The 123,334-nt window shown below is 35.7% G+C and overlaps 8 protein-coding genes and 1 long non-coding RNA gene across 12 annotated transcripts; 4 read left to right on the forward strand and 5 right to left on the reverse strand.

Annotated features, from left to right (window-relative positions):
• The first annotated feature begins 9,986 nt into the window (after positions 1-9,986).
• Positions 9,987-10,400, forward strand: LOC126695850 (uncharacterized). The gene has a single exon (XM_050392651.1). It carries the CDS (start codon positions 9,987-9,989, stop codon positions 10,398-10,400), a length of 414 nt encoding a protein of 137 aa, XP_050248608.1.
• Positions 10,401-11,232: 832 nt separating this feature from the next.
• LOC126694565 (GDSL esterase/lipase At5g55050-like) lies at positions 11,233-14,591 on the reverse strand. The gene is made up of 5 exons (XM_050390914.1): positions 14,323-14,591; positions 14,013-14,155; positions 12,704-12,937; positions 11,917-12,166; positions 11,233-11,561 (listed from the first exon to the last, which is right to left on the reverse strand). The coding sequence occupies exons 1-5, from the start codon at positions 14,558-14,560 to the stop codon at positions 11,341-11,343; spliced, it is 1,086 nt and encodes a 361-aa protein (XP_050246871.1). The 5' UTR covers positions 14,561-14,591; the 3' UTR covers positions 11,233-11,340.
• Positions 14,592-18,833: 4,242 nt separating this feature from the next.
• On the reverse strand, positions 18,834-27,413 carry LOC126694566 (5'-adenylylsulfate reductase 1, chloroplastic-like). The gene is made up of 5 exons (XM_050390915.1): positions 27,246-27,413; positions 21,452-21,598; positions 21,107-21,233; positions 19,572-20,385; positions 18,834-19,482 (listed from the first exon to the last, which is right to left on the reverse strand). Exons 1-5 carry the CDS (start codon positions 27,313-27,315, stop codon positions 19,252-19,254), a joined length of 1,389 nt encoding a protein of 462 aa, XP_050246872.1. The 5' UTR covers positions 27,316-27,413; the 3' UTR covers positions 18,834-19,251.
• A 15,475-nt stretch (positions 27,414-42,888) lies between these two features.
• LOC126693907 (uncharacterized) lies at positions 42,889-43,688 on the reverse strand. Its single transcript, XR_007645568.1, has 2 exons — positions 43,631-43,688; positions 42,889-43,180 (listed from the first exon to the last, which is right to left on the reverse strand). It is a non-coding gene; the product is annotated as an uncharacterized LOC126693907 (long non-coding RNA).
• A 6,009-nt stretch (positions 43,689-49,697) lies between these two features.
• On the reverse strand, positions 49,698-50,515 carry LOC126695851 (uncharacterized). Its single transcript, XM_050392653.1, has 2 exons — positions 50,450-50,515; positions 49,698-50,330 (listed from the first exon to the last, which is right to left on the reverse strand). The coding sequence occupies exons 1-2, from the start codon at positions 50,513-50,515 to the stop codon at positions 49,698-49,700; spliced, it is 699 nt and encodes a 232-aa protein (XP_050248610.1).
• A 21,729-nt stretch (positions 50,516-72,244) lies between these two features.
• Positions 72,245-76,321, forward strand: LOC126694570 (lactoylglutathione lyase GLX1-like). Of its 2 annotated transcripts, none has more exons than XM_050390918.1 (9): positions 72,245-72,332; positions 73,032-73,153; positions 73,247-73,371; positions 73,751-73,815; positions 73,896-74,111; positions 75,011-75,058; positions 75,213-75,323; positions 75,407-75,559; positions 75,952-76,321. In XM_050390918.1, exons 1-9 carry the CDS (start codon positions 72,273-72,275, stop codon positions 76,000-76,002), a joined length of 951 nt encoding a protein of 316 aa, XP_050246875.1. In that variant the 5' UTR covers positions 72,245-72,272; the 3' UTR covers positions 76,003-76,321. The 2 variants fall into 2 exon arrangements, with proteins under 2 accessions (XP_050246875.1, XP_050246876.1); XM_050390919.1 differs by lacking the exon at positions 72,245-72,332 and adding an exon at positions 72,818-72,839.
• LOC126694567 (probable tetraacyldisaccharide 4'-kinase, mitochondrial) lies at positions 76,191-80,590 on the reverse strand. Of its 3 annotated transcripts, XM_050390917.1 has the most exons (8): positions 80,244-80,590; positions 78,532-78,765; positions 78,047-78,196; positions 77,665-77,874; positions 77,422-77,481; positions 76,968-77,048; positions 76,738-76,795; positions 76,430-76,577 (listed from the first exon to the last, which is right to left on the reverse strand). In XM_050390917.1, the coding sequence occupies exons 1-7, from the start codon at positions 80,541-80,543 to the stop codon at positions 76,772-76,774; spliced, it is 1,059 nt and encodes a 352-aa protein (XP_050246874.1). In that variant the 5' UTR covers positions 80,544-80,590; the 3' UTR covers positions 76,430-76,577; positions 76,738-76,771. The 3 variants fall into 3 exon arrangements, 2 of the variants coding, with proteins under 2 accessions (XP_050246873.1, XP_050246874.1); XM_050390916.1 differs by lacking the exon at positions 76,738-76,795 and having other exon boundaries at positions 76,191-76,577; positions 80,244-80,589; XR_007645808.1 differs by lacking the exon at positions 76,738-76,795 and having other exon boundaries at positions 76,508-76,577; positions 77,307-77,481; positions 80,244-80,589.
• Positions 80,591-90,712: 10,122 nt separating this feature from the next.
• On the forward strand, positions 90,713-97,779 carry LOC126694571 (uncharacterized). The gene is made up of 9 exons (XM_050390920.1): positions 90,713-91,473; positions 92,065-92,119; positions 92,282-92,360; positions 92,465-92,510; positions 92,614-92,712; positions 94,688-94,756; positions 94,858-95,191; positions 95,486-95,628; positions 95,739-97,779. The coding sequence occupies exons 1-9, from the start codon at positions 90,907-90,909 to the stop codon at positions 97,140-97,142; spliced, it is 2,796 nt and encodes a 931-aa protein (XP_050246877.1). The 5' UTR covers positions 90,713-90,906; the 3' UTR covers positions 97,143-97,779.
• Positions 97,780-111,648: 13,869 nt separating this feature from the next.
• LOC126695852 (transcription factor MYB120) lies at positions 111,649-116,421 on the forward strand. The gene is made up of 3 exons (XM_050392654.1): positions 111,649-111,993; positions 112,625-113,693; positions 115,954-116,421. Exons 1-3 carry the CDS (start codon positions 111,649-111,651, stop codon positions 116,232-116,234), a joined length of 1,695 nt encoding a protein of 564 aa, XP_050248611.1. The 3' UTR covers positions 116,235-116,421.
• The last annotated feature ends 6,913 nt before the right edge of the window (positions 116,422-123,334 follow it).

The following is a 123,334-nucleotide window of genomic DNA, read 5'->3' on the forward strand; positions in this document are numbered from 1 at the left end:
TATGTTTATTTAAATAGTAGTGTTTTAGGGTATGAAAATTTTATAATTATAACTTTTAGTAACGCGGGGCGGGGTGGGGCGGGAACGGGGAGGGGCGGGGCGGGTCTAAAAAGTCTAAACTCATCCCCGCCCCGCCCTGTGGTGCGGGGCTAAAATCTTGCCCCATCCCCACCCCACCACGTTTGCGGGGTGGGGAAAACCCGCGCAGGGCGAAGCGGGGAGGGGTGGGTTAAGCGGGGCGGGGAAAAATTGCCATCCCTATGGAGAATCTTCGACTAACAGGGGACTACTTTCAGATACATCGAAAATTCCATCCTCAAGATTAATATTCCCCCGTACGAGATCAGTGAATGATGAATAATTCCTTGAGTCCATGCTCTAAATAGATATGGAGACTTCTTGTTCTGGTTTGTTAATTACAACAAAATATATCATTACTAAACTTTGTCAATGTATCTCTCTAGCAAATTTGCCAAACTCAAAATGTGAGCCCTCATCAAACACATGCACATGTGAGAGTCGAGCCCCCACCCCCCCCCCCCCCCCAATACGTGAGGCATGGATTCACACAGACACTTGTGAATCCACGCCTCACTCTTTAAGGAAGGTGATCATTATGACTGCCTATGTGACTAAGTCACCACATGGGTTAATATCATATTTTACTTTGACGAAGGCAAAAGCATCATTTTTAATGTTGAATTATTTTCATTAAGTTGGTTGACTATCTCAAAAAATACTTTTGCCTAATATTAACATGAAGTAATTCCCACAGCATATAATAAGAAATTCTTGTTTTGACTTGTCCTGGCCGGAGCAACAGAGAAGACTGTCGAATAGAGTAATTCCCACAGCCTAATATTTTCATTTGTTTTGTTTTGTTTTTAAGAATAAGTAGACTATATTAAGGTTAAAGACAAGAGCAACAGAGAAGATTATCAGATAGATTAATTTAGGCAGAACAAATTCATAACACAGCAAACAACACATATGAACAGAATATAGAGAGAATCAAAACTAGACATTGAAATACCGAGAGAATCACAGAGAAGACGGAGAACTTACCTGTACGGTGAATCGATGAAATAGTATCGCCCAAATAGTATCGCGCAAACTATTCCTGTCGTGATTCTCGTGCACAAATTTCACCAGGGCCTCTTTCACGAAACCGGAAGTCCACTCACAAAGTTCTTGCGCCAAGAATTGATTCAAAGAGCCTACTCTCTGATGAGACGAAAGGCTTGGTCAGTTCACCGGGATATAGAACAAAGAGGAGAGACCCACAACCCAAAGGCCTACGCCCACGCCGATCACAATTGGAAAATAAAACCAGACCCACAATTGGAAATCACAACCAAAACAAAGACAAATAAACCAGATCGACGCCGATAGAACAGAGAGGACAGAGCGAACAAAAGGGAAAAAGAACAGAGAGGAGAGACCCACAACCCAAAGGCCTACGCCCACGCCGATCACAATCGAAAAATAAAACCAGACCCACAATCGGAAATCACAACCAAAACGGAGACAAATAAACCAGACCGACGTCGATAGAACAGAGAGGACAGAGCGAACAAAAGGGAAAAAAAAAACATAGAGGAGAGACCCACAACCTAAAGGCCTACGCCCACGCCCACGCCGATCACAATCGGAAAATAAAACCAGACCCACAATCGGAAATCACAACCAAAACGGAAACAAATAAACCAGACCGACGCCGATAGAACAGAGAGGACAAAGCGAACACAAGGGGAAAAAAAAACTTGTGAAGGATATAGATCAGTGATGGTAGAAACGAAATTGATGGTGGCTCATATTCATGAACGGGAAGACAATAGAGCAACGAGGAAGAGGGAAGAAGAAAAAGAATGGGAGAGTGGAGATCGAGATGGAGGCAGTGAGCTGAAGGAGAAATGAAAGAGATATGAGGGTTGAAAGAGAAATAAAAAATTAATAAACCAATATACCACAGCGTACCGTACAGTTGTATATTTGTGATTTTACTGTTGCAAAAAATTTAACATTTACAATATCTGATAAATGGGCTTAAACTGGGTTTGGTGTGGGATATGTGCCAAATATTTAGCATTTGGCACATATCCCACATCTACTGTGGGTGCTCTTAGAGCCCTAAGAAGCCCCATTTCATCCTGTAAAACTATACTTTTTGTTAATTTACCCCCACAACTATTACAAATTTTTTTTAATAAAACTTGTTTCATTAGTAAAAATATATTTGAAATTACAACTAAATTTATCCCATCAAATCAAACTAATTTTATGCAAAAAATGAATAATATTATTCAAGTGTTTAACGTAACAATATCACAATAAAAATAAAAATCTCATAATATAACAAATAACTAAATAGAAGCAAAGAGTCACGTTGGATAGAATAAAATAAGCTAATATTGACATGTTTGTTTAAATAATAGGGTTTTATAGTATGGAAAATTTATAATTATAACTTTTATCAATGCGGGCAGAGTGGGTTTAAAAAGTTATCCATCCCCGTCCCACCACCTTTATGGGGTGGGAAAAACCCACATAGGGCGAAACTGGAAGGAGCAGGTCAAATAGAGCAGGCCGTACAAAAACTGGTTCTATAGTCGCATATTTTTCGAGCAGTTTTGAAAACCACCACTATAGAAGACCTAATATAGTGATTTTAGAAACAGCCATAATAAGTTGACTTATTTTGGCAATTTAAAGCCTGACACTTTTTAAACTACTGCTATATATATATCCTACGGTGGTGCTTTAAGAAATTGGTAGAGCTAGTATGACGTTTTTCAACCGCAGTTCTCCCTGCACTCTCGGGTCTCCAATCTCCGTACCAAGAAATTTGGATTTAATAAAAAATGGTACACAAAAAGAAAAAAAAATAAAATAAGGAGTATTGGAGACACAAAACATAGCATTAATTAGTGAAAGTTTTTAGTATTTCACTTACCAAGTATGGGTCGGTGCCATCCAAAATTCTGACAAATTTCACTTACCAAGTATAGATAGAAAAAATTTGACAAATTTTTTCAGACTTATTGATGTGGCAGGTTGTAGTAGTAAGTAAAAGAGTGGTGTTAGTGGTAGACTTAGATGAGAACTAATAAAAGTTTGCTAACTCAACTCTTATTATTATTCTTATTTTTTTTAGAAGTGCAACATTCACAATATTTTTTTACAAAAAATCCTAGGTTTTAAGTTGCTTTTTATTTTCTACTTGACAATATCACTATAATTATTTTTTTGTCATCAATAACAAGTTGTAACAACCTACTACTTAGCATTAGTTGTAAAAGTATTGTGAAAAATATTTTGAACATTGCATTTTTTTCTCTTTTTTATTTGTTTTTCATCTGGGAAAAAATATTATTTTATTTATTGATTATAAATAACTCTATTAGTTAAAATTTGGGGGCCTATTTTTTACTTGGGGCCTTAGACGATTGCATCTTTTGCTCACCCATTCAGCCGACCCTGGTGGTGAACTTGGCAAGCCTACTTTCTCAGCTGCCCAATGCTCCATTCATTTCAAATAGAAATTTATGTTAAAAAAACAAACACCACATTATTACTTTCCACTCTTCCAACTAAGCCTGTCCACGGGTCGGTCTGGGTCGGGTTTGTGCCTAACCCGGAACTGACTCGATTACTTCGGGTCTACCATTTCTAGACCCACCGCCGACCGGTAAAAGGGGTCGGTTCGGATGGTCGGACCTCGCCGGAGACCGGTCGATTCTCGGTTGGCGTTGAAATTTGCAAAACTACATCGGATTCTGCTGAAATCCACCAAATCTGTACTAAATCGGGTCGGATATGCTGAGATCTGGCCGGATTTCGATGAGATCTTGCTGGATCTTGACGAGATCTGGCCAAATCTCAACGAGATCTGGCCAAATCTCAACGAGATCTCGCCGGATCTCGTCTGGCCAAATCTCAACAAGATCTCGCCGGATCTTGTAGATATCAGGCCATTTCTCGACGGATCAGACTAAAACCACCGACGAAACGCTCCCATCGACGGAAAACGATGACTTTTTCTGGTGATAATATGGTCGGGTTGGTTTTTTCAGTTTTTCACGATCAGACCCGTCAACCGACCCGCCGGTCTCAGGTTCTAGGAGCGACGACCCACCGCCGACCCATCATCGGCATCAGGTCGGCCGGGTTGGCTGAGTGGGTCGATTGGCGGGTTGGTTTGGACACCCCTACTTCCAACACGTGAAGATACAGTGTACAATATGAATATTATGTGGAATAATTAGAAAATTAAATTAATTTTTTTCGCAAATACACATTAATTCGTAATGCATGCGATGAATGAATAAATTTAACATAATATTCACAAAAACACAACATTAAAAGGTGAACTTTACTGCGGATTTTTTTTTTTTTTTTTGGGTGTATTGTATATTTATGTATCATATGGTAAATTAATACTTGATATATATAAAAGGTATATTTGTTACAAACTTAGACTATATTCAACTAATAATTTTTTGGTCATCTCTTATATATACATAAAATTTAACAAAATTAATGTCAAGAATCTCGTAGTTCAATTGACACGTCTTGTTATTTTTAATGAAGATATCCATGGTTTAAATCTTCATCTCGCATTGTAACTATCGAGTCATAAAAAATATTATTAAAAAAAAATTGGATATAATTTTCTCCTGAAAGTCTAAAACCGTAAATTGTGTATTGGCCTTTAATGATTCTTTTTATCCTCCTTTATTTTTTAATCTTAAAATTTCACTCTTTTCTTCTCATCATCAAATTAGTTCTAATTTTAGTTCTTTTCAGCTCAGTTCAGCCTACTTTAGTCTAAATCAGTCATAGTGCTAGTAACCAACCTTTTACATTTGAACGATTCTATAGTTTCTCTGCCGCTAAGTAAGTGAGTACCCTCTCCTTCACTTTGGCAGTAGAATTTGCTATCCCTTCCATTCGAAGGAGAGTTTTTGTTTCTCTTGGGATAACAAGTTTATCTCAGGAGCTAGTTGGGTTTCTTTTTGTGGGGTATAGGGAAACACTTTTCTTTCAATTCTCACGCACTCTAGCGAGACATGGAGTAACTTCTCCCTCTCAGAAAGGGAGAAAAAAGGCTTTGTCTTGAACAAGGATCAACGATCAAGTGAATTTATTATTGCTACGCAATTCTTAACCCCTTGTTTTCTAAACATGGAAGCGATGGCAAGAACCTTCAAGCAATTGTGGAGGTCCACCAATGGTTTCAAGATTCGCAACCATCAAGATCACAGGGTGCTTTTTGTTTTTGATAATTTAAGCAATGTTGACCGAATATTGCAAAGCCAACCTTGGAGTTTCGATAAACACTTAGTGATGGTCCAGAGATACAATACGGATGTACCAATTCAGGAGTTGTCGTTCACGAAAGCTCTCTTTTGGGTGCAAGTACATGAAATTCTAGTACATTATATGACAAAAAAGGTTGCTGAAAACCTTTGCGAAACTGTCGAGGAAGTCCAAAAATCAATCGACGCGGTTGATGTCACCTTACCTCTGTGTAGGGGACGCCTAATTACAATGGAGAATGGAGCAAAACACTGTATCCGATTCAAGTATGAAAGGTTGCCAAACCTGTGCTTCTGGTGTAGGCAACTAACTCATAGTGATAAGAACTGTGACTTGTGGATCGAAAGCAAAGGCACCCTCTCCCTAGATCAGCAACAATTCAATTCTAGTTTGAAGGCTGCACCATATTTGGCCAAAAGGGAAAAAAAATGTAATTTTCGTTCCAGGTTTCTATAAAGGAAGAAAATCCAATTTTGAGGGCTAAAGGAAGTCAGTCCATGTCCAGCTCCAGTGGTGGAAAATTCAGGGACGAGTTCATTAGAAAATATTCAGTCCGACATGGAGGTATCAGTGGAGGAAGGAAGCAATAAATTTGGGGAGCAATTAAATGCTAAAACCATAGGCATGGAGAATGTGTTACAAACAGATACTGCAGTTACTCCAAACGGGAAGTCAATCTCAAATGAATCTTGCCCAAATTCAAACTAGATTCTAAGGGAGAATAATATTAATTCAGAGATATTACTTCCCAAATCTGTCTCGTTCGTTGAATTGTTCAACATCCAAATAAGGGAAATTGATGAGGCCCTATTCAAATTTGGAAAACACGGATGAGGAACTAAATGCAAAAGAGGCAATCAATGCTGACTTTATTCCTCAGAATCAATGTGGTGAAGCAAGGGAAGGAAGAGGGGCACGTGAGGTAGGGTTAGCACATGCATGTGAGCAAGTTCAGGGGCCTGGCCGTGAGCATGCACAATCTGCCCAACAAAAAATTAACACCATCACTCCCAAAAAAACATGTACCAGAGGGGGAAGAAAATATCAAGCACGTGCAAGGGTGGTGAAAAGAACAAGGCAGAAAAAATAATTTGTGGTAAGAGAGTCGGTGGTGATCATCTAGAGTTACTAGGCAAGCGTAGATTGGTTTCAAAGGATGATGGGAATTCTTCTTTTTGCAATGGTGGAGGTTGTGTGTCAGCCCTATCAATCGCAATGAGTTGCTTAATTTGGAATTGTCGTGGGCTTGGGAACCCATGTACAGAGAGTGAGCTTGCTGACATTGTGCGGGCTAAAGATCCCTCTGTTGTGTTTATAGCCGAAACATGGGCAAATAAAACAAGGTTAAGAGATGTAAAATGAAAGATACAATTTGAGAACATGTTTGTTGTACCAAGAGAAGCTAGGGGTGGAGGTTTAGTTCTATTTTGGAGAGACACAATAGCTATTACTTTCGAAGGCTCTGATAAGAATCATATTAATGTAATTATTAATAAAAATACTGTCTTGGAATGGAGATTTACCGGATTCTATGGAGAACCAGAAACACAGAGAAGATCTGAGTCATGGAATTTACTCTGAAGGCGAAATCGAAAATTTCAGATCCCCTGGTTATGTGCAAGCGATTTTGATTAGTTGCTCAGAATCGAAGAAAAATTGGGGGGTAATAGAAGAAGTCACAATCAGATGCAGCTTTTTCGAGATGCAGTGGATGCATGTAGTTTTTTGGATCTTGGATATTCGAGTCCCAAATTCACCTAGAGCAAACACTTTGCAAGCAATCAGTCCATATGGGAAAGGCTTGATAGGGCTTTTTGTACTAATGATTGGCTTCAACAGTTTGTAGGAACACGGGTTTTTCACCTCCACAACACCACTTTGGATCATGTGCCTATTTGGATTGTACCCGATGGTCTTGAACCTCCCCCTATTTCAAAGCCATTTCGATTTGAAGAAATGTGGCTCTTGAATAAAGGGTGTGGGCAAACAGTGAAGGCAGTTTGGAGAGCTCTGATTCCTTGTGATCCTAAGGTTCAAGTAATGAAGAAAATTGTTAAATGTGGGATTGAATTAACTCAGTGGAGTCGCCAGAATTTTGGGAGTGTTCGTAGAGAGCTTACCGAGTAGAAAAAGCTTTTGGTGAAGGTTGAACATGCGTCATCGCAATCTGGTTGCAATTTTCTGGTTAGGGAACTCATAAAGGAAATTAATGGATTGATGATCAAAGAAAATACAAAGTGGCGGCAGGGAGCAAAAAGTTTCTGGTTGGTTAGGGGTGATAAAAATTCCAAGTACTTCCATAGCCGAGAAACTTAGAGGACTAGGCGTAATAGAATTAATGGTATCACCAATTCCTCAGGCCGATGGGTCCACAATTCAGATGAGGTAGCTGATTCATTCATAGAGTTTTATCAAGAGCTCTTTGGGTCATCAAATCCGGTGATTGGTGTTGAGGATATGGACTTAATGCCAAGTATTGTTAATGATGAAATGAACTCTAAGCTCTCATAAGAATTCATGGAATGGGAAGTGCAGGCTGCCTTGAAGCAAATGGCTCCATTGAAAGCTCCATTCGAAGGTATTAGCAAATCGACTCAAAAAAATCTTACCAACCATAATTTCCGAACATCAAAGTGCTTTTACAAAAAACCGTTTAATATCTGGTAATATTCTTGTAGCTTTTGAGACATTACATAGCATGAATGTTCATAAATCTGCAAAATCAGGTTATATGGCAGTGAAATTGGATATGAGCAAGGCTTATAACAGGGTGGAGTGGATTTTTTTGGAGAAGGTGATGAGAAAATTGGGGTTTAATGAGAGGTGGATAAACCTCATGATGGTTTGTGTGAAAACTGTATCCTATTCGGTGTTGGTTAATGGTGAACCTAAGGAATTGATTCGACCTACAAGGGGGATTCGTCAAGGCGACCCACTATCACCATTCCTCTTCTTACTTTGTACAGAAGGCCTCTATAGCCTAATCTCTAAGGCGGAGAGGGAGGGAGCCATTCACGGATTTGGATTAAGCAGAAGAAGTCCTAAACTAACCCATTTGCTTTTTGCGGATGATAGTTTGTTATTTTGCAAGTCTAATAGAAGTGAATGCCAAAAGGTGTTGGAAATCCTAGCACAATATGAAAGCTTATCGGGGCAGCAAATTAATCGTGGGAAAACTGCCATCTTTTTCTCTAAGTCCACCAATGAGGCTATGAAGTTGGAGATCAAGGAAGCATTAGGAGTTCCAAAAATAAAGCAATTTGACAAATACTTGGGGCTACCATCACAAGTGGGGAAACACAAAAAAGCAAGCTTTGACTACATAAAAGAAAGAATTTGGAGAAAATTGCAAGGATGGGAAGAAAAATTGTTGTCTCAAGCAGGTAGAGAAGTCTTGATAAAGGCCGTGGTGCAGGCAATTCCAACCAATTCAATGTGTTGCTTTAAACTCCCACTAGGCCTTTGTCATGAAATTGAAGGTTTGATTCGAAAGTTTTGGTAGGGCCAAAGGGGTGAGCAAAGGAAGATACATTGAGTGAAATGGGAGGAAATGTGTGAGCCAAAATCGGAAGGTGGTATGGGTTTTAAGGAATTATCTTTGTTCAATGATGCCCTCTTAGCAAAACAAACTTGGAGACTCTAACATAATAAAAACTCTTTGTTCTATAGGGTTTTTAAATCTAAATTATTTCCAAGTCGTTCTATCATGGAAGCTAAAGAGGGTCAAGGTGGTTCGTATGCATGGAGGAGTATCTTAATTGGAAGGGAGGTTATTCGGAAAAAGGCAAAGTGGAGGGTGGGAAATGGTGAGTCAATCAAACTGTGGGGTGACAAATGGTTACCTTCTCTTAGCTGCCCATCATTGCAAGGACCTCTAGTTGTAGAGCTACAAGAAGCCACTATTAGCTCTCTTATAAACCCAGCTACACGCTCATGGGATTCGACCTTTCTGTCTAGAGTGTTCAGCCAAGAAGAAGCAAGTGAAATTCAGAAAATCCATCTCAGCCGACAGCTTTGTGATGATGCTCTGTTCTGGCCTTTTGTGCAGTTCTGTATTTATTCAGCCAAATCAAGATAATACTTCCTGAAAACTAAAGTCCGAAGGTCATCTCCACCAAGGAATCAGGCTTTAGTGCAAACAAAATCACTGTGGAAATGGATTTGGCAACTGGCAGTCCTGTGTAAGGTGAGGAATTTTGTATGGAGAGCATATCGAAATGCCATCCTAACAAACTCAAATTTGGTTCATCGATGTGTTATTAAAGATTCAACTTGTGTTCCCTCTGCTCACAATGTCCGGAAGATGTTCTACATTCTTTGTGGTCATGCTCAGGTCTAACTCGGGTATGGAAGGATGATCCACAATGGGAGTTTAGGAGTACCACCCGGTTCCAAACATTTCCTCAAGTCCTCCTTCATGTTCTAGAATCAGGCTATAATGGTGAACTCTTCGCAATGCTTACCTGGAATATATGGTTCGGCAGAATAAGGTCAGAACCTCTACACTAGGTTGGCCATTCGATCAGATAGCTCAGAAAGCCTATCACTCCCTCTAGGAGTTTCGGTTAGCACAGCCAAGGAAGCCCACAGTAGCAACACTAGCTCAGGTACGTTGGCACCCTCCTTCGGTAGATTGGGTTAAAATTAATTTTGATGGAGTGGCGTTCATGGATGAAGACAGAGCAGGAATTGGCGTGGTTGTTCGAGATAGTCAAGGCATGGTCATGGCTTCTTTATCACAAAATATCCCACTCCCACACTCAGTTGTCAACCTGGGAACCTTGGCAGCATGTAGAGCACTTGAATTCTCCCTAGAGCTAGGCTTCGACAAAGCAATTCTTGAAGGAGACTCGATGATCGTCATGGCTGCACTAAGGGATCATTCTCCTTCATTAGCTTCATATGGCCTGTTACTTCGGGATTCTCAATTGATGGCAAATTTATTTACTTGTATTTCTTTCCAACATGTTGGTAGGGTAGGGAATTATGTTGCTCACAACCTAGCTAGACATGCACGTCATGTCACTGGTTTTTCAGTTTGGATAGAGGATGTTCCTATCCAAATTTTTGCAGCTTATTAGGCGGATTTGCCTATCACTTAATAAAAAATTTCAAGTTCTTCTTTCTCAAAAAAAAAACTTCTCATCATCATCATAATTTTTTCCTCAAATTGGATATAATTTTCTCTCATCATTTTTTTTTCTTTTGGGTTGGATTAAGGTGTCAAATAAGATGTTCTGATATTCATTTATTTATAGAAGATAATTTGAATTTTTCATAAAGACAAGCGAAAACTCTAGGTTATGCCCCTGCCCTAACAAGTGTATATTATCAATATGTTTGATTTTTCTTTTGTAACTATAACTAGAAAGAAACCATGCCAAGATAATCAATATAGAATTTGAAGATGGCCTTGTAATGTTTTCTATGTGATTCATGAGTATCCAATATTTGTTTGAGTGGTTATTTTTGTCCATTATTATTTTTTAATTATTTTTTTAAGATATGATAGAATTTCAACCTATGACGTTTGCTTTATGATGATTGCTCTTTATTATTAGGTTAATATATCAATCAGTTTTTGTGTTGGAGGAGGGGGGTTTGAACACTAGATTTCTTATTCGACAACAATAAACTTTACGAGTTGAACTAACTAGAACCCACTTTCTCCATTAATTAAAATTATGTATAACATGAATAGAAAGAAACTTAAACATGTGAACCTCATATCAAGGGTATATTATCAATTTGTTTGAACTTTCTTTTGTAAGTATAACGGGAAAGAAACCATGCAAAAAAAAATACTTCTTGCATTAGTTTGGGAGAGCTTATTTTTATGGTCAACTATCTTGATGCATATATACTAAAACCTAAGTCCCTTCGCTAAAAGTCAATCACTACTAATCCTAACCATAGATGAAAAAATTTTGTATTGCTTTTTAATGTTTAGACCTTCTAAAAGGGGCACAATCATTAGGAGGTAACATCTTACAAATATAGGGGTTGTCTTTATTGGTGAGCTTAAATAGCTACTAGCTGCTTCACGTTTATTGGAAATGTGTATTGCAAAGAACCATCAAATATATTATTCACAAAAATGCGATGAGCTGCCTCTGTAGGATGGACTCGATCAAAGAAGATGTAGTCACTTCTGTTGGAGCAATAGGCTGCAATTGGCAGACAAAAAATCTCAGCATTAAGGGTCCCCAGCCCACAACAAGCAGCTTTAACCTCTACAAATCCTGCAATCAAATATTAAAGGTCTTTAATCACTCTTTTTTATCACGAAAAATTGAAAGGAAAGCAAACTAAAGGTAGAAAAATGAAAAGGACATGGTACTCCTGAAAAACCAAGTAGTGCCAACTTAACAATGTGTCAATTTTGGACTTTCTGACCTAAAACCTAAAGTATGATTTCAGAGAATATAATGACATAGATGAATGCATGTCACTGACCTGATTAATCTGTTAAGGATCTATAACTGAACCCAAAATTCTAAAATTAAAAGGCTTGGTTGCTAACTTGTTATTGTAATTGGATTTTTAAATCTATATTTTTTTATCTCTATTTTATAAAAAGAAAATGATCAGTTGTACCATATGTAGCTGGTCTCTGAATGAAGTCAAGCAAGATTTTGTAAGTGTCAAAGTAGGAGTAGTGTATGTCTTTAAGATCAGATTTCAGTTCCTGCAACATTGAAATAAGGCCTTTATTGTACTTAATAGACCAGAAGTTTATTTCTTCGCGGCATTCTTCATTTTTGGTCTCCGTCCTCCTTGCTGGGCAGCATCCAATTGTCCCAATTCCAACAATCACAAATTTACGTGCACCAAAACTGTATAACCGCTGCACAAAGTTTTGATAAAGAAATGATCAGCAAAGACTTAAATTGAATTACATAATATACAAATCACAATAATTTGACTTGTTAAAATGGTTTGCTCAGCTGGCTTATCAATTAATGAACATTGAACTGAGGTTAAGGTCTAGTTTTAAGGTTCATTTACTATATGAGAAAGTCCTTTCCATAGCTTGTCACAGTTTGACGAGGCTCACAAGTCACAAATAGCTTCAATATTTACTTCTGGACAAATTTTATATATATAAGAGATAATATGCAACAAATTCATGTTATTGTCACAATCTAGAATTGAGACTTAAAAGGAGTCAGCTAGCCAAGTGAAGCCTACTCAAAGAATTGACAAGCTAAGCTCAAATTAACTTGATAGGCTAAGCTAAACTAGAGCTCAAGCCAATCTTAAGTAGTACCATTTTTTCATCAACAGAGTTCTAATAAGCTAAAATTTGGTTTGGCTTGACCCCTATGCAACCTTACACTATAATGTTTCTTATTTCCTAAAATTAAAGTAACAACTTAGTTACCTTTAATTTATCTTTCAGTGAAAGGACCATTGAATCCACGTACTGATGTGGGGTAGTCTTGTTTTGGAGATCGGACGACCTGAAGTAGCCAAGGATGTCGTTGCTTCCAATCACAATAGCAAAAATAGACTTTGATAAATGATTTTTTACACCAGAGGATCCTAGCTGTCTGTACAGGTCTTCATACACGGTTGAGAAGTAGTCTATTTGTTGTGTCAAATGTATTGACTGGAACTGCACGAGTGAATATAAAACAAAACAATTTGTCAGCTAAACATCTTTTTTTTTCCCAGTAATTATAATAACTAACTGGCTATAATAAAACTCCCAAGAGTAGTGAGTAGCGGGTAGTGGGTTTATCAGTTTGGTTTTCGAAGAATCTAAATCAATAGAATAAGTAATAGAATATTATAACTAAATGCTTGGATATCACTTTTTTATATTAAAAAAAATGAAAAACTCTCTAATAAAACTAGCATCAAAGTTGGACCACTTGGGAATGATATTATTCTCATGACTTGTCACGTCACCAAATTGTTAGACGAAAATGTCTCCACATCATTTTATTTTTTGTTTGAGAAAGTTTATAGGCACAAAAAATTTGATATTTATTGATGTTACAAATTATTAGCAATAAGTAAATAAGTGATATAACTTATAAGTAGTAAACTTAAATAAGAACCAATAAAAACTTACAAAATATTAACTCAAGTGATGTGAAATATGTTTTTTTTTTTTTTTTGATAAGGATGTGAAATATATTAATCAATTATTTTTTGTGTATTAATCTTTCGTTTTTCTTCTACAATGTTGAAGGACCAATGGGCTTTTAGCACCTCAATTGTCAAATACAGAGTGGCTTTTTCTGCTACTTGAATTGAAAATTTCTGGCTTTAGGTATATGGGCCAAATTCCAAAAGCCCAGTTTTGGGCCTCATCAGGTCTTTTCTGTAGCTCAGTGGTCTTTAAATTTCATGTGGGCTATGTTAGTTTCTCAAATTGGAAAAAAAATTGGCTACATAAGAACTCAATTGGGTCACGTCTTTTGATGAATAAGACTTACACACATAAGCAAACTATTGCATAACCGTGAAGGAAGAGAATCATGGGCGTAGGCGTAGCTTAATTGATAGAGGTTTACGTTGTAGAAGAAACTAATATAGTAATCTATGTGAGCTTCATACCAAGAAATTTAGCTTCAATACCAAAAAAAAAATGGTACAGAAAAACTGAAGAGAATCAAACAAAATAATAGTCTTAAAGACACAAAACATAGCATTAATTAGTGAAAGGTTTTTGATTCCCTTACCACATATGGGTCGGTGCCATCCAAAATTCTGGCACCTCCAGAAGCGAAGCTAACACCGTTTAGAAACGAAACGTTACTATTGTTGTTTGAATCATCTACTAGAGAAAAGTATGGTGGTGAAGTTGGCAATCCTACTTTCTCAGCTGCCACAAAATGTTCCATTCATTTCACATAGAAATTTACGTTAAAATAATAATAAAATAAAATATAAAAAACGAAAACAACATATTGCTTTCCAGCACGTGAAGGTACAGTGAACAGAAAATAAATAAATAAAAGAATAAAAGGGATATATGTTTGATTAACTTACCAAGAAAATCTGCAGCATTCATGCCATTAGTGAATCTCCCATTTGCTTTTTGGTTAGGAAAGTCGATGCCATAGTGAGGGAGATCGGCCTTGGCAAGAGAGAGCTTGAGGTAATTGTTGTTTCCCACATCTACCAATGAGTCTCCAAACACATAAATGGCTGGAACCATTTGAGCCTCTGAGAGATTGAAGCTTATAATGATGATGAAGAAAGTCAGTAGCAGAACTTTGCATTTCATTGTGCTAAGCAAACCTTACTCTCTCTCTCTCTCGCTCAAATAGGTATGTGGGTTCAGTGCACGGTTGGGATTTAATTTATAGAGCAGATGAGTTGGATGAGGTGTATATTATGTCGGTAATAAACAATGTCTTTAAGACATTGCCTACATGGACACAGTCTTGAAAACTTATTAGATTTTTTTGTTTTTGTTTTTGTTTTTTCTTAACTTCTGTTTATTTTGAGTAAAAATATTTTATGGAAAGTTGTTTCGTTTCTTGTAATTAGTCACAATCCTGAAATGAGTGGAGCGATCCTTCGTGCAATTATCAAAAAGGAATACATGATTTGGAGTCAAAACAATAAGGGAGGATGGACAAAATGTCCATTACAATCGTACAAAATTCCTAGTGGGGGCTCCTTGAGTTGAGAGGGATTGATGATTGAATTAATGACATTCTTTCATCTCTTTCAAATTGGATGAGTTTATAGCTGTTTTGTTTTGTTTTTGAGTAATTCTTGGAAACCTAACTGAATATAAATCATTTGTACATTTTTTTGGATTTATTATATGTTCTATTAATCATAATTTATCATGTATTTATTTAATTTTTTTTATAAAATAGTCAAAGTTTAAAATGAAAAAAAATAAACATATAACAAATTGTGATTTGTGAAATATAAAGTAGAACACAAAATATGGTACGGGGGATTTGTATTTGACCCTAATCTATGTTGGAGATCATTTTTCAGATTTTTCCTAAAGCTAGCTAGTAGTCCAATAAGTTTTGCCCCTTTTGGCCTTCATGCCTTCTCTAATAAAATCTTACTCTTAACGAAAATTAAAATAAAGATGAATGAAAAAAAAAAGGGTTCATAGATTTGTAGTTAATTAAAACGACTTTTTCTTCCATTAATGTAACTTCCCACCGGGTATGCTGTCGTGACCCTCACCCTACTTCTATTATGGCCACAAGTAACTCGCACGTGACATCTCACCAAACTTCAACATTTGTCTTAATTTATACCTAATAAACTTAAAATATATATTTATACCTAATTATTATCTATATATAATATATAATATATGTCTTTCCCTCAACCAAAAAAAAACTATATATCTAAAAGTTGTTTAGCCACGTCTATATTTATATTTATATATATATATTATATATATATATTAATATATATATATATATATATCTAATTATTATCTGTTAGGTCACATCAATAGGCATATCATTCACCTATTTTCAACATTTTCTTTTCTTTTTTTAATTATTTTTCTCCTTATCAAATTCTCACTTTACAATTAAACTTCCTCCAATATCCCCCAACTTTTACCTTTTTATATCCCCACTACACTCTACTTTAACATTGCAATTCTTCTATACCTTTATTTTTCTTTTATTTTGACTTTTCTTCTCCCCACTTTATTTGCTAGAAAATTTTGATATTCCTTCTTCCATTCAATCCAAATTTTGCCCACATAAAAAGATGAATACAATCTCTTTCTCTACTTTTTTTTGTGGATTTTTCATTCTTTATTACATCTCTAATTTATGTTGATGAATTTTTGTGTTGAACTCTACTTTGATTTGATGTGATTTAGTTGTGTTTTAATCTGTTATCCTTTTTTTTTTCTTTGATTGTTAGATGTTATCTTATTGCATTATATAATGATGTAATGTTACTCTATTATGTAACATGGTTTGGATAATTTGGTGTTTACAACTACATTTTCTTTTGAGTAGTCTTGTACTCATCTTCTTTTATAGTATAAATTTGTTATTTCTCTCAAATTCTCTCCCAAAAAATGTGATTATTCTCTCTCTCTCTCTCATTTATTCTTTCTTGCAACTCTACTTTTGATTGATGAATTTTTATTTTTTTTCGTATATCTACATTAGGTTGATATATTTTTTGGTGTGTTTTTTGAGTTTTTATAGTTTTTATTTGAGTTAATTCTTAGATATTTGGAAAGTAAGAATTTGAGTTCATATCAAAATACAATTTACACGACTATATATTTAAATGTGTCCATCAATTATTTGAGTAATATCAATAATAAATAAGTTATGAGATTTAACTATCATGATAATCTCTTTAAGAAAATGAAAAATTCAAATAATAAATTCGAAACTTAAAAAAGTTTAGTTGTATCAAAAAAGAAAAAGAAAAATATAAAACAATATAACAAAAGTTTGAATAGTATAGACCAATTTAAAAAAGAATAATATCAATCAAATACACCCAAATTTTTTTTTTTAAAGAAGGCACCAAAAATAGTAGGATAATATTTTTGTAGTGATAGAGATAAAAAAATTCTTTTAGAAATAGTTCAATTTTGAAGGAGAGCAAATTATCTTCTTCTTTTTTTTTTCTTTTTTTTTTTTTTTTGAGGAAAAAACTGAACTTTATTAATGTAAGTAAGCTAAATCAGCTTCTAAAACAGACTGTATGTGTGGTGGAACATCTTTCATCCACGCTAAAAAATTTGGGATGCTTAATGCATATTTAGCAAGAGTATAAGCTACAGAATTGCCATCCCTTTTCGTATGAGAATATAGCAATTGTTCAAACTGTTGGGACAACATTCTTACATCCTCAAGTAGCAAACCCATAGGTGTTGAGGATTGATCATTCTCCCTCAATGTCTGTATCACTTCCAATGAATCTCCCTCTAGAATAACTCGTCGAAAACCAAGCTCAGTTGCAAAGGACAAGGCTGTAGCTGCTGCCAAAGACTCAACCTCCGCAGCCTTGTATGGTTGGGGCACTGGCTTTGCGCAAGAAGCTAAGACCAAGCCATTAGTATCCCTGACCACCACGCCTACACCAGCTCTTTTATTTTTTGAACAAACGGCACCATCAAAATTTAATTTCACCACGTCCACTAGAGGAGGCAGCCAGCGATTGTGAGATATTCGCCCATTTCGTCGCACCTGTGTCTCTGTCCTCTGCCTCTTCAAGTGGAACTCGTTCAAGCTGGTTTTTGATACAGCAGCGATTTGGTGAAGAGCAGTAGCAAGGGCTTGCACACGAACCTGGTTCCTTTGACTCCAAACTGTCCATGCCGTGACTGCAAAAATATCCAGTTGCTTTCCCTCCAATACCATCCATGAGACGAGGTCTTTGAAGTCCACAAAACCCACTGCATTTCGGAAACTCCATAGTGCTTGATCTGCCCAGACAATATCAAGTTTAGTGCATGACCACAGAGCGTGGAGTGGGTCTTCAGCTTCATCTCGGCATCGTTCACAGATTGAGTCCGCAATAACAGTTCTCTTCATCAAAGCGTGCTTCGTTGGCATGGCATTCCGACAAGCTCTCCATATAAAATTCTTTACCTTCTGTGGCACTTGCATCGACCAAATGGCTTTCCAGACATGCTTATCTCTAAGTGGTGGAACCCCGTTTGTGACCTCCATTTCAGCTTCTTCTTTAAGGAAACGGTAGCCCGATTTGCAGCTATACACTCCATTGTTTGTGTAAGGCCAGAACAGCACATCCTCTGCTTCTACTCGACTCAGTGGTATTGTCTTAATTAACTCTGCATCTTCAGCCACAAATAAACCATCCACCAAATCTGCCCTCCATTGCCGTGTGGATTGATCAATTAAACAAGATACTTTTGAGTTTGCATAGTCATTTATGTGGCAGATTGGGAATTGTGGTGGGTGCTTCCTTGGTAACCACCTGTGCTGCCAGATATTTATTTTCTCTCCGTTCCCAACCCTCCATCTTGCCCCTCTTTGAATAATATCCCTTCCTCTAAGAATACTCTTCCTTCCAAGCATAGGATCCCATTCATTAGTCCATAAGTGTAGTATTATCTTTGTAAATTTTAGAGAATAAATTATACATTATACCACATTACGAAATAATATATAGTCCCACGCATTGCATGAGTCTACAACTAGTTGAATTAAATGGGAAGCTTAAAAAAGAGGGAAGCTCAAAGGAGTTAGGGGAAGAGAAAGTACTAGTTTGATACAACTTTTTTATTATTATTAATTTTATAATTCGAAAGTCACGTTGAGGGGTAGGAATTTGAATTTTAGATATTTTCCGTTGGAAACACAAACAGATTGAATTACAAGATATGAGACTATTTTACAGTTTTTTGAAAATTGAATAGTATTTTTAAAAAACTTTGGTGAGTATAGCTGTTAATTGCAAGCATAGTCACAGCTGTTAAAATACTTGCAATTATAGCTGTTAATTGCAAGTATTTTTAAAAAACTTTGGTGAGTATTTTTGTAGTTTACTTCAAAAGCATGACAGCCTATTCATGGCCTACAAACCTTTCAATCACATTTACTAACTGCTTGAAGTAAACTACAACTAGTAAGCAGGAAAATGAAAATACAATTTAAGCTCAATTTACACTGCTGCAAGTTAGAGCTGTGATCTTTTATTCTGAATTCTGAAAACCATGAAGAGATCGACAAGAGGATCGATCTTACATAATTTCTATTCTACAAAATTATGAATTGCGTCAAATCTCAGGATGATTTTCACTGTGTTGAAGGAACCACCACCACCACAAGGAAAAGAATTATGTGTACCTTAGATACACAACTTCTAACACTGGTGCATTTCCACTGATGCCCATGGTAGTAAGCATCCTAGCAACTCCTATATAATATATTTTCTATTTGAGCATCCAAACTCTCAATTCTTGCTAGAAGGGGTACCAATTTATCATCATCATTGTAGAGCATTTATGAAAGCCATCAATGAATCAACATCTCTATTCTCCGAGGGATACTTGATGGGGCTGGCCACATGTCTGGGGAAAAAGAGTATTGTGGGAAAGCTTCCTAGCTGCAGCTCTTGTTGAGCATACGCCTTCTGCTCACCATCAGCCCTGAACTTTCCCACCTTCACCCCACTCCCGGCCAGCTTCTCTGCCAATTCAACATAGGATTCTTCCATAGCCTGCTCAAAAGCCAAGGAAAATTGTTAGACACGCCATAAAGTCCTGCATTCCAAATAATAATGGTTAGAGCCTCAAATAATATTCTCACCTGGCAGAAGCGGCACCATGGTGCATAAAGCACAACGACCCAGGGTTCTCTTCGGTTCTCCAGTCTAGCCAAGTTCTCTATCCCAGATCTACTCAAGGTAACCAAATTCTGGCTGTTGAAGATGTCAGTGACTCTGTCACTCTCATTTGTGGGTTCAGCGCCATTTCCATTGCCATTTAGTTGAGCCACCTCTTCTTGTTTGATGTTCCCTTTGTGAAGGCCACACTCCTTAGCCTTGGAATCCTCCCACCACCACCTTCCCTCCCTCTCATGCTGCCCAGGTAGGACTGACCTTGTGCATGGCTCACATCCAATTGAGATAAATCCCTGTGAGTGCAAAGAATTAACAGGTACATTCATGGCTCGAAGGAAGTTCCATATGTCCTGACCTTCAACATTGGCCACAGGATTCCACTTCGTCAAGCTACCGACTCCACCATCCATTCCTTCAAAAGATGGGTCTACCTGGACAACAGGAATTTCAGCCCTTGTTCCTGGTGATTGATCTTTTCTTTGCCCAGTGATCCAGGCTCGGAGACCTTTAAGTGCCCGCCTTAACGGCCTAACCTTTCTGACCCTACAGCACTCTTGGTGTCCATCTTCGTAAAAGGAGAAGAGACCCTTACTCCTCACCAGAGCTTGAACTTCAACAGCATCAGGGAACATGTACTCAATTTGAATACCATAGTGCTTCTCAACGGTATCAAAGAACTGATATGTCTCTGGGTTTAGCCTCCCAGTATCCAGGCTAAACACCCTGAAGGGCCGACCAGTTAGCTTGGCGTACTCAATCAAGGCCACATCTTCAGCTCCACTGTGCAAACCAAAAGTAATTAAAATTTAGATCCTGGTCTTCAAGTGCATAAGTTTGACAATGTTGTAACTTGTAATCAAGCCAAAATGGTTGAAATTCCCATAAGCAAGCAGGTGACGTATATTTAGAAGCACACTTCCATTTGTTTGAAAATTATAAACAGATGTCAATACTGGTTGCATGCTAAGAACCTTTAAAACTAATTTCTTGTAGGATTGGTTATTACAGTGACAAAGTGAATTCTCATAATTGGAACTTCATGTACTAAATATATACCTCAAGTACCAAACATACATCCACTTAAAAATAAAATCATTTGGCTTTTCTGAAAAATAGTTGCTTGAACAAAAACCTATGGAATTAAATTGTCAATTTCACTTCTTATCTTATTTTCTGGTTGCAATTTAACGGGATACTAATTCAGAAGTAAGTTACTCAGGTTCCTTGACAACGTAATTTCCTTTTCCAGGTTACCATAGATCTTTCAAAGAAAGCAATAATAAAGGAAGGCAGAAGTAGAGATCTATCACTAGAACAAAATGGATGAGAAATTTGATTTCAGTTAAACTCCAAAATGCCAACAACTTTTCTAATTTCGTAAAGTTATCACTGAAACATTAGTCTGTGCCAATGAACAGTGAAGTATAATGGAGAACTATGTTTTTCTCTGCTAAAAGTTTTAACTAAACAAAACTGAGGGAGAAGATAAAAATAGAGTTACCTGAATGCAATTGCAATGTCATTGCCAAATTTTTCGAGGGCCTTGTCCATAATTTCAAGAGGGGAAGCCTGTTCCATCTCCTTTGCTAATTTCTCATAATCTTCTGTCTCTATTCTATCTTCAACTTCTGCAAATTCCCAATAACCATGGCGCAAACTTTAGAGTCACTACACTTTCAGATAATATTAACAAATAAAAAATGTAAAAGAAAAACCCTGTATAATAAAATGGAAAGACATGTTCTCCACTTTTTTTCTTCCATTTCAGAGTCAATTCACAATCATAGTATCACTAATGTGCTAGTATCTGTATTAGAACAGGTACAATATGAATAGACAAATGTACCTGGAGCAACAAGAGTTGCTGCAAGAGGAACAACCGAGTCGCTTATTTTCTGTTTTGCACAAATTGGTTTTACTAAGAATTTCCGGCAGTAGGAATCCCTAAGCACTGAGCATTGATCCAACAGACGAACTGAATGGATCCATGGAGCTGTTGGAATCAAAATAATAAAAAACTTAGAGAGCAAAAAAAAAAAAAAAAAAAACAATCCCATAAAAACAACGATAACAAAAGAACTAGGTTTGAAACTAAGTAATATCTGTCTTTTTGGCAAAAAGACAAGATGTATTGAATTCATAATTTGTTAGATACTTATCCTTACAAGATCATACAAACAAGATTACTTAGAATTCTTATTTTATTTTACTTTTTTTTTTTTGATAAGTAAGAAAGATATATATTAAAAGCTACCTCATGAAAACACAAGGCAGAACAGAGATTACAGAGAAGGAAACAAACAAAAAGAGAAGAGAAGAAGAGAAAAAGAAAACAAACGGAGACAAAAAAAAGCAAATTAATTACAGAGAAGAGAACTAAGGAACATAGGGATAGAATCACTAGAGGTGAGTCCCCAAGCCCTAGACCAATCAAAAAGAGAGCCACTAAAGTAAGCGAGCAGCTGGTCATCAGTCTTATCCCTATCCTCAAAAGTACGCCAATTACGCTCCCTCCAAATACACCACATTAGGCACAACGGAGCTAGATTCCAAATGCCAGAAGAATGCTTTCCAAACCAACTCCACCAACCTAAAAGCATATCTGCAACCGATCTTGGCAAAACCCAAGAAATCCCAAAGGATCTAAAAACCATGCTCCACAACAGATAAGCTTTGTCACAATGGAGAAGCAAATGATTCACCGACTCCCCATTACAACGGCACAAAATGCACCAATCTACAAAATCGAATCCTCTATACCGCAAAATATCTCCTGTAAGAATCTTCTCCCAAGCCGCAGTCCAAACGAAGAAGGAGACGTGAGTAGGAGCCTTAACCTTCCAAATACCTTTCCAAGGAAAGGTAATAGGCAGGGAGCTTCGGAGCTTATTGTAGAACGAGCGGATGTCAAAAACCCCTTTCTTCGTCAATTTCCAAACCATGCGGTCTCCTTGCTCAGATTGAGGTAAGTTAGAGCCCATGATTTGAAGGAAATCATCCACCACACCCGTCTCCCAATCATTTGGATTCCTAAGTAAAAGAACCTTCCAACTTCTCCGAGCCTCGGTCCCCAAACGTTCAAGAGACGAGGCCACCGAAGCCTTTCTATTAGAAGCAATCCCGTACACTACCGGGAAAGAAAGATGGAGTGGTGAGTCCCCACACCACTGGTCCGTCCAAAACTTCACTCTATCCCCCACCCCTACCTCAAACCGGATGTGTTTGCTAAACACCTCCCATCCTTTTCGGATACTTCTCCATAAGCCACACCCATGAACACCCCTGCCCAGTTTGGAAGACCAACCCCCCCACTCTTCCCCAAACTTCAGAGCCACCACCCTCCTCCAAAGACGAGTCTCCTCAACCCCGAACCACCATAGCCATTTTCCTAGTAAAGCTTTGTTAAACGTAGATAACTTCCTTATACCCAAACCACCATTAACCTTAGGAGCACACACCTTATCCCATCCCACCAAATGAAGCTTGGATTCCCCCCACAAGAAGTCCCTCTGAATCTTCTCAATCTTATTAGCCACATGCGAAGGGATGGTAAAAAGGGATAAAAAGTAAGTAGGAAGGTTGGAGAGCGTACTCTTAATCAGCGTCAATCTACCACCTTTAGACAAATACAACTTCTTCCACCCGGCCAACTTCCGACTAATTTTTTCCAGGATAGGATTCCAAATAGAAGGGGACTTATGGGCAGCCCCCAACGGCATACCAAGATAGGTCATAGGCAAAGACCCAATCCGGCAACCCAGGATCTCTGCCAAGGCATGAATATTGTTAACCTCCCCTACAGGAACCAGCTTGCTCTTTAAGACATTAACCTTCAAACCTGTGACAGCCTGGAAACAAAGGAAAAGCATACGCACATGAAGGATCTGCTCCACATCCGCATCACAAAAAAGGATAGTATCATCCGCAAACAAAAGATGCGAGACACACTCCCCTACACCTCGTCTGCCTATAGCCTGAAAACCCCTGATCAATCCAGCACCTTCAACTCTTTTCATCATCCTACTTAAGACCTCCATTATAACTAGAAACAACAAAGGAGATAGCGGATCCCCTTGTCTTAGGCCCCTCGTGCTCCCAAAAAAGTCAGCTGGAGCCCCATTAATCAAAATAGAGAACTGGACAGTTGAAATACAAGTGCGAATCCAACTGCACCACTTCTCCCCAAAGCCCATTCTCTTTAAAAGATCCAGAAGAGCCTCCCAACTCACATGATCGTAAGCTTTCTCAATGTCTAGCTTACAAATAACCCCCGGGATCTTACTCTTCACACGACTATCAACACACTCATTAGCAATAAGAACTGAGTCAAGAATCTGTCTGCCTCCCACAAAACTATTTTGAGACTCAGAAATTAATTGATCTAAGACCCGTTTCATACGGTTTGCCAAGACCTTAGACAAGATCTTATACAAGCTCCCCACCAGGCTGATGGGACGGAAATCTCTAATATTAGAAGCATCGATTTTCTTGGGGATAAGAGCTATAAAGGTAGCGTTCAGAGATCTCTCAAACTTACTGTGCTGAAAAAATTCCTCAAAAACTGCTAGAACATCCCTTTCCACCACTCTCCAGCAATGGTGGAAAAAAGCCATAGAGAAGCCATCAGGACCTGGAGCTTTATCTCCAGCCAGCTCATTAACGGCTAGAAGAATCTCCTCCTGCTCAAACCTCCTTTCAAGCCAACCCCTCTCCAACCCATCAAGCTGATCAAACTCCAAACCTTCCACAAAAGGCCTCCACACCTCTGACTCTTGGTACAAATTTTTATAAAAATTTACTACCTGAGCAGTCACCTCGGATTCCTCCTCATAAATCACCCCGTCCACCTCCACAAAACTCAGATGATTAAACCGTCTACGAGAATTAGCCACCTTATGGAAAAATTTAGTATTTTTATCTCCTTCCTTAAGCCATAGCATCCTTGATTTCTGTCTCCAAGAGATTTCTTCCATAGAGAGAAGATTTTCCACTTCCGATCTCATCACAGCTCTCTCACAAATCTCTGCCTCTGAGAGGCCAATCTCCCCTTCCTTGACATCTAACGATTTCAAAGTCTCTAATAAATAAGTCTTTTTGCGACCAACATGACCAAACTCCAATCGGTTCCACTGAACGATGTCCTCTTTCAAAGCCTTCAACTTTTTGGCAAAAACAAAACTAGGAGTGCCAGAGAAAGAATGCCTACTCCACCAAGACTGAACTCTATCAGTAAACCCATCCGTCTTAAGCCACATATTCTCAAACCTAAACGGACTTTTCCCCCTCGCCATTCCCCCTACCTCCACAAGAATTGGAAAATGGTCAGAAACAGGACCTCTACCTTGTTCTGCACCTCTACCTTGTTCTTACAAAGGAGGTAGCATTTGATCTAGAACTCATTGATTCATGATTGCTCAGAATTCAATTAAATTAAACTTGATTATCCTTTGGGAAATCATAAGTCAGTGTTCTAATTCTAAAAACAAAACAGTTGGAACCAAAGCATGACTGTTCATGAAACTGTTATTTCACTACAAGCAACTGGTAATTGATACTTATAATAATAGGAGTAAAGAACTAGCAATAATTCTGGATGACACTTTTGTAACTATAATTCCACATTCACAATCATGAAAATGATGACCACACCCACACCCACACCCACACCCACACCCACACAAAAATGGACATGATAAGCATTCATAACTTTAATATCTATTGTTTTGCTCTCTCAATACTGAACAATAATTTTACTCACAAGTAGGTTCTTTTGTTTTTTGGGTAAGTCACAACTAGGCCTATAGGCCAAGTGAATTATTAAGAGTCAACTTAAGTTATTATCAGAATTAAAAAAGTTCTATTGGGTTTTTCAATATTACAGTTTTCTTTCTTTCCTCCTCTTTTTAATTTTTCCCCCCTAGTGGCACGTCCACTAATATTTTTTTGCCTCATCATTTTGTTCTCCGCCTTTCACAAGTTATCAATATTATACACTAAATTTTCTAATGGGTTCTTTTTTAAAACTATCTTTCTCATTATTTTATTCTCTTTATTTTTTTCTGGTTAAACATTATTTTATTCTCACTACCTATAATAACTATCATTTATAAGCAATAAACAAACAAGTTAAAGTGCGTAAAATTGTGCACAAACATCAAGAAAAAACAATTCTTTATTATTATTATTATTTTTTTAAGCAATATTTGTTATTTTTTGAACATGTACCTAAACGTAGTACAAAATGTGCATTAGCCAATGGCATTTTCGAAATTACCGAAAAGACTACAATTCTTTTCGGTCAACGAGTTAACTCAATTCACTGAGTTTCCTATCTGAGTTAGAACTTACAAAACAAAACAAAAACAAAAAAGAAACACCAAAAACAAAAACAAACAATTATTGTATAAAAATCACAAAATTCTCGGGTTCGTGATTTCCCAGATTGTTCAATACCAAGAACCTCAAAGATTCTTTCTCAAAAAAAAAAAAAAAAAAAACCTCAAAGATTCAACATGAACAACTTTTTTCCTTTTATAAAAAATTTAACATCAATAAAATTGGAAAAAAAAAAAAAAAAAAAAAGGTTGAGCAAACACCTTTGGGCTCGTGCGAAGTGAACGAGCCGCGAAGGAAAGAAAAAGATGGAGAAGGAGCAGAGAGAGCCATCAGAGAGATTTGAAGCTGAGTCACTCTCTCTGATTCTCTCTCTGAATTTTATGTGTGTGTGAGAGAGACGGCTAAAACCAATTTACAACTTATTGTTTTATTAAAAAAAAAAAAAAGTCTGATACCAATCAAAACCAAGTTCCCAATACTAAACAAATTCTAGTCATCATTATCACAAAGCAATCTTAACGGTTAAAGATGCAATATATTTCATAATCTTTTCAAAACTGGCTATAGTAGCAAGTTGTCAATTGTGATTGATTAGAACATTTGACTTTCACTACCATTATTTTTTTCATCACCAATGTCCAATCACATCTTCCCAGCTCATCAAATTTTGTGGAATAAACTTTGTATATATCCATTTTATTTGCCTTCCATATTTGCTTATTGCCATATAAAAACCTAACAATTTCCAAAAAAAATTATTTTAAAAATCAATAATTATAACGACACACCTAATTTCATAATATATTTGATTCGGAGTCTCTAGACACTGCTTATCAATTCTTGTTTACATGGATTAATCACGTTTTATCGACCAAATTAGCATGTTGTGAAATTGGACCTAGCATCGGCTATGCCACGTGTCACATTGGCCCACTCCATGTAGCCCAAAATGTGATGTTCATTTATAGCCGATGGCATTTTCGTTTTCGAAATTGACATTTTACTGAAACGGCTTCAATTATTTTCACCCACCGAGTTAACTAAATTCTCTGAGTTTTCTATTTGAGTTAATCAAATAAAACAAAGAGAAAAAAAAAAAAATACTACATATAAACAAACCAAAACAAAAATAAAAAGGAAAAAAAAAACATAAAAAACACAAATTCCCAGGTTAGTTGTTGACTGTTTGCCTAGGTTGTTCAATAACAAGAACCTCAAGAATTCAACAAGAACAACAAACAATGTTTAAAAAAAAAAAAAAAAAAAAAACTTTTAAGTTGAATAAGAAAGAGAAGAGCATTTACCTTTGAGCTCGTGCGAAGAGAAAGAACCGCGAAGGAAAGAAGAAGATGGAGAAGAAGCTGAGAGAGCCATTAGAGAGACTAGAAGCTGAGAGAGAAATGGAGAGAGAGGCTCTCTGTGAATTTTATAGTGTAATTTGAGTGAGAGAAACAGTTTTGTGTTTTGTGGTATTCTTTTCTGGCAAAATAAATAAAGGCCTATTGTTGTGGTTCATTGAACCTGGACGCTATTCCGACGAGGAAATTACCTTTTTTTTAATTCCACGTGGAGCTTTCCTAGTGGAAGATGTCCATGTCAAGTGGGACCTCTATTGTCTATTTTTCCGGTTCTATGATCTATCTAGCTTTTCTTGCCTTCCCTGATTTTTTTACTTTGCCCCCTCTACAACTTGGTTTTATAAAAAGAGTAATGGTCAAATGGTCGGTTTTCCATGACGATTTTGATGAGGTAATGCTGTGATAGGAATCATGTTATGAATCTAACTTTTATATTTATTAATATTGTTTAAACATTGATAGGGATGTTTTTTGTTTTGATTCAAATAAATTATTTACCTTAGGATGAGTTAAATTAGTTTAGAACTTTAGATTATAATGAGTTATGATTTGTTTTATTGATAAATTTTAAAAGGTTTGAAGTATTTTATTTGATAATTCGATTGTTGGGAGGAAGAATTTGAATAGTAAACATCTCCATTGGAAGCACTAAGAAACATTAATTGAGTTACAATACTTTTAGTTAGGAAGCTAAAGTTTATCTTTCTCCTATTAAAAGTTTATGTATAACAATGAATAGAAATTAAAAGTTTATGTATAACAATGAATAGAAATAGTTATGATTTCCAAAGTTACAAGTTGTTAACAAAATTCAATTATTTTCACCACATTTGGGGTCTTTCTCTAGTAGGGGGTCTTAGCATGATGTTGCCTCACTCAACAACTTAATAATAATTATCATGATAGTTATTTTTGGTTGTAGCATTTTAATATTAAATAATTAAAATGAATAAAAATTGGTAATTTAAATGTATTAATATGAGAGTTAATATGGAGATAAGGAATTAGTCATATATGAAATCCCACAATGATAAAAAGATAAACTCCTTTATTATCAATAAGTGTGGTGATATGTATTGGAGTAGAAATTGGGTCAAATACATGCACAAGATGAGGTAACATGATAACTCCTTATCTAATTTATTAAAACATGCAACTCCAACTCATCAAGATAATGTTTAATTATGAATCTTGAAACTGGCACTAAATCAAATTAAATGAACCTAATTAATCAAATTAACTTGTGTGATCAAATTCATGATGCACTTGAGCTAATAAATAGACTCATTCAAAATCAAAAATAGCAACAACATGCAATACTACAAAGCATTCTAATACACAAAAAATAGAAAGGTTCTTAGCAAAAAATGATGTTTTTTTCTTGTAGAGCTTTAGGCTTCAAAATCTTGTCTAGAAGTAGCTTCAATTTGACCCACCCATGGTCGGGTTGAAATAAATCCAACGTATCCCATCATAGGAGTTCAACCCAACCTACCTAGATTGGGTTGGACACATGGGTTAGAAATTTTTTTAAAAAAAAAATTTAATTGAGCATTAGAACAACATCAATACAAATCTAAGCAAAGCATCAAACAAACACAATTTATTTGATTAATTTTTTAAAGTCATATAGTTCTATTCCAGCTCAGTTGATAAACAAAAGAATAAATAATAAAATTATATAATATATTTTTTAAAATATATATTAAATATAGGTGGGTCAGGCCGAGTTAAGCGGATTTGTGAATCTACTGACTCGCATTCAACCCAAACCATTATAATAATAAAAATTGACAATCTAATTCAATCCACCAATCCCTAAAAACCAACCCAACCCAACCCGACAGATTGGATTGGATCAGGTTGGTTTTTGCAAATCGGCGAGTTAGCAGCACACCCCTACATATAACATTAGTTGGGCTATTGTATATATTCTATAGGAGACAAGTCAGTGAATTTCTACACCAATTACAAAGCTTAGTTAACTAAGGATTTGAATCTTCTTAAAAAGAGCAAATGTCACTCTGTCCAATTGTGTTGTGTAATTGTGTAATTTCTCCCAAACAAATATTAACCATTATTTATAATTCAGTTTTCTATTTTTCTTGCATTTGCACCAACACTTTGCACTGTAAATACCCCTTGACCGTACCTTTTGCTATAAGTTTACTATCTGCATGTCAAGTCAACTGCTTGGTAATCGACACACTAAGATGACGCCAAGGACCCACTCATATTCACATGCAAACCCATCTAGCAGCCATAGCACTTGCCAACCGACAGAGCTTTAGCCAATGTACACCAAGTGGGTCAAGGGCTTGGCCCATGTCATTGTCACCTCCCAAATCTAGCCGAACAGCCTAGTACCACTCATATGCAGCCCAACCTTGATTTTGCCACATATCAAACTCGCCCCCCACTTGCACCGACATGCATGCATGACTACACACTCAGCAACCAAATTAATTGGTCATGGCTCATCACTGCACATGCTACTCAGTACACATAGTTTGGTATCATACTTAATTTCAAGGCTACTGCAGGGGCAGCTCTAGCAATTTTGTTTAGGGGGTCATTAAAAAACTTATATAAAAAAATTAATAAAAAGAGAACTTGAATATATCGAGTTATTGACAAAAAAAAAAAAAAATTTTAAGTTTTACAATTTCCTTTTATAAATTTTCAAATTTTGAATTGTTATATGATAATTCATTATGAGTATTTATTGTCATTGTGGGTAACTATGACCATTTTATTTTGTTAAGTTTGTCTAACATTTTTATTTTTATGCGGTTGTTATTATCTATTTGTCTTTGTTTTTATAAAAATATTTTAAACTAAATAAATAAACTCAACTCATTGGTTTTGTATTAATTATTGACGTACACAACTACACCTATTCATACATAAATAATACACTATGTGTCTACTTAACTAATAAAATACTTGAACAGTCACTAACTTTACAAAAAAAATTTCTTGATTTTTTTTGACTTTATAACAAAAAGTTATTATAACATGATAACAATACACACACATGCAACAAACCTTCTCTATTTCCTAATTACTAAATTATATAAAGTTATATTATATTTAAGGTCATGTTAACAGGTATCCTTAGGGCAATTGTTATATTTCCCATGAAAGTGGTGTCAAAATATTTCTTTTATATTTATACTGTACACACAAATTTCCACACACATTATTATTTACACAAATAACATTATAACAAAAAGTAATGCACACAATCAATATTAGATACATTCACACACATATAACATAAAGAATAATGCTATAAATACAAACTATTTTACAAAAATTTTTACAAAATGCTAATGTGGTGAGTGATTATTGGTAAATGAAAAAGTGGATATTAATAGTGGGCTTAAATGAAAATCAATAAGAGGTTGGTCACATCAACATTTTGTAAAAATGTTGTAAAATAGTTTATGGTTGTAACATTATTCTAATATAAATTCATGATAAAGAGTGACACTTACAATCTACAAACACTTATTCTTACTCTTATGGTCCGTTTGGATTGAGGGAAAGGAAGAGGGAGTAGAGTAGATTTAGCACAAAATTAGCTTATTTTTAGCCAACTCTACTCTACTTCCCCTCCATCCAAACAGGTCATTAGAATTGGAAATATTTGTAACAAGGGTGTATAAAATTTAAGTCGGGTGTGCAAAAATAACATTTTTAAGAAAAAATTTAAGTATTAAACTAACAATAAAAAATATTATATGTATAAAATATATATATATATATATATATATATATATATATATATATATATTGAAGTAGGGGGTTCATTTGAACCCTCTGAACAAAGTATAGCGCCGCCCCTGGGCTACTGTCATGCATGCTACCTACTAAGCACACTCATGGAAGCATGCACCAAAAGGGGGCAACACAATCTGTTGTTGCCACTTAACCCATGACATGCCTCCTCTATGACCATGATTTGTGTGATTAACATGAATGTAAGTTGTCACGTTATGGGTTAGAATTATGTGATTAAATGATTAAATTTAGCATTTATCAGTAGCTTGAACTTTTTGGAGAATTAGTAATTTAACATAATATTAGAGCAAGAAATCTTGAGTTTGGTCACTTATCTTTTTCACTTTATCTCACATTTAAAATCCCACATGTTGGGTTTCGCTTATTAAAAGATGGTTTAAGACTACATGTGAGAATAAGTGTCAGAATTATATGGTAAAATTATTAAATTTACTATTTTTCAATAGTTTAAATTTGAGAAAATCAGTAATTTAATAGCATGCAACCAAGCATCTTGAGGGTAAGGGTGTAACAAGTGACCATTAGATTGGTACGTAACCTCACTGTATCAAGAGGTTCTAGGTAAATTACAATGTAATTAATATACACCCTCAAACAAGTATATATCTTTCTCTATAAATTCAAACCTTCTTTCTCCTACAAACAGAAGTTATTACGTTATGAATCATTTCCCGTGAAGTTATATTTGATACATTATTTCACGGATAGTGACTCTTAAGTAGTCTCACCATTATCTGTCTTTCATAGTTAATAAATATAAAGAATCATATCATGTTCTTTATCTCCTCCTCTTAACATTAAAAAATTGAGTAACTTTTGGTTTTGCCACCTTAACCACTAATGATGATGAGAAGCCATTAGAACGAAAGCTCTCCCACAAACGTATGTGGTAAGCCCTCTTTTTCCCAAGGATTTTCTAATGTATATTCTCTTCAAAAAGTGACAAAAGTGATGTTGTGTAATGGTGATATATTCTAGCAAAATGATATTGTTTTGGACTCTTCAACTTGTGTTTAAGTTGTTCTCCAAATTATGTTAAAGCTCCAATAGCAGCCGTAGAAAATGAAATATTGTGGGCTGTGTCATCATCATAAATTTGTTGTCTTTATTAGGCCTTATGCTAGAGAATTTACACGATATGAGACGATGACCTCCTCTCTTTCTCGTTTGTGACAGCCTCCCACTCCCAAAAGAATAAATAGAAGAAAACAAATAGAAAAATTAATTAGGAATAAAGCTCTTTTTATTTTGTTTTTAGGAGTAAAAAAATGACTAGTACAAAACTAATGGAACAATTATTTATACATTTATTTTTAAGTTCTCTTTTCCACAAATTTAACAACTTCTTGTAAGTATCTCAAATTTTTAGTTGTAAGAGATGGACCATATATGATGATGTACAAAATCGTCAATAAGTTGATTGTCTGCACTCACGCCAATTAGGGTATATGAAGAACAAGAGAACAAAGAACCTACAGCGAGCACTAGTGAAATGCCGGCCAAAGACCCTCCAAAGGTTAAGTTAGTGATAGAAGAATCTCTAATTGTTCAAAAGTGTGAGAGTTAGGAAATTTCACGTACCTTAAGGAAGAGGAGACTTGGTGCTTATATATAATGGTGTAGAGCTAACCAAGATCCCTTAAACATAGGATCTTTCCTTATAAAGAAAATTTGGAGTTAAGGCCCTGAGATCTTAGAGCTTTATTTCTTATACTGGGGGAGGATACAAATGGACGGACCTAGTAGGGGGCTCGGGCCCCCCCTGTCCTTATGTGAAAAAATAAAGGCGAAACTACACTGTTGGTCCTTCAAGTTTACCCTGTGTGCGCAATTGGTCCCTCAAGTTTCAAATGAGCGCAATTGGTCCCTTAAGTTTTCAAAATGAGCAATATAAGTCCTTGCATTAACTTCCATTAGTAATATTGCTTACATGGCTAATGGAATAATGATCTATCATTTTTTTAATGACATGGCATTTCTTTTTATTAAAAAATTAAAAAAATAAATTTACACGTAAAAGAAATCTGACCCGTTCCAATCAATTCTATAATTACACTATCTTCGTCTAAATACAATTAGAACAAAAGAAGGTATTACTAAAGTTTATATGCAAAAATGGCCCCAATACAGCAATACCACTGGTAGAAATTACCAAAACAACTGAATCTAAACAGCTTAGCTAATTAGATGTCTAAACAATACTAGAAATTAACATATTCCAATACCATTCAAAAGAATCTATCAAACTTAACAATCGTTATCCCTGAGACCCTGACTTCTCAACTTCTCAAAGACACTAAGAGCTTCCATTGATCTTTGCCACGGACAAATATAGCCTCTGACGTAACACATTCTTTCTCTCTGCAACTTTTATTCTCTTCATTTTCTTTGTGTCCCAGCGTCCATATCTAAACCCCTGCTTTCTCTCTTACGCATACATATGCCTTTTAACACTCCAACAATCTTCAAAAAGCCTCTGAAAAGCATAACAGCATAAGAACCATATTCCTATCGTTCGGTTGTTGCGAACACTGTAGTCGTTCTCATCATCATCTTCTTCTTCTTCTTCTTCTTCTTATGGGTCAATTTTTTTTTACTTGTAAATACATTTTTGTAATTTTTTAATAAAAAAGTACCACATCATTAAAAAAAAGACATGTCATTATTTCGTTAGTTTCGCCAAAAATAAAATAGTAGGTGTAAAGGCACGTTTTGCTCCATAGCCCAAATGGTTTAGACAATGGCCCAATGAGCCCAAAACAATGAATTTGTTAGAGAGTGGGCCTATTACTGAATGTTCATTGAGTAAGGATGTAGATCACAATAGGCTAGTTAATATTAGGATGAACAAGACAAACAGTTTGAAAAAGAAAAGTGCTCCTCGATCAAGTACGAGGAAGTTATGTTTTTATATATTTCTCTCAGACTTTTACAAATATTCCAATTCTTGGTTACACAATGATTTTTCTTCTGGTTTTACTCATGCCCCCCCCCCCCCCAATTTGTAATGGAGTCCTTCCCTTTTATATTCCCTTTCCCTCTTTCATCTCAGCTCTCCACGTGTAGATCAGATTGCTAATCTTGATACTTGTCCCACTAGCAACTTCCTGAAGTCTTTGTGGGTAGCTATATGGCTGAAAGTCACTGTTCAAGTATCACTTCCACATTAATGCGGCCAAGGGGTCATATACAGAGAATTCAATGCAATGGTAGCAGCTTTCTTCCCATATATTTCTCAATTCTCTGTTGACTCATCTCTTTCTAAAGCTTATCCTCCCCAGCACGGTTGCCTATTGCACAGCACTTGATGGGTGGTCGAACTTTAGGCTTTCGCTTTGTTGGCCGAGGAGGGATTACTCCTCGGACATCGTCTCCTGTTCATTATGCCCAAACCTCTTCCTCAGCCCAATAATCTATCTGCCTTCACTGGTACTTATATGTCCTCGGGCTATTTGACGTCTTCGAGTGTGGCCCACGACCCAATATCCTTATCTGGGCCCTTCATCCCTACAATAACCCTTTGAAATTCTACTCTTTCTTTCCTCAAGGAAAAGTGGGATTTCGATTTTAGGTAACCATACCTCCCACGCTAATGTTATTTTCTCCCGTGTAGGTGTCTTTTCAACTGTAAAGGAGCACGCTTCTAATGTTTCAACATCTGGGACGCCTCAGCATTTACTCCATGCAGCGCCCTGTCCCCCATATTCTACGGTGTAATGAAGATCTTACGGTGGAGATTTTTTATGGGGATTTGAGCCAGAACTCTCCCGCTTACTTTTCCCACTCCTATATAAATTGCTCGAAGAATCAGGATGTCCCAATTTTTGAATCTTCAACTCTCAAGAATCACTCTGAGGTGCTTTTTCATACTTTCATAAGTAACCTTTAGCCTACCTTCTTATTTCTAGGACCTTTTCTCCCTCGGCCCTCTAATTCACACCTTATTCTTCTAATACCCTCCCCTCACGTCTCAAATGGGTAAGTTTGCTAACCTGGTAGACACTCTAGAGGGCATAGAGAACTTTAAGGCACGTTATAACATACCAGCTGGGGTTTCAATTCGGCATTGCTGATGACTTACATAATTTGGTATAATTTATCACTTCTCAACTTTAAACTTTAGTCTAATTTTATTTATTTTTATTGATTTTAGACTTCATTATTGTTAGTTAAATTTTATTGCAGATTTGAAGAAAATGAAGATTTATTTAAATAAAAGAGACATGAAGCAGCTAGAAAAAGTATTGGGTCTTGGATGAATAGAACTAAAGGAAGATTTTTTTTGGGCCTTAGAAGTTGGCATGAAAAGCTGAACACGTTTTGGGCTGAAAAGCTGAAAACATTTTGGGCTGAAAAGCTAAACACGTTGGCGCTGAATAGGGTAACACGTTTTTGCTGAAAAAGAAAAGAGAGGCTCTGAATTAAAGGAGGAAAAAATGCTGAAACAAAAGAAAAAGAAAAGGGAGGCGCTGAAGGGCTGAAACAGAAAAGAGAGAGGGCTGAAACTGAAAGATAGAGGTGCTGAAACTGAAAGACAGAGGCTGAACTGGGAGGACTAAGACGAGATATATTATCAGCATTTATTTTCCTTCGAATCTCCTCAGAAAAATGATGGTGAATTCGTTTATGTTGAATTTAATTTTTAGCATGAACTAAATTTTCTTTATTCTAGGAAAACGATGTAATCTAATTCCGAACTATGCTTGCTTTTCTATGGTAATTTGAATTAATTCTCTTCATGTTTGTCTAATTTATTCTGAGCTTATTGCTTCTAATTAACTGGCCATTAATTAGATGATTTTGATCTTGTGATTTGCTGTCGAAAGAGGGAATTATAGGATAGATCTTGAATATTTCAACATATGTAAATATAGAGCTCGAAAGACTTGTATGAACCTATATAGTATTAAAATCATTGGTCTTAATGCTTTCTTGCCTTATCAAATTGCATACTCTTGTGTAAAATGATGAACAAGAATGTTTCCAATTGATTGTCGAAAGAGGCTTTTGGAAGAGTTTGGAGATTGCTAACAAACAGAGAGAATTAAATTCAATTAGCTAGACGAGTAAAGCATAGTGAGGGATTAGGTGAAATCGATTTCCTAGAAGTTTCTTTCTCATTAAGTTGATTTTCAAGCAACATCTTTCTTTTCCTCTGCATATCTTTTATTTAAATTGATTTTATTTTGAATTCCAATTACAAAAACCTTAGTGACTTCTCTAGATAAAATCAAGATTAGCATAATTTTGGTATTTGTCAAAAGTAAGTTACCAATTCCTGAGGACGATACTCTTCTCATCACTTTACTATAAAACTACGATACTGTGCACTTGCAGTTTTGCACCGATCAATTGCCTTCAAGGGGAATAGCATGCTATGAGATCAGAAGATGAGGTAGTAATTCCCATGATTGCCTTCATAAAGGAAGGGATGAAGATCCCTATAGGTAGAGTAACTAGGGATTTTTTGATTGCCCACAGACTTTGTCTAACGCAGCGTGCCCCAAACATGTTTAGTATACTAGGTAGCATAGACACTCTTAACAAGAAGATGGATGTGAACTGCACCCATCATCATGTTAACTAGGTGTATAATTGTCAGCACCTTAAAAGTCAGGGATACTACCTTAAAACTAAGGTCCCTGAAATCAGGCTCATATCATGTCTCCTAGAAACTAACAAGGGTATGGACCAAGACTTTCTAATTTTTTTAGGGGAATGGCATGATGGACTTCATTGTCCAACACAAGAGGGGAAACCAGGTGGGGTACTTAGGTTTAGGCTCACTATTCTAATGCTACACATTTTACACTAACAATTTCTTATTCCTCTTTCTGTAGTTTATAAGCTTATTTTTCTTTATTTAATGATTTCTCACTCTAACGACACTTTCGTTTTTGGGATTTTTGCAGATAAGCACTTTACAGTCCCAATCTCAACTTCGTCAATGAGCCCGACTTGACGAGGATACTGCAATTCAAGATATTTGTTCATTTCGACGGACAACTGCGAGCTACACACATCATACTTGGATACAAGCCCATCTCCACAAGCTTTCAAGCCCCCAAGTACATGATAAAAACGAAAGATCCTTGGCTGCACCAAATAAACATCGCCGTTCTAGGATTCCTTACAGGCCCTCCACCTAAAGGTACTCATCAGGTTAAGCTACCTTCTCAGCGCAGTGCTGAGGAAGAGGCGACCTCCTCACACTTGGCTCTCGAAGAAGAAGCAGTCAAGGTAGTTGAAGTTTTGAATTCCAAGGAGGACTTCGAAGCCTTTAACCAGCCACAATCCTCAGAATCTCTAGGTGCCGCTTTTAGCCACCTTCCCTTGCTCAAGTCAGTAGCGCTTAAGAAATTTCCGATGTTCCTGATGCCATGGTGCTCCAAAGGAAACTAAAAACCAGTTTGCTTGAGCTTCTCGAATCTCATGCAAGAGGGTCTGTCCCCGAGGTGGCTGTCCAGACCTAACCTTAGACTCCCCTCCCCATCCATGCTTCTTCGTCTGAACCTGCAGACAAGAAAAGGAAGCGAGACAAGAAGGGTAAAGATGTAGCTAGGGAGGGTGAAGTAATCCCTTCCAAAGAGCTCGAGCCCTAAAAATGGGCAAAAATAGCTAAAGGGGAACAAAAGAAGTCCTCGGGCGAGGGGGCAATCATTGAGAGGGTGCCTAATTGTCGCCCTAGGGTCCAAATATGGAACTTCCCCACTAGAGTTAGATGGAGCTCCCCTCCCTTTAGATTCCTCCATCAAAGATTTCCAAAAGGGGAAGGTGGGCTACGTGGTCGATGCGTTGGAGCAGCCCCTTCTCTTGCCTCAAGACATGGCTGACTTGAGGACGCTAAAGAAGCACAAGGTGTTTCTAACCCTGAAAAGGGATTTGGCCATGATAAGTTTCTTAATTTATTACTTTTACTAAGTATTCATGCTATTCTTGCTCTTAGAGAATTCATTTTAACATTTTTTTTTTTTGAAGGCGATCCAAACAACAAACATTGCTGAGAAATGGGTAGACGACACCCACAAATAATGGAAAAACGAGGAGGGATGATGCATAGCTGCCGTTGAAGCACTCATTGTGGCTGAGCAAAGGATCAAAGACCGCAACATAAAACTTATTGAGGCAAATAGAGATAAAAAAAAAGTGCAGAGTCAGCGCTGGCTAGGGTTGAGAGGCAGGCAGAGGACTAGCGACAACAATTGTGCAAGGTCGAGGATCAGTTGACCATTGCCAAGGAGAAGATAGGGGCTCTGAAGAAGAAATTGGAGAAGGCTGTAGCCCAGGCCAAGCAGGAGGGCTATGATACTAAAGTGAGGGAGACAGAAGAAAACCTCAGGGCCCAGGTCACTGGTGTCTACAGAGGCTACTGCCTTCAGGTGTGGAATGAAGCATTGAACCAGGCTGGGGTGGATGCTTTTTCAACACTAAGAAGGGTAGACAATGTCTTCTACCCTTTAGCCCTTCGCGTAGCAGGCCCCTCTAGCTCCTGAACTGAAGTTGCCCCCAAGGCGCCCATGTCCGGTCAAGCTGCCCCTACCAGTGCTCTTCCAACCCCTACTACTCCTTCCAAAAAGGCTGACCGAGCAAGCGTTATAGACAAGGATAAGGAGCTAGCTAAAGAGAAAGCTCCAGAGCCAGCCAAGATCCCACCAGCACCCAAGGACTCCTCCAAGGAAAAGGGGGTAACCCAGAGCCAGGTACTCGTGCTTGCCACACTCCCCTTCACTACCAAGGAGGATCCTAAAAGCAAGGGTGCAGCTCAAGCCACAATGCCTGAACCTTCTGCCTAGCTCGTAGCAAAGGCCAACCCTCCTCCTCCAAAAGACCACCTAAGATTTTAATTTTTTTTTTTTTAGCATGTACTCATTTTGCCTTTTTAGGGCTTTATTTAATGAAATGTGCTAAGTTCCTTTACATTATTAGTTTTCTATGTTAAACAGAATGTTATTTTATTTTTTAACATAGTTTGATTGCTTTAAGCTCAAATTACAACCTATTCCAATTAAAGCATAGCATTGCCCTTAACCTTAACAGACATCTGTGCAAATGGTGATTCAACAACTCAATTCCCATACAATTAGCAATCTAACAAGTTAACTTCCAAACAATTGATAATCTACAATTTAACTCAGAAGTAGAATTTGTGTACCTGAGATGTTCAACTCAAAAGGTTACATGTGATTAAGGCTCCATTCAGAACTTCAAATAAGTGTGAAGTATTAATTTACCTAAGGTATGTAGTTCGAGGAACCAAACATGACCAAGGTTTCACTTACCGCTTAAAGGAATAGGAGGTGTTAAGTTACCCGAAGTATGAGGTCCAAGGAACTCAGGCATAACCAAGGTTCTGTTTAACACTTAGATAAATAATTGAAAGTATTAATTTACCCAAGATATATGGTTTGAGGAACCAGGCATGACCAAGGTTCTATTTAACACTTAAATGAATAGGAAGTATTAATTTACCTAAGGTATGTGGTCCGAGGAACCAGGCATGACTAAGGTTCTATTTAATACTTAAGTAAATGTAGGGGTGGCAATTCGTGTTCGCGATTCGGGTTCGTGTCGTGTCGAGCCATATGTACTCTACCATATAGGTTTACCTGAACCTGACCTATTTAGTAAACATGCCAAGAATCTTTAACCCTAACCCGACCCGTTTATTAAACAGGTTGACCCAACACGACACGTTTAACCCGTTTAATTAATAAGTCATGTAAAAGTCAATAGAAATAACTCATTTAATAACTTATTTCATTAATAGGTCATACATTACCTAAATAATCGATTATCAATTTCCATGTATCTAAAATTAAAATACAATTACAACCATAAATATAGTAATAAACATATAATTACAACAAAAAATTAAGCAATAATAACAAAATTTAATACATTTATTATCTAAACAGGTCAGACGGATTCACATGTTGAACAAGAACACGACCCGTTTATTAAACGGATCAGCTATTTCGACCAGAATATGACCCGAACCCATTTAGCCTCAACCCATGACCTATTTATAAATGGGTTAGTCATGTCAATTTGCGGATCATTTCAGATTTTGCCACCCCCAAGTAAATGTGGAAGTATTAATTTACCCAAGGTATGTAGTCCAAGAAACCAAACATGACCGAGATTCTGTTTAATACTTAAATAAATATGGAAGCATTAATTTACCCAAAGTTTGTGGTCCAAGGAACTAGACATGATCGAGGTTCTGTTTAACACTTAAGTGAACATGAAGTATTAATTTATCCAAGGTATGTGGTTTGAGGAACCAGGCATGACCAAGGTTCTGTTTAACACTTAAGTAAATATGGAAGTATTAACCCAAGGTATGTGGTCCTAGGAACTAGGCATAATCAAGGTTCTGTTTAACACTTAAGTGAATAGGAAATATTAATTTACCCAAGGTATGTGGTCCGAGGAACAAGGAATGACCAAGGTTCTATTTAACACTCAAGTAAATATGGAAGCATTAATTTACCCAATATATGTGGTCAAGGAACCAAGCATGACCAAGGTTCTGTTTAACACTTAAAGGAATAGGATGCACATCATATAATAGTAGAAACAAAAAATGACAGGACTGTCTTTCATTAATAATAATACCTTCATAGATTATTTACATTCCACAGATGTGGTATAACATTTTTATCTAAGTTTTCCAAAAAAAATAAGCACCTATGCCAGCCACTGAGGTGATGCGGTATGGCCCATCCCAGTTGGGCCCAAGCTTTCCCCATGATGGGTTCTTTGTAGTACCACTACCTTTCTCAATACTAAGTCACCTGGTGCTAATGGCCTCACCCTCACACCTGTATCATAGCCTTGCTTAAGCTTCTGCTGATAATATGCCAATTGAACCATGGTAGCCTCTCTTCGTTCATCAACCAAATCTAGACTTCTCTCCAATAACTTATCATTGTTGTCTGGGGTGAACAAGTTTGTCCTCAATGTTAGAAACCCAGCTTCTAAAGGGATCATGGTCTGGACCCATAAGTCATTGAAAAGGGTGTTTCCAAAGTTAACCAACGAGGAGTAGTCTGATATATCCAAAGAACATGTGGTAGCTCTTCCACCCATCTACCTTTTGCTTTGTCTAACCTTTTCTTAAGCTCATTCACTATAACTTTGTTGACTGCTTCAGCCTATCCATTTCCTTATGGATAAGCTAGAGTTGAATATTTGTTCCTAATGCCCAATTCACAGTAGTATCTCCTAAAAGTTTTACTGTCAAACTAGAGCCCATTTTCTGAGATGAAGGTGTGGGAATCCCAAATTGAGTAACAATGTTTTTTGAAACAAACTTTTTTGCATCTATATCCCTAATATTGGATAATGACTCAACCTCCACCCACTTCATGAAGTAATCAGTTCCGATTAGAAGCCATCTTTGGTTTCCCACAGCCTTAGGAAATGGTCTTACAATATCCAAGCCCCACTGAGCAAATGGTCATGGACTAGACACATGATTGAGTACACCCCCAAGCTGATGAATGTTGAAGTAAATTTCTGGCATTGATCACACTTTTTTACATACTTTTGTGCCTCTTTCTGCATACTCGGCTACCAATACCCTTGAGTAAGGGCTCTATGTGATAATGACTTGCCCCCTATATGACTTCCACATATCCTCTCATGCAACTCTTCTAAAAGTGGCTCCACAGCCTCAGGATGAACACAAAGCAAGTATGGTCTAGAGAAGGAACATTTGTACAACTTTTGCTGCTCGAACAACCAAAAACAAGGAGCTTTCCTTCATATCTTTTCTGTCTCTCCCTTCTCATTAGGCAAAACACCTTCCTTGAGAAATAGAACCAAAGGATCCATCCGACTAGGTCCGACCATGATCTAGAGAACTTGGACTTTCTCCTTCTTCTCCTTGGTGGGCTTATGCAAATCCTCAACAAGTATAACCCGAGGTAGGTCTTGTCCAGAAGAGGTTGCCAGAGTTGCCAAGGAATCAACATTTGTATTCCTGCTTCTTGGGACTTGTTGTATGGTGAAAAACTCAAAACCTGACTACAAATGCCGAGCTTGATTCAAATATCCTTACATTCTCAAATCCTTAGCTTCCAACTCTCCCTTTACTTGTCCTACAATCAACCTTGAGTCTAAGAACACTTCAACAACCTTTTCTCCCATCTTCTGGACCATAGCAATCCCTATTAGTAAAGCCTCATACTCGGCTACATTATTCGTGGCTGAGAAGCCTAACCTTAAAGATTTCTCAATGGTGATCCTGTCCGGGGACACTATAACCAGCCCCACTTCAGATCCCCTTTGACTTACCACACCATTAACATATAACTTCCAAGGTGAGGGCCCTTGTAGAGAAATTGCCTAAACTTGCTTTCCTCCTGAGCTATGTTCCTCGTCCTCTACCTCTATTAGAGACTCAGTAAACTCTGCCACCAAATCTGCAAGAACTTGCCTTTTAATAAAGGTCCGAGGCATGTACTTTATATCAAACTAGCTTTTAAACCCATGCAAATGCATGGGAATTACATAAGTACATGTATTTTCGGGTTCTTGGAAAAAAAAATACATCTATTTTCAACAAAATAGAAATAAAAATAATGAAAATTTTGTAAGAGTCCACAAATAAATTTTGTACATAAAAATAATTAGAATCCGAGAAAGCAAATATATTCAAATAATTTTAGGTAAATATTTGGAGAAACATTTTGTTTCAAAAGTCGTACTTAAATAAATTTAATTAAATAAGTATGTAGCTAATGCAATTGAATTTATAAATTTTAAAAAATAACACTTGGTATGAATTTCAAATTTAAAATGTATAGAACACTCAGTATGCTATCCATAAAAATATGTGTTGTCTTACAAATAGATTTTCTTTTAAGCCTATTCTAAACAACTAAAACTGTAACATCCACTATGATGGAGAGAAAAATATTTCTAGCAATTGAAAAAAAAAATTCCAGTTAAAGAGAATGGTGTGATCATCCTTCCTTGGAAGCAAATTGGTGGAGAAGCAAGATTCTTATCCATTTCACATCCTTCATCTTAATACTTCTTCAGCTAAAGAAATTGAACCCATGAACCTAAGTTTAACAGGAAAAAAAAAATTCAAAGAGATTTAGACATCAAATTTAGCACTAACTTTGATAAGACAATTTTAATTATAAAAATACAAACCAACCTCAAGAATGTCTCATCATCTCCCAATCTAAATAAAACTTGCTTAATTTAATGTGCATGATAGTGGATGACAAAATCTTTGGTTTATGCAATGGTGAAAGGCTAATGATTCCATAATGACATAAGACTTAATATGTCATATTAAACTTTACCTTGAAACTACCCAACTACTCATCTAAGCCCTTTTTTTCACTAACAAAATAAACATTTCCAAGATGCATGATACTAAGAAAAAGAATGCAGTCCTTTCCTTACCTTGCATAGACTATAGAAGTACCTTTAAAATTCAAATGTAAATATAATGTAAAGTGAAAAGTTCATCCTAGCAGTTTGATGTCATATTTGCATATTACCTGACTTGACAAAGAATTTTGGGATCAATCCTATTAGAGCCAACACTTCTTATATTGGTTAATAGACTTTGAAGGTCACCAATAGCACCTACACTCACCCAGTCTTGAATTTGTTTGTTTTCAAAAAATTTCTCAAGCTATTTGCTAGTTGAGAGCACAAAAACACTTAGAATTCCCATATGCTTCAAGAGTTACAAAATAAATAATAGATACAAAGGGAAAATTAAGTTTTCTTGACCTTTCCATTTAATTTAGTAGCTCTTCTCAAATAGTAGCCAAAGGTCTTATAAGTCAAGGATGACTGATTTGCATTAACATGTGGGGGAAATATATCATTGTAAATACGAAATTCCTGAGAAGAGTCAACTGAGGTGCTAGAAGCTACATTAATGATTGGTTTGCCAAAAAAAAAAGTACAATGATCATCATATATAATTCTGAGTGTAACTTTGCTTTAATAATAGGGAAAAAAAAATCCAAAGCCAAAGTAATTCTTCAAGCACTTTGATGGTTTGAGGGGGACAAACTTAAATGCCATGAACATAATGTATATTGCTTTTGGATTAGATTAAATGCCATGAACAGCACAATTGAGAAACAACAACAACAATAGAGATACTGTATAATGTGCCCCATCAAGACTAATAGGAAAATCATACATTCTTATCCACTTCAATTGGTTTCTCTAACAACACAATTATTCAATAGACTATGGATATTATATATAAGTAACAACAACATCAAAATAGGAACTTGGTGCTTCTTTCCACTTTTTTACCAGTATGTGTGTGTACACAATGTTATTCACCTTTCAAGCATATGTGAAAATATCAACCATTTGAATGATAAAAAGTAAACCATTGCATTTCCTAACAGAGTTATTAGTTCTATTAATTCTTTTCATTTTTATTTCAAGTTCTTTGATTTTAATATTGTCGACAGACCTACCTTCAATCAATTCTTTTCACTACAAAATGCTTATAGTTTTATTACTATTATTACGCAAACATCAATGCTCGAATGAAAAGCTTAATTTTTTTTCAATTAAAAAAAAGTAATTGAAAACTATAGGCACTGACCTAATCTTATCAGCTTCTTCCTGTAGTTTCGTCAACAATAATGCTTAATAAACTCAATCCAGTTCCTTTTAATTTTGTTTTAGAATAACCCAAACATAATCTTTTCTATCCCACGTTCTTTGCAAGATTTCATCGAACACCTAGTACTCATTTTAATAACCCATCTAGAACCCAATCGCTAATACAGCTCCCCAACCCAAAAAAAAAAAAAAAAACAAAATCTAATTAAAACAAAATTAGTCAACATTTATCAGGTTCATCCACTTCTTCTGGATATCCCTATTGTTTAATTTTTCTTCCTTCTTCTTTTTTATAATTTTTTTTTTTAATAATGGAAGTTATAATGGAGGTTCACTCAATATTCTTAAATTTGTTTTCAATATGCAACATTAAGAAGTAGGAAAGCAACAACAAAGCAGCATTGATCACATGAATAAGGACCTGAATAGGCTTGCTCTTGTGACTGCATTATTAAGTCATGTTATAAATGAAAAGAAGTAACTACATAAACTAAGAAATCAACACAGAACATGTAAGGAAACCAAATGATTTAATTGATTAAATAGCTATAAGTTATAGCAAAGAGTGTTTTGAAATTACAACCAACCAAAAAAAAAAAAAAAAAACTAAATAATGATTTTACTATAAATTGATATATATACAAAATATAGAAATGAAGGATAACAATGCAACAACACTCATCAGGGTTCCAAAGGTAAGTAATGATTAATCACACCAAGTGCAACAACAGAAATAGAAAGCTACATGATAATTTCTGGAAGTATTTCCACAAAACTGTCAAAAATCTGAACCACGGGACCCTCAGAACCTCTCTAAGGAGCATAAATGATTCAAGGCAAGATTTCTACTTATAATCACCTGTCTGACATGATGTACAGTAGCTTTCTGCTGATTGGTTTCCCTTAGTCTTTCAATAGACTGAAACTTCCCTTCCAAACATCCTTCATGCATAACCATCAGTTTATAGGCTACTTGCATAGTCAGAGAAAGTGCACAGACAACATAAAACATTATTTGGATCTCACAGAGTATGAAGCTGCTTTAATTTTATTTTTGATAGATCAATATAAGTTTATAGTTCCTTATAGATAAATGCCATTAATTAGAGGTGTGCAACTAAAACAACCAAAATAATTTAAACTAATAGGACTCCAACAAACCTTCGATTTTACCTAAAGCCCTTTTCACAGATCCACCTCAACTTCACAGGACATACCAACAAAGAGGACAATAGTCTGCAACAAACCTTTCATATAGTTATATTAAAGTCTGTTGAAGTTAAAAGGGAAAAAATATGAAGCTATTTTATCAAATAGTTTGCATGCATATAACAAAAGGCAAAATTTGAGAGAGGGAGAATGGGGTGGTTTTCTAGAGATTCTATACTCATCTAATATTCATGTAGACAAAAAGAAAACTATTTAAAGAATAAGGAGAAAAGAACATAAAAGGGAAAAAATACCTTGAGATATAATAAGATTGGGTGAGTCTTGAAAAAACCATTAATCTGATTCATTGTGCAATGCACGAAACAAATCAATTAAGCTGAAAATAATATAAAAGGGGGGAATTTGTAAAGCTTGCTGTTAATTTTCTGTTACTCATTGTAAATTTATTTAAATTAAAAAAATATAAAAATATAAAATAAAATAAAAAACCTTAAAAGAATGGCATGAATGTATGTTATTCTGCAAAAAATCCTAATTCAAAGCCTAAGATTAACCTAGATACCTATATCAAAACTAAGCCAACCAAAACCTATATAACGCACAATTATTTATTTATCTAAATTACTGGTAGTGGTTTTAGGGATATGACAGTGATGGAATGGTGTAATGATAACGGGTGGCAGCTTTCGTAGGGGTGACCCTCAGATTTCTCTATGAACCTTAGGGACTCTATCTCTCTCTTAATTTTCTCTCAGATTTAAACAATGTAAGTAGAACTATCTCCAGCAGAGTTGTTTTTAGAACCCATAAGATGATTAACCAAACAACATTGTGAAGAACAAATAAAAAATAAAAAATCAAGGGCATATCTGAAACCTTAAACATGATTTATTTTAAAGAATTTCACATTCAAAAAATTACAAACCCAAACCTAAGCCTAAATCAAAATCAATTCAATCGAAATCCCCAAGCCTAAATCATATTTAAACGATAAAATTCTAAAACAAATAAAAAACCCTTACCGGTAAAGGTTTTGAAGTGGTGACAGAATGGTAGAAAAAATAGTGAACCAGTTTGCTTAATCAGCCATATGATAAAGCCGCATTATTTCTTTTGCTTGTTTGTGTTGAAAGAATGGGTTTAAGGTTTGGTTGAGGGGAAAAACCTTTATTGAAACCATAAATAACCGAAATGCCTGAATCAAAACAAAGCAAATACCAAAACTGCCAAACATAAATCATTGTTATCACAAGATTTTGGTTTTCTCTTTTAAAAATTTATAATAAAAAAAACAAATAAAGCAAAAAATGAAAACTCACCCTGTAACGGTGTACCGCCAGTTGAGGGATGCAAATTTTTTGGTGGTTAGAGTCCGACAGTGGTGCTGGCCTATGATGTCTCTCCATCTCCCCTGCGCCTATGTTTTTTTGTAGTCCATGCCAAACTGTAGAAAAAACAATGACAGAACCGACTGTTTTGTTTTTATAAGAAGTGAACCAAAGATGATAATTTGAGACGAAAGCATCAAAGAAAGAGAATAAAGCCGTCTATTTTTCAAAAGGGGTCAAAGAAGAATCCTAGATGTCTCAACAGGGGAAAGTCAACGGTGAGAAGTTTTAGAAAACAAAAAACAGTAGAGTTTTTACGTGTTTATAAATTTGACCAAATCTGACCCAAAATACCAATCTAAATCATAATTAACACCCAATTGATTCTCCAAATAAAAACCAAAAACCTTAAATTTTTAAATTTAAAACAGAACTTTACCGGTTGTGATTCTGATAGTCAGGTAGTGAGTGGAGGCTTATGGTGATGACAGAAGATCTGGGTGGCACCCTTACGGTGATGGTAGAAGATCTGGGTAGCACCCTTCTCTCTATCTTTGTCTCCCTTTTCTTTCGATCTCTCTTTCTCCTTTCTTTGTGTAGCAAATTTTTTTTTAAGTGATTAGTTTCCTTTTATACCAAGAGGCTCCCAAACAGTGTTTTAACGTAGTGAAACATTATAATTTATCGCTTTTAAACGGTGCTGTAACATGACCAAACAATGTAATTTATCGCTTTTTAACATAAATGTGGCAACATTTTAAGTGGCCTTTTTTTCCTAATGTGGTAGCACCTCCTTAAAGGCTTTTGCTTTTATATATAGTATTAGATGCCCCTAAGATCGTCCCCCACTTGGCAATTCTCCCCATATAATTAGCTTTTCGTAGCAACGACTACAGAGGGAGTTGAGTTAAAACCACAACTGTATGAGCTTGAAAGTAATAGGGGAGTTTTCGTGTAGTGACTTACTCACATAATAGACTAGCCGCTGTACTCCATTCTCTACCCTCACTAACTGCATGATTAGCCATAACAATGTAGGCGAAAAGGATTTCTTCCTCCTCGGGTCTAGACATAATGGGGGGCCGAGAAAGGTAATCCTTCAATTGCTGAAAAGCTATTGCACATTCTTCATTCCACTCAAACCCTTTCCACTTGTGCAAGAGTTGGAAGAATGGCCTACATCTGTTTGCGGATCGAGAGATAAATCTGTTCAAGGCTGCAGTCATTCTCGTCAACTTTTAGACCTCTTTGGGATTCCGAAGAGGTTATAAATCATTGATTGCTTTAATCTTATTAAGGTTAACTTCAATCCCACGGTGGGTGACCATGTAGCCCTAAAACTTGCCTAAACTGACGTCACAGGAACATTTAGAAGCATTAAGGAGCAATTTATGCTTTCTCAACACCTCAAAAATACTTCCGAGGTCACTCACATGCTCAGCCTCTACCTTGCTTTTTACCACCATGTCATCAATGTAAACTTCAATATTCTTGCCAAACTGGGGTTCAACCATTCTAGTCATCATCCTCTGGTAAGTAGACCCAGCATTCTTCAATCCAAATGGCATCACCTTGTAATGATAATTCCTAGTAGGCGTTACAAAAATAGTCTTTTCTTGGTCAACCAGAGATAATGGTATCTAATGGTACCCCTGAAAAGTATCTAAAAAGCTCATCCAAGGATGACCAACCGTCGCATCCACTAACTGGTCTATTCAGGGTATCAGGAAAGGGTCCTTGGGGTAAGCTTTGTTTAGATCTATGAAATCCACACACACTCGCCATTTCCCATTTTTCTTTTTTATCACCACTATGTTAGTCAACCATTCTGGGTAAAAAAAAAAAAAAAATCTCTTTTATTGCCCCTGCACGCTTAAGCTTCACCACCTTTTCTTTGACAGTATCAGAATGTTCTTTAGAAGAGTGCCAAGGTGGTTATTTCTTAGGGGTGATAGATGGATTAACATTCAGATGATGACAAATGAAATTTGGATCCACCCTAAGAGCTTCATAAGCACTCCAAGCAAACACATCAACGTTCTTTCTAAGGAAAGCACTCTTCCTTCTCTCGAGGAAGCAGCTGAACTCCCACTTGAAAATACTTATTGACATCATTATCAATAGTAATCTTTTCCAACTCTTCGCATCTCACCCCTTCAACTATAACGTCCGAGGACGTTTCTGTTTCCTTTGGTTGCTATAAAGACTTTTCTGTGGTAGCCGAGGATTCACCCTCGGACTGATGTCTAATTGCCGCAACTAGGCATTGCTTAGCCATAGCGTGACTTCCAATCAGCTCCTCGACCTGGTCCCCTGAAGGATACTTCACTTTCAAGTACAAAGTTGAAGAAACAGCCATCATCGCATGAAGCCAAGATCTTGCCATGATAGCAGTATAGAAGGAATACGCGTCCATCATGATAAAATCTACTTCAACTACTTCTGACCCTGCTTGAATAGGCAATCTGATCTAGCCCTTTGGAATAACTGTCTTCCCATCAAACCCCACAAGAGGGGAATCATAGCTAACCAAATCCTTGGGCTTCAACTTAAGCCCTTTGTACAGGTCAGGGTACATGATCTCTGCCCCACTGCCTTGATCCACCAAGACTCTTTTCACATTATACTCCCCTATCCGGAAGGTAACCACCAAGGCATCATCATACGGTTGAAAAGTTCCAGCTTTATCATCATCAAAGAAGCTCAAAGTTGGCCGGAATTCCATTCTTCCCTGCTTAGAATCAGGGATCAAATCCTTAGCGTGTGGCTTTGCTATGGACATAACCCTTGATGGATACGAACCAGTCCGACCTGGGGCAACAAGAATAACATTGATTGTTCCCAAGGGTGGTCTTGAGAAAGCATCCCTATAGTGTGCCGACCCGACCTGACTCCCCTGCCCAATGGGTTGATATAGGAACTGCATCAACTTTCCAACCTTGACTAAATGCCCTAGGTAGTCACGTAAAGTCCTACAATCCTCTGTAGTGTGTCCGCAGTCCTGATGGTAATGACAATGAATACTTTGATTACGCTTCATAAGGTTTTCTCCCATCTTGTTTGGCCACTTGAAATATGACTTATTCTTTATCTTACAAGCTCCCTGAACACTGTGTTAACTACTTGGGCAATAGCATGCCTAATAGGTCCAGCAAAATTTCTCTTGGGCCGATTGCTGTTATACTTCTCTGACCTAAAATCTCTTCAGTCATGGGGAATTACCTTCGCCTTTCCCTTCCCTTGTTGCTGATCCTCTTCAACCCGTTTATACTCATCAATTCGGTCCATTAGCTAATGCATACTTCAGGCAGGCTTCATTGTCAAGGATTTCCTCAAATCATGCTCAATAGGCAAACTGACCTTAAACGTCCTTATTGCTACATTCTCAAAATCTCCATCTATCTCGTTAAACATTTCCCAGTATCTATCCAAGTATGTCTTCAGAGTCTCCCCCTCTCGTATAGCCATGGACAGCAACGAGTTCAGGGGATGAAGAACCCTACTACAAGTGACAAATCGGGCCCCAAAGGCCCTAGTAAGCTCTTGAAAAGAGCTAATTGATCCTTCCTCCAACCCATCAAACCATCTCATCGCCACTGGCCCCAAACTAGATGGAAATACCTTGCACATTAAGACCTTATTCTTTAAGTGAACAGTCATTCTCTGGTTAAAATGACTGACATGCTTCGCTGGATCCGTCCTACCATTATACATGGTAAATGTTGGCTAGGTGAACCACCAAGGAAGTTTTTCCCCCTCAATCCTCCGTGTAAATGGTGACTTTAAAATATGACGTAAGGCCCTGCCCATAGCAGCATTCCCCAAGCCCCTATAGGTCAGGCTTCTACTCCTTCGCCTATGATGCGCTCTTCATTATAAGAGAAAGACTCACTGGGAAGGGTCCTTGATCTGGGTCTATAACTGTCATCATCATCAGATTGAGACCCTCAACTCGAAGGGGTCCCTCTCCTTTGCTTACGGCGTAGCTTCCTACGTAAGTGATCTATCTCTAGTTGCAAATTTGTGGTATCTTCTCCATGAGACACATGGCTCCCACTTCTGGACTGACTCCTATTGGTATAAGTTGTGTGCACACTAACTTCACAGTCTCCCCTTCATTCAAGATTAAGAAAATGATCTTGACGTTGGGATCCAACATATTCTTCACAGTTTGGCCCTGAACCCACCATGATTGAACAAGCTCAAGAATGTTCAATTCCCTACAGACAATACCGATTGTAAGGGCACGTTTTGCTCCACAACCCAAATGGTTTAGACAATGGCCCAATGAATCCAAAACAATGAATTTGTTAGAGAGTGGACCTGTTACTGAACGTTCATTGAGTAAGGATGTTGATCACAATAGGCTAGTTAATATTAGGATGAACAAGACAAACAGTTTGAAAAAGAAAAGTGCTCCTCGATCAAGTACGAGGAAGGTATGTTCTTATATATTTCTCTCAGACTTATACAAATATTCCAATTCTTGGTTACACAATGATTTTTCTTTTGGTTTTACTCATACCCCCCCTTCTGTAATGGAGTCCTTCCCTCTTATATTCCCTTTTCCTCTTTCATCTCAACCTTCCATGTGTAGATTAGATTGCTAATCTTGATACTTGACCCATCAGTAACTTCTTGAAATATTTATGGGTAGCTGTAAGGCTGAAAGTCACTATTCAGGTATCACTTCCACATTAATGCGGCCAAGGGGTTAGATGCAGAGCATTCAATGTGGTGGTTGCAGCTTTCTTCTTAGATATTTCTCAATTCTCTGTTAACTCATCTCTTTCTAAAGCTTATCATCCCCAGCACGGTTGCCTATTGCCCAGTACTTGATAGGTGGTCAGACTTTAGGCCTCCACTTTGTTGGCCGAGGAAGGATTGCTCCTTGGACATCGTCTCCTATTCATTATGCGCAGACCTCTTCCTTGGCCTAATAATCTATCTACCTTCGCTAGTACTTATATGTCCTCGAGCTATTTGACGTCCTCAGGTATGGTCCACGGCCCAATATCTTTATCTGGGCCCTTCATCCCTACAGTAGGTATAAGCTCAAATATTATCTTTAAATTTAAGAGTGATTTACTTACCGGCCCCCCCTAGAATTTTGGAAAAAAATAACTTCAAACCTCAAATAGTTTCACACTTTCAACTGAAAGAGAAAATTTTGATATAAAGAACCCAGAACCAAAAATAAAATTTGGCCATTCATTGAGTTGTTGACCCATAGCTCCTCCAAAATAAGCAACAAAATAATTTCAATAAATTCAAACAATCACAAAAGGATAAATAGAAAAAATAAACACAAATCTTTTCTATTTAGGACTCTTAAATTAAGAGATTCAAGACAACTCCTAATAAAAATGGGGAAAAAAAACTCATCTTTATATATATATATATATATATATATATAAATCAAACAAACAATCCCATCCTCCACCCATCGCTGCTTATTGCAAAGAGCTCCATCAAGTTGAAGATCTAACCAGCCAACCAAGGACGGTCGGCACAAATCTAGCCTCCAAGCCCTCTACGACTCCACTGCTGTATTTATTTCTCTTTCAATCCTTCTCTTGTTTGTATATTCAAATGTGTTCACTTTAAGTTTAAGACTCAGCTGCTCTTTGTTTTAGTAAAGTGATGGAAAACTATAGTAACTCATAAAATAGGAATATAAAATAGGATTGTTAATTATATTATTATTTTATTGTTTGATATTTTTCATTGATGAATATAGGTTGATATGTTGATACGTGTAGTTCAATCAAGCAAAATAAGATCACTATGTAGTACTCTACAGTACTATAGTACTGTAGAGTACTATAGAGGACTAGTGGCTATATTGTTAACTTGTGAGTGATCATCAATTTGCTTTACGTTCAATGTAATTTTTGTCTACATTGCAATTTCAATTTAAACTTATATGATAGACATACAAAAAGTAATAAATATTGTACATATTTGTAAAAAATTTGTGAATATTTTATATATTTTTACAAATGTATACAATATTTGCCACTTTTTTTGTGTATACAATATAAATTTATATTATATCGTACAATGTAAAAGAATAATTTTCCTATATTTTAAATTAACAAAAAGTAATAAATATTGTACATGTAAGGACTAGATTTGGGATCCTGAACCAAGGTATAAATGGACTTAGGCCCAAAAAGCTCAAAACAATGAATTTATAGAGAATGGGTTAGAAAACTGGGTTTTAGTTAACCAAACAACAAGTTAGGTAGGTTTGATGACAAAATAATGAAAATACACAAGTGTAAACTGAAGAAAAAACATCCTTGGCGAAGTCCGAGGACACTGGTTCTTATATATATTGTTCTTAGGTAATGTTACAAGTTTGGTTCTAGATTGCTACAATGATTCTTTCCTAATTTTTCCGATCCCTTCCTCATAGGAGGTCTCTTATATTATACAGCTCCCTTTGGACCATCTTGATCCTACACTTGTTGATCATTTGAGCCCTTACTTAAGTACCCGTCCCATCAGACATCCTCTTTGGCTTTCTGTGAGTTGTGATTGCCAAGACAGCATTGTTCACGAGTCTTCTCCACATAAATGCGGTTAGAAGAGTAGTTGTAGTGCATTTAATGTGGTGGTAACAGCTTTCCCTTAGATATTTTTGAGTTCCCATCACCCTGGTATGTTTATGATGCACGTTCCTATCATTGGAACTTCCTGGAAGGTCACCTTAATTATCAGGATACATACTGGAGTTGTTCCTAGTTTATCCGAAGAGATCCTCCTCCTCGGACCACCTTTCACTCATTCCCTACTTATGAGGCTTTAAACTGGAATTACCCATAGCTATTTATTCCTCATCGGACCATTCGTGTCCTCGGACAAAGCCTAAGGCCCAATATACACTTCAGGCCCTTAACCCTACAATAGCCCCTCAAAACTGAGTTTTTTCCCTCTTATCCGAGGAGAAAAATGGGGTTTTTATTTTTTAAGGGTTAATACCAACTGATTCCTTGATTCACATGTGCGGGAGTGCCATTTTAAGTGCCTCATAATTGTTATTGACGTTTTGAAGCCCGCGAAGTATCATTAGTTGCTTCAAGCGGTGTTCTATCCCCCACATCCAACGGTGACGCGCAGATCCAATGGCTGATATTTTTATAGGAATTTTGAGCAGGATTACTCCCATTCATTCCCACCCTCTATATAAAGCCTTGAGGGAAGTCATTTTCCCTTTACTTTTTGAATTTTCAAGCTCTCCAGAGATTTCAAGCACTCAAACTCACTAAACCCTTTGCACTCCTAAGTTTCCTTAACTTTTTTCCTTAAGAAACTCCCAAAATATTTTTCTAAAGGTTTAGGATTTGATACACTCACTTGTTTTCGTAAGTATCTATTTCTTCAAATTCTCTTTTTCTCCTCGGCCAAGCTCCTCGGTCTTATTCCTTATTAGAAAACTTTCTCCTTGTCATCCACGTTTGCTTAAATGGGTAGATTTAAGCACTTAGTGGATTCTCCAGCTGATATGGAGGGTTTTAGGGCCAAATATCATATCCCACAGGGAGTGGGCTTACAATATTGTCCCCCAAACCGAATACTTACCAATAGAGAAGTGGGTGAAGTCGTCATTCCCATTATTGCTTTCATAGAGGGAGGAATGACGCTTCCCATGGGTAGGATAACCAGGGATTACCTGATTAACCATAGACTGACTCCCCATCAATGTGCCCCCAACCTATTTAGGGTCTTGGATTGCGTAGACACTCTCAACGAGCAGATGGGCTTGGGGCTTACGTGACATGATGTGGTTCACATGTACGAGTGCCACAAGCTTGCTGGGGCGGGATACCATCTCAAGTCCCGGTTTGACATCGTCAGACTGATATCGTGCCTTCCTAAGTCAAACAGGGCATAAAGGATGACTACTTTATTGTCTCCGGAGAGCGGAATGACAGTCTTCACTGCCCAACTTGAGCGGGAGATCCAGGTGGGGTATCCTAGGATTAGGTCCCTTAGCAAGGATTTTAGTCTTCTTATATACCTTTTGTTTTTTTTATAACTCTATCTTAACATTTTGCCTTTTCGGATAATAGTTTTTATTTATATAACCCCAACTTCCTCCTCAAGTGTTTTTGCAGATAAAAACCACGTCGCGCCGAGACTTAGTCTTGTCAACGTACCGGGTCTCAACAAATTGCTAAAGTCCGAGATATTAATAAGCGAAAACGGATAGTTACGAGCCGCCCGCCTAATTTTGGATTACGAGCCCTTGTCTCACATATTTCAGGACGTAGGCCAAGCAATAAGGGCCGGTGATTCTAGGCTAGCACGCATAGACGTCTCTAAGCCAGGGTTTTTGGCTCGGAGAGACCTTCCACCTGTTGAGCTACCCATTCGACGCGTCCCTCAGGAAGTAGCCGCTCCGAGGGAGGAGACAACTTCTACACATTTATCACTTGAAGCTGAGATCGACCAATTCCACCTTGATGAGGAAGGTGAAGTGCTAGAAAGGTCGGTAAAGCTCTCGGACTCCGAGGCCGATTTTGATAGATTTTCTGCTGTCCATTCTCCAAGGTTAATAGTCGCTCGGGTTGATTCCGGCTCAGAAGACGAAGAAAAAGGTATGGACCTGAAGCAAAGGACCGGTTTAGGGGGTCTAATGGCCAACAGGAATAAGGGGTCAACTTCGAAAGAAGTCCCTAAGACCCAAGTTCCTCCTCCTCTCCCTGTGATTGCGCTGGGACTGCTCCCCAATCCTAATTTGAAGAGGAAGAGGAAAGTGCAAGAAGTGCAAGAGGTGGAGGAGAGCAAAATGGTTCCACCAAAGGGGACAAAACAGCCCAAGAACGTTAAAGATAAAAGGGCTCGCTCTGTGGAGAGCCGTGAGGAGTCCAGTAGTGCTGAAGTGCGCCGAGGGCCGCGCACTTAGGCCCCTCGACTAAAGTTGGATGGTGCTCCCATTCCTTGGGAGGCCACAATCTGGGAGTCTCAAAAGCTACACGCTACCCACCTCGCCGAGGACTTATAGCAGCCTCTCCTCCTCCCTAGAGATATGGAGGGCCTCAGGCATACCAGGCAACCGGACCTTTTCATGTCATTGAAGAGAGACCTTGCAATGGTAAGTTAATCAACATCCTTTTTTTTTTGTTGAATACTAAGATGCACATTTATTCATATATGTATACACACACACACACACACACATATATATATATATATATATATTTTATAACCCCTTTGCTACTTTTATACAGCTCACCCAGCAAATTTACGTAACTAAGGAGTGGGTTAGGAACGCCCGCGACGAGGTTAAGGCTGAGGCCCACTCCCGCCTTGAGGCTGAGAAGGCTCTTTGAGCCCTTAAACAAGAATAGGCAGAGTTAACCAAGAAGCTAAAAGAAGCGAACTAGGCGGGAATGCCGAGGCGAGCCTAAAGACCACGGAGAGGCAAGTCGAGGATCAGAGCCAAAAGTTTCACTTAACCGAGATAGACCTGGCCACTGAAAGACAGATGGTTTTGGATCTCAAGGCAAAGCTGCAAAAATCCAAGGATGCAGCTCGAGTGGCCAGTGAAGCCGTTAAGGCCGTAGTGAAGGCATCCTATGAACGTGGGGTGCGGGACACAGAGACCCGGCTGGCAAAAGAGGTGGTCGTAATGTGCAAAGACTACTGCACCGAGTCATGGGTAGTAGTGCTTGACCAGGCAGGAGTCCCTGCAGACTCCGAACTGAGGAGGGCCGAAAACATCTTCTTCCCGAAGAATATTCGAGAAATTTCGAATACGGTTCCTTCTCCTGAGCAACCCCCTACCACCCAAGCTCCCCCTCCTAGTGCTGAAGTTTCTAAAGGGGCTGGAGTGGGTATGGAGGCTCAGCCACCGATGAAAGCCAATCCCTTCGAAGATGCCCTTACAATCAGGGATGTGGTCTCCCAAGCCAAGGACACAGAGCTCAAATCTCAGGTTAAGGGTGGCAAGCTGAAGGCAGCTGATTCTGAAGAGGGCCCTCGACCAGCAGAGAAGTAGTTGTAGGATTTTTCCTTATTATTATTTTTATTTTCTTGTGGTTTCTGCCACCACTTGTAGTGCATCTTCCTTTGATTAATGAATAGAATTTTCTTTTTACCTCTTGTGTCTCTACTTTATATGCTTTCAAGTTTACTATTATTGCAAATAAAATTGAACTACTGCTACTCTAACTTTAATAAAAACTAACAACAAAACCCTGCCACCAGCTTAACTAATTTGACTAAGTGCCAGCAACAAAGAGATTTACCCTATATTTGTACTGTGACTTGATTCTTCTGCAATGAAGGCTGAATCCGATAAAGATAAGTAATAAACTTTGCAAAAAATAAAAGGAGGAGATATTCTTCATTCTGCCCAACACTTGGATAGATAATTAAGAACATTAACTTACTCAGAGCTACCAATCTGAGGAGTTGGTTATAATGTTGGCTCTGTCTTGACAATTAGTGAGAAATAAATAGATATCACAAAGTGTTAATTTTACCAAAGTATGCGGTCTGGGGAGCTTGACGAGCTAGGTATGACTTAGGTTCTGTTTAATACTTATACAAGATGTCGTTAAGTGTTAATTTCCCCAAAGCACGTGGTCCAAGGAGCCAGACATGACTAAGGTTCTGTTTAATCATTTATATAAGATGTCATCAAGTGTTAATTTCCCCAAAGCATGTAGTCCGAGGAGCCAGGCATGACTAAGGTTCTGTTTAATCACTTATATAAGATGTTATTAAGTGTTAATTTCCCCAAAGCATGTGATCCGAGGAGCTAGGCATGACTAAGGTTCTGTTTAATCAATTATATAAGATGTCATGAAGTGTTAATTTCCCCAAAGCATGTGGTCCAAAGAGCCAGGCATGACTAAGATTCTGTTTAATCACTTATACAAGATGTCATTAAGTGTTAATTTCCCTAAAGCATGTGGTTCGAGGAGCCAGGCATGACTAAGGTTTTGTTTAATCACTACTATGAAGTCCACTTCCACTACCTCTAAGCCGGCCTATACGGGCAACCTAATCTGGCCCTTTGGGTTAACAAGCTTCCCATCAAAACTTACCAGAGACAAATCATATGTTGTCAGGTCTTCAGGTTTCAAGTTTAGTCCTCTGTACAAGTCAGGATACATGACTTCTACACAACTGCCCTGGTCCACCATTACTCTCTTTACATCATACCCCCTATCCTGAGGGTAATCACCAGAGCGTCATCATGTGGTTGGATGATTCCAATCTTGTCTTCGTCCGAGAAACTCAACGAAGGTCGAATTTCCAATCTAACCCTCTTCGGCTCGGAGTTGGAGTTCTCGGCTAGTGATCTAGCTACAGACATCACCTTGGAAGGGCGAGAACCTGTTCTCCCCGGTGCAGCAAGAATGACATTGATTGTACCTAAATGGGGCCTTGGAGGAGCATTTCCTTGAGCCCCTACCCTTCACTGGTTTCCTTGTCCATTAGGTTGATACAGAAATTGTTGTAGCCTCCCCTCTTTTACCAGTTACTCTAGATGGTTCCACAGCGTTCGGCAATCCTCGATGGTATGCCCCCGCTTTTGGTGATACAGGCAATGAAGGCTTTGGTTGCGCCTCAAAGGGTCTCCACTCATCTTGTTCGGCCATCTGAATTATGGCTTGTTCTTGATCTTCTCTAAAACTTGATGCACCAGTTCTCTGAATACAGTGCTTACCACTTGAGGAGCTGTAGGCTCAGACTGCCCAACAAAATCCCTTCGGGTTCTGTTATTGTTGTAACGGTTCAACCTGAAATCCCTCCTCTCCTAAGGGATAACCTTGTCCTTCCCCTTATCTTGCTGCTGGTCTTCTTCAACCTTCTTATACTTGTCAATCCGATCCATGAGCTGGCGTATACTGGTAACAGGCTTCCTAGTCAAAGACTTCCTTAAACCATGCTTGGCAGGTAGGCCGAGCTTGAAAGTACTGATGGCTACATCGTCAATATCGCCATCTATCTCATTGAACATCTCCCAATATCTGTCTGAATATGTTTTCAAGGTTTCTCCTTCTCTCATGGACAAAGATAACAAGGAAGCCAAAGGCCGAGGAACCCTGCTACATGTAATAAAGTGGGACCCAAACGCTTGGGTGAGTTTCCTTAAAGGAATCAATGGAACCTGCCCTCGGACCTTCAAACCACCTCATTGCCACAGGCCCCAGGCTAGATGGGAATACCTTGCATATCAAGGCCTCATTCTTGGAATGTACAGCCATCCTTTGATTGAAGTGGCTAACATGCTCTACAGGGTCTGTTCTGCCGTTATACAGGGTGAATGTGGGTTGAGTGAACCGCCGAGGAAGTTTCCCTCCCTCAATCCAGCGCGTGAAAGGTGACTTGGAAATTTGGTTGAGTGCTTTACTCATAGAGTCATTTCCCATGCCTCCCAAAGATGAATGTTTGTTTCTACGTTCATGGCGATAGTCTTCATCATACGAGAAAGACTCGCTGGGGGGAGTCTTTGACCTCTGTCTATAGTCTGTGTCCTTCTCATCATTGGAAGAGTAATTAGAGTTGGAAGGAGCTCGCTTTCTACGTTTGTGGCGTAAGCTTCTCTTTAGGTGATCAATTTCCTTCTACATGGCTTTGACATCTTTCTCTTGGGAGAGATGGCTACCACCTCAAGAATGGCTCTTACTAGTATGGGTAGTCCATACACTCCCCTCCCGGTCTTTCCTTTGCTTAAGTTCACAGAAGTGATCTTGACGTTGAGATCCTATGAATTCTACTTGGTTTGGACCTGAACCTACCATCGTTGAACGTCAAACTCACTATCGCACCAGTCATTCCCATAGACGACGTCAATTGTAAGGACCAGATTTGGGATCCTAACCCAAGGTATAAATGGACTTAAGCCCAAAAAGTCCAAAACAATGAATTTATAGAGAATGGGTTAGAAAACTGGGCTTTAGTTAACCAAACAACAAGTTAGGTAGGTTTGATGATAAAAGAATGAAAATACACAAGTGTAAACTGAAGAGAAAACATCCTCGACGAAGTCCGAGGACACTGGTTCTTATATATATTGTTCTTAGGTAATGTTACAAGTCTGGTTCTATATTGCTACAGTGTTTCTTTCCTGATTTTTCCGATCCCTTCCTCATAGGAGGTCTCTTATATTATATAACTCTCTCTGGACAATCTTGATCCTACACTTGTTGATCATTTGAGCCCTTACTTGAGTACCCGTCCCATCAAACACCCTCTTTGGCTTTCTGTGAGTTGTGATTGCCAAAGCAGCACTGTTCAGGGGTCTTCTCCACATAAATGCAGCCAAAAGAGTAGCTGTAGTGTATTTAATGCGTTGGTAACAGCTTTCCTTTAGATATTTTTGAGTTCCCATCACCCTGGTACGTTTATGATGCACGTTCCTGTCGCTGGAGCTTCTTGGAAGGTCACCTTAATTATCAGGATACATACTGGAGCTGTTCCCAGTTTATCCGAGGAGATCCTCCTCCTCGAACCACCTTCCACTCATTCCCTACTTATGAGGCTTTAGATTAGAATTACCCATAGCTATTTATTCCTTCTCGGACCATTCATGTCCTCGGACAAGGCCCAAGGCCCAATATACACTTTAGGCCCTTAACCCTACAGTACATATTTGTAAAAAAATGGTGAATATTGTATATATTTTTACAAATGTATACAATATTTGCCACTTTTTTGTGTATACAATATAAATTTATATTATATCGTACAATGTAAAAGAAGAATTTTCGTATATTTTAAATTAATAATAGTGTTTCTATAATAATAGTATTTGCTTGAGCAATTAAATTAAGCCATTCACTCATTCTTATAGACTTGTTTATTAATTTTGTAGAATAAAGTATTTTTTTTGTCATGATTGGCGGAAATTCACTTTTGGTCCCTACATTTTGGGCCAATTCGCATTTTGGTCCTTAAATTGATTTCATTCCTATTGTCATCCCTATTTTTAAAAAATCATTTCTATTTTAGTCCCTACCGTCATCCAAGTAACGAAACCCTATTACGTGGCAGACGGAGTGCCCTGGTTGCTGACATGGTGCTGACATGGTGCTGATGTGGCACTGACATGGCATTAAAATATTATTAAAAAAATTATTTGGCTTTTTTAATGCCACGTCAGCATTTTAATTTTTTTTTTAATTTCTGATTAAAAAAATTTCAATTTAAACTGAAAAAATTCAAAAACAAAAAACAAAAAAAAACTTTACAGTTTTAAAGATTGAGAAAAAATTTTAGAGCAATTATTTCAATTTTTCTTGAACTTTTTTAAGAAACAAACACTAAATTAACACTATTCACGCTCTATGTTGGCGTTTTTGTGTTTGTGTTTGTATCTATTTCATGTTCTTCTTTCTTTTAGGTCTCGTTTGGGAGGAGGGAATGGAATGGAATGGAAAGGAATGAAAAGAATCATTTTAGAATATTCTTCCATTCCCTTGTTTAGGAGTTTTAATGGAGGGAATGGAAAGTCCATTCTCTTGTTTGAGAGTTTAAGTAAGAGGGAATGGAATGGGTAGGAGGGAACACTCATTCCTTTCTATTTTCTTAAAACCTCAAATTTTCATTCCCCCTGAAATTGGGAGGAATGTGAGGGAATAGAATTAAATTTAATGATTTTTTTATTAAAACTCCCAAATTACCCCTATATATTCAATTCTTTATTTTAAAATAGGGGTCTAATAGTAATATTGTCATAAAATGATTTCATTCCATTCCCTCCATGTTACTCCCAAACAAGATTACTTACATTCCATTCATTTTCATTCTTTTCCATTCCTTTATTTTAAAACATCCAATCAAGGTTACTTAATTCCATTCCATTCCATTCTTTTCCATTCCTTTCCCTTACTTAAATACATTCCATTCCATTCTATTCATTTCCATTCCCTTATGATTATTCAATTCCATTCTATTCCATTCCCTTATGAACTCCCAAACGGAGCCTTAAGATAAACCAAAAAATAAAATCGAAACAAAAATAAATTAATAAATATCCCAAACGACATTAGGATGCGTATTTATAGTGCTAAAAAACCCAAATTAGTTTGTGTGTTTGTGTGGCATTTGTCTCTCTTAGTCTCTATCTCTCTCGATCTAAGACGACTTGCTCTCAGATTGGGTTGGTTGAAAAATATCCCAAACCACGGCAAAGAAAAAGAAGAGGGAAGAAGATCAGCCTAGAAGAATTAGAAGAGGAGATCAGTGGTAGTGGGTTTGGTGACTGAAACTATCTGTGGGTTTCGTGGCTAAGATTGGTAGAATCAAAAAAAAGAAACTATGGCTGTTTAGACTGACGCAGTGGGTTTCACAGCGGTGGCTCCCGAAATGGAGGTCCTCTGACGAGCTTAGGTGGCGTGACATCAGGTTTGATATGGCTTTCTGGCCATGGGAGTTGCGATGGGTTTTAGGTTTCTGTCACGGGTTAGAACCTCCTCTAATCATCCAGTGGAAAAAGTTAATTGTGAAATTGTCATTTTTCTCTCTTTTTTGATCAACGATGGTGGTAGTGGGTTTGGTGACTTTGTGGGCGTGGGTTTGTTGACTGATCAGTGGGTTTGACTGTGAGAACGTGAAGTTTGATTTTTCTGGTTTCGGGTTGTTGATGATTTTTTTGGGTTCATGGGTTTGATTAATTTTCTAGGCATGTTTTCATCTTCTTTTCTGTAGAACATGAAGAACAGTTCTGGGTTCACCTGCACTGTTCTGGGTTTGCATTTGTTCTGGTTTTGCTCTTGTTCTGGGTTTGCTCTTGATTCTGGGTTTTATTTCTTGTTTTTCCGGATTTGATGGAGATTAGATTTGGTTGCTGGATTTGGATTTAGGTTTGCTAGAGATTGGATTGGTTGCTAGGTTTATTTCTTGAATTTGGGAAGAACATGAAGAACAGGATGTTATTTTCTTACGGAAAAAAATAATGAATTTAAAATAATAATAATAATAATAATATTAGATTTAAGGCCAAAAATAGTAATAATAATAATAATATGAAAGTAAAAAATTAAAATGCTGATGTGGCATTGAAAAAGCCAAATAATTTTTTTTAAATAATATTTTAATGCCATGTCAGTGCCACGTCAGCACCATGTTAGCAACCAGGGCACTTCGTGTGCCATGTAATAGGGTTCTGTTACTTGGGTGACGACAATGACTAAAATATAAACGATTTTTAAAAAATATGGACGACAATAGGAATGAAATCAATTTAGGGACCAAAATGCGAATTAGCCCAAAATGTAATGACCAAAAGTGCATTTACGCCTCTTTTTTTTTTAAGTTAAAATTTTTTATTATCTTTGACTTGGCCTCCTTTAAAATATTTTTGACTTTGCCACTGACTATATGGATGCTTATTTGAAATTTGGTTTTTTACGTATGCTTTGTCCCCCCTAACTTAAAATCCCGAGTCCGTCCCTGCGAATATGTAGTAGGGTCTTTGTACACGACGTGCAAGTTCTTTCCATATAGGGTGACCTAAGTGGAGAACACGCAAAATGCTGTGGAACTAAGTGTATTCAACCATCGATATGTAAGTTAACCCATCAGGAGTTCCCAGGCTCAACGATGAAGGTATGGGTGATGTTGTGTGATCGTCGAACCCAAACGACGAAGGTATGGGTGATGTTGTGTGACCGTCGAACCCAAAGGAGGTGCTCGTCCCGACGGGTCTCAAGGAGACTGAAAGTGATGCTCATCCCGACGGGTCTTAAGGAGATTGAAGGTGACGTCTGTCTCGACGAGTCTGCAGGAGACTGAAGGTGACTGCTAACCCAACAGATAGAAAAAGAGTAAGAAAATTTCATGGTCGAAATATCCCTTATCAATATAAATCATGAATGAATGGTAAGCCAGAACTTCATAGAAGTATGATTGCGATACAATATTCAAGATTCATTAGTTGAAGGTCCTATTTGCTTCAGAAGATTAATCTTTCACGAAAAGTTATGAACCATTTAGTCATTAAATTATAAACCAATATGATGATCCTAAAATGTCAAACCATAACCATCAAAGTGGGGGCGAACCTGAGTTCTTTGAAGTTTATACATTAATATAGATTAAGAACTTGACTTTTTCAAGTTACATAGAATTTGGTCAAAAAAAAGCAAATTAAACATTAGATAAACTTTGTTGTTAACTATTATTATAGGAAAATTCGGCATGAAAATATTGACAATGATATGAAATCCAACTTTGATGACAAACAAACATGGCTATTTGAAGGCCAAAAATTAAGATAACCAAGATTTAAGGAAAAACAAAAGATATTGACCTCAATCCCATTAGTGCTGTGGTCTATATTCAAAGAGGGCTGCGGAAAAAAGTAGTTGCTAAAAAATGTTATCTTATCATATATCACCTTGTATGGTATAGAAAAAATAATAATAATATGAGTCCGATTAAAGGATGTCTTTAAGGTATTTGTTAAATTGATTATTTTAGGAAAATATTGATACCACTTTCCTAGGAAATACCTTTCTCAAAAAAAAAAAAAAAATCATAGGAAATACAAAAAATTGTAAAAAAAAAAAAAAAAATCAATTTTTTTCTTCTTTTTCTATAAAAAGTTTTTTAAAATAGTTCCTAAACCAATGCAATTAGAATATCCGTTAACTTTTCTCATAATAAAAAGAAGTAAAAATTGGAAACAATCATTTACGTGGTTCAGCATTACACGCAAGAAATCCCAAACTATTATATCTTTACTATTCAAAACTACTAGTAAGTTGCCCGTGCGATGCACGGATAATTTTGTAATATTTTATGTAAGATTGTTTTGGATAATATTGTGTATGTATATATATTATAAAGAAAAAGTAAACTAAATTAGAGTAAAGAAACATATACATTTTAAGGTATTAAAAATTAGTTTAGTAGTTTCATTGCATATTTGTACCCTTCTTAAGGTAAGATTTAAAAAAAAAAAAAAAAAATCATGAAACCAAAAATAAATGCAAAAGAGTAACGGGACCATGAAAATCAACTAATTTGTGTTGTGTTCACATATTTCATACCATGAAATGAAAGTTTGTCCAACTCTTTAACCGTCTTCCATTTATCGATAGTGCGACATTATGACATGGTTTGGACAAATGTGTATGCATGTGTCTTATAGATGATTTAAAATTGAACCATGGTAGAATATGGTTTTACATTGTGCACTAAATATTCTCTCTACTTAAATACCCAAAACAAAAACTATCCAACCAAATTATCCACCCCTAATTTTAAAAAGAAAAAGGGAAAAAAAAAAAAAAAAAACCCCCGTAGGGGTTTCGTCTTGATGGTAGTGGGTGGCTTGTATAACAAAGGCGGTGACCCCTTAGATTCCTCTTTTTCTCTCTTTCAAATGTTTTGTCAGTCTCAAGTTTTTTTATTTTGGTAATATATAGTGAAACATTGTGTTTTATACAAAAATCCACAACATTTTTGTGTCTCTCTATCTTTCTTCAGGGCCTTCTCTGGTTAGTTATTACTATTAGTTCTTAATTATTATTATTATTATTATTTTGCTTTTTTTAAAATACTAAAATGGTGGGTGTGCTAAAAGACATGAAGAATAGAGAAAGGTGTAGTGTAAGTTTTGTAAATGAATGAGACATTAATAAGCTAACAGTAAATAAGTTAATATGAACTTTTGGATAACAGTAAAAAAACTTAATGAAAGAGGTAAAAAAAAAATGCTAGATGCAAAATTAAAGCGTTACTTGGCAAGATCTCATGCACACCCGCATGAGATCTCTGCTTTATATATATATATATATATATATATATTGATGATTATTCTTTTATAACTCTTAATCACTAATCAGCATGAGTTTAAAAAACCTTTGTGATACGACTTTATCGTACGTACAAAATAAGCATAGATTTTTTTAATCTTTTTTTTTTTTTTAAAGGATATTGCTATTGTGTTCATCCTTATAAGAATTTAAGAATAGATTTTTTTTTTTATCTTTATTTAAATAAATAAATAAAAAGGATATTGTTATTGTGTTCATCCTTATAAGAATTTAAGCATAGATTAAATTTTCACTATTTTTTACAATTTTTCTTTGATTCCTTTATAATTTATATATTGTGTTGGTTTAAATGAATTTTTTCTCAAGCTTTCAGATGATGAACTTTAGATAAGATGTTCAACTTTTATACGCCAAGCATTGACTGTAAATCTTGTACATGGAATAAATCAAGATAAGAAATTAAGAATATAGTCCATTTTGGTTGGCTTGATTTGTTTAGACATCAATTTTCTCTCTTGCCAAAAGTCCGACTTTTAGGCGGAAGTTTCCTTGATTATTACTTGTATACAAAATTCCAAGATCATTAAATTGGAATAGGTCCCTTATTGACCTAACCAATTGGAATATGATGAAATTTCTTTCCATCCACAGTAAACGTTGTGTACACTCCAAATTTTTTCTGCATCTCATAATGATACGTTGTGGAAAGGTTTCATCCAAGTCCAACATGATTGAGAGTTGTAGTTGAGACTGTGGCCCAGAAGCTTTACTATTCAATACTTTGCGAGAAAAATTAAACACTCATTTGATGTAATAGGAGACTATGGAATTTGACACTGTATACACTGGGATTTGTTCTTGATGTTGTGAAATTGCTGTAGGTACTAAAAACTATAGGTTGATTAATTGGCAAGTCATGTTCTTTAAGCGTGAAAAGTCTACGATGGAAAATTTTTATGTTCTTACAATAAATGTTTTGGAGAGAAAATTGTTAGCCTCCTTATCCCATTGGGACCCCCTTATTTATATAAAGGAAAAATGGTCCAATATTCCTAAGTGTGACATAGTTACATGGAATTTTTGTGCAATTGTGCCTACATTTCTTTTAAAAATTTAATTATAATTTTAAACTCTAATTTGGTGATTTTTATATGATTTTTGTGGTTTGATTTTGATTTAGTAAAGACATATTAGCTAAAAGAAACGAAGGTAGAGCTATTAAAGAAATTTATACTTTCATATTAGTAATTACCGATGGCCAATGTTGCATTGTCATTTGTGGTTGTGGAATGAATAAGCGGTATGTTGTTTGGGCGACTAATTAAGGCAAAGCAATTGACCATGTTAAAAGGGATTAACAACTTTTTCTTTCTCCTTTGCCATTTGTGGTATGTATATGCCTTTTTCACATATGCTCAAGTGAAGTACCCATTAGGATTTCCCTTAATTATGATAAACATATTAATTTTTTTTTAAAGGAAGTTCTATATTTATTGAATGAGATATATATGTTGAGGGCCATGTAACTGAATTGGCACCTCCCCATACATAAAGTGTCTAGGGTTTAAGGGAGAAAATGTTCAAATTGTGGGAGTCAAGGAGAAAAGATTCAAGTTGCGGGGTTAGCATAGATACTGTAATTATTTCTAAATTAAAAAAAAAAAGATATATATATATATATATATTGTTTTCCTTGAGCTAAAGTAGTTGCAATGGGTGTGGAGTGGATGGTTTTTTTTTTTTTTTTTTTTGTGTTTGAGTATTTTGGGTTGTTCAAATGAGTAATGGCTCCTCTTAGGTTCCTAAAATTTTTGGTTTTTTGATTTTGCTATCTATAACTTGATTCTTCTCTACCTAATAAAGTTTGGAATTTTTTGTAATTATATTTTTTCTTCAAGAAAATGAATAGAAATTTACCTTCATGTTCATGCTCATGTTAATGTTCATATTTGTAAACCTAAATCATATTTAAACCCCTAATTTTAAAAAGAAAAAGGAAAAAAAAAAAAAAAAAAAAAAAACCCCGTAGGGGTTTCGGTGTCTTGATGGTAGTGGGTGGCCTGTATAACAAAGGCGGTGACCCTTTACATTCCTCTTTCTCTCTTTTTCAAATGTTTTATCAGTCTTAGGTTTTTTATTTTGGTAATATATAGTGAAACATTGCGTTTATATAACAATCCACAACATTTTTGTGTCTCTCTATCTTTCTTCAAAACCTTATCTAGTTAGTTATTATTATTAGTCCTTAATTATTATTTTTTTGCTTTTTTTAAAATACTAAAATGGTAGGTGTGCTAAAAGACATGAAGAATAGAGAAAGGTATGGTGTAAGTTTAGTAAATTAATGAGACATTAATAAGCTAACAGTAAAATAAGTTAATATGAACTTTTGGATAACAGTAAAAACACTTAGTGAAAGAGGTAAAAAAAAAAATGCACAATGCAAAATTAGAGTGACACTTGGCAGGACCTCATGCACTCCCGCATATGGTCTCTGCTTATATATATATATATATATATATATATATATATATATATATTGATTTCAATGATGTGACAATTTTTTATAAATGTTTTTATTTTTTATTTTTGTTAATTTTGGAATAGTGCAGCAAAAAGAATTAATATAGCATTTTGAATTGTGTATTTTTTTTTTTCTTCCATACCTTTTTATCATTTGAAGGTGCATCAAAAATCTTAGCAACTATGTAATTTTCAAAACCATCATTTAGATTGAATTCATTCAAATGAAGTAGAGAAATCCATTTTTTTCCTAATTTTTTTTTTTTTCAAATCACGTGGGATTCCTTCTCCAATATCAATATTTTTACAATAATTTAAATAAGTTGTACCTCGGTTTATTTTTCAGCAAGATCTCTTGTAGATTTGTTTAGGATTTTCTCAGCATCTTGATCAAATATCACAAAATTTGTTTTGTTAGTTGCATCAAAAACTTCAATTTGAAAACTGTATCTGAAGTAGTTTGCAATTGTATATATATAGTAGTTATAGTGAGATAAATATATTATAAATATTTGAAGAGTATGTAGTTAATGTGAGTGCCTCTAACTTTGGGATAGAAAGATTTATTTTTGTTTCACATTTTGCACACCAAAATGATCCTGCTTGTGGTTTGACATTCCTTTCACAAGGTATGCACAAAATGTAATATCAACCCATTGCTGTATCGATATTACTTATTATTGCAATACCCTAGCAGTTCACATCTTGCAATGAACTTTGAAATTAATATGTATTATTTTTTTAATGTAAATAATATGATGTATTATTATTTTTTTACGTAAATGATAAGTATAATTTGAAATGATTAACAAACCTATTTCATAGGATCTCATTTAATGGATTTTATCTTTACTATTTTCTTCGTATTCTTTAAAGATAAATCCTCCTATGAAAATTGTTTTGCATGTATTTTTGGTATTTCTTGTATGGGATCATGTTTTTTACCATTCCTATCATTGAATTTTTTAAAAGAAAATATTAAGTTAATGGCATTTTGTGAGATAGTATATGCTATTTATTAGACTTTTTTGTTATTATAAATTTTAGAAATATGCACTTGTCAATTATTTCAGCAACCTCAGTGATCTCAAGATTTATAAATATTTTTGTTGCACTGGTCATTGATAGAGAATTTGTCTGCAGAAATTGCATAGAACATTATTAATAGACAAAAGCATATTGAATTGAAATTGGGGGAAAATGAAGACATGATTTCATGAGAATAAGATTTTGTAGAATTATCATCTATACGTGGGGAGGAAGAAGAGAGTTTGCAAGAGGGTAAGAGTTTTTACTTTGATTTACACATTGGAAGGGTCAAACTTGGGTCATAATATGTAGGGTAAGAACTGGGCTTGAGTTTTTCATAAGGTTTGGTCTACTTTTAAAAGGTAGTCTATTTTATAGTGAATAACTTTTGGTCTAATTGGTCTAATTTTCAAGAACAACCCATATTTTATATAATAGTAAAAAGAAGTTACTATGATCTATTGGATAACAGTAAAAAAAAATAATAATAATAATAAAATGAGGTAAAAAATGCTAAATTTATATAATAGTAAAAATAAGTTACTATGATCTATTGGATAACAGTAAAAAGAATTATCATCTATACGTGGGGAGGAAGAAGAGAGTTTGTAAGAGGGTAAGAGTTTTTGCTTTGATTTACACATTGGAAGGGTCAAACTTGGTTCATAATATGTAGGGTAAGAACTGGGCTTGAGTTTTTCATAAGGTTTGGTCTACTTTTAAAAGGTAGTCTATTTTCTAGTGAATAACTTTTGGTCTAATTGGTCTAATTTTTAAGAACAACCCATATTTTATGTAATAGTAAAAAGAAGTTACTATGATTTATTGGATAACAATAAAATAATAATAATAAAAAGAGGTAAAAAATGCTAAATTTATATAATAGTAAAAATAAGTTACTATGATCTATTGGGTAACAGTAAAAAAAACTTAATGAAGAAAGGTAAAAAAGCTAAATGTAATATTAGAGTACCACGTGGCAAGACCTCATGCACTCTCACATGAGGTCTCTACTTTTATATATATATATTGATTGATGTGTTACAATAAACCTATTGTAAAGTATATACAATATTAGGCTTAGTATAATAACCTTAAAAATCTAGATAGCTTATGGTCTTATAAAACCATGGTAAACTATGGTTTTCTACCAATCATGGTCTATTATTAATAATACTTTTCTAATATATTTTAAGATAAACTAGTAAAATCCACCAACCACTTTTGAGGTTTTATAAAATGACTTTCGTCCATATATTGCATGAAATTACACTTTCCCTTGAGGTTTGTAACTTTGTATAAATGCAACATATAGGTTTTCATTAATGAATTATTTTTTTTTTTAAATTCCTAATAATATTTATACATACCTAATGTGTGTCATTAATTCTCAAATATTATAGGAGAGTGTCATACTGTGAGTAAGAATAATTTTTAAAAATAAATATTATATTAGTAAAATTACAATTTGAGAGGACATGGACTTAATTATTGCATAATTCTAAAAACCTCAAGGGAAGAGTATCATCTATACAAATGTTTGGGGAGAGTGTCATTTGGATAAATCTCAGTGAAGGGCGACAAGATTTACCCAAGTGGTCGAGTTATAAGTTTATTACAGTCTTATGCTTTGTTTGTTTTGACATTAATATTTTTTTGGAAAATGAATCATTTCTCAAATATTATTTCTATAAAATTATTTCATTTTCCTATATTTAGTAACGACCTTAAAATGAATTGGAAAACTATCTTGACTTTTTTTATTTAGTTTCACATGAAAAATAGTTGTTTTCTTTATTTAGCTTTGTGTGAAATATAGTTATTTTCCAGAAAAATATTAACAGAAAATAACTCTATCTCATGCTAAGTTAAAAAAAGGAAGTTAATAAATAGTTTTTTTGTTTACCATTTTTTTTTTGTATTACCAAACACAGTAAATTGCTAAAAAAAATGAAAAAAAAAAAAAAAAAAAAGAGAGAGAGAGAGAGAGTTTATCTTCACATAAGGTTGGAGCGGTACTTCATTCTTTTTCTTTTTTTTTTATGAACAAAAAATTTTATTCACAAGACAAACAGAACTACAAGAGAAAACAAGAGCCTCTTCCTTAATGATAAGCTCAAGACAGGAAGGGCCTTCATTCTTGACCCTTGCATTCGTTAGCACGCATAACATCATTGGACAAGGTGCCGTTCTTGGTCTTCGCAATTTGCATCTTTTGAGCTGCAAATGCAATCCTGGAATATTTGATTGTCAAAAGCATTGAGAACCAATCAAGCTAGGCACATTAATTTCTAGAAACCACTTGTATGCAAAAGTCCATGAACATAAGTTACATAAGAGCAAAAGTCCATGAACATAAGTTACATAAGAGCATTTTCAGAGGGGAAAAAAAACCGTGTTTACTTTCACACAAGCTTTGCCAATTACTATAGCACCACCGCCAAGGCTAATAATATATTAAAGCCAGAGTGACCATAACTATGCGGCTTGAAACAATCAATCCCCTTTGTTTCAACACTTTGAAAGATTGAAATTCAATCCCATTTGACATATTAGCCAATCTAGAAACGCGACAATGTAATAAAAGTATTGCATTTGACCAAAAGGAAAATAACAAAAGTCAAACACAATTTTTTTTTTTTTTTTGCTGATGTAAAACACAATGTTATAGTATAAATAGGTAGTATTGGTTGCATAATCTATGTACAGAAGTGTTGTAGTTTGTCATAAATTTTATTGCTTATATGCTTAAAATGTCTAAGTGCAAGCAATTTGCCTATTGTATTGTTTTATTCCTATACCTGGTACGCTGCTCTCTTTATTGTTATGACTTATGACAGCTTACTTATTTTCATGCAAGTTAGTTTGATTTTTGTGCTAATCTCTAGTCAACTTAAGTTATTGGCTCACGTATACATATACATAAGCCAATTAGAGTTTATTTGTATGTTGTTTTGGCCAACGGGTCAAAATGTGAGTGTTTATAACAGTTGGTTGGCATCACCTGGATTGCAATTTCAAAGTACTTCATTACTTTCAAAAGTATATGTTGGTTTTTACTCAAAACAGAAGATATATAAATACTTTCAAAAGCTCACCAACTAGTGTCTTAGCTTCATGATTGATGATGGATGTTGAGAGTCTTGACTTGAGACAAGTACAACTTATAATGTTATTGCTTCGCAAGAAAAAGGGAGAAAGAGAGAGAGAGAGAGAGAAACTATTAATGTTCTTGACATCTTGTGACTTTATATGACTTCATAATTTCAATGATTCCATCATAATCCATTTGAGCTCTGGACTTGATCATGGTTCAGTTTTTGCTTTTCAGTGTTATTACTAGACAGTTTTATGAACTTCAATCTTTGAATTTTCTACAAGAATTTTTTTTTTAATGATCAATATTAGTTCATGTACTTTTCTGAACAAAAATTTTGGTCAAAACTCTAATACTTAAATCATGGATTTTGTTGCTAATTATGTAACAATTACATATTGATCAGATTGGATCAAGCATGGCTGCTCGCACCACTCCTGATGATGATGTGTTGGAATGGGTAAAAAAAGATAATCGTCGTTTCCTGCATGCTGATATCAGAGTTGGTGATCTTAATAGCACCATTAAGTATGTTATTTCTGGGCATAATTGTGTATGCATTCAAATTTTAAGGCTTTTTTCTTTATATTCAAATTATTAAAATATATCCTTAATTGACAGGTTTTACACTGAGTCTCTTGGGATGAAGCTGCTGAGCCAAAAAGACTTCCCAGAGCAAAAATACTCGAAAGCAATTGTTGGGTTTGGCCCTCAGGACACTCATTTTGTCCTGGAATTGACATATAGTATGACTAATTCAAACTTTCCTGCTGATAGCCTGATACTTTTTCTTTTTTTTTTAATTACTAGTTAGATATATTTTGATTATTCATAGATGAACCATAACATAATTGATATTAAGGTATAGTTTGAATGTTCCAATAAAATCGAACGGTTTTATCACTTTTTCTAAGCCTAAAAATTAGCTAATCATCATAATGAATAAAGTCATTAAGAAATATTAGAGTTATACTGATATTTGATGCTTTGCTTATTTTTCTTTTCCAATCCAATGACTGTGACCTTGTCATACTAGTTTCATACTTTCATTTGTAGACTAATCAAACATTAAGTAGAAATACTTTCCCTAATTTCTAATGCCTTCAAATTTATTTCAATTTACAGTCTATGGAGTAGACAAATTTGATATTGGGACTGGCTTTGGACATTTTGGAATTGCAAGTCAAGATGTGAGCATCATTTTGATTTAAGTATGAATAACTTTACAGTTTTCATTATCTAAAACCATAATTAACCTTTTAATTCTCAGATCTATACTGTGGTTGAAAACATTCGAGCAAAGGGTGGAGTCATCACCCGTGAACCAGGGCCAATTGCTGAAGGGGGTTCGACCATCTTTGCCTTTGTGCAGGATCCTAATGGCTATAGTTTTGAGCTCCTTCAAAGGCCCCCAACTCCTGAACCACTTTGTCAAATATTGCTTAATGTCCTTGATCTTGATCGTGCTATTGAGTTTTATGAAAAGGTAAATTAATACTAATTTTGTTAATTAACCTGGTGTATTCATAATGCTCATGTGTATTGACTTCTTAGAACTCATAAGCATAAAAAAAAATGCTAATATTAATCTAGGACTGGAAATTTTAGTTTAAAAGATAGTATCGACATTTAAACATTTTGATAGTGAGACTCTGAGAGACTCAAGGGCTTGACAACTGAGAACATTCACATAAACATCACGGAAAGGGATATGGAAGATTTGAACGTAAAAACACATTTTGCAAGCTTCATTCACTTCAGTTTCTACTGATAAGGCATAGCCAAAAGAAACTACTTATGTATTTTAACTATGAGGGTTGTAATCTATAATGATGTTCATTAATTTACTCAGATTGCATCCAAAGAAGCTTTGATTAAGCAATTTAGCTATGCTGTGAATCATGCTTTATGAAGAGCTCCTAAATGTTTATGTTTTAGATCGGTAACATTATATATGTCTGGAACATACATTTATATCACAATATTTTCGTAGGATTTACCAAATGCTCAACTATAACTTTAAAATTTACATTTTCAAAACAAGCACTTTGAAATAGTTGTTTTTCAAAAACACGTTTTCAAACTGCTAATCCAAACAAACACTATGGAAATGGAAGGTTTCAGTCTTGCTGAATTTCCCAAAACAAAACCATTTGAGTATTAACCATAGAGATAAAAAGTCTTTCAGATTGTTTAAATTCATTTTAATTAAGAACCATAGAGAATTTTGTTAATTTTCAATTCATTTCCGTTTGCCCTGACATGTCACTAGCACATCAAAGCTATAGGTTTTTGCACTAAACCAGAAATATTATTATCTTTCAATATCATATCTTATCTAATAATATCTGAATGCTGATTTCATTTGGCTCCAAATCATTACAGGCATTAGGCATGAACCTTCTGCTGAAGTATGACAACCCGCAAGAACAGGTGAATTTTCACCTAAACCTAGTGCAGCCGTGTTACTCTTGTAGTACATTTCACCAACAAATATTTAACCATAAGCTACACAATATAAACAACACAATAATCATTTCTTGAAGCACACAATAATGCAATCTTTTTTACTGCACATGTTGTACAGTTTTCTATGGCTATGGTGGGTTATGGATCAAATTTAACTCAGACAACTGTTTTGGAACTGAGATATGATTATAATGTAACCGAGTATACCAAAGGAGACGGATATGCACAGGTAAGCTGTATAGGATTTTCTCTTTTAGCTTTATCTTTTGCTCATTGATATACCAGTTTTTGACAAGAATGAGACCTCTCTAGGTTGCTATTGGTACTGATGATGTGTACAAGAGTGCTGCTGCTGTTAAACTTGTTACCAAAGAACTTGGAGGACAAATAATCCTACCACCGGTTTCAATTCCCACAACCAACACCAAAATCACCTCATTTGTTGATCCAGATGGCTGGAAGACGGTGAGTCCTGAACTCTTCTACAACCTGTTCTTTTTTTTTACAATATCCATATAGAGTAAAAGGTAGTGCTGCTTTACACAGTTTGTCTTGGGTTTGAATTTCTAGGAATAAACTTATTGAATACCTCAGAACAGTTTTCAGAACACATATTTGGAAGAAATCACTCAGAATTGAAGTGGGTTAATCCATGCATTTCAAATGTTGCACAAGATATATTTTCATAATATGATGATAATTTTTTTTATAAGTAATATGACGATCATTTTGTTTGGTTTAGATGATGAATTTTAGCTGGTTTGCCTATTAACATCTACAAAGTAATGATCAATGCATCTTGATATTTTCTAGCTACCTAGCTCACCAATATGTCCCCTTGCTATTAATATTTTCAGGATTTGGTGGACAATGAAGATTACCTCAAACAACTGCAGAAGAAAGAGTGATAAGGGTGTTGCTTATGCCTTTCCAATTGAATGAGGAGTCCTGCCTTTGGACCTGTATCTAGCGTGCTTATTCATTTGTATGTTCATTTTTTTTTTTTTTTTTTTTTTGTTACCTTGTTTTGTGGGTTTGTATGTTTCCATATTACTTAAAACATCATCTAAGCAAGCTACTATTGTAAGTTTGCCAATGAAAAATAAGAAAGATGGATTTGTATGACTATAGAAACATACAAGCTAGAGTTCTATAAACTTGAGCCTGTAGCACAATTGCAACTTTGCGGGAATACAAACTATGAACAAGCTATCCAGTATTAATACAGTTGATATCCGAGTTCAAGATGTAATCTTCCAATCATGTCCCACTGCATGCTTGCAAAGCTGCTCCCTTAAGTTGAATTTACCATAGCATACTTCTAGTTTGCACCAGGTAATTTCACTCTTAGTACTTCTGTCAACAACTTCTTGAATCCATTCTTGGTGCATCCTATGTGAGATATAGTTTGCAATTCAGAACAGAGTGCCAAAACTTTAAATGGATGCAAGTGCTTAAGAATCTCAGAGTCTCGATCATAATCCTGGAAACATGGAATATGGAATTAAAATAAGAAAAAATAAAAGCAATGAGTTGTTCAGTCGTTGTCATCATTAATTAAATATACATATCCTCCATGATTCATGGTTTTGCATTTTCTTCAGTTCACAATTATAATGAAGACAATTCACTAGGAAAGGTACCCTCTAATTGAAAAAGTATAGCAAGCACCCTTCATCACTTGAAGGGTCCACATGCTACCTGCTAATGGAAAATGAACATAACAATTGTGTGTCATGAGCATATGCCTTCAAGAATGATACCAAAAATACCTGATTTTTAACCAAAAACAAATTAAGGGAAGAGAGAGAAACAGGATTTTACAAATATACCTAAACCACCTACCAGTATTATGATTCCGATATCTAGTTACCTTTTCTGTTACTACAACAATTGGCTTGGAATCAAACTTGTCCTCAAGTTCTTCAAGTCTCCTTCTGATCATGTCAACATCCTATATTAAATTACAAAAGGGCATCAAGAACTTACCACATACAAGTAGCCTCTGAATTAATGTTCAAGCAAGAAAGAAGAGGGAAAAAAAAGTTGGGCTGGAAGAGGGGAGCGTGGGGGTTTGGAACAACTGATACAATCATTTTATACAGTATTCACTACATGATATTTAAATGTGTTTTAATTGGCAGTTTGGAATAAGATTGTACAGAAAGCTAGAATAGTGATAGACAAAACACACAATTTTTTATTTACTTACACAGTAAGTATAGTTAAGGTGTGGTAGAAGCATCACGGTCTCTAGCAAAACTACAAAAGAATAACGGTAGACTTGACAAGAACATAAGTCACAGCAGAGATGAAGATAACTGTACCCTGGCTTGAAAGACATGATGGTCACTGAAGTCAAGTCGATCAACATAAGATGCTCCTATCTGCAGCAAGGTATCTCCCATTTAGACATAAAGGCAAAGATATAGAAGTAAGGAGACACAAGAGGAAAAAGCAGAGAGCAGAAATGATGCCACATGATCTGTCTCAGGACAAGAAGATGACATGTATGAAGCTTCTCAGCATCTACAAGAAGCCGTTTTCAAAACAAATGAAAGAAAGGTTACCTTCTCCATTGCAGTCACAAAAGCATTTGCAGAACCAATGGCAGACACACATAATATGACGGTGTTACTCAAAGCTCCCAGAGGTAGTTTGGAATTAATATTTGCCACTTCAAAAAAGTGTGAGGGAGTCATTATAGTGAAGAAAATTGGAAGAGATTCTTTAACTTCTCGTATCATATGCTCTATCTCTTTGAGATTTTGTTCTGAAACCTGTGTGATTTCCAAGCATAAATTTTACTTCAATGTCATTATCTATTGCATGCAATAACACACAAGCACACAGTAATAACTACCTAAATACATGCTGATCAAAATAAGCAATGTCCATTGAAGCAAAATTACTTGAAAAGGGAAACTGAAAAAGGTCAGTCATGTTGCATACCAGGTCTGCATTATGGATGACAGCAACATCTGCCCGTTTCAGTGCAGTCAAAGGCTCCCTTAAAGGTCCAAGTGGGAGTAATTTGCAGTTACCCCACAGCGTTAACCCATTGACCATTACTATCTCTAGATCGCGCTGCAAGCTCCAGTGCTATCTTCCATATCAATAATATATGCTATCAGTATAACAACTCACTGAGTAAAAATATGGGTGTTTCAAGACTTCATCATTAAAATCAAGATAGTAATCAGCATCAGCAAATCAAAATATAGGTTGGGAAAATGCATATGCTCTGAAGGGTGGACAGAACATGCTTCTGGGTCATCATATAGAGAAACAAAATTATAGAAAATGATGTGGATGGTTATACCAAAATATCAGATAAACAGTACATGCTAAAGAAAAATGTGGGACAGCACATTTACAAATATAGATAAAGACTGCATTCCAACAATGGAAAGCCGATACAGAGGATAATATAATACCTGCATTCCATCATCTAGAATTACAGCACCAATTTTTTCTAAATTAAGATGACTTTCCACTTTCTGGTCAAGGCAAGGACTCTGATTGGATGTACTAAAACGAGGATCAAAGTAACCATATCTTTCAAAATAAGAAGCAGCAACAGCTGCCCGATTTGCACCAACACCGATCTTTGCAGGTCTCCCAAAGAGATGCCTCTCAAGCATTCTAGCTTCATCCCCACCAGCATAACCCTGCCAGAGAAATTGATTTCATATGGAAAGATCAATCTATTTGCTATTTTTCCCAGAGTTCTGGATAAGAAAAAACATTTATTAGAAGAGAAATTCCTGTAGAAGAGGGGTCATCCTACTTAAACTAGTCATGCAGTTTCCATGGACTTGAGGATATAATTGCCAAGTGCTTGTTAAAATATCAACGGACTCCTACAAGCATTAGGGAATGTTTCACAGGCAGTATTTTGGGGCCCAAAATGGATATTGAGCATTTATACATGTGAGTCCCACATTAAAAACAGTCCATATCCGTGCTGTCCCTGTAACAACTTGAAGGTGATACCATCCCACAGCATTGTCCAATTACAAGACAGGTTTTCTTATGAGAGACAACAAGCAAGGTCATGGTGTTATTTTTATCTCATTAAATGCTAAAGCATCAAAAAGCTGATGAACAGAATAATTTGGGTTGCCAATACGTTGAAATAATTCCTATTTCATCAAGTTAGAAGACTTTGGAGTGTCCTATGTACTTTTGAAACAGTCTATTACTCCATTGTCACAATGATTACTTCATCTTTTTACCCTCCTTTGTGGTGATTTGGTCATTACAGTGATGTGCCACACTGTGATCCCAACATCAACCTGTTTCTATGTATTTTTGAATGCAGTCTATAACAAAGTGGACCAGTTCACTTTGCACTAGATGTACAAACGAGCACTAAAATCAAAAAGTAGACATTGTCACAAACATCATGGACCACTTTTGAAACTTCCTAAGTCATCTCACTCCCCCCAACCTCGTTCTCTCTTGGTGGGTGCATGCACGTGCGTTTCTTTTCAGAACTTTTTACTCATTTGTTATTTGTCATTTCTCACATGATATAGACTCATCATCAGTAACTTTATTATCTGGTTCTCAACATACCCAAAAAAAAAAAACCAGGACTTATTCTACTCAATATCATTTTGTCACACAGAAATTCAACTTAGCCTCACAAAATACAGAAATTTGGAGGAAAATTTCTCTAACCCACAATGTGGCAATTGAAATGACCATGCAGGTCTGATTTTAATCACATGACCAATTTAGATAACTTAATAGGTCCTACCCAAATTTCAAAACAGAGAAAAAAAAAAAAAACAATGAAAGATGGAAAATTTAAAAAAACCCATCATGCCCAAATTTCAAAACAGAGAAAAGGCAATTAAAGATGGAAAATTTATAAACACCCATCATACCCAAATTTCAAAACAGAGAAAAAAGCCATGAAACATGGAAAATTTATAAACACCCATCATACCCAAATTTCAAAACAGAGAAGAAGAAAAAAACAATGAAAGATGGGAAATTTATAAACACCCATCATACCCAAATTTCAAAACAGAGAAGGAAAAAAAAAAAAAAGCAATGAAAGATGGAAAATTTATAAACACCCACATACCCAAATTTCAAAACAGAGAAAAAAAATAATAGAATGGTATTTGTAGCGTACCCTAGTGAGAATGAGAGGTGGGATTCCAGAGTCAGCTAAGAAGCGAGCAATGAACTCGACCATTGGTGTCTTCCCATTGCCACCCCACGTCAAATTGCCTACACTTATCACCGGCACCGCCAAGCGGTGGCTGCGGAGGAGGCGGAAGCGGTAGAGAGAGTGGCGGAGGGAGAGAGCGAGTGCGTAGAGAGAGGAAGCGAAGGAGAGGACTGGGATTATCACACAGCGTTTTAGAGGTGAGAGCTTTGCGCGGTTCTCTGCGTACGCGATCTCCTTCACCACCGCTCTCACTTTCTCCATTCCCAAGCCTCTACTACACTACTTCTACTACCACTACTACTACTACTAAAACAAGCGGAGCAAGTGTTGAGGTGTACATATGCCACACAGGCACACATCACTGTGATATGGGGTCCACAGACTCTTTACATACATACTTAATACGGTGGGCTCACACTTACTTTACTTACAATTTATCATATGATCAAATTATAAAAAAAATTTATAATTAAATTTGTGATTCTATCATTAAATAAATAAATAAACTTAGCTAAAAAATCAAAAAAAGAGTCCAGGTTTTTTTTTTTTTTTTTTATCGGTTTTGTTGAACTAATTTAGGGTTCAATTCCTTATTAAACTAGTTGGTCTAATCCCATTATTAAAATCACAATATCACATAAATATAGTTACATACATATACAGATATCCTTGTTTATATAAAAAATTAATTAGTGTCTTGAATATAACTTTATCTTGTGTTTATCTATCAAATAAATTAGCCATTTTTTAAGACAACATCTCAACATATCTTTTTTTTTTATTTTATGGTTGGATAGTTATAACCATAAGGAGGATTGATTCTATATTTAAATTTCTTTATTAACTTAGCAGTAAATTTCTTTATTAAAATCTTACCAAATCATACTTTCTTTAAATAGTTTCTTATAAAAAAAATCTATTAATTATTACTATAATTATTAAATTTTATATTTATTCAAGAAAATAAATTATAGAAGAAAGTAAAGAAACTAATATTTGTTGAATTTTTGTGTGCATTGCATGGATTACCAACTAGTTGAAATAACATTAAACCCATTCAAGTAGATATCTCGATATCGAGAATTAAAAAAATAAAAGAAAATTTTTTTATACCAATATTACTATTAAGTGATCTTTTACAAATGCAGTATTGTTTTTTATTTATTAAAATATACTTTCAACTTTTGTAGTTTGGAATTGTTTTAATTTTAACTTTTTACGCTATAATATTTTCATTTTGACCATTTATGTTTGATTTTTGTTTTCATATTGGCTCTATCATCCATTTCCAATAGTAATCTAATTGTACATAACATGTTTTTTCTTCTTACAACCATAGTTGTCAATATCGTACAATATGTATCGAATTGTATCGAGTGAAAAAAGTATTCTATTGTAGATACATAGTGAACATGCTCATGAATCATAAGATACAAAAATGTGTATCCTATGGATCATATTGTACAATATATAGTTACATGAGTTTAAACTGGATTTTTTTATTTATTCATAGTTTATTTGTTTGTTTGTTTTCCTCCACAAAATTTGGACAATACACTTAATACTTCACTTTTATAGTTACAAATTTCTTTTTTTATACTATGAACAAGATATTAAATGAAAATATAATTATTTTTTATTATTTTTATTATCCTAAGTCTAAGAAGCTATAATTCCAATAAGAGATTTTTAGAAGAAGTATATTAAAAAAAAAAAAAAAAAAAAAAAGATGGTAAATATTGTTGATGATGGGGAAGGAAATATTAATAAAGAAATAATTTTTCAAGATAATGAACATGATAATAACATTGACTTAGATAGAATTTGTAGGGACTGGGTTCGAGCACTTCTTCTGTTGGATGAGTGGTCTCAAGCCCAACTAACCCAATACAATAAATTTGTAGAGAATGAGTTTAAGAACTAGTTATTAGTTTGAATTACAACAACTAGACACGATTATGTATGGATTGAATAATAAGGATATAGACTAAAGCATGAAACTTTGTCCTCGGGTGCTTCGTTCGAGAAACTTAGTGTTCTTTTTTTTCCTTCGGTACTAAGTTACAGAGGTTTCCTAAATCCTGCAAATTGCTACTGTCTTCTCCTTTTCTTTTTTCTTTTGCCTCTTTTTCGATCCCCCATCCTTGGAGGATCTCTCACATTATATATTTCTTTCCAGTCGATCTTGGCCCTCCATTTGTTGATCATGCAGGTCATTACTCGAGTGCTCGTCCCATCAGCCACCTTCCCAAACCCTCTATGAGTTACGGCAACCAAGACCGCATTGTTTAGGGGTCATTTCCTCATTAATGCAGTCAGAACGTTAGTTGGGTGTATTAAATGCGGAGGTGACAGTTTCTCCTTGAATTGTTCCTACACCATACTCCCATGGGTGTCCTACTGTACTTATCCTTTTTCTAGGAGTGCTCTAAGAGGCTGCCTTTGCCGGCATGCCGTTCTTTCCTCCTGGGGTTTGGGATGCCGAGAACAGGATCGTCCTCGGCAACGTTTCTAGGCTATTTGGGCTTTCTTTGTTCGTCCTCGGTCATTTCTCCATCCTCGGCGTGGGCCTTAGGTTTAGTATAAAGTGGGCCGGGGTTGCCAAATTCTTTGGCCCCACTGAATTGATTAGGCAAGATGATGAATATGATGAGAAATAAATTACAATTTTGGCTCATATGTCTGTTTTTTGGTAGAATATTTGGCTCATATCTCATATATTACACTTTTGGGTTTTATAAATTTGAATATGGATGTTATAAACACATTTTAGTTTGATTTATTTAGTTAGTTTTGTAAAATATTATTACATAAGTGATAATTGAATTTCCAAATTTATAATGAATATTCCTTTTATATGTATATCTTTTTTCTTTTTCTTTTTTTTTATTATTTTAGAAACACACACACACACACATAAGAGAGAGGAAAATTTTAATATAAAGGCGCACCACAAACTCCACCTAAAAAGTCATGGTAACTTTTAAGGGAGGATGTAGCAAGTTATACTACACATAATACACTCTCTTGAGTAATGTGGGACAATTACCTTTTTTTTTTTTTTTTTTTTTTTTTTTTTTTTTTTTTTTTTTAAGAAACGAACACACACACACACACACACACACAAAGGAGAGGAAAATGGGGTTTGTCTCCGAATAGGTTAGCTCAACTGGTAAAATATCTGATAGTTGAATTATAGATTTGAGGTTCAATTCTCGTCTATACCAAAAACTGATTGGTGTTTTGGTTTGATGATAAAAATCATAATTATTAAAAGCAAACACCATAGGTTAAAACTCTATAATATATATATATATATATGTATATATATTATGAATCTATTTTTTTAGGTATTTGTGATACATGATATAATATGATATATGATACAAAAAAAGAAAAAAAGATTTACAATATGATTCACGTTTTGAAAACTATGCCTATAATAATTAAGCTCTTGTATTTCACAATATTTTAGAATTATCATGAAATACTTAAATATGAAAGACACTTAACAGTCATATTATTAATATAAATTTTACAATGTGGCCAATATGAAAAAAGAACCAAACATATAGGGCCAAAATGAAAATTTTGAAACATAAATACCTAAAATGAAAGTAAACTCAAACTTTAAAGATCAAAAGTGAACTTTAGTCATTTTTCTTTTAACTTTATTTTTTTATAAGTATATTTTTCCAAAGAACTACATTTTTTTTTTTTTTTAAATGGAAATGTAGTTAAAACTTAAAACTATGAGTAATGCTACAGTTACAAACTATTTTATAATATTTTTACAAAATATTGATGTGGCAAACTTCTTATTGGTTGTCATTTGGACCTACCATTAATTTCACTTTTTTATTTACTAATAATCACTCACCACATCAACAGTTTGTAAAAAATTTTGTAAAATAATTTGTATTTCTAACATTATTCTAAAACTATTACAAATTTTTGCAAGTTGATGCATCAATAAAGATAATTGGTAGACTTTAACATTATAATAAATAAATATTTAAATTATATAATAAAATTTGTAATATTTCCAACGTCACTAAAAAATAAATTGTATCAAACTAGCACATATGACAAAGTTTGCAATACTGACGGACTGCCATGCGTTTTTTCATTAGACATTTTAACTTATTTGCTTACGATTTATATTCTATAGAAAATTAAAAATAAAATAAAATATGAACAGAGAGTTGACCATTAGCAGACCACAACTTTTTAAATCCTCTTTTTTAAAAGTACAATTATAATTTAATTAGCTTTTAGAAAACAAACAAAAAGCCTCAATACAGGTACATTGTAATTGACAAATTTTTTTCTCCTTTAATTATTTAGGTGTTGTTCAGGGCTCCAAGCCAACCAAGACATAGTTCCTTCTGTGTCCTCTTTCTCTTTCTCACGTGATGGGCTCCACTACCTGATTGATGAGTAGGGGAAGCAATCATCTTGGTTGCAATAAAATGAATCTTCCTTTTCTTTTTTCTTTTTCTTTTAGAGATAAAAGAGTAGAGTTATTATTATTATTATTTTTTTTTTTGAGAAACAAGAGTAGAGTTAATTCAAGAGTAATAAAGATTAAAGATGGTCGACACCAGTTTACTAAAACAGAGTGAGTAAGTTAGGTTATTAACTTCTTCTTTTTTAATTTTATTTCTTCTTAAATATAATATATACTTTTATCAATTTTCACAATTTTTTTTAGAAAATTACACTTTATTACCCTAAACTATATCCTAAATTACATCTTGTACTCTAAACTTTTCAAATGCACATTTTACATTTTAAACTATGATCTTTGTTACACTTTACACCCCAACATTAAGGGCCCGTTCGGTAAGAGATTTTTAGTAATGTTGTTTAAATTTTGTAGAAATATGTGTGAGTGAAAAATTGTGTGGAAATATGTGTTGTGGTGTTTAAACAACAGTTTGCCATTAAACACTGCTACCAAACAACTCCTAAGTTTGCCCTTAACTTGGATAGATATCTAAAGTTTAGGGTGCAAAGTATAATCAAGAATATAGTTTAAGGTGGTAAAATATAATTTCTTCTTTGTTTTTAAGGGATTGAGAAAATGGACGCAATTGGATCTTTTTACATAATGTCATACTTTTTCATCCAAATTAACGGAAAACTTAACGTTGGGATGTAAAATATGACAATGGTCATAATTTAGGGTGCAAAATGTGCATTCGAAAAGTTTAAGGTACAAAATATAAAACAGAGTATAGTTTAAGGTGGTAAAGTATAATTTTTTCCAATTTTTTAGTATGTAAGTTGTAATTTTTTTTTTTGAAACGCACTACAAAGAGTCAAGGCCTAAACTTTGATGCAATAGGATTGAATTTGAAGCACCATTAAGAAGTATGGTAAATGCAACGACTTTATAGTTGATATCATAAATTGGTGCTCCGTTACAACTATCGTTATCCTTCTTACTATTATTAGAAAGTGTTTCATTAATTAAATGCCCACCACGTACCAAGAAGCTTTAATGGGGTCCTACAAAATCCATTAATTCAACACCTACACTTTACAATCTTCATCCGACACGGGAGGTAACCTCCGCAACATTGCAACTGCAAGTGGACTAGTCCACAGGAGGACCACAGCATTTGAAGAGGAAACTCGCTCAGTTTTAACTTATCCCCTCGAATGCCAAAAATACTTTGTTCTATGATATTGAATGTTTTAACCAACATTGTCAATTCCTTATTTAATTGAAATGGCCAAAAAACTTTTTTTTTTTTTTTTTTTTTTTTTTTGTTTTGTTTTGTTTGAGAAGCTACTTTATTAAGATATTACATGTTTTTTTTTTTTTTTCTCATTAATTTTGTTTTTGTTTTTGTTTTTTTTTGTTTTTTTTACTCTACTTACAAATAATATGTCATGTGATGATAACATTAAGAATTTATGTTATTTGATTTTAAATTGATAATTTGATATATAATGTGGCTAAAACTTATGTATATTTATTTTATATTATAAAATTAATGACAACTTTTAAACCCTTTGTAAGAATAAATCAATATTAAAAAGCTTTGTTCTGATAATTAATAGGGTTTGTATGAGTCGGGTTGATCTGACATTGTCTCAACAGCTCCACCCAACCAAATCCAATCACATGTTTTACGGCTTGTAAACAATTGCATTTTCATCAAATATTTCTACATTTTCTTTTTTAATAAATTATTGCAATTTACGTAATTTGCATAAACTATAATACAAAATTTCAAATTTATCAAAACTAATTTCTAAAATACTAAATTAATTCCAACTAAAAATTTTAAATAATAAAATAATATTTTATACGGTGGGTCAGGTTAGGTCAAATTAACTGGAAAAAAAGCATCAATCTAAATTTGAACCAAACTGATACTCAATATAAAATTATAACTTAATCCATCCCAATTTAAAAAAGACTAGTTTTGTTAAAAGTTTTATAATTTAATTGACATATTTTAATGTCTAACCAAAAATTTTATAGTTCTAATCCTTCCTTTCTCATAGTAATTAATGAATACATTAAAAAGGAAAGGGTATCGTCTATTACACAATCTAATATACACACAGTAGACACAAATGGTAATTTTCGAGGGACTCAGGGATTTAAGTCACTATTTGGAAATAAAAAGTCACTAATTTCCTTGTAAAATGAGGATATGTGTACCATGTGTGCACAAGCTGTGTTCAATAGTAATTTCTCAAGAGAAAAAGGACCAATCCAAAGTATCTAGCTGAGTTCGAAATTTCTTTATACATCAATTTTGTCAAAGTTGGTAAGTTGGATGCACATTCTTAACAAGAAGATCACCCAAATGAGACTGACAACTTTTGCTTTATTAATAAGAAAATTGTTATATTTTTCTGTTTCCTGTCCCATCTTACCTTTCCAATTCTTCAGCTGCACTGTTTCTTTCTGCAGTAAAAGGAAAATTCGAGTATAACTCAAAAAAAAAAAAAAAAAAACACAATTTTTATAAATAATAAAAAAAAGTTATGAGTTATATAAATTTACGTTTTTACCCTTTTTTTATTGGTCGCTAACATTTTTACTGTTTCTAACTTTTTACATAATGAGTTATGACAAATTTTTTTTGTTTTTTTAAAATGGCAAAAATAGTTTGATTGTTTATGCTCATTGCTCCTGGTAAAAAAACACCGCGTAAAGATTTATTTATTTGTTTGGATCAATAAGTGATCATTGTTGCCATCATCAAATGTGGACAATGTGGGCCCTACATAATTAGTGAGGCCCACGTAGTTTCTGACCCGACGAGTTTGATTGAAAAAAAATAAAGGAGAGCTGAATTTCAGGATGTTGCACTTAATGTGGTCACAGTCCCAAGAAGTTTTATAACCCCCCCTGGCCCACCATATTAATCCTCCACCTTTGATATCACTCCTCTCATCAGAACCGTTCATCAATTATGATTGGTTTTGATTTTTTTTCGGCGGTTTGATAAAGATTTTTTTTTTTTTTTAATAGGGTTGTTTGATAAAGATTTTTAAGTGTGAACAGTAGCAATAAAGTTAAAAAAAAGAGGGAAAAGTAGGTTGAAAATTGAAATGACCAATGAATCCTTCACACCAAGCGTGCAAAAAGCAATTTTTTAGTGGCTGTTTAGTCAAAGTCCTGGGCTGGACTCTGGACATTAGGTCACGGCGGTCTCTATCAAACTTAAAAGGAAAAATGTATATATATGACTTACTCCACTCGCTTTTTAAAGCGCGTGCTGAGCATTCTCAAGTACATTTTTCCATCTTTGTTTGAATTTGGTTTCACTTGGTTTGTTTCAGTTATAATGTTATCTTATTTTTTTATATTTGATAGTAATTTTAAATGAGTTAAAAAAAATTCTAAATTTTCTTTATTTAACTTGCTGTGAGATAGAATTATTATTATTTTTTTTAAAATTTTTTGAGAAAAACAATCTTTAAAAATAAGTCATATTTTTTCTGTTAACTAAAAGTAATTTTTTTTTACTCATTTTTTCTGATATTACTAAATATTAAAAAATTGGAAAACTATTTTTACACAAAATTTTCCATTGAAACAAATGAAAAACTATTTTTTTATTTCTTTCTTTGCCATCAAACAAAGTCATTGAAAAAAGCCTCTATAGTTTCAAGCAACATTTTTTTAGCAAAGAACGATAATAGTTTCAAGCATCTTAATTAGTCATATAACGACATATTTGGCATTGAAGAAGAATTGGATTCTTTCAAAGACGTGTGCAAATTGCAAGACATTAATAAATGTTAGCAAAAAAAAAAAAAAAAAAAAACAAATAGACAAGCATGCGTGGTTAAAACAAATATGTTTCCTTATTTACTTTCTTTCATCTTTCAATTCATACCTTTTGAGTTCTATAGTTCTACTTTTATTTTTGTGAATAAAGGGAAGGGAAATCAACTAGCGGGGATTCCATATTTGTGCACAATATTCATTCATGATTCAATAAAAAAGTTTGAACTAGCTCAATGTACGTAAATTAAATTTGCTTATTAAAATGTCATGAGATAAAGCTAATTATCTTGGTATGATGCTAATGTTTCAAATTAGTTACAGAATCTAAGTTGATGCGATTAAGTTTAAGACATTCACTGCAAGTAATTATTAGCAGCTTAATACATGCAAATACTATCAGCCACACCAGAACCCAATATTCATAATCAGTATTCTGCTTAAAAGTTGGAATGTAGGGCCAGATTGTGTGTACAAATCATTATCATTTAAGTGTAGCATGGGCCTTTCTCAAAAAAAAAAAAGTGTAGCATGGGCCATTATATTATCAAAGAATCTAGTAATTAAATCAAATAAAGTCCAGCCATTAATTAGTAGCAGTTCAATTTTGTAGGGGTAGCATTCTGTCTAAGATGCATGTGATCACGGTTTTTCCTTTTTGAACTGAAGTGGTATGAGTAGATGGTGGATAGAATTATAGGGAATGACTTAGAACAGACAATCTGGGTTCGGAGCTACCATTATCATATTTGGAGAGATAAAAATAAAATAGTATACAATGGTATAGAAAAAGAGAGTCAAATGTAGATGCTAAATGCCATCACTTTTGATGTAAGATGCTTGGAATCCATCCCTTTTGATATTTGGAGGGATCACTTTTTATAAAAATAAACCATAAAAGAGAGTTGATTTTTGCACGAACAGAGTTTATGGACGACCATGATCCCCTAATAGCAGAAGCAAAAGTTTTATTCCTAGATGCATCCATAGCAGTTGAAATGAGTCTGGAGTTCGTGATTTGTGAGAGTATGACTACTCATTAAATGATATTGTCCTGATTCAACAAACATCAGCTACCTCTCATTAGTCTATTGTGACATTATTCCTCCAACTTTATTAATTGTTCTGAAAATCACACCTTTAAGGAAGCTAATTTTGTTACCCATATGGTCTGTTTAGATATCACTTATTGCTGAAAACTGAAAACTAAAAATACTATAGCGAAATAATTTTAAAATGTGTGAATAGTACTGTGAGTCACAGTTTTAAAATTAGATTTGCTGAAATCCGGTCTCGTGAATAGCGCACGAGACCAACAGAAAAAGGCCAAACACAAGGAGAGAAATAATTTCAGTGCAATCCAAATTCAACCATAATATACCTAACTGGTCCATTTTGTGTATGCCAAAATCCATCTCACAAATTTAATACATTCATAAACTAAGGACAAAGATCATCTAGGGTTTTTAAATAACATCCTACTCATCAGTCATCAATGTGCATGAATAGATTGGATTTTACCACATCATTAATACTTTAAATAATTACCCAAATAATATAAGTCAAGTAGATTTAAATATTGATGAATCACAAAATTCAATCTACTCATTAGCATTTCATAATAGATGAATATTATTTTAAGAACTTCAAAAAACAACACTTATGATCTATTTGGATTGAGTGAGAGTAGAGTAAATTAGAATAAATTTAACACAAAATTAGTTTATTTTTAGCAAATACTACTCTACTTTCCTCTATTTAATCGGTCATTAATGCTAACTGGAATTTCAACTAAGCCCTTTTAATTTTTAGTAATTACTAGTACATGGGGTATGGCCAAAAATGGCAAATCATGTTAAATCATGAGGCGCGTGAATATAACGCACAAAAACTTAGCATTGAAGAATCTCCCATCCGAATAGGTAAAAACGCCAAGACGTGAACAATGGGCAGCAGGCAAAGCGACACGCAAGCGAAAACGGGCAGCGGGCAGTAGCAAACGCCGTATTTTTTCCCAGCGAGTGACGCCGTTTTACACGGACGCAGCTAAAAAAGAAAAAGAAAAAAAAGACAGACAACAATCACTCTTTTTTTTTTTTTTTTTTTTTTTTAACTTTATTTATTTAATTAATTATTTAGTACTACTAGTATTTACCAACTCTGAGTTTTCTTCGAACCTGAGGTTCGGGTTTGTCCAAATCCAGGTTCGGAGCTCACAAAGCCTCTCGAAAAAGAGCCAAGCCAGCGTCGAAAAATAATGGAACCAAAGCAAAAGAGAGAGAGGAAGAGAGAGAAAGTAGTGAGAGAGATAGAGTGAGAGTGTTGTAGAGAGAGAAAGTGTTAGAGAGAGAGAGAGGGAAAAGGATGGGTCAGATCGTGAAGAGGAAGAAGAAAGGGAGGCCATCGAAGGCAGATCTGGCGCGCCGAGCCGTCGAGTCGGCTGAGGCGGCTGAGCGCGAAGTCCGGCGGAGTCTCCGGCGCCGGAATGTCAGGTACAACATCGACTACGACGATTATTTGGACGAAGACGACGAGGACGACGACGAGGAAGACCAGAGGAGGAGAGAGAAGAAGCTCAAGCTCGTCGTCAAGCTCAACCAAGGCACCGAGACGACGACGACGACGACGACGACTCCGCCTCCCCCTCCCCCTCCGCCGCGCCCTCGGTCGGCTGCGCGTGGGCCGCACGCGACGGATGATGAGGAGGAGGAGGAGGAGGTGGAGGATGAAGAAAACGAGCAGGAAAGGAAGCCGATGAAGAAGAGGAAAATCAACGGTCAAGATGATGACAACGAGGATGATGACGAAGAAGAAGTAGAACAAGAACAAGAACAAGAACAAGAACAAGAACAAGAAGAAGACGAAGAAGATGACGATCATAATAACCGTCATCGTCATCGTCATCATCCTCATCATGATTATGATGATGAGGTATGTATTGTATCATTGTACGGATCTGATTTAACAAAAAAGGAAAAAAACTGAAACTGAAGCTGAAGCTGAAGCAGAAGAAGAAGATAAAGTGAGAGAAAGAGTACAGCTCAGTGAGAGAGAGAGAGAGAGAGAGAGAGAGAGAGAGATTTTTACTATATGATTGGTCCAGACTTCAATATTACTCACTCTGTGAGTGAGTGAGGGAAGAGAGAGAGAGAGAGAGAGATTGTGTAACGGTTGGGTCAACTGTCAAAAAAACTAACACAAACCCAAAGAATCTGATCACGCTTCCCCACCTTTCTCTCACTCTCTCTCTACCCACCTCATTCTTTCTCTCTCTAAATCTTTGTCTCTCTGTCTTTCATTCTCTTTCTATTTTCTAAACTGTGCATTTAGCATTGTTGTCTGCCTTATCTGTCTCTGTCCGTGTCTCTGTCTCTATCTACATATCTATCTTCGCACTCTCTCATAAACCCAGTCACAGTCGTGAGCTTTTTGCTTCATTCTATTTCTTCTTTTTTAATTTCTTCTTTTTTTCTTTCTATAATGATATGTACGGTATTTTATATGTTTGTTTGGGTTACACAGGAAAGGGTGGTGAGGAATAAGGTGGTGGACTCGAAGGGTGTCGATTCTGCTCCAGGTTTGGTTTCTGGGTTTTGATTTTCATTAATGGGGTTTGTGCTTTGTGTTTGAATTTTCTTGTTTAGTGTGAGAATTGGGTTTCTGGGGTTTTGAGGATTTTTTTTTCTTTTGTTAAGTATGGATTTTGATTTTGATTTTTTTTTTTTTTTGGATTTGATAGGGACACCTTCTGATCCTCCTCTTTTGATTCCATTGCCTGATAAGAAGACATTGGTGTTTATTCTTGACAAGCTTCAGAAGTATGCGGATGAATTCCTCTCTGTCTTCTTTTTTCCCTTTCTACCTACCTTTTGATAATGTGAAGATTAAGGAGTTATTAATGTTGATACATTAACTGTGGCAGGAAAGACACGTACGGTGTATATGCAGAACCGGTCGATCCTGAGGAGGTGTTTGGAAAATTTTCTTTCTTTGTTGTTTATGGTAATATGGTTTTGAAGCCAATTTGGTGGTGGTGTTTAATGTTTTAAAAATAATTTTTGGTCACTGCAGCTTCCGGATTATCACGAAGTGATTGAGCATCCTATGGACTTTGCCACATTGAGGAAGAAGTTAGCAAGTGGATTGTATTCTACCTTGGAACAATTTGAGGTTTGTACTCGTATTTTAGTTTTGCCACATGTGACTTCTTTATAACGTGGCTACGTTACTCATGTTGGAGGAGGAGATTGAGTCTATTTGTCAAACACTCACACTCTTGGTTCAGGGACTCTTCATCTGTTCCCCCAGCCTCTCATAATGTAAAAATGATTCAGAGGACACCTATTTCACATACTATAGCGGTCAGGAATTCGGATAATGAATGAGAGAGTGACAACCTACATGTAGTGTATTGAACAGTCTGGGTGCATTTTGTGTTAGTGTGTGCATTTGTATTAAGAAGAGAGAGGGCAAAGCATCAGGTACTAATTAAGCTTAGCGAAGCTTGCTTATGATATTAATGTGCATTGCATTCTCTTATGAAAGATAATGGCAAACATGGTTGAAAGCAATTTTATGTTTGTCCTTGTTGTAATTAGGTAGCGGCCTGCAATAATATTATCATCTATTTTTGTGTGGGTCAATATCTCACTTGAAGACCACATGGATTTGCATAATTCAATCCATATGGTTCCATTCTCTATTTTTGTGTGGGGTAATTTCATTGAGGAACATATGGATATGCATGGTTAAATTCATATTCTGTAGGGTAGGTTCCATTTAATTGTAAGTCTTCTCTATATCATTGGTATAGCCCACATTACAGCCAGACTTGTATAATCATTTTCTAGTTAAATTTTGCTCTGTGACTTAAGAGCTATTGCCTAGATGTCTTACTTAAATGTACTGAAGGGTGTAAGATGTGGGAAATCTGGTGGTGATAGGATTCATTAATTAACTGGCACTGGACTAGATTTAGAAGGGAATCACTAGCGTATCATTGAAGACTGCTTATGATGCTTGTTGTATTCCGAATCCAAGAAAAAGGGTTGATAGCGTTTGATAAATTACCGACTGTCCCAAAAACTTAAGTTGTTAGATAATGGCGAATTTAATCACTTCACCATTATTCTAATACTCCCTCTCGCATGTTTGCCCAGGTTCCCTCTTAATAATTGAGGCCCAACATTTGAAGATTTTCAATTATTTAAATGGGAGGTAGAGTGGAGACGGGGTTCAAACTCATGAGTCATGACCACCTGCTGTGATAACATGATAAATTAACAAATGTACCTAAAGCTTAAGCTATTAGAAAATAGAAAATCTAATCACTTAACAACTATTCTTACAGTGTCTATAGACCATTAGGTGATTTTGGGAATTTGTCCTGCATGTCATAGGTTATACTTCCTTATCCTAACTTTGATCTATATTCAGTTAATGCTTACTTATCTTTTGTGTAAACTAAACATGAGTGGCCTTACTGGATATTTTGCTCCATTCAGTGGGTGGAGCTTGTTCTCTGGACTTATCAATATAGTTTAGCCAGTTAAGGCTGATCTTTGTGGCAAAATTGAGACTCATTCTAGTAGGTAGTCCTGCTAAAGTTATGCATTTTTTAGGGTCTCACTGTATGCCATAATCCACTTCTTTGTGTGTATGTTATCACACAATGTAAATGAATTATTACAACAAGTTTTGGCTTGTGTTCTCATGAAATAGTTTGGATGACAATATAAATTTTGGAACATGCCAATTTTAGTGATTTCTTTGGTGGTGAACTACAAACAAAGTATATAAACAGGAAGATGTGCTATTGGAATAGGCTGTTCTCAAAAATAATATTCAGAAACTGTTTTTGGAAAACCTTTTCACTGGGAACATAACCGTACAGGTCATGGTTTTCTGTTTCTAAATTTGTCTCTGCGTCTGTTTGCCAGCAATTATTTCTTTTAGCTTATTTGCTTATGTACCTTTTTTTGAAGCCTTAGTTTTCTAAATATAACTATAATTGACTTTCTGCAAATTAGCACTCATTTTAAGTAACTTACATTTTTGGATTAGATCCTCTTGCCAATAAATTATGGGAAGGAAAAAGAATTCTTTTATATGTATTTACTTGTAAAGTTTGTTATGGTGAATGCAGAGTGACGTTTTCTTAATTTGCTCAAATGCAATGCAATACAATGCACCAGACACCATATACTATAAACAGGTATAAGAATTTTGGCCATTCTTATTTGTTGACTCTGTTTGTTTCACCTATTTTGTTTTGTTTGTTAGTGTTATCTTTTATGACAAAATTATTTGTTAAAGGCTCGTTCCATTCAAGAATTGGCAAAGAATAAATTTGAGAGGCTAAGGATGGATTTTGAACGCTCTGAGAAAGAATTGAAATCTGAGCTGAAAACAAGATCCAATTCCTTAATCAAGAAGCCAGTAAAGAAGCCATTCTGCCGGACCTCACAGGAGCCCGTTGGCTCTGATTTCTCCACTGGTGCCACTCTTGCCACCATTGGAGATGTACAGAATGTTTCCAATCCAAACCAAGGTGGTAATTGTGAGAGACCTAGTAATGCTGATGTTGTCATAGAGGGTAATTCTTCCCTAGTTGATACTAATCCTGAGAAGGTGGAAGAACTGTCATCAGGTACTATAAAAAAGTTTATTTTTCCTCCTCCTGTTATGTACAATTGTGATGATAAATGTATGTGGAGCATGCCAAGATTTTAGCAATTTGTTGTAGCCATTAATTGCCAAGAATTAGATTTGCTAGCTGTTTCTATGTTGTTGCTAGCCAATATGGAGTAGTATTTTACAATCATGCTCAATCATCTCAGGTCAGAATTGACTGAGATAGCCTTGCTCCTTATAGTGTTAGGTTTTCATGGTTATACTTCACTCCATCCCTCTTCTAATTGTTTTGCTTGCTGTGCTATTTTAGGGAAGGGTCTGTCTAAATGGGCAAGGAAGCAATTTGTTTTTGATGACAACCGCCGTGTGACGTATAACATTTCCAATCAACCAGTTGTTAGATCAGAATCAATATTTTCAACCTTTGAGGCTGAAATTAAGCAGCTGGTTGCTGTATGTATTGTAGATACTGGTTCCTTTTCTTGAATAGTTGGCCTTTCTACTTGACCAATTTTTATTTTAATATAAATATTTTTTCCCCTGATTTTGCCTTTGGGAATCAGGTTGGGCTTCATGCAGAATACTCTTATGCTAGGAGTCTGGCTCGTTTTGCTGCAACTCTTGGACCTGTTGCTTGGAAAGTTGCCTCCCAGAGAATTGAGCAGGCATTACCTGCTGGTTGTAAATTTGGTCGTGGTTGGGTTGGAGAATACGAGCCACTTCCAACCCCTGTGCTAATGCTTGAGAACCGAATTCAGAAAGAACCTGGTTTAGTTTCAAAGTTGCAGTCTAATGCTGAATTGAGAAAAGATGACAAAACTAAGACTCCTGTTCCTGCTAAGGAGCATCCTGTAAGTAGGCCTACCTTGGAGGGGAAACACTCTTTGTTGGCCCCAGTCAGTAGTCATACTACAGAAGGGAAATTATCTGTTTCTGGTTCTGCTGGAACAAAACCTAGTACTCCCAATAATGCTATTTATCAGCTGCAAAATCCACAATCTAGGAATTTTGCCAAGCCTGAGAGTAAGGTTATCAAGCAATTTGAATTGAACTCTTTGCCCTCAGCGCATCAAAATAATGCTGAGCTTATTGCTGAAAAGCAGTTTTCAAGTAATTCAGAAATGTCAGGTTCAAGGTCTAAAGAACCAGCACCAAGAAACATAAATATTTCGCAGCCTGTACCTTTTAAGCAGCCGGATACTAACGGAGTTGTTACTGGAGGGTTGCCTAATGGAAAAGTCAACAACAGAGGTTTGAATAATAAGATGAGTAATCCATCTTCTGACACAGTTCCTAATCACACGGCTAGAGCAGCTTACTTTGCTCATGCGCAGGAGCAGGGTCTTAGTGACCCTGTTCAGTTGATGAGAATGTTGGCTGAAAGGGCTCAGAAGCAGCAGAAATCTTCAAATCAATCTCCAGTTGAAACTCCACAAGCCACGCCCTCGGTTCCATCTACAAGGAGAGATGACTCAGGCAATGCTTCAGCGGCTGCTGCCCGTGCATGGATGTCCATAGGGGCTGGAGGGTTTAAACAAGCAACAGAAAATTCAGGTGTGCCCAAAGCTCAGATATCTCCGGATCCATCATACAACCCAACTCAGGAATTCCGTCCACAAATTTCTCAAGTTCGCGGAGAGTTTCCGCTTTCTGGGGGGATGCAGACCCAGTCTGAAAGGAAGAGTTTTCCACTTCAGCCTTTTGTACCACAACCTGTTCGTGTGGGCAATGAAGCACAACTCCAAAATCGACCTATAGTTTTTCCCCAGTTAGCACCGGCTGACTTGTCTAGGTTTCAAGTGCAGTACCCTTGGCGAGGTCTTAGTCCTCATACCCAACCAAGGCCAAAACAGGAGACACTTCCTCCAGACTTGAATATTGGTTTCCAGTCTCCAGGGTCTCCGGTGAGACCATCCTCTGGTGTTCTGGTTGATTCGCAGCAGCCAGACCTGGCTTTGCAGCTTTGATTGAGGATTGGTTTTCAGAGGAATCAGACAGATAGGGAAGAGAGCGTAGGTCAATTTAGCTCCTGTCTCAGCAACATAAATTTTGTTAAAGTCTACCATGCCTTAGTTGCATAATTGCAATGAATGTGTGAATGCCACCGGTTTGATATGACTGAGATTTTGGTGTTCCCTAGTCCTGGATTAGAGGATGGAGACGTGTTGAATCATTTTACTTTTTGATTGGGGTTTGCTCATACAGAGAAGGATTTAGTTAGTCAGAGAGCTTGCTTGAGATGGAGTGATGCCGGTGGATTTGAGGAAAGACCGTCTTATTTGCTAAATGAGGATTACTGACTTTCAGCGGTGAAGTTTATATCATTTCAAGGAGCTAAAACATTTGAAAATTTCAGCAGCAGATCATTGATTTTATGAATATTAGCGATTGTTTAGAAGTTCTTAAGTCTGACGGTGACGGTAAATGCATAAAATGTAGTTGATGCCTTGTACATTTGTTACAGGTGGATGAGAATCAGTTGTTTAGCTTCTAGTTCTTATGATGCTTATCATGTAATTGCATTTTAATTCCAGTTAATACTGCCAATATTTATGTAAATGAATATTATAATCTCTGAAATGGAAATTTTCTACTGTTCTCTTATTTCTCCAAGTCTTTTTCAGTGGTTTTCTTGCCATTTATTTGTTAGCACTAATATTTTAAGGGAGGTTTAAACTTGTGTTGTGTGGAGTGAACAAAAGGGTGGGGGGGCATGTTTCAAGAGCTGGGGCGAGGGCCACCTGCTATGTGCAGCTCATATGTTGCCATTTGATAAAAAATGCAGTGTGAGAAAAGAAGAGTAAACAGTAATATGACTGCCATTTGGTGATACAGGTTTTCTGATAACTGTGATATGATTTGAATTTAGGATATTTGACTCATGATAATTGCTTATCATATGATTTGAATTTATGATGTTTGACTCATGATAATTGCTCTTTATTAGGCTTACAACGTAGTGGAGGTAGGATTTGGACCTACTGGCCACCCTCAGTACTGTAGGATACCCTGAGTACTGTAGGATTGCTCAAATTTGAAGAGCTGATGGTCACAGAACAAGTACTGCAAATTTGTTTGTGTTTTCTTTCTCGTGCAATAATATGGAAATACGGTAGCATTGCATTTTTGTAAAGGAAAATTTTTTGCTCCAACCTCATTTGGAGCATCTTGCTTCAACCCGTGGTGTGGCAATTAAAAAGATCATGTGTAGTTTTAGTTTCATGGTTTTTTTAATGGTTCATAAGATTTGTTTAAATAATATACATGGATAACCTTATAAATCGTCAAGTAATAAGTTGAAAAAAAAGAAGCTCCAATGAGTTTGAAGTCAAATTTTGTCCTTTTGTACAAGCCATAAAGGTTGGACACAAAAAAGGAAAAAGAAAAAAAAAAAAGAGATTGCAAATTAGCACTGTTAAGGTTGCTGGAGTTGATGAAACCAATTTGAAAACCTTCTTTTGAATAGGCTCTTTTCTCAATTTGTCTGTCTTTCATTAACTTGTACAGTAATAGACCATTTTCTATCTATCAAAAGAGATCTAGGCAAATTTCATGACCAGATTTTGGTAGCTTAATATTCTATGCTACACAGAAAGAAAGCAACAGCACAGAGGTGTAAATTCTTCAAGCTTCCTGCCAGAGCAACCTGTTCAGCACTAAGAATACACAGGACCAACCAATCTAACAAATAAGAAAACTTTGAAAATTGCACAATACCCTTTGCTAATGTGGATTTGACACCATTACAAATGAATTATAGCCCTGGGCTAAGCGCAGAGACCCTTCAACCACAAAAAAAAGGGCTCATGCAACAAAAATATTTTGCTAGATACAATATATAATACAACTGCACAATAGACTAAAATCTAAGCCATGTTTGATAACTCAAATCACTTAACATTTTGGAGTCCTTCTCATTGAAAGAAAGGAAAATGAAATCCACGGGCTATGCTTCTGCTTATTCTTCGATAGTTTCTCATGAGATTTCTTCTGATTTCTAAGGACACAAACATCACCTTCACATATGTATCGTTTAGGCTTGGAGCTGGAGGACACTGAGAAACATCTGAAGAAGTTTGAGGAAGAAGCCATGGGGATTTTGAAGCACCAGAGCTTTATTTTTGAGAAAAAGCCATGGGAATTTTGAAGCACCAGAGCTCTATTTTTGAGACTCTAGCTCTCTCTCTCTCTTTCTCTCTCAGCCAATAAAAAAAAATTTCTGTCTCTCTTAATCTTTTACCTCCAATATCTCCTTCAAGGCCTCAACTGCTCAACATAAATATATATTCTATTTTTGAGACTAGCTCTCTCTCCTTCTCTCTCAGCCAATAAAAAATAAAAGCGGTCTCTCTTACTTTTAATTATGGGTTTGTTTGGATTGAACTTATTGTTACTGAAACTGAAAACTGAAAATACTGTAGTAAAATAATTTTTAAATGCGTGAATAGTACCGTGGGACCCATTTTAATATTTTTTTAATCTATAAACAGTGCTAAACAGTGTATAAACAGTGCTCAATAGTATGTGAACAGTGACATGTCTCATGAACAGTAAATTTTGTCTCTCCCTTAAATGCGTGAAAAAAAAAAAAAAAGGGAAGAAAGGGAAAACGCGGACGTAGGATTCAGTGGAAACGCTAAATCCAAACCCGCACTATATCTCCCTCAATGCCTCAACAGCTCAAGCATTAATGGATTTACCTATATAGAGGGTATATTTTATTAACATACATGATGTTATTTAGCCTAATGTTAATTAGGTTCAAAACTGACCAATTTGGTTTCTAAAGCTAATTTAGTACTTAAGATAGTTGAGAAAAATGACTAACGGTTTTAATAGAAATAACTAACTGGTCTAACAATATTTAGAGAGACTAAATTAGTTTTAGGAACCAAATTAATCGATTTTGAAAAGGCCTGAATGTGGTTGATATTAGTCTAAACCTTCTATTAATAAAATTTACTAGATATTTACTAGATATAGAAATTCTATTTTGCATGCAAAAAAAAGAAAAATATGTTTTATGGTCGGAATATTGTAAGGTCACGTCACGTGGTCAATATTAGCATGCTTTGATTTTTGAAAGAACAATGCCACATTCTCTGACTTAAAATTCTTCCAACCCCTTGCGTGCAGCGGACAAAACGTGTTGGACATTTGGACTAAGGTATTGGTTGGTTGGGCTGTGTGGTTCATGAACATGTGACGTAGTCTCTCATCGTGTACATTTTCTGTCCAATAATCAATGTGGAGAGTTTTAATAAAAGAAGAAACTTAAATTCGATCCTCATATCATATTTAAAAAAAAAAATTGATAAATTTTTTTTATGTAAATGAACTTTTAATCCTCTCCATTTTGATTTTTTTTCATTTTAGTTCCTATATTTTATTTTTATCATTTTTAATTCCTAAATCAATTAACACTCTTTATTTAAGTCTTTGAATCACCGTTCCATCACCAAACTGACGGAGAAACTGACAGATCAATAAAATAATAATTTTTTTTTCATGTACGTTTTATCAACGGGGAAACTCACGTGAAGGCAATTTGGTGCGCAAGGTAAAGAAATCAGACTCACCCACTTCGACACGTGGCTTTTCCACCCCAAACCCAGTCATGTCACTCACCAACCAATCTAGCTCGCGAAGGTTGCACACTGCTTGTCGGGCTCGTGCATGTCCCCTAAAATTCCTCCTATGACGGCGGTGAGTGGATGAGTCTAGCCGAAGTGGTTGAACTGTTTTAGGATATACGAAACAGGGGATGAAGTTATCATTAAGAACTTGAATATTGCATGTGTTTATGTACCTTTCTCTTAAGAAGTTTGAATTTGCAAAGTAGATGGAGCGTCAATTTGGAGAATGAGAACTCCAGGAACATTGCCGAGGTAATTAAAAAAATATATTGTTATTGATGAGTTGCTCTTTTTCTAGTTTTAGTTTCATTTTAACATGCTGTGGAAGAACTATAAACTATGTGGTTCAACGAAACAAAAGACGAGAATAGTGTAACCACTGATCAGTTAGAAAAGTGTAACAAATTGTAAGCCAGAGATTGAAAAAGAAACCAAGGAAGAAAAATGAATCAATAATTGAGGACGCTTGGTTAATAGACAATGGTGTTTGGCTGGTTTTTTTACCTTTGGTCCTAAGTTTGGAAAGAGGAGGAGGGTTGTGGTAGGTTGACTGGCGGAGTAAAATTTAATCACTTTATTCTTATGAATGTATGATCGTTACATTGGAATTGCATATTTTAAGATGGGTGACTATTGTGCTCGATTAGTTGATACTGGTGTTGTGATTTGTGGTTGGTTATTTATTGGTTATAAGTTCAGATGCTTTTGTTTGTAGCATCTGCCTATGTCTAATTGAAACTTAGAGCAGTTTAATACTTTAAAATAGTATATATAGCCCCTTGGTTATACAAAGAGTGTGTGTCTATGACTATCTTACTTCAGTATTAGGATGGGGAATTGCTTTTGAAACTATGACCAAATACATTGATATTGGATCTTGTGGTCTACACAGGGAACGTTACAGGGTTTTGATCCTTGCTACCTATTTATATTTTAATACTCAGTGTAACTCAAGCTTCCAACTGAGCGGCTTAAGTATTTATTGTATCCACATCACCCCTCCTAAGTTCCCTGATCTTACAAGACCAATACTAGGTATAAATTGCATAATTGTGGCTGAATGTCCAGTTCATACTTGTGCTAATCTTCAACCATTTAAATCTAAACCTTGCAGCAGACAAAGTGTAACCTTAATAAAAATTACATTATGGATGACTTTACCTTGTTGCAGTGCTTAGGTGTGAACCTTCAATGATCAAGAATGCTCTTAAAGCTCCAACATGATTTTGATCATTACCTCAGTATCAGCATGTTGCAACTGCTAATGCACATGTGGGTCACCGTTTTAGATTGATGCTATCTGTTGAGTGGATGAGTCTAGCCGAAATGGTTGAACTCTGTTTTGGGATATATGAAATAGGGGATGAGGTTATCATTAAGAACTTGAATATTGCATGTGTTTATGTACCGTTCTCTTAAGTAGTTTGAACTTGCAAAGTAAATGGGGGCGTCAATTTTTTGCGAACTGCAGTGAATTTCAATGCAGGGTGCTAGACTGCAGTGTCCAACATAGTCATTAAAAAAAAGAATAAAAAATTATTAAAAAAAAAAAAAAAAACTGAGGAGAGTTAATTAAAAGATAGCAAAATGGGAATGGGGTCTGTACATTTTACCTAATAAAAACAAATAAAAATGCCGACATGGGCATCCTCATTCTGTATAACTGGCCCATGAGCTCTACGCAAGTAGTACTTATCTTATGCATGTATAACTCTCTCTCATAGTGTGTGAGTCCCACACGATGTAAAAGAGATGATGCATATATCCATAAATGAAATTCCTTTTCCTAAAGAAATCCAAGCATGACAAAAGTTTACAGGTCAGTTCCAAATACTGGGCTCAAATCTTTCAAATGGCCATGCGGGTTACAAATAATAGACACTGACAAAGCCGTGCATGCCCTTCCAATTCAGAAATCTACACGGATTACCTGGTTATAACCTGACAAAGCTCTCGAAATTTGGCTTCAGGTTAATAAATGAAGGAATTATAATCCTGATAATGTTATGATTGCTTTTTTATTTTTTATTTATAGGTGATAATGTTAAGATTACTTAAAGACTATTTTCTTGTTGCTAATTAATAATTGAGTGAGTAAAAGGTCTATTAGGAAAAAGCATTAATTAAGACTAATTACTACAAGTTTAGCACACAAAAAAAGACTAATTACTACAATGGAGATTACAATTTACAACTACTCAATCTTCCATGAATACAAATGTTAAGGTATCATTGTACATTCAATTAACTGATCTTCACTTACATTTTATGCTAAGGTGGATATGGGATACGGTCTTGATAAAACTTGAAATCACATTGCTCGAATTTGTCAAAAAAGACGGTAGTATGTGTCTTCCACATGAAGCAGTAGTGTTGTGCTACTCACCATTATGACAAGAAATAAGGGCTGCTGGAGTCCACACTTTTGAGATTTATTCGGATCCCATTTTCTTTTGCTTTTCACTGGTTATGATGATAACCTGGGAAACAACTAATATTACATTCAAAGTCTCATTGAAGCCTGTTATGCCAAAAGTTGAGCTAGACTCACCACCATCACAAGAGGAATTTCAGGGAACATGCACGAGCCCGACGAGCAGTGTGCAACCTTCGCGGGCTGGATTGGTTGATGAGTGACACACACGTGACTGTGTTTGTGGCGGAAAAGCCACGTGTTGAAGTGGGTGAGTCTGATTTCTTTACCTTGCGCGCCAGATTGCCTTCACATGAGTTTACCCGTTATTTTATTGACGACCGTGTAAAAAAAAAATATTATTTTATTGATCTGTTAGTTTCCTGTTGGTTTGGTGACGAAATGGTGCTCAAATGAAGGCGTTAATTGATTTAGGGACTAAAAATGATAAAAATAAAATATAGGGACTAAAATGGAAAAAATTCAAAATGTAGGGATTAAAAGTGCATTTACGCCTAAATTTTTTAAACACAACAAAATCTCACAACATTTTTTATTATTATTATTTTTTTATTGTGGAGGGTTTCAATATAACCAATAACACATGATATCTCAACTGTTGTGACAATTTGTTGTGTCCATACTAGAGCTCAAAAAAAATATACTCCACATTTTTATGTAGTTTGATTTCTTTTCTGCATTTTCATATTGATCCTTACATGCTTTAGTTTACATTTGAATATTTATGCAATATAAAATTTGGCTAATCACGTATATTTGGATTAATTGCTAGTTTAGGGTTAAAAGAGTGTTAAGATCCTAATCTATACGAGGTTTTGAGTGATTGATTTGAGATAGTTAGATCTCCAATAGAAGAAGAATTAAAGAAGTTGAGAAGAGAAACCTGAAGAAGAAAGAAACGAACTGACTTCAGTCTTATTGGTTGATTGAGTTCTCATACATGTACAATTCTTATTTATGCCTTTAATCTCAGCTACAAGCGGGTACTAACTAACTTTTTAGAGATATGTTAGAGATATATTATAGTCTGATGTATAAATTCAATCCTAATATAAAGATGTAGTACAAATCTTGTATTACGATAAACTTAACATGGGTATATATAGAAGGTTAAACTCTAGATTAATAGACTTTTAGTACAAGTAGGAGACAAAATAGTATTGAGATTTGGCATATACATTGGGCTAATATATCTCTAACATATCTCTAATGTAACTAGCTTCCTGAATATATTAATAGCTTATTATAATAATTATAGGTAATGTTGATGCTTTAGCTTTGGTTTCTTATTCAGTATCTATCAAAGTTAATTAAGTTGTAAAATTCAACTTTGGGATCTAAATATTGTGTTAGGTTGTTATTAGCATTTTTCACATCAAATAATTTTCCCTTAAAAAGTTCAATTTTCCAAAAAAGGCCAACCAAAATGTGACGGAAGGAGTACTAAATTGCTACTGTTTTTATTATAAAAAATAAACTTAAAAGCTTGATTTAATAATGAATGTGATTGATGTCACCTTAACAATATACAATAAATGTATTAGTTACATTTTCATAATTAGGAACACATCAACTTATGAAAAATATATAGTAAAATTTGTTATATCTCCTTGTATCTCTAATAGCACCATCATATAATATAATATCTCAATCTAAATTCCATACGAGTTAGTGTGTGAATTAGAAGTGCGATTTCTATATACAGACACAAATTATTATACGAACATTTTACAAACTATTGATTTTCAAATCAGCTTTTTAAAACTAAAAAGTCAAGTCAGATATTAAAATAACTCAATTTAAAAAAAGAAAGAAAAAAAAAAAAACCGCTTTTATCCCTCTCAAGTATCAAACCTAAATTAAAATTAATATCTCAAAAACCCTCTGTCTCCTTCCCTCCCTCCAGGGACGAAACCAGGATTCATACTTAGCTTAAAACCAATTTTTTTTTTTAATGAAAATAAAAACTAACACCTATTTCATATTCAACAAAATACTACATTTTCCTAAAAAAAAAAAAAAAAACAAAATACTACATACAAAATAAGTATTTCTTAAATATTTCATATTATAGAACACATCAACAAAGTATAACATACTAAACAAGTGTTTCTTATTTTGTGCGCAATTTTTGTTTAGTCCATATTTATTTATTTATTTTGTTTTTGTAGTTAAAGGAGCATGAATTTTATTTATTTATTTATTTTCTGGTAGGTCAATATTTAAATATTTTGGAAGATGAGAAACAAATATATATATATATATATATTTAAAGAGAAATATTTTTTTTTAATATTTTGGGGGGGGGGGGGGGGGGGGGCAATGGCCCCCCCTTGCCCTCGTGTAGGTCCGTCCCTGCCTCCCTCCCTCCCTCCCTCTCCTTGCCTCTAACGAGTTCTTTTCCCATTGTGGTGAGTTTATTTGAAATCAGAATCACCCATTCTGGAGCTTTGGATTCAGGATGCCAAAAATATATGTGTCTCGATGAGTTTCTTTTACTACTATATTTTGTTTCAATCTGTGCACTTGTTGTTTGCTAAAATTAGATGAACTATATTTAGGATGGTGTATAGGGCTGATAAGCTTGGATTTTTTTTTTTTTTTTTTTAATTGATTCATATGAAAATTTGGTGTAAAAGCATTGCATAATCTATGGCATTGAGGCAATCCAATGGATTATATAAACATATGGATGGAATGGGTTGTAATAACTAAAACCAATAAGATTTTTTTTTTTTTTGGGTATTTTGAGCTTGTGAATAATGTGGAGATTTTATGTGTTTACAAATGTAGATTAAATATTTGCTCAAAATTGTTCAATTCATATTTTGAGCCTTGCAAGTGGGTTTGATATATACCCAAGTGGATGGATTTGAAACAGGGGTGCTATTCAGAAATATATTCATACCAGTTCAATCTTACATATTCAAAAGAAAATTTTCTTACCTACTGTTTGGCATGAACAGCTTTTATACCCTCAGACGAAGGGTTTTGTCATTTGTCTTGTTGTTGACTTGATTGTGCAGCAAGATGTGGATGCTGGTGTCTTAAAGAAAGTTGTAGAACATCGTAGAAGATGGTCGTCCAGTTGATAGAAATATTGAATGAAGGAATTTTTTGATTGAGAGAACAAACTTTGAGCAAGATTGTTTCTTTCTTTTGGCAATGTACAGGATGGCAAGTGCAGTTTGAAGACGTTAGATCTGGCCACTAGTCTTTTGTTTTGTGGTTTAAATGTGCTAGTAGCAGAATTTTAGAAGATGTATATGGGATAGTGGATGCCTTCTAAGGACTGCATTAGTGTAACTTGCATGGCAAGGGGCTCATCTTTTGTTGCTGTTCATCTTTGTTGGTTTGGTTTGTGCTGGATGCTTTATATATACGCATATAGAAGAAGAAGAAGAAGAAGAAAAAAATGGAATACCTTGATAAAATTCACTATTGCCTAGTTGCAATTGTTTTTTGTTGTTGTTGTTGTGTTTTTTGTGTTTTTCCCAGTCTTACTGATTTGGTCTACTTATTTTCAGCTTTACGGTTTAGCTGTTTGTTTTTTAATCTGATAATGAGTTGTCCTCTATTCAACTAGAGGCTCTGCGATATTACATGGCCAGGTATGTCCCTTGATATTGTGGGTAATTCTTACATGCTCTGGAAGCACCTAAGTTTTTTTCTGATATTGTATTGTTGCATTTGTATCTAGTTCATGTTGAAGTAGGCTATGTAAATGAACTTGAATTTTTAAATACAAGTTACACCTTTTATTTAATGAGGATCAAATTTGAGCTTAGCATGTAGTTGATTAATTTGCTAGACATCCATCTCTTAATAACATAAATTAAGAGCGAAGACATCCATCTCTTTATTCAAAAGCTTGACAAATTTAGGTTATACAGAAGCTAGAGTTGTAAAGCTCAAATAAAAAAAAGAAGCTCCAATTCAACATGGCAATGTTGCAGCAAGTCAAGTGTTCACAGATTACATTCTAATCAGCAAGAAGATGTTAACCTCAACAATGCAAAGCAACCAGACAAGTAGAGACCTATGATATTTTTTTATATTCAATCTCCACTCTATAGGAATTTATCAGTTGGATATATAGTAAGTAGAGAAAGCAGGTGCATGAAGATTGAAAACAATTAATTTGAGAAGTCAATAAAATGTAGTTGATCACTAACCAAAAAACTATTGTTCAGCGAGCTATATGGTCAATAGTTCGGAGTACATATATAATATATTCCTCTACCACAAACCATCCCAGTATGTCTCTTTTAACAAATCCAAAAAAATAAACACTTCACTCAAGTCCAGTTATAGTATTTGAACAGAGCATGAGGGGAAAAAAAAAAAAAAAACTAATGTTAGGTACATAAGTTTATATGCCAATGAAAACTTAATAAAAACAATAACTTATTGAATAAAAACCAAAAATAAAATAGAAGGAAGCCAATGGACATACTGGGATAAGGTTGAAGACGATGCTCTAATCAACCTTGACCAACTCAGTTTCTTGTGCCTAAAGAGCTTTGACAAACCTTGACCATCTCGGACTTTAGACGTGGTGGCGCTATCAAAGTTTTGAGACAGAGGAGGCCAGGAGGGGGGCTTTTTAGTTTTTAAAAAACTAATATGACACCAGCACTTTGTAAAATATTTGTTAAATAATTTGTGTATGTAATATTACTCATACAAAACCTACTATTTCTTTTTTTTTTTGGATGGGATCAAAACCTATACTATTGACACTATTTTTATTAGAGAAATGTTACATCCACAACATTTTCATAATACCTTTATAACATTTTATAAACTGCTGATTTTACATTTTATATTTGACAACAGTTGTTACTGGTTTTAATTTGAATCCACAACTTAAATTACTTTTTTACCTACTTAGAATAGCTGCTAACAACCTACCACATAGAAGTTATAAAAGTATTGTAAAAATATTTTTCGAGATAGCATTTTTCTTTTTATTATGCGCAATTTGCAATATTTCACTATGGCCGTTATAAAAATAGTGAAAAGGTTTATACTTTCCTTAGGGAGAAAATAATTTACCAGCTGCAAACTTCATTGATTATAGTTATTTAGGGTTGAACTAATTATGTCTCCCTCTTTCTTTCTCTTTTGCCATGCAAATCTAATAGTCATTCGATTATGAATTCAAATATGTATCATTGGCAAGTCAAAATTTGTATCAACTATCAAATATGTAAAAGTAATGGAGGGTTTTGTTAAAAGATGTCGTTGGTATATTTGTTAATATAACATTTTAGGAAAGTTTTAATACTATTTTTGTGAAAAATATAAAATGTTGTAAAAAAAGTTAGTTATTTTTTTCTTTATAAAAAATTTCTAAATATAGTTCATAAACCAATGCCTTTAAATTTTGATCAAGTCATAATTCTTATCCATATCATCATTGGCCAAGTCTATAACTATATACCATGTTGACTGCTTTTACCGAACTCTGGACATATGTATAGTTTCTTTATAACCTTATATTATTAACGCCCAAGTTACGTTAATAGCTAAGTAACTAAACTTTGTTTGATAGTTGCTCCTATTTTGGTACTTCCTCTGACTATAATCTGATAACTACATTAGTCTTCGATATTTGGTTACTAAGAATCTGGTCTGTAATTCACTTCCCTACAAATGCGACCATTCTCAAACCTCAACCACCATGTTAGGATATTTTCTACAAAATTAACCAACCTTACTTTCAAGAAAATTGGCCAATTTTACTTCAATCTAGAGGGTTTTTAAATTAGAACACGATTAATAATAGTGCAGATTTTTAATTGCAAATATTAGTTCATCAGACAATTTTAGACATGTTTATCATAGAAGTTAGGTTCATTTTTTAGGGTAACTTGCTGAGTGTTATTCTTGAAAGAGGAGGCAGAAAAAGCAATGAAAGAAAAACAATAAAAAGGAACAATTTCAGATGGGAAATTATAGATTGATAGGATAGTTATATTGTGTGGAAAACTCAAATCTATTTTACATTTTTACCTAGAATAGTCAATCAAAAATGTCATGTCATGCACTCATACTAGAGCATAGTAAATGGACTAAAGCTTAAGTTATGTATATTTATGGAGTCAAAAATTAAAGGTTTTTTTTTTTTTTTTTTTTTTTTTTTAATACAATCATAATTAAAATTAATTTCATTAATTCATCCAATTAAAATTGTGGGGGGTATAAAGCCGGGAAGCCCATGTCAATGTCTGCGTTGGGCCCAAGGCCCGATCCAAGGAAGGCCCACCCCTTGGCCATGGGAAGGATCCTCCTCGGCCATGGGAAGGACCCTCCTCGGCCATAAATGTAACCGAGGGCAAAGGGAGCAACTCGGTCCTGGTGATGACATTTCGGGTCATTTCGCCGAATAGGAAAAGTACTAAAACGACAAAGAACAAGGGAAAGACTGTCATTACTGTAATTAAGTACTCTGCACTTGACAGAGCCATGTTTTTTAGTTTTTACAACCACCCCCAACCACTTTGGGATATGGGCTAATGGGACAAATATCAACCCTATAAAGCGAAACCTACACATGGACGTTCATTTGGGGGGGGGGGGAGGGTGAAGCTAGTATAAAAGGAGGAAGAAGCAGTCCAGAAAGGGGACGGGGGCCAGGTCCAAGAACCGGAGCCATCCAGGCCGTGCCGAGGAGAAAGTCTTCTTGGATAAGCTCAGTTCACCTCTGTGCGATTATCATGAACATCATGACTAACGACTATCTATTTACCAAGGCCTAGCCTTTTAGCCCACTCTCTACAAATTCATTGTATTGGATCCGCTGGTCCAAGATCTCACCCACCGTGTGGTATTGGGCTGAAAAACGAGACCCTACAAAAATCATGACTATTTGTTCAGTATTATAATTTCTTTTCTTCTCTTTTTTTTTTTTGATGTTTATTATTGCAATAACGCATTCACTTACCACTCCTTTTACTGCGATTTCCCATAATGAACGAAAGTGAAAGGTAACATGTATCAAAATAGATTGTCCGAAGGCCTAGTCCTAGAGTCTTTCACATTGAGTGTGGCGCAAGGTAGGTTTGAGTTCTTTTAGCACCCTTTATGATTTACTACAACAAGAAGTTCAGGACACCAAAATTTGAACAACTATAGACCTATGTAGTTTTTGCTTTATCAAAAATATACTTTGAATAGTAAATTTCTATGTAAAAATAATATTATTTCAATCACAATTTATTATTTTAACAAATTACGATAAAAATTATGCAAATAAATATATCTTTAACATAACTCTTACCATAAAACTTCCCCGTAGTCATCCTGGATTTTATTTTATTTTAATATCCACATAAGATGTAATACAACTTAAATCCAATGGATTAATGTATTAGATTCGATACGATACAGATAAGCTTCCACTTTTCAGTGCGGTGGACTCGATATTAGACGAACATGTGTTGGTCCAGTACAGTAATAATGCACTACCCCGAAGCTTTAATCGTTGAGGATGAAATGACCAGAGAGGAAAAGAGTAAAACCAAGGCTGTATCCACTCAAAAAGAGCAAAAAACTTAGCTAAGACTAACAGCCAAAAAGTGCTGTAACAAAAGGTTTTATAAGTTTTAGGTAAAATAAAAGGCGCTTAAAAAGGTACACCATAAAGATGGAGAAGTACCCGGAAGCGCAATATTTGCTCTCACCTATCTAAATTGCTCACTCCCCAAACCTTTCTATTCTTGTGGGTCCCAGTGAGTCAGGCCCTCCGATTCCATTTCCATCTCTCAACTTTGCACCATCATCATCAGTTCATCACCACCACCGCCACCATCACTGGGCACCCTTTTTTTCTCTTCTCCCTAAAACCTCAAACCCCAGAATAAAACTGCAAACAAACGAACAAACAAAATAAACAAACAAAACAGAAAACACTCTCTCATCCAACCAAAAAAAAAAAAAAAAACAGAAAACACTCAAAACTTCAGAATGGAATAACGGCAATTTCCATTTCTGGGCTTTCCTATTTGTCTCCTTTATCAATTATCATCAACCAAACAAGGGACCATGTAAAACGTTGAAACTTGGGAAAGGTTTCTACAGAGAGAGAGAGAGACCTCTTATCTCTCACAACAGTTCACAATTCCATGCTACAAAACTATCAAAACACAAAAAAATAAAAATAAAAATAAAAAAACAAAAAAACCAAAAATAAAATAAAAAAAAAACAAAAAATTCCAGAGGGCCCACCAAAATCAGAAGCTCGGAAATTTATAGTGCCACTACTAAATTACCAATACTACACGTATATTTTATATATTATTATAGCAATAATAGAGCAAAGAGACTATATAGTCATACCACCACAAGCAAACAAAGCTGCGCGGTGTGGGACAATTTGGGCAATCATTTCAATTGGCAATGGCAACCAATAACAGCACAGGCGGTGTAGCAACTAGTGAGGGAGGTGGGTCCAGTACTGGTGGGGCCGAGTGTGGACTTGGTGGGGCCACGTTGAAGAAAGGGCCATGGACAGCGGCTGAGGATGCAATTCTGGTTGAGTATGTGAGGAAACATGGAGAAGGGAACTGGAACGCAGTGCAGAGAAACTCAGGCTTGGCTCGTTGTGGCAAAAGCTGTAGGCTCCGTTGGGCTAACCATCTTAGGCCTAATCTTAAAAAGGGTGCTTTTACTCCTGAGGAAGAGAGGCTCATTCTTGAGCTCCACGCTAAGTATGGCAACAAATGGGCTCGCATGGCTGCTCAGGTATATATCTTTCCACGTACATCTTCATGTGAGTATAACAAGTTTAATAATAGGTTTACTTTCTATGTTTGTGTATGTTTTTCGCTGTTCTTGTTTTTTTTGTTAATTGGGTTTAGTCTTTAAGCTGTTTTTCAGTTTTTATTTATTTTTAATTTGTGTCTCTTGCCATAGCTTAAATTCTGCTTCTTCTTCTTCACTTTTTTTTTTTTTAAAAGATCATTTTTGTTTTGTTTGAGCTAATGATGCTTATATAACAAAAGTTTGATTCTTTATTTTTTTTTTCTTTCTATGCTTCAGAAAACAGATGCTTTTCCTGCTTTCATCATGAATATTTGCTTGTTCTTCATGCTTTTACCAAACAAATGTTGCCTGTTTTGTGAATACAAGAAATAGATGTATTGTTATCCTCCTTTTTTTCTTCAGATTTCAGGCATAACTCACATAAGTCTCCTTGTTTTCTCTTACTACTTTTTGAGACATTTCCGTTGTCGCTGTCTTGCTTTCCAAACCAACTTTTCCGGTTCTCTCTCTCTCTCTCTCTCTCTCTCTTTTTTTTTTCTGCACCAAAACCAAAATCTCTTTCTCTCTCTCTTTAAGCAAATGATTTATCTCTTTTGTCAATGTCTCTCAGTTACCTGGACGAACAGACAACGAAATCAAGAACTACTGGAACACCAGAGTTAAGAGGCGCCAACGCCAAGGCCTTCCTCTCTATCCCCATGACATTCAACCATCCTCTCAAACCCAAAGCCCAAACCAAACTCAAACCCAAACCCAACTCCAACTCCAACACCAATACCAATCCCAATCCACACCCACCACTCCCACCACCCCAACAGCCCCAACCACACCCACCACACCCACCACCCCAACTTTCCATTTCCAATCTCACGCTCACCACCACCCTTCTTTCTCTCTTTCTCCAACTCCACCACCACCACCTCCATCTCATCACCAACACCAACACCAACAGCACCAACACCATTCTTTCTCTCTCTCTCCTTCCAAACCACAACACTTCACCACCAACACCTCAACCTCTCTTCCTCTCTTTGACCCAACCAACAACTCAAACACCAACACCACTCCTTCCTCCTTCACTTTCCATCGCCCCCCTCCTATTCTTGGTGCCCCAATTCGCTTCAAGCGCTACCGTGAAACCACTGGTTTTTCTCTTCCCTTGTCACCGGCACCACATACCACCACCACCACTACTACTACTACTACTAATAATAATAATATGATCACTTCTCCTACAAGTATCACGCCTCTTGGCCAGCTTTCATCGACCCAATTGCCTGATATATCTTGCTTTAAGTTTCCACTGACTTATAGCCACAGTGCACCTCAACTTATTAGCACTCAGTTGGAACTAGACCAAATGATGTCGGCTTATTCGATGAAGCAAGAGCTCCCTTCAAGCCAGTTGTCACCCCAACATCATCATCCTCCTCCTCCTCATCCTCCTCCGCCTGCCACGACCATGTCAGAGATTACTATTGATACCAAGGTAAGTGCAGCTGCTGCAAATCGAGGCTGTGGTAATGGGTTGTTGGAGGACTTGTTAGATGAGGCTCATGCATTGGCAATTTCCAACCAGGGTTTAAGGACGCAAAGTTTCTTGGGTGTCAAGGAAGAAAAGCGTGTGTTTGACGGCTTCAAACATTGGGAAGGTTCAAGCACCATTGATTGCTCTCCGGGTGAGTTTTCTTTCTAATTATCTTGATATATAGTAGTTTGGCAAAGTATAGTCATAGTGGCAGAGCCAGAATTTAGTCTGGAAGAGTCAAAATTAAAATACGATATTAAAAGTGAAATTAATCTAAAAAATATCAATCAACAATAAAAACAAAATAAATAAATAATTGTAAGAAAATATGAATATATTTCATATTATCAAAATAAATAAACAAAAATAACCAATTCATAGATACTAAAAAATTTACAAATTGATAGAGTAAAAATGTGATTAGTGTTATTTAAAAAATATAATGAATAAATGTTTGAAATTATTTTTTGTGATTGGTGACATGCCAATTTATAAGACATAAGTAATAAAATTTGTAGCATCTCTAGCATCATTCAAAGATAAAATGCTGTGAAAAATATCACAAATAGTGAAAATGGTGTAAATAATGATATAAATTAAAAAATAAAAAATAGTTAAATAGGTACAACACATAGGACAAGACAAAAGCTACTTTTAAGAATAGTGAAATTGGTGAAAAGTTTACATGGTTTGGTGTTTGAGAACTTTTTTTCCTGTGTCAGAGTCACTTTCAGCCAAGTAGAAGTCATTTTTTTCATTTTTTCTTTTTTTCCTTCATGTCAGTAACTAATTACTTTAGACTACTAATGCTAGAAAATTTTAGGAGGAGTCTGGGAGGGCAGGTGCCCCCATCGCCCCCCTCTGGCTCCGCCAGTGAGTCATATATGTCTCTTAGGTTTTCTTTTGCTGAATAGAAAAGGACAATGGTAATTCTATTTGTGCATGATCATAGTAGCTCTACACCCCAGCTTACCTACTAAGGAAAATGTCTATTTCTTTGTTAGTGGAATTAAAATTCCTAAAGCTTTCAGTTGCACTGTCTTTTATTACGCTTTAAACTTAAATTCGATGGTTATACTACAGATGAATCATTGTGCCATTTTCATTAACTCTCTCAATTATGTTTTGAATTTGATTTTAATGCATAGAGTTCAGATATTCTCTCTCTCTCTCTCTCTCTCTCTCATGTTCAAGCTCTTAATCATCTGGTAGTAGGTTCCATGAAATAACTTTTGATTTGGTCTGTTAGTAGAATTCCTCAGGACTAACTACATCCTGAAAAGGATTCAGTGTAAATGGATAATTCTCTTTCAAATTCATTTTCCTTTGTGCTCCAATATATTATAGAAATTTCAATATCATCATTAAGGTAGCCTTCAATCCACGTCTCCCTTTATCTTGAGATTTTAGGACTTTGATTTGCATGAATATGAAGGTAGGGCAGATAAATAAATGTTTGTGTAGGCTTAGGCTTACCTCACATTTTAATTTTAATTTATAATGTAAGGAAGTGATGTCCAAGCTTTGGGTTAGACCATTCTACTCCCTACTTATAAGATAACAAAAATTCCATGGACTGATAGTGTAGTAAATTAAATTTTAGGTCACACCCCCAAATTAATGAGCCCACCACTCAGGTACCTACATGAGGTAGGCTTACTCGACTTATAATTGTCAATTATTGCTATTAATATTGATACAGGAATGTTAGTATGATGCTTATTTATTATATCTATGGGTGAGTAATGCTTTGCAGTATTCTTTATCAGTGGTACAGGTATTATAATTTATCTACTGTGATAAATTTATGTGACCCAAATATGAAAAATGTCAAAAAGATTCAAGCTAGGTAATTTTGCCCAGATATATGGATTAAGTATCTTAAGTGAGATGAACTCTACCTGTAGAAAGGACGTGGCTATCTATTTCTTCTGTTGCTTGAGAATCTGTTAATCCTTTGTTATCTTTATCCTGGTGGCACCCTCTTACTAACTATATGTTTTCGTGCTTTAGCTAGACTTACTGATAGGAAAGAGAGAGATGTCTTGAAGTTCAACTTAAGGCTCCAATAAGTAAAATTGGACTTTTAATTGTATACTTTATATCCAATTTGTATACAAATTATTTGTCCCAACGTGGGTGTTTTAAATCTATACTTTACCAACCAAAATGTGTCATGTGTCTAATTTTTTTTTTTTTTTTATTCATATAAAGTATTTTGAGTATAAAAGGGAAATAAAAAAAAAATATCAAACTCATGACATACTGTGGACTATAAAATGGAATACTCCTAATGAGACAGGAAATTTTTTTTCCCATCCAATTTATACTATATAATATAATTATTCCACCAACGAAGTCGAGCTTATGCCACTGTCATTTGTTTAATATGTCTTATTTCACATATTCAGGGGTGAAACAAAAGGAAGAACCAGGAGTTCAGATCAACACCATGCAAGAAGACCTGTCCAAGCTGCTCAATGTTATCCCTTCCACCATGCAGATCCCATCTGATTGGTACAGTGATAGTGGGGAAGTCTCCAATGGGCAGTCTTCAGGAGTAACAGATGAGAATATTGGAATTGACATGCAGCATATAGCTTCATTGTTTCCTCTTGGTGCTACAACAGACCACAGCCACAGCAGAACTACCGGTTCCTGCCCTTGGGACAACTTGCCAGGAATTTGCTAAGTCTGATTCAAAGGCATAATTTATTTGAATTAATCTCATGTTTGATCTTTCTTTTTTATTTGGACTCGATTAAAGGGGTTTGCCTTAATGGTTATTGTTGCTTTCATTCTTCTGATTATGAACTCAAACACTTGGACAGAATTACTAATTATATCATATCTATACAACATACATTATAAGTGTAGCACTGATGGTTAATGGAATGCTTCAACTTGTAACCGTTAGGTGTTCGGTCATGTGGAGCCTAGTTTGTGACACGACCAACCTTTGAAGAGTTATGATTTTAAATGACAGATTTTCTAATACTTAGTCTACTATAAAGTGGAGACTTGGGCTGCTGGGAAAAGTTTTGACCCATTTGGCCCCTTTGTTGGGGGTATTTATTTTGTCACTTTAGATTTGGGTTCATAGTATTGTGCACTATACAGCCGCCCTTGTATCTTTTTCACTGACGTAATAAAAACACCGCAACTTCGTGGACATAGATAAATTGCTTAATCATGTATATCTTGTATTGTATGATTATTTTCTTGGTGCATATTTTCTTTATTTTTTCATTTCTCACAAGTTCAGGGATTCCTAACATTAGGAACATCACTAAGTATCCCAACAAAAATTAGTAGGACAGTGGCATTGTTGTTGAGATTGAATTCTATCTATTAAGTATTCTGAATTTAGGGGGATTGTAGTCTTTGCATAAGTTGTGTAACAACTTTGATATAATAAACTATGAGTGGTGGAGGAAAAAATGATGGGTTCATGTGAATGTGACAAACATTTAGTTCCGAAGATTCAAGGGCCCAGATGGGCTTCATGCAGGTTTCTTCCAGAGATTTTGGCTTGTGGTGGGAAGTTCGGTGATGGAGGAAATAAAGCGGATTTTTATGGAAAAAAAAGTCCCGGAGTATCTTAATACCACTCATCTTGCTTTAATTCCGAAGATTCAAGGGCCGGAGACTTTGGGTAATTATAGGCCAATAAGTTTGTGCAATACTGTGTATAAAGTATTAACAAAGATTATTGTGGCTAGATTAAGACCGTTTTTGGGTAAGTTGATTTCTCCCCTCCAAACAGCGTTTGTTCCAGGAAGGAAGGGTATGGATAATGTGATCATCGCTCAGGAAATTATTCATTCTTTAAGCAGGAAGAAGGGGAATACTGGGTACATGGCCATAAAAATAGATTTGGAAAAAGCCTATGATAAGCTTGAGTGGAGTTTTGTTAGAGAAATGCTTGTTAGAGCAAACCTTCCATCTGATCTTAGGGACATCATCATGAGCTGTGTTTCTACCGTGTCTACCTCTATTTTATTCAATGGAGAAGCGCTTGAGCCTATTTACCCTTCTAGGGGGATAAGGCAAAGAGATCCCTTGTCTCCGTACTTGTTCATATTGTGCATGGATTTCCTTGGGCAACTAATAGAAGAGAAGTGTAACGTTAAGATGTGGCAACCAGTCAAGGCTTCACAAAGTGGTCCGGCTTTCTCCCATCTGTTTTTTGCAGATGACCTTTTGCTGTTTGCTAAAGCAGACTACATTAATTGTTTAGCAATTAGAGATGTGCTTGATGATTTTTGTAGTGTCTCGGGGCAAACTGTTAGTGAAGCTAAGTCGAGAGTTTATTTTTCTCCAAATGTGGATAGAGACACGAGGGAATCATTATGTGATATCCTTGGATTTGCATCTACACCTTTGCTTGGTAGATATTTGGGGTTTCCTTTGAAACAACCTGGCTCGTCTTCTCAGGATTTCAACTTTGTTCTTGATAGAGTAAAGCAGAAGCTTTCGGGGTGGAAAGCAAGCATGCTATCCTTGGCTAGTCGTCAAGTTCTAATCCAAGCTTCATCGGCAACTATTCCAGCTTATGTAATGCAGTGTTCCTACCTTCCTGGCAGAATTTTGGATGGGATAGACAGAGTAAACCGTAACTTCCTTTGGGGGTCTTCGGACTCTTTAAAGAAAATTCACTGGATTGGTTGGCAAAAAGTTACTAAAACGAAGGAAGAAGGGGGTCTTGGCTTGCAAGCGGCTAAAGGAAGAAATCTTGCGCTTCTTGGGAAACTCAATTGGAGGTTTCACACCGAAGGAGATGCGCCTTGGGTGCAAGTCTTAAGCAAGAAGTTCTGTTCGGGAAGAAGATTGAGTGCTGCAAACCCCAATAGCCTTCCTTGTTCCTCAGTTTGGGCAGCAATGAAGAAAGGTATGGGCACTTTTGAGAAGGGCAGTAGGTGGACAGTTGGAAGGGACAGCAAGTTGAATTTGTGGTATAGTAGTTGGTTGAGCAAGGGCCCCCTCCGAAGCCTTATTCAAGGGCCGCTTCCTCGAGAGGTAAATAAGTTGGTAGTTAAAGATTTCTTGAAAGACACGGGCTGGGATTGGGAGGGACTTTCTTTTGAGCTTCCTTTGGATATCAAAATGTTGATTCAAGCTACTCCTATTGCGATTACAAGCAGAGGTTGTGATAAAATTACATGGGTTGACTCCGCTCAAGGTAATTTTAACTTGAAAAGTGCCTACAGGATTGCGATGGGGCATGAAGAGAGCCCAAAATTCAGTGCTAGCTGGATATGGAAAGCAAACACCCTTCCAAGAGTTAAAACTTTTCTTTGGATGTGTGACCACAATAGTATTGGGGTTAGGAGTTGCCTGATGAGGAGAGGTGTATGTGAAGAAGCTGTATGTCCTATTTGTCAAGAAGCGGAGGAATCAATTTTACATGCCCTTCGAGATTGTCCTTGGGCTGAAGCGGTATGGAATCATTTGGGTAGAGTAGAAGTTGATCACGAGTTTTGGAGAAGTGAGTTGCTGGTTTGGCTTAGCAGAAATGGGAATCATAGAAGCACATCAGCCACCATGAATCCACCGTTTAATACCTTGTTTTCTTTTGCTGTTTGGAATATTTGGAAGAGCAGGAACAACTTCATTTTTCAAAGGAAGAGACTAAACCAGCAGCTTCATGTTGTTATCCTGAATCAAACACTTGAATTAATTCATTGTATAGCCTCACCTAGATTGATGATTCGTAGATGTGTTAAAAGGATTAAATGGGAAAAACCTCCTGTTGGGTGGATGAAACTCAATATAGATGGGTCGGTGTGTGGTAGTTTGGGAGTGGCTGGCTGTGGGGGAGTAATAAGGGATGATTGTGGGAATTGGCTTTCGGGATTCACCAGGAAGATAGGAGTTACTAATAGCTTTTGTGCTGAGTTGTGGGGCCTAAGGGAGGGTTATTATGTGTTGCAATCTTAACATAGCTTCTCTTATTGTTGAACTTGACGCTAAAGCTGTTATAGAGGCCTTCAAGAATGACCAGTATGTGAACAATATTATTTCTCCTATATTGGATGACTGCAAGTTACTCAGTGCCCGCTTCACCCGGATAAAATTTAATCATTGCTTTCGTGAAGGGAACCGTGTTGCAGACACTTTAGCTAAGATGAGCTTTAACCAAGAAGTAGATTGTATGGTTTTTAATAGTCCACCTGTGGATGTTTTGAATGTTTTTGAGGATGACTTTTATGGAGTCTGTTTGAACAGGTCTTGTCCTGCTCCTCTTGTAATCCTTTAGTTTGTTTAATGAAATCGTCTTTCATAAAAAAAAAAAAAAAAAAAAAAAAAAAAAAAAAAAAAAAAACAAACAAACAAACAAACAAACAAACATTTAGTCATAATTTGCCACATAGGATAATTGTGAAAAATGGTATGGTAAAAGGTATGGTCCTATACAATTTCAGAAACAATTTGTAGTCTTTGCATTATTTAATTCATGGCACTTTTCATGTTTCTAAATGTGACATTTTCTCTTGAGATTATCTGTCTAGTTTTCAGTACGTACAATGTTTCTAACGAGTAATTCTTAAGTACTTTCAGAGTATGATGAATGATACTTCTTCTTTTCACATTCATGGTAAGTAAATACTTTTAGAGCATAGTAAAATGATACTCCCTTCTTTTACATTCATTGTGGACCCTATTATGAATTTAATGAGTAGATACTATCATGAATGTAAGAGAAATGAGCACCACTCACCGTACTCCAGGAATATCTAAGAATTACTCCTAAACAATAATAAGATATTGCAATTTGATTGTGAAAAGAATTGTGCATCTTTGTGTAAAGCACTCATTGCAATTAATGCAGATTTTTGGTACTTAAAAGAAGCCATTTACGCTATAAGACAAGAAAATTTGGCTAGAAAAGAAAGAGAACGGAGGATATTTGATGTTAGAATACGCCATAAGTTTTAAGGTGAACATTAAGTATACGATATCTACACCTGGTCTTGGCCAAAAAGCCAAGAAATGTATAATCATACACTACAAAAAAAAGGTTCTATGGCCGCGCTTTTAAAACGTGGCTATATGTCAAAAAAACGTGGCTATAGCCTATAGCCGCGTTTTTTTAGGCCACGCTTTCTAGTGTGGCCTAAAACCTGTGACTATAGGACTCACGGTCCTATGGCCACACTTTTTAACCGCGGCCCAAGACCAGGTCCTATAGCCGCGTTTAAAACGCGGCCTAAGGTTGTGGTCTTGGGCCGCATTTTAAACGCGGCCTAAGGTTGCGGTCTTGAGCTGCGTTTTAAACGCGGCCCAAGGTTTAACCTTAGGCCACGTTTAAAACGCGGCTATATACCCTTAAATTTTTTTTAAAAAAAAAAACCTTTGATTACCAAAAATTAATTTTCGGTAATCAAAAGTTTTTTTTTTTAAATTAAAATTAAAATTTTTAAAATTAATACTTTCAAACTTTAAAATTTCAATTTTAAATAAATAAAGAAATTCAAAACAAAAATACAAACCCAGCAAATTCAAAAACAAAAACAAAAACAAAAACAAAAATACAAACCCAGCAAATTCAAATTCAAAAACAAAAACAAAAATACAAACCCAGCAAATTCAAAAACAAAAACAAAAACAAAAACAAAAATACAAACCCAGCAAATTCAAATTCAAAAACAAAAACAAAAATACAAACCCAGCAAATTCAAAAACAAAAACAAAAACAAAAAAAAAAATACAAACCCAGAAAATTGAAATTCAAAAACAAAAACAAAAATACAAACCCAGCGTCGCCGATGAAGCTCAACGGCGACGCCGGAGAGCGTCGCGATCGGCGACGCTTGAGCGTCGCGAACGGCGACGCTAGCGTCGCGATCGCGACGCTTGAGCGTCGCCGTTCGCGACGCTGGAGCGTCGCGGGTTCGCGACGCTGGAGCGTCGCGTTCGCGACGCTTGAGCGTCGCCGTTCGCGACGCTGGAGCGTCGCGTTCGCGACGCTTGAGCGTCGCCGTTCGCGACGCTGGAGCGTCGCGTTCGCGACGCTCTTGGCGTCGCCGTTCGCGACGCTCTTGGCGTCGCCGTTGAGCTTCATCGGCGACGGCTGAGCTCAACGGCGACGCTGGGTTTGTGGTTTGTGTTTTTTTTTTTTTTTTTTTTGACCGAAATGGCTCTGGGTTGAATGGCTCTGGGTTGTGGTTTGTGTTTGTTTGTGTTTGTTGGTGTGCTATTAGTATTGAATGGCTCCAGTTAAGGAAAAGAAAAAAAAAAAAAAAAGTTTGTCAAAAAATAAAGTACGGAGGTCCTTAGGCCGCGTTTTTAGCTCAAAAAAACGCGGCCTAAGATCCCGTCTATGGCCACGCTTCTAAAACGCGGCCACAGTTAAGGAAAAGAAAAAAAATTTGCTAAAAAATAAAACAAGGAGGTCCTTAGGCCGCGTTTTTAGCTCAAATAAACGCGGCCTAAGAGCCCCTCTATGGCCACGCTTAAAAAACGCGGCCTAAGATCCTGTCTATGGCCTCATTTTTAAAACGCGGCCACAGTTAAGGAAAAGGAAAAAAAAATTTGCTGAAAAAAAACATGGAGGTCCTTAGGCCGCGCTTTTAGCTCAAGAAAACGCGGCCTAAGGTCCCGTCTATGGCCACGTTTAAAAAACGCGGCCTAAGAGCCCGTCTATGGCCTCATTTTAAAAATGCGGCCACAGTTAAGGAAAAGGAAAAAAAAATTTGCTGAAAAAAAAAAACACGGAGGTCCTTAGGCCGCGTTTTTAGCTCAAGAAAACGCGGCCTAAGGTCCCGTCTATGGCCACGTTTAAAAAACGCGGCCTAAGAGCCCGTCTATGGCCTCATTTTAAAAATGCGGCCACAGTTAAGGAAAAGGAAAAAAAAATTTGCTGAAAAAAAAAACACGGAGGTCCTTAGGCCGCGTTTTTAGCTCAAGAAAACGCGGCCTAAGGTCCCGTCTATGGCCACGTTTAAAAAACGCGGCCTAAGAGCCCGTCTATGGCCTCATTTTTAAAATGCGGCCACAGTTAAGGAAAAGGAAAAAAAAATTTGCTGAAAAAAAAAAACACGGAGGTCCTTAGGCCGCGTTTTTAGCTCAAGAAAACGCGGCCTAAGGTCCCGTCTATGGCCACGTTTAAAAAACGCGGCCTAAGACCCCGTCTATGGCCCCGTTTTTTAGAAACGCGGCTTTAGTCCATCTTAGGCCGCGTTTTTTATGGCCACAGCTTAAAAAACGCGGCCTAAGACCCCCGCGTTTTGTAGTGATACGAAATCAATAACGGATAATGTGGACTTACATTTTACATCTTATCATGCATGCAAATAAAGCATTACTAAATTGTCAAGAAGTTTGTACATTAATTGACATCTTCTAGTATTTAGAATAGAGATGTTCAAGATTCAAATCTTCCTCCTTCTACCATCAAATTATCAAAAAAGAAAAAAAGAAAGCATTGGCTCAAAAATATTATCAATAGTTAAAATGTCAAGTCTTATAACAAAATGGAAAAAGGCATTGGCTCAAAAAAAATCAATAGTTAAAATGTCAAGTCTTATAGCAAAATGACCTATAAAATTAAAGAGAGGAATTCAATTTTCAACCCCTCATTGAACGAAGGCCTGTATGATAATTGAATATAAAAAAACCCGTTGGCTATTTTTTAATGCCATAAAAAGATATAATTCAATCGATTCTACCACTTATTAAAATTAATTGCTAACCTATGCAATGTACCAAATAGTTAGCAATGTTTTTTTATTTTTTTTATTTTTTTTTAATACATGATAGAATTCTACTCTAGCCTAATTTAAGTATATA

Source organism: Quercus robur, chromosome 8 (genome assembly GCF_932294415.1).
Source record: "Quercus robur chromosome 8, dhQueRobu3.1, whole genome shotgun sequence".
Taxonomy (NCBI): Eukaryota; Viridiplantae; Streptophyta; class Magnoliopsida; order Fagales; family Fagaceae; genus Quercus; species Quercus robur.

Bases quoted from the DNA above. Each gene is read 5' to 3' on its own strand.
- LOC126694567 (XM_050390916.1), bottom strand. From the start codon at position 80,543: ATGGAGAAAGTGAGAGCGGTGGTGAAGGAGATCGCGTACGCAGAGAAC. The intron at 78,197-78,531 runs GTATTATATTAT...TATGGAAGATAG, and splicing joins TTCTAGATGATGGAATGCAG to CACTGGAGCTTGCAGCGCGA. The intron at 77,482-77,664 runs GTAACCTTTCTT...ACCTTGCTGCAG, and splicing joins TTGTGACTGCAATGGAGAAG to ATAGGAGCATCTTATGTTGA.
- LOC126695850 (XM_050392651.1), top strand. From the start codon at position 9,987: ATGGATGAAGACAGAGCAGGAATTGGCGTGGTTGTTCGAGATAGTCAA.
- LOC126694571 (XM_050390920.1), top strand. From the start codon at position 90,907: ATGGGTCAGATCGTGAAGAGGAAGAAGAAAGGGAGGCCATCGAAGGCA. The intron at 92,361-92,464 runs GTATGCGGATGA...TAACTGTGGCAG, and splicing joins ATTCTTGACAAGCTTCAGAA to GAAAGACACGTACGGTGTAT. The intron at 92,713-94,687 runs GTTTGTACTCGT...TGGTGAATGCAG, and splicing joins CTACCTTGGAACAATTTGAG to AGTGACGTTTTCTTAATTTG.
- LOC126694570 (XM_050390918.1), top strand. From the start codon at position 72,273: ATGCTTAAAATGTCTAAGTGCAAGCAATTTGCCTATTGTATTGTTTTA. The intron at 72,333-73,031 runs GTACGCTGCTCT...CATATTGATCAG, and splicing joins TTGTTTTATTCCTATACCTG to ATTGGATCAAGCATGGCTGC. The intron at 73,372-73,750 runs GTATGACTAATT...TTCAATTTACAG, and splicing joins TGTCCTGGAATTGACATATA to TCTATGGAGTAGACAAATTT.
- LOC126694565 (XM_050390914.1), bottom strand. From the start codon at position 14,560: ATGAAATGCAAAGTTCTGCTACTGACTTTCTTCATCATCATTATAAGC. The intron at 12,167-12,703 runs GTAACTAAGTTG...AACTTTGTGCAG, and splicing joins CACTGAAAGATAAATTAAAG to CGGTTATACAGTTTTGGTGC. The intron at 11,562-11,916 runs GTACAACTGATC...ATTTGATTGCAG, and splicing joins TCAGAGACCAGCTACATATG to GATTTGTAGAGGTTAAAGCT.
- LOC126695852 (XM_050392654.1), top strand. From the start codon at position 111,649: ATGGCAACCAATAACAGCACAGGCGGTGTAGCAACTAGTGAGGGAGGT. The intron at 111,994-112,624 runs GTATATATCTTT...AATGTCTCTCAG, and splicing joins GGGCTCGCATGGCTGCTCAG to TTACCTGGACGAACAGACAA. The intron at 113,694-115,953 runs GTGAGTTTTCTT...TCACATATTCAG, and splicing joins CACCATTGATTGCTCTCCGG to GGGTGAAACAAAAGGAAGAA.
- LOC126695851 (XM_050392653.1), bottom strand. From the start codon at position 50,515: ATGGACCGAATTGATGAGTATAAACGGGTTGAAGAGGATCAGCAACAA. The intron at 50,331-50,449 runs GTAATTCCCCAT...CACAGTGTTCAG, and splicing joins AAGGGAAGGGAAAGGCGAAG to GGAGCTTGTAAGATAAAGAA.
- LOC126694566 (XM_050390915.1), bottom strand. From the start codon at position 27,315: ATGGCTCTCTCAGCTTCTTCTCCATCTTCTTCTTTCCTTCGCGGTTCT. The intron at 21,599-27,245 runs GTAAATGCTCTT...TGATTCCAACAG, and splicing joins CTCTTCGCACGAGCTCAAAG to CTCCATGGATCCATTCAGTT. The intron at 21,234-21,451 runs GTACATTTGTCT...GGGAATTTGCAG, and splicing joins AGCAACTCTTGTTGCTCCAG to AAGTTGAAGATAGAATAGAG.